Genomic DNA, 104,347 nt, shown 5'->3' with positions numbered 1-104,347 from the left:
AAAATACTTCTCTAGTGCTAGAACTCGCTTTTTAAAAACATATTTTTAAAATAGTGTTTTGTGTTGTTGATTATGAAGAGAACATAATTTTTATTGCCCGTACCTGGAATAACATAAAACCACTAAAACCAGCATTGAGCAACTTGTTTTTTCCTACCAATAGTCTATATTCCGGTGTAAGACATGTAATAGTATTTCGAATCCTAAAAGCTTCGGATAAACTTTGGGTCCGAGAAAACTGTTGCACATACTAGAAACATTTTTTTTATACGAGTGAAGTATTTAAGTACTTTAATTAATTTAATTCATTAACTTAAGATATTCATGAAAAAATGGGCGTACCTACTTTTTTTATAATCAGTCTTTGAACACACTAAATATAGTTTTCTGTATTCTCTGTATCTTCTCTAAAACAACCCACTGTTTTCGATCGTTTTCACAGTGGTTAAAAATGGTTGTTTTTTGCGTTATGTCTAAAAATGAAATGAGCTCCAGTATTACAAGTTTTTGCAAACACAATCACTTTGTTTATTGTACAATAAGCAAAGTCGTTGTGAAGGGTTTCCCAATAAACAAATACAATTTTATTTCTTTACAAAATTTGAAACTTTTCCCGAAAAACGTTTGTTACTGAGTTTTATTTCGATATAATGCACCACCATGCACACACCTAAGTAATGTTGCTTTCCTCGCCCGTTGTTTGTCGTTGCTGATTTTTTTTCTGTTTCGGAGATTACAGATCTTAATTATAATAATAGTTCATTAATCTCAATATATGTGTTGCGATTGAGTCGGAATTAAATTAATAAATGACAACTTTTCCTTACGACATTTTTAATTGTTTACTAGGAAAAATACTTATTTGGTACCTGTCTAAATTTGGGTCATGTAGTTTCTAAATTGTTTGACCAATCTGATATTTTGGATGCCTATGGATCCCCCAGCAATTCTTCTCCACATTTTTTGTAAATTTTCTTAAAATCTTTAAACCTATTTGTTAATTGTGATAAAAATTATTTGGCAATTGCCCTATGGTTAACTAAGTATGACTAGTGTTTAAGCTCTTAATTAACTAATTAAGGTAAATAGATAATATAATATAATATAAACGTTGTAGGTTTTAAAAAAATGCCTACGTTTTCGGTCTGAAAATGACAAGCAAAATCAACTGTGTAAGTATAATTTTTCGTTTTATTTAAACGCGACACATCAAGTAAAATTTATGATGCCATTGAAGAGGATATGAAATTTACGCAACTTATCATACCATCGAGGTGAGGCCTCGCCATGTTATACTGATTATTTATGTAGAAATTCTATTCTTCGAACACCTACGAAAATATTTCCGTAATTGCTTTCTCAATGCATTCATCCTATGAGCCCATGCAAAAATTCCTAGGGATATCTTTTTACATCATCCTAAAAATTCCGCATGCGGTGTTGAGTTAGATTCTAATAATAACGAACCTTCGCCCTCTTATAGCTGTGCTTTGTTTTTAGTGACCTGCTTGAATTTTCAAAATAATATAGTATGAGATATGGTGGATAAACGCCACTTTAGTTACTAGTTTGATTTGGCTAGAGCGGATCGAGTGTTTACTAGACGACTGACTTGTTGTATACTACACAGAGAAAAAGAATTAGTTCCTGAAAATAAAGCACTTTTGTTCTAGTTAAAATAATTAAATTAAATTAAATATCGAATTAGGGTAATTAATTTTTTTTTAATTCGTATCTCAAATAAAATGTATTTGTTGCATGAAACTTCTATTTGCCAGGATAAGTTTTACACTATACAATTTTACTTTATTTATTGCAAAAAAGGGATATAGTAGGTACAATTATTATTTATTTGGGAGAACTTTTCCTCGAAGTAATAAAAATGAAATATTTTTATTTCAAACAATGTAAAATTAATTTGCATTATAAGGAAGGAGCAACTTGTAAACAATAATATTTAATTTAACGAAATGTGGCTAAAGTCGACGTTTTGGCAAAATTAAATTTGTATCTTCAGGTCGGTTTCTTCGCGTAGCTACTTGTCGGTGCTCGACGCATTTGGATCGGTCACCAGTGAATTGGGAGGTAGTAATTAAAGTTAAGAAATTATGCGCTTTCCAGGTATAAAAAAAGTTGGGATAAAATTCACTGGGAATACTACAAATCTATACGAAATTTTACAACTAACACAATTCGTCATGAAAAGAAAGTTTTTTTTTTGAGAATGGATAAAGGTCTCTAACATTTGGCAAGATCTAAATAAATGCAATGTATGTGCTCAGAAAACACAAATAGAAATACTTCAAAATTTAAGGAATCCAAACTCGATAAACAATTTTTTAGAACATCAATACCTAATGCAGTTGGTCCGCAAGAATTACTAGATTTTTATAAAAGCAGCAGAAATTTACATTACACGGAGAGCCTACATTTTAAAACGATCTCAGAAATTGATGTGCTAAAAATCATTTCTTCTATTGAATCCAAGGGTGTTGACGGTCTAAGTAATTATATAATACAAATTTGTTGTCCTTTTATTTTGCCATATATTACAAATGTTGTTAACTCTTGCATTACAAAATTTGTATATGGAGACTTGAAAGAAAGCCTTTGTGACCCTACTGCTAAAGGTCAAAAACCCGCTTCAGTTAAAAGATTAGTGTATTACTATGTATGTCAAAAATTGCTGAAAAAATAATTAATCCACAGCTTTCTGTTTATGTGGAACAATATAAAATCTTGCGCGAAACCCAGTCGGATTTTAGGAAAAACCATGGATTCGATACATTAAATTCTGCTTGCAATTCTTCATTATGTTGGTCTTAGCGAGCAAGCGGTATTACTTTTTAAATCTTTTTTGGCTGATCGTACGTAGAGAGACTGCATTGACAATAAAATTTCCGCGGAGGTGACTGTCGTCAGTGGCGTTCCGCAGGGATCAATTCTGAGCCTGTTGTTGTACGCAATATATGCGTCAAATCTGGCTACGGCCCTTGAAAACTGCCGAGCACAATACTATGCAGACGATACACAAGTATACTTTTCCTGTTATAGGTCAAGCGTTCGCCTGGGCTGTCAAGTCATGTGCCGAGATCTAAATAAACAATCTTTTTCACTTTTTCACTATTCTTAAATCCTAAGAAATGTTTTATTATGCTTTTTGGCAGAAAAAATGTTTTGTTTGCTTTAAAAGAAAAGATTTAACACCAGTAAGCACTTATATTGGCTTGATTTAGTATTTTATTTCTGGTAATCGGCAACAGGTAACTTTAAATATTTATTTTATTTCAATTGGTAAACATTGCCATATCTTCATTAATTGCAATATACTAACCATTCCGTTGTTTAAGTTGGTATGATTGTCACGAACGTTTTTTTGTTACAATCATGACGTGCCTAAGCCTACAATTAATAAACATGATGTAATTTGTGTTAATTTTCTCCAAAATAATGATTATTAATGTGTTATTATACTAACCCAAGTCAGTATTTCCAAATCATTTTTAGTCGAATTAAGTTGTTCTTTCCAAACTTCGCTGCGTGGTGAGAAAAGCGGAACTATTTTAGGCAAGCAAAGCAAGTTGGAATCGCCTAAAATTAACCAACGGCAGCAATAAAAACTCGTCAGAAAAGGTGACTTACCCTGTTTGCGGTCGGCAGCAAAAACCTTTCCTACGGCGCGAAAAGAACGTTTTTATTATTGATTAAAAAACAATTGAACATCGCGTTACCGATTTATGCAAAAGAATGCATTTTTTTAATGCAGTTTAAAACGTTATTCGATATTTTTTCTAAAATTAATAATTAAAGAGCTATGAAATTAACAGCAAATAAGAAAATTGTTGGCATTATTTATTGTCAGCTAAAACAAAGCGTTCTTAAGTGCGCCCAAGAATGTATAGAACCTTTGAACATATGAACTTTAGTAATAATTTGTACAATGAACAGTGACAGGTGATTGCAATTTGCCTTATTTTCTTTTTTGTTGAAAAAACGGTGTCAATCAATAAGTAAGGTGTCCTACTAAAAAAGTCAAGTCATTACAACCACTTTAATCATCGGAAAAAATACGACTTCACTTATTTAATTTAATATAGGCATATTTCTTGACTCGCAAGGTGCCTTTTCTCATCGCCTATTGAAGTCTCCTGGTAATACACGCATAGCGGCAGTTGTCTGAAATATTGCAAAATTTCATTTCATATAATTTAATTCAATTATTAAAACGTAATTGCAAACTCTGTTTTTTTTTTAATACTTCGCAAAGAAACAGTGCACACAAAAAAAAATGAACTCTATGGAGACATGTGGCTTGAATTTATTAATGATGTAATTAAGATAAGTGAAGAAATAATGAAAATTTCTGCCTGGAACATTTAAAATTAAAAATATCAATTTTTTGTTATGTAATCGATAGAGATGTACTACATTTTTTTAAAAAATACTGCAAATATTCTAATATGGATAAAATCAATCAACAATTAAAGATTGCTCTTTTTACAAAACTTCTGGATTCCTCCTGCGTCGGTTTTTGCTGAGTCGAACTGTTTCAATAAAGCCAATCATCCTGTTAGCTTCTTCAGAGATGTTGTATTAGGCAACTGTTTCAGTCAAGCTCTGAAGAAGCCAACAGGATGATTGGTGAAACGTTAACAAGTTCGACCCAGCAAAAAAGGACCTGGAGGGATCCAGAAGTTTTGTAAAAAGTATTACAGTAGCCTGTGGAAGTTTCTTTAAAAAAATTAAAAGTGGACTCCATCTATCAAAGAATAATTACTATTTATTTATATAAAGTATTAGGCAATCAAATTAAAATTTGTACTGAATTTGGTGAGTGTTAGACAGCCATGGTTGTAGCTAGACACGTTTGTTTGTCATAATCCACTACGGTGTACATACAGTATTTATTCTTCCCTACAATTATGCCGCTAAAGTAGTGTTTTTCTTTTAAATTGTTTAAATAAAACTGTGTAACTGCTCAGGATTCTATAGTTTATATGTTTTCAAGTAATAACGAATGATTATCATCAAAACGTTAAATTAATTATAGGCTAATATAGAATTGTAAGCAACTGTTGACGTTGTGGTTAGATAATTAAAGTATTTGTGAAAAAAAAAATGCAAATCGAATCATTGATTAAATTTTCGGCTGTGTAATAAACGTGAAATTGTAGTTAAAAAATTTTCTTGAGCTAAGGCAACGGAACAAAATACAAAATAAAAAATATAATTTGAATTGCGTTTTTTTGCTGTCGACGCCGTACGGTAATTTTATACCTGACGAAACGCTTTTTAATTTAATTATGGACAAAGATGACAATTTATACTTTACTGCTTTAGTTAAAAAGAAATACGAACTTTTCGAAACAGTTCCTGGAAGTTTTTACTCATTTTTTCCCCGGCCTATCATGTTAGAACATATATGTTTTAAAAACAAGATTTTGTGTGGAAGTTCTAGAAACGCGATTTATTGAGTTTTTTAAATAGCACAACCTGTACATGCTTCAATTTTCGAATTCTAGGAAAAAAACTACTTAACTGTCTGAAATAAAAATTAATTCTTATGATAAACCTTTCGAAGAAAGTTTCGTACAGAAACAAATTGTTAGGATTTGATTTTCTTTAATTTTAGTGTCTTTCGAACTATCTCAATCCCAATCTCCGCAGCCTTTCTGTAACAATTTAAAAGGTTATATTATATTAGATTATTATAATTAAAGCGGATGCCGAATAACGGCGAAATGTTTGAAAAGAAACTAAAATTATATGAAAATAAGTTTTTACGATGTTTATTCTGTGCGAAACTCTTCCAAATGACGGTGATCAATGTTGACATTGTGTAAAAATCATGAAAATTAATTTTTATTCCAAAGGCGGAAAAGGATAGGTAAAGGGAAACTTCATTCAGCATTCGAAAATGAAAGAATATGCACATACATAATTAAGAAAATTATTAAACCGTGTTTCTAGAAACTAATTTTAATTTAATTTAATTTTAATTTTGAAACACCATTCATCAAAAATGGTATACCAGGAAAGAATGCGTGAGCCCTTCCAGTAACTGTCTGGAAAAGTTCTGGTTTGATTGCTTTAATTTTTAATTTAAGCTTCTAACTATTAAGACTTCATGTATAGTACGAATGATTTAAAGATCTAGGAAATTATTTTTAAGGTAAGGTAAGGTAAGGTAAGGCGGTATAGGGACATCCGAACAAAATCTATTTTATTTCTTGAATGGAATCTAAAAATAAAATGATGTGCAGGAGGCGCCGTTTACGCCAAGCAACAGTTTGCCACATTTATATAAAAGCTGCAGCACAGTATACTTCAAAATGTTTTACAACGATAGAGCGAGCACCTCCTCTTACATCACACTGTATAATTTAACTAATATCAAGTTTTTGTATTTATACATTATTTTAATACATCTATCAATCTGAATTATTTTAAGAATGGCCCATAAATAGGGAAGTGTTCTTAAGCATTATGTGACTTGAATTTTTTTTCAAATAACGCGGGCAAAGCGGCTAAGCGTTGCCTTTCTTCTTGTTTTTGTTATACAACTATTAAAAATATTGTTATACAGTGATTAAAAATAATACATAAATAAGTACCTGAGTGGTAATTAAAGAAAAAGCTATAACAATGGGTTCGGAAAATTAGTATTAACAGAGTATAAGTTATTATGTTGGTTATTTTTAGTTAGTTTATCGTTGAGCCATAATTGTTTTAGTGAAAAATAAAATACCTAAATTTAATGACAAATTAGTTCTGCAAGTAGGTATTATAAATTAGATTTACTGCATTTCATATTATCTATACATATATTGTTATTTTTGTAAACACTAGTTTTAATTTGGTTCACAAACTGTTATTTTGTTATATATGTATGTTGCCAATTATTGAAAAAAAAAGGTTTTTATGTTAACGGTCCATTTCACAAAACAAACAAAATAGAACATGTGAGAGACAAGAGAGAAACACTTCTTGAAATGTCTGTTAAATGGGATAAACGTGATTTTCTCATATTTTATAATTTTTTGGAAACAATTGTGTACTTTACTTAAGTTTTGTAGATTGCAGCAAGAGGAACAATAGCAAGACGTAATTTTGAACGGTTTCGTTAAAAAACTTATTCCAAAATTAGATATTTTCTCCTCCCAAAGATGAGAATATATAATGGATAGATAATAATAGTTTCTGATTGATGCTACTAATACCACAAATTGATATACATAAGCGAAAGTTAAGATTAAGAAAGGATTTGATTTGAGAAACGCATCCTGAGGTTATGCAATTCGCAATGCACCTTCGCAACTGGTGTAGTATATCCGTAGTGATATTTATTTTTCGGTTGTCGTTTTACCAAAATGATTTCAGTAGAAAATTTTTATCTTAACATTGTATACTTAATTATCTACAATCGTTTTAAATATATATATATATATATATATATATATATATATATATATATATATATATATATATATATATATATATATATATATATATATATATATATATATATATATATAATGTATATAAAAGGAAAAATTACAGAACTGTAGCACAAAAACAACATCAACATTTGACATGGCTTGTCAAATAATGTTTAGAGCAATTTTTAATGAAGCCAAGGACAATTACCAATTCCAACATACTCATTTCTATCACAACTATGCTATAATTTTGTATGGTATGTAATGTATATGGTGTATGGATAAATTTAACTTTAATAAGAATTAATCTCTTAAAATCTGTACTTTTGCCACAGTGTGAGAAAAATACGTAACAAGAAAAATGCAACTTTAATCACGAGAAGAAATTTATTAGCATTATGACAAACATTACTCTTTGGAGTTCATTTTTTCAAAACAAAAAAAACACCACACATCAGTGGGTAAAATCTACTGAAAACATTTGATCCCTCTCAAACTCGTCGCCCAAGCATTGATATTTATAGGATTATAAATTAATAATAAGTTATTTTTTCTGATTCGATTGAGTAATATGTGTTAATCTGGAATAATATAAAAAATTGTACTTCCTTAGAGAGACTTCATTAATTGCAATTTACTTACCTAAATGGAACAAGTCCTTTCCGGGTGACTTTAATTGTCGATCGTACTAGAAAGCGTCCTTGGGATTACTTTGAATTTTAATGAAAACATTACTAGTCTAAGATTTATGATTTTTTTATCAGCGCATTGTATGATAATTCAAACTTAATTTTTATCTTTGTCATTCAGATTCAAACGTGACGTTGTCCATTATAATTTGATATTGGCTGTTTTGAATTATTAGCGGTTTTTCCATTACCATCAATTCTTCGGATAAGTAACTCCGAAATATTATAATATGCAACAAGTTTGATAAAAGTGTTATTTTAGTCGCAAATTTTATTTGTTATGAGCGGAGCCAGTGCTTAACACACGAGTGACTAAATAAGTTTAACAATGTGTTGCATTTTATACTTTTTTATCAATTTGCTGTAATAGATCACCAAATGGTAATGTGGATGTTTTTTTTTTAATCTAGAAGTCATATTGTAGATTCAAGAAGAATCCAGAATGGTTGTTCATCTATTCTTTATTAAATATTTACAAATTATTGCAATAATGCACTAGCAAAAGGAATACCAAATACAGTTTCAGAGCACGAAACCATGGTATTCAACACGGGGCTAAACTCAGGTACACTATTAGAAGCGCCATAGGCACACATTTTAACAAAAACAATATTAGTGTTTTTATTTCTGATTTATCTTAAAGAAACTTGGTCAGGAATCTACGATGATATCTCGGTTATATTGATAAAACATTTGAGGTTTGTTAGTCTATTTTCGTGTGGTATTTTTTATATGTTCCAACAAAAAATCGTGGGATTTCGAATCAGTAAAAAGTTCCAGCAAATATTAAACAAAATTAGATTGTGCAAAAGCGCCTTTATTTCCGGAAACAATACAAGCATGAGAAAGTAAACATTAACAATTAATAAATTTCATGAAAAAAAGTTGCTAAGAACAAAAAATATCAGTCAGATTACCAAAGTCCAATGACCTCTTTTATAAATGCATCATTAGCGGAGGGCACTTTTCCTGCAGTCCTGAAAATTTTGCGAGTGACTCCCATCTTGGCCGATTACTGAAGCCAATAGACAATTTTGTCTAAAAGTCAGCACTGTTCTTAAATAAGTAAATCAACACAAACAGTGAATTATGAATGTTTGAAAACGCTGTTAACCAAATTGAGTCTGAAGAGTACTTTGCTTAGTAGGGCGCTTATTCTTTTGAATAAGATGGAACGATATGATATTCGCTGAATAGTTCGGGACTGATTTAAATCGTAGGTATTATTTTGAAATAAGGGAGGAAAAAGGCAACGTGTCTCAAATTAAAAAATGTCAAACTTGACACTGTTCTATGTTCTACCTGTAAATATTTATTATTATTAAAACTTTAATATGATTTACTATTTCATTTGCATGCACTATGATGTGTACTTATTTTTGACTGGCATGACGAAAATCCACCTGCCCTGTGATTGTATTCTAAATATGTGAAATAATAAAAATATTATTATTACTATTAACACCATTTCACTTCTACGGCCTAACTGTGTTTTTGTATGACCACTAATCCTTATTGAAGCCGGTGGCGTTTAACCATGTTCGGAATACATATATAATAAAAAATTAAACGTTTAAATGGAATTTCCAAAAAATAAGAGGGCAACTATTGCAACAAAATATTTAAGAAGTTTTAGCGATTATGACAAGGGTCATGGCATACTATATTTTTATACGCGTATATCAGTAGATAAATTTTGCTTTAGTACGTTGGTCTAGGCACAAATAAATAAAATATTTATCTGCATGGTACCAATTACCCAATTAATAATTTATAAAAATTGAAGCCTCTACATGTTTGGTAATAGAGTTGAAATCAAGCAATTTTCTCATTATAAAAGAACAGAAAGGCAACGGTACGACTTTAAATTAGAAATGAAATTGGCTGACTAGAAAGAGAAAAAGGAACACAACTGGTTTATAGAGAAAAATGAAATATACATACATATATATATATATATATATATATATATATATATATATATATATATATATATATATATATATATATATATATATATATCTCAGAAGTGTAAACCACTCATCAGTTAATCAACAGAGTTTTTCCCCGAGCATGTTTACAGGAAGGTCGAGAAATTATTTTTGATACTCCTTTTTCAAAATATCCAATTATACACCAATCTAGCATGTGTAACGTGTCATTTTACCACGTCAGTTTCGTTTCGTATGGCTGCGAGTCACTCCGGATATTTCCGGGATATTACTGCACGGATGTGGGAGCAATCGGACGTTTTCGGAGATTTTACAGCACGGCTTGATTTTTGATGCTCATGTCAGTGAATGTATTCGCGTTGTTTTGCAAAAATGCACCCAAAGACTGATGGTTATAGAAAAAGTATAGTATGCAACAAGTTTCGTAAATACTATTATAACACTATTTTGAACTTTGCGAATTTAATTTAATTTAATTTGTCGGCTGATAATACAAATCTTTAGATGTCAGTGTGAAAAAAAAAATTCAATGGCGCGAGTCAATTTAAAACATGATACCAATAACACTTAGCGACATTTTAAAAATATTATAGTCCATTGAGGCGCATCTATTTGTACTGTTATGTACTTTGTACTGTATGGTGAGCAGTTGACTATACTGCTCAACCCAAGGTCTTCTGTTGTCAGCAAGCTAGTTGATATCATAACCTAAGAGTTTTGGACCCTCATCAGTTATTGAATGTATACCGAGAGGTATTAGCAATTAAAGATAACAGGAAAGAGCAATAATCAACGCATAAAAACTATTGTAAAAAAACCGGTACAAGAGTTACTAATAAATGATGTTAAATCTCACGCTAGAGTATTCATTGCTAATTGCTCTTTCTAATAAACAAATTACAAAGAATGACGTATTATGTCAATTGTCAAAGGGTCACCGAAAGATTTTTTAAAATTTAATTTAAGTTTGTTTTAATATATTAACAGCTCTACAGGTCGACAAGTATTAAGAGCTTCACCAAAGTGCTCTATATTATTGGAAAACTTTATATCAGTTTTATCCAACTGAAGAAAATGGATAAAATGAAAAATATTTTTGTAGCCTAAACAGTTGAGGAGATGATTTTTTCTCCAAAATTCATTTTACCGACATCTTCAAAAAATACAAACCAACTGTTGTAGATTTGTGTATGGCCTAAGGAAATATGACCACGTGTCCCCTAAAATTAAATTGTTGCAGTGGTTGAGATTAGACAATTTATTTGAGTAGCTGTTCGCTGTGTTAATATACAAAATCTAAAGTCTTCTAGCCTTCTAGCTAGTTTTTCGTTGTGAAACCTCCGATGTAAATATTATCGAGAATATGTTAACTGTGCATCAAACATAGATCTGCTGTTTACAAGTGGGGTTTACCTGTAATGCGGTAAAAACTTTTCATCGAAAGAACATTAACAAGGCGTGTTGTTAGGTAAACAAAGTGTTGTTGGGTTTTTCGTCTTTTAATTAATCATAGAATTATTTTTATATTAATTACTTTCTTTTTCTTTTGTTTATATTTTATTTTTCTTCACTACGGGTTCTCTTGTTACAAATTGTATTGTCAATAAGCTGTATAATATATAGATTAATTGTGTTAGGTTAATGTTCAGTAGCTGACAGTCAGTTAGACTTTGCCCTTTGAGATTTCGGTAGTGTATACTGTGTATTATGTATCTAGATTCTTAATAAAGATTATTATTAATATTTATTAAAAAAAAATAAATTCTAGTATGTCAAACACATTACATATTGGATCCCAAATGAACGTCGTTAAAACGTATTATTGCGGCACTATCTTAGCAACAAAAAATACGACCAAGACATGACCGTATCGTGTTCCGCCATATTATTTTATATCCTTTAGGATGATGCGTTAAATGATTTATCTCGGCGCGGACTTTTTTTTCTCTACACGCAACAATATTATAACGGCAAACTGTTGGAATAACACAATCTTGATCGTTTCTATACCTAAATAGCCGAAGCCTGTCGCAGGCCGTTCCACCGTACTTCTCCTTTAGCTATCGGAAGGTAGGTCGTTCTCGGATGGTATACCTCGAGCCCCAGCATGGTTTCAGACCGAGTCGCCGTGCCGTCGTGAAAGTTCAACGCTGTAAACATTCTCTTCTGCCTACAGAGTGTTTTCGTCGTTGTGATGTGATCCCGGTGTAGATACGTTAAACTGTTTATTTTTTATTATATTTTAGGCGAAATCCAATCGGCGGCGATCGCCGCTATCGCTGTAGTGCTTTGTTTCGGTTAAAATGACAACCAAGGGTTATTATATTGTTGTGGTGCTTGTTTATGTTTGGTGTGTTGGTACTGTGACTGTGACCGAGATTGACTGTACAGGGAGGGACTCGAGTAGAAAATGCGACGAGGCAGTCAAAGAGGATATCGGTACGTGCATTAGATACTAGATCTAGGTACTAGAGCTCGTATCTAATACTACTATTGATACTTATAGTTTCAACATACCAACGTAAAAACAATTGGTAGATTTGGTACAAGTAAAAATATCTACAACATCATTTCAACTGAAATAAAATTAATTTTTCGTTATTTTGGGCAATTGAAGGAAAACTTGATACAGAGGTAGAGCTTTGCTGCTTACTAGATTTTCAGTTTGAAAAGCAAAAGTACATCATTATCGGCGTAGGATGTATCGTTGACATGTTCTAGTTTTTTTTTTAAAGTAATGGTATTGTATGATATGGTATGTCCCGTTTTTAGATATTTAACTAAGAATTAATATAATCATTTTGCTAATAAAGAAAAAAGGAAAGGCGACTCTCATCCCCGCTCCCGTTTTCATTCCTTCTTCTTTCTAAGCACTTCGTGGCACATCTAACTATAGGACAATATATTGAAGAAAAAATGAAATTTTGTAAGTGTTACCGAAAAATGTTTAATCTAGTCGCGAAAAAGTGCGCATGACTTCTTGGGATGATTAATTTTAACGTTGGATTTTAAAAATTGTTCTGAAATTCTGTATAAGTTAAGCGTATCGAGAGACCGCCGTCAGGATTTTGGGAAGTTATAATTGACTACCATATTAGGAAAATACTGACTGCTTTTCTAAATATCGCAATATCCAAGAATTACCGGTTAATGTTTAACGTGCCTTAGCTCGGAAATTTCCGGTTGAAAAACTACGTTATGCGGATTAGAAACCAGTTGATTTATGCTTCCGTTTGTCTTCTGGAAACGTCACCGCGCAACATTACTTTTTTTAATTATCGGACTGAGTTTAAAATTTCTTCTTCATCGATGTTTTATTAATAGTCGTTTTATGCACCAAAGGAATTTATAATTACTATTTTCACTCCTTCGTTTTCCATCTTGCTGAACGCTAGTGTAATACGGAGAAGAATTTTCTGCAACTCAACACGAAACGAATAGCTCAAAGCTGGAAAAAAAAGGATACGGAACTTAAATTTTTCTTTTCTTCTCTTAAATTTTCCTCAGCTTTCAGAATAAGAAGGAACATTGATACACCCTCGTTGGCTGAATCGAAATTGTAACCAAGTAATGTGGGATACTTCCATCCGAATTTAACCCTTGCGGTGAAACGTTTTCCGCGAATATTTCTCTTCTATTTGTCGTGGTTTGACTCTTTTTTTAACGAGCGTATTCATATTGCTTATGGATCGTGCTTATGAATACGTGCATGAATATAGGTGTAGGTAACATTTTAACAAAAACATAACCGAGACATTAAATATTCATTTCACTTTAGCTTATTTTTTGCTATTACTTTGCAATACGTACATAATTTTCATTTTAATAAACGAATATTTTATTACGGATATTATCTATAGAACGCGACCATCAGTTTGAAAAAATTCCCAAAATACTTACAGTAAAAATTCTTCCATATTAAACTCTTTTTTTTTCTTTAAGCGATATTTACCTTAAAAAAATGGAATTCTAAAATGCGAAATATCGATATTAAAATAACCAAGTATATAAAAAAATATGTTGCCTTTTAGTATTTCACCATTAATCCGAATAATAATATCGTAATTAATGTTCAGTGACAATTAACTAAAATAAAATCAATATTTTAGAGTATATTAACTAGCATCTTTCTTAGTAGGTTGAGTTTGTAGTATTCTAAAACAATATAGCATGGTCATTTTTGATATTGCTAGTTAAAAAAAAATCTAAACCTTCACTCACTACCATTCGGAAACATTTTAATGGCTTAGTTTCGATTAGTTAAATGATGGATCGTGTAATATTAGTAGTAACAATGCCGTTTTTATATTTACTTTGTTTTAATTTTGTGATTAGGTCGATTAAACCTAACCGGTAAAAATAACACAAAACACATGTTCGCTCTAAAATTAGGAAGATAATTTGCATGACCCTTAAAACTCAATTTAAGGTCAATTCAGATTGTTGTGACCCAATTAAGACTTCGGCCATCTCTTTTTTGTCTACCGGTCGAATTATAAGCTTTTTTCGTCACATAACGGAACCGCAAGACGATGAAAGAAGTAAGGCGGTTAACGTATTCAACAATTATAATACAAAGTCGATTGCTCTGAAAATATGTCTTCTGACAATCGGATCCGCTCAAATGATGAGAAGTAATTATGCAAATCTCTATTTGGTAAAGTCTGTTCATAGATATAAGAAAGTGACTAACTGATACGAATTAAGGAAAGACACGGACAAGCTGTAAGAATGAAATATGGCAGAACAGGTCCGTACTTTGCTTAGAATTTAATTATTTGGGGTTTTGTTAGGAAAGATACTAAACAATATGTATTTATGTTTAAATCTAAAATAAAATTACAAATTATTTTATTACCTACTTAAATTACTTAAAATTATTCACATAATATATCAGTATCACTATCGCTATTATCGCCTGTTCTAATTATTATTTGTTCTATATTATTTGCAATATGGATATACGATTGTTCTGCTTCTTCTATATGTTTAACAGAATTTGAATTTGAATTTGAGTTAAGACGAGGAAAAACATTGTTACGACGAATGGCAGATTTCAGTTGGTGCCAAACATGTTCAATGGCATTAAATATATAGTGGTAAGGTAAAAAACATATTCCTTTTGTAAGTTCAAGCTTTGTAGAACCTCAATTAATTGCTTTTTGGTATAATCTTCGCGAAAATAAATGTCGTTATTATAAATGTAGTTTTGGATTGCTGCATTTGTGTCACATGAGGAAGGGGTTTTAGTCAACTGTTTACTCTGATAACTTGCATTGTCCATTACAATTACGCTATTAGGAGAAATGTCTGGAACTAGATTGTTTTTAAATTAACTTTCAAATAAATCAGCGGTGGTGTCTTCATGGTAATCCAGAGAAAAATCTTTAATATTTTTCGCAGACAGAGAAAGTCCATTTGGAATCCAACCATCTTTAGAGCCAGCATGCAAAATAGTTTTTCTTTTACCTTTTTTTGATAGCGCGTTTGTTTTACACTCACCAGTTGAGTCAGCCCAACCCTTTTCCGGGGTAACATAAGTGTCGAACCAGGTTTCATCCAAGTAAATAATTGGAGTTAATTTTTTCTAGATATTCCAGTTTCCATAAGGCCACATTTAACACCGGTTTCATCTTTTTCAAGCCTATATCTAATGTAGGCACGCTTCGTTCCTCATATAACTGGTACATTTTACGCCGTATTATATCTTGATCACTTTCATCTACACTCGAGAAAACGCCACCATCGCTTCTTTTTTTCCTCGCTGAAATGGGATTATTCACAATTTTCCATACAGTTGATGATGGAATTTTCGTCAATGTGGCCGTTTCTTCTAAAGATGCTTACTTGCTGGCACCACGTTCAATGAGAGTCAAATAAACATTGTTTATAACTTCCTTAATCTCAATAAAATAGTGTTTTCTACATTTGGGCGGCAGCATCTTCTGAGATACACTAAACTCGCACATATTTTACATAATTCGTACACGATTCAACACACGCTGTATTACACACGAAATAAGAATGATTACTAATAAACTTAAATTAAGTAGCATACCAAACCAAAGAATATTAAACACAGGTAGGTATAAAATTATTTTCTTTTACGGACCACAATTTTAAGTGGATTTAAATTCCGAAACTTTAGGTAATAATCTTCCAATCTCCCATTCAAAAGTAATTGGTCACTTTCTTATATCTATGAACAAACCATACCTGGTGTATCAATTAAGTAGACTGTAGGTGACACCTCCTACTGATCAAGGCATGTAGTAGTATTGAATTGCCAATCTGCAATTTTATTTGTCTGGCGTTTGCTTAAGCGTATACTGCAAAAAATTAGGTTGTTGTTAAATTGTTAATTGTTTGCGTCAGTCTTGTAATAGTCGTACTAGTTACAATTTCAATTGATTCTGAATGTTGAAGGCGTATTTTATTTTGCCGTCTTGTTTTGACACATTTTTAGTAAAAATTTGGTACCTGCAGTTTTTATTTCTTCTATGTCTTCTGTTTACAATTTTGAGAACTGATATTCGAAATTAAATGCAGCAAAAAAATGTAATGAAAATGGGCACTTTATGCTTGGAGTAGGCTCTTTTGAACAGTGACTACAGATTTTTAATTACAAATTATGAAACAAAAAGAAAATAATCTTAAGCTTACTTGAAGTTTATTAATAAATTATTTATGAAAGAATTATAACTAAACGAATTTTATTACTAACTGTGCATTCATGCATCAAAACACGGCCAAATGGTCTGAATGTATTTTTTTTGCCCCCAAATCGTTAACCCAGATATACTTACTATACATATCATTATCTTGCAGCTTAAAAAGAAAACAACTCGTTTATTATTTTAATTTGTATCTATGCGCGCGTTACAGATTTAATAAATAGTTGCTAGGGAACCTTATTTCACAAATTCAGTGAAGAAGTGATACACGTCTACATTTTGAATTTTGAGGTAAATATTAGAAAATTAATAACCGATACTATAAAGCATATAGATCTTGATTAATGCATAGACCATTTTTTAATTTTATTTTTATCGTGACTACCTGTGACCAAAATTAATCAAAACGCAGTGATATATATTTTCCATAATCTATTTCCTATGGTGTATTTATCTCTTGCTTATTGCTGTGGCCAAACTTCCTCAAAAATATAGTGTAGGGCTTATTTTCTCTTGCATGCGTTTTATAGAAAAAATTAAAAATTCAAATGCGTTCACATAGAATTTGTGAAATTGTCATTATATATAAGATCTGCTTCACGATAAGATTGGGATAATAAAATTACTGGGGCATATTTAATTTCAATTTCACTGTTTGCTACAGTTAAATTATAAATTCAATATTAATTTTATTAAGGAACTTCGTGGGAATCTAGAAAACACGAGCATATAATATGCCCAAAAATAATGTTAATACTTTCATTTAAAAATGAATGTTCGTGAATATTGGAACAACGAAATATCCTAATTGGCTAATATTTTGCTTTTGTCATTTCTAACCGCAGAAATTTACGTTCTGCGAAAACAAAAAACAAATAAATATTATTACGGGAAAAGCCCAATGTGGTGTGATAGCGGTTTTGCTATTTTTATAATCAAAATCTGACACGTACTTCAAAAACGCATTCTTGTCTGATAGGTCATCTTAAGGATAAGATGATTGATTTGTTTCGTCCGTCGCTTTGATGGATGGTTGATTTCGTAATCGTTGATTATACAATGTCAGAGATAGATTTGAATTTGAACTTCTTAAAACTTTGACGGCACCAAAATGAAGAGAGAATTTGTTGTTATTCTAAACCCCATATAATGTTTAACACACCCCGTGTACTTTATTTTATTTAAAGGCTTCCATGAACCACTTGCAAACGTTCCGTTCCGTCATGAGTTCACCAGATATTTCTAATAAATCATCCACCAGGTATATTGCAAAAATCAAATAAATAGTCGCCACGCTAACCGAAACCAACGGGTATAAACAATCCTTGACGGTTATTTGCGCTTCAAAGAAAGTATGGCGACGATAATTTTAAATAGAGTGAAAGAAAGTGTGTTAAAATTACCTACATGGGCTGCCAGTCAACTTTCCAATGGCGCGGTAGAAATTCTTGGTATGACCAAAATGCATCTTTTTGTGATTACTTTGCAAAGATATTACATCAAGAAAACTGTCACGTCCTTAATTTTTACCGCTGGAATCTTCAAAAGCGGCGTTAATCGCTTTTATTTTAACCTTTTGCTTATTCTTCTTTTGTTTTGTAAATTGGCGTCAATGGCATTTAGTCACGTAAAAGTGAGCGTTCTTTGTGTAGTTGACACGCAAAGATGAGTAAAGTGTGTAACGAATATTTTCTGGAAATTATTTATTCAAACCACGACTTAAGTTAAAAGTTGGCAACATACTTTATTCCATACAAACACTGTCTCGCGGTAAAATAAAGAAAGGTTTATCGAAAAAATAGTTTGAAGCAGTTTTAGATCGGCCACGCACTACCTAGCGATAACATATGTTATTACTCCCGTGGATAGAATAAAAAAATGGGTTATTATAGACCGAGACAATAACATTTTTATTATTATGGTTTTTAACTCCTTTCGTGCACGGTGTGCCATACTTTTGCCGCATGTGGTTAAAATTTTGATTTTGTCTCTCGAACCTTTTTTACTATCTGTTGATTGAATAATTATTGCAGTTATTGTTGACAATCGGATCAAGTCTTAGTAATTAACCAAAAATAAAAATTGACAATTGTTTCAAAAGTAACATAAGTCAATGAACATAAAGTAATGTCAACAATTTTTTATAGCGATTTCCTTTTGGTGTTTTTATAAAATTCCTGACGGCAGGCCGCAAATCATTCCAGAACTGGCAATAAAATTAAATGAACGTTTGACGTAGGACATTTTGACAATTTGGCTATTTATTGTTCCCCCCGTTTATGACCAAGAAAACAAAAAATATTCCTTAAGTAGGCAGGCTGTCCCTTGTTCATCGCCATGTAAATGAATAAATACATGTGGTCACTTCTACGATTTTGAATTTTTAAAATTTAAGCTTCAATTAAATAAGGTGTAATATGGTTTCTCCTCAAACTCTTGACTGGAACCTTCGACACTGCACTAACACACAATAATGCGTTTTACCACAAACCGAAACTCAATTTTATGTACTCGACGCGCGTTTCTCCTGAAGATGGCAACTTGGTTGGCGAAACGCGTCGAATACGTAAAATTGAGTTTCGGTTTGTGGTAAAACGCGTTATTGTGTGATGGTTTCTCCTATTTATATTATAAAGGAAACTTAAACAACTATTTTACAATTGTTCTGTTGTTTTTCTTCATTCTAGCTGATTTAGAATCTCCGTATCACCATTGTCAAAAAGTGATGATATTAAACTGAAACATGGAAAATATTTTTGTTGTGAGGAAATATATGTTTTGGCTTATAAAGATGTCTTAGTCACGCATTAGCAGCTTTCAATTTGTTTTCATTATAAGAATAAAATGAGAACAAACTGTCAAAGATTATACCAAGGCGTTTTGATTCATTGAGGGCCAAACTTGGTTTATTGGTCGACTTAATACTCTCGTTTGAAAAACCTCCCAATATTAAAACTTTACATTTTGAGGAATTTAACTTTAGCAACAGTAAAGCTATTTTGCAAAACAATATTTATATTGTCATTTTTTATCTGATCATGTTTTACATTAGAATTATCTGACACAATATATAGTTTTATACGACTCTTGTAATTATTTAAAAAGTTACCTAAAAAGTATAGAGCATTTCGGATAGCCCAAAATAATTTATATCAAAATCTCGCTTTCTGAAAATGGCACACCCTGTATATTTAGTAGAACATCTTTTATTAGTATAGTATAGTATTTTTTTGGAATTATTTCACTTTTTCTCATTTTTTGCGCATTCTATTTAAAAAATAATGTAAGACACTGAATACATTACATCTATAAAGGTTTTATCCCCCATTTTCTACAATGCAGGTGGTACGCTGCGTCTCCTGCGGCACTAGTTTGATTGAGAGAAATAATTTCTTCTCATATTTTTTCTTTCAGTTCTGCCGCTGCAGAATTATTTCTATTTTTGTATACCGTATCTTTCCCACAAAAAAGTCTATTGCCTTCAAATCAGGACTCTTAAAACCTAGGAATATGATTCATTTTTACAGACATTGTAGTAGTGAAAATTTATTACAACTTAGCTTAGCTTAGTTTGAACACAAAAAAAAAGACGACACCCGGTATAATACGAGACTCAAAATTCACACATTAAATTTTAGTCTTTTTTTGCAAATATTACTAGTTAGCCGTCATATGATTAAAATATGTTTTGCCATTGTTTTGGAAATTGCCGGTAAAGTCCAATAGTTAAGAGGATTTTTTTTACCAAAATTACATTATTTTAATTTTATCATTTTTCGAAAAAATGTACGTAGATTTTTCCTATACCATTTTTTTTAAATGTTGCCGAATTATTATTCGAAACGTTATTGCATTAAGAAATAGAATTCAAATCAAAAATGGGGTGTTAAAAGAATTGGTGATGCGAATAATTTTCGAAGAAGTCTAAAAGTATTTAGGCGATCGACTTACTGTCGATTGGTGGCGATATAACTTATATTCGAAAGTTGCAATCTCTGGGAAATGCATATCGTACATACCAGCTTATACCCGACAGATACTTTTACCATTTCTAATATTATATTCTTTATCCACTTCCTTTCTACAATTTATCCGAATTAGAGTCGTCTAGTGCTTTCAAATTGTCAGGACTAGAATGAAATGTTGAAAGTTGAGTTGCTTCAGCTACATATGTGTCACGAACTTTTTCTTTTATTATAACGGGGTGGGCACTTTATTAGGGCCTTGTATCTTTTCTCAGGAAGTACTGATGTTAGAAAAAAAAAGTTTATTTATTTTTTATATATACAGTGTGTCCGATAAGCTCTCGACCGACATTAGTTTTAAAATTTTCCATGGAACACCTTATATATTTTGATATTTTTAGAATCCTTGCCAAAAATAAAGGTAACTTTTATTCGAATTTTGCGTTTTGACAGAAATTGAGATCTTAGTAAATATGGTTTTTCACCGCTGGCAGTAAGGACTACTTGATCAAATTCTAAACACATTTTTAGAAGACTTCCTTCTAACGAAATTTTACAGGGTGTCTTAAATTAAAAGACATTTTTTTTGAAATTTCAACTTGCAGTATTCTTTTTTTTTTAATGAGACGCCCATGTTTTTGATATTTTTTCTCAAAGTGGGTTAAAATACCTATAATTTGTTACATATATGTTCTATACTTAAACCTAATGGTTTTTGAAATTTTTAGAAATAAACTCGCTGGCGAAAAATGCAGACACCTAATTGTTTTCAAGCATTTTATAATGGCATATCTTTCTTATAGTTTATTTAATTTTAATGACGGTTTCAATGAATTATGGGGAAATTTATTATATATTATATATAAGTTTTCTAAAAATGTCTTTAAATTTTGATTTAGTAATCATTACTGCAATTTCTGCCTGAACTACATAAAATATGAATAAGTAATTTCTAAAAAAGTTACCTTTATTTTTGGCAAGGATTCTAAAAATATCAAAATGTATAGGGGTGCCATTTAAAATTTTAAAATAATGTTGGTTCAGCACTAATAGGACACCCTGTAAATGTCAAAAACATATAACTTTAAAATTTAATTTACACCAAAAAACTTTTTCTAAAATCAGTAGTTCCTGAGAAAAGGTACAGTCCCCTAATAAAGTGCTCACCCTGTACGGTCACATTTAAAATATATTTAATGGAATGTGATTCTTGTGGTGTTTACGAATACGACTTGCTTATGAGGTCTGATCCGTTAAGTTTCCAATGACTCACGAAGTTCGTGAAAATAAGTATCGAGCAACGGTTGTGTTGCAATTTAAATTTGCAAATTTATGAAATAGAAAACGGCTAGTGGGTGCTTGTTGTTCTCCATTTATTCGTTGAACGGTTTTTTATTATAAGAAAAAGCTACCCACCCGTGTAAATAAAATCTAAATATACGGGATTATTTGGAAAAATTTTTAAATATCTGTATATTATCATATCATGTATATTATTTCATTTTTGAATTCAGAGAAAATTTCATGGTAAGTTTCTTTAAAATCTCTATACTTAATCTTAATTAACCATTTTTAATTCCTGGAATCACAAGATTAGTCCTTTCACAATTGGTATTTCAAATTGGTTTGTCGCCTATGGGGTCTTCGAAATTTATAAGCAAAAATAGACGCAAAACTTGTTTTTTTCAAATACGACACCCTCTATATTATTGTGTGGTATAATGAATGATACTTTTGTCTTCAACGGTTTTCTTGCTATTTCAAATTTTCTACGAAACTCCAATATTCTTTCTACTTAGCATTAATTTTGATTAACATTGTAATGTTCTTGGCAGCCCTTGAATTTTTCACTCAATAGCTATACAGAAAACTGGTGTATTCTTTTTAGACTTATACAAAATAGAGATGAATTATTAAATTGTGTTTACAACGCATTTACTACTTTAAATGAGACGAAGGTTAATTACGCCAATAATACTAGGGTTTATTAAATTTTTAACAAAAATATTGTCACATAGAAACAATTATTCTTACGATTTCGTTTACATTCACGTTGTATTTTTTGTTGTTGTGCACAAGTTTTTTATGTCTTACATTGATTATTCCACTCTAAATTCAATTTTGTCATTCTACGGAAAAATAAAAGTAGATTTTCCAAATACCTTTCTCTTCAGCACCAACTGCAAGAATGACCGTTTTTTCAAAATATTACCGAATTATTCAAAATTACATATTCAAAAATCTTTTGCGTTAAGAAATAAAAAATTGTTTATTGAAAGTATTGGTGAAGCGAATAATTTTCGAAGGAGTCTAAAAGTATTTAGGCAATAGACGTATTGTCAGTTGGTGGCGATATGACTTATATTCGAAAGTTTCAATCTTTGGGAAATGCGTATTGTACATACCAGCATATACCAGACAAACACTTTTACCATTTCTATAATAATAATCTTTACCCACTTCTTTTCTACCAGTTGGCTGATTTATAATCGTCTAGTGCTTTCAAATTGTCAAATCTGAAGTGAAATATATAATTTTTCAAACACATTGAACCTCAAAGTTAGTCTATGCGTTACGGACTTTTTATTTTATTATAATGTATATGTACACTCACGTTTAAAGTATATTTAATAGAATCTGATTCTTTTGGTGTTTAGCAATGTCTTGACGAGTACGACGTGCTTATGAGGTCTGATCCGTTAAGTTTCCAATGATTAACGAAGATCCTGAAAATAAGTATCCAGCAACGATTGTGTTGCAATTTAAATTTGCAAATTTGTGAAATAGGAAACGGCTAGTGGGTGTTTGTTGTTCCCCATTTTTTCTTTGAGGTGACACGATTTTTTTAATTATGAGAAAATGTTAGCCGTCTGTTTAAATAATATCTAAAAATACAAACGCGGGATTCTTTGTAAAAATTTTAAATGAATATTATTATAGCATGTATATTATTTAATTTTTGGATTTCCGAGAAGATGTCATTGTATGTTTGTTAAATTTAATTTTAATTAATTAAAAAAAATTTTTTTTCAACCACTTTTAATTCCTGGAAATACAAGAATATTCCTTTAAGAATGGGTATGGGTTGATTAAAGTAAAACTTTTTTAAAGATGCAACACTTGTTTTTTTCAAAAACGACACCTTCTACATTATTGTGTCGTAAGTATAATGCTATTTTTATCTTCAGCGGTTTTAACTAAGATTGTTATGTTCTTTGTATCCCTTGGATTTTCACTCCGTAGATATGTAGAAGAACTATTGCACTCCTTATAGGCCTATACAGAATATAGATGAATTATTGAAGTGTGTTTACTACTTTAAATGCAGATGAAGTTTCATCACGTCAATAATTTTTAAATCTTAAAACAAAAATATTGTCTAATAGAAACAATTATGCTTACGACTTTCATTGATTATTACTTTCTAAACTCAAATTTTCTCTTTTTTTATTTCATGGGCTAGTTAAACTGCATTTTCGCTGTTGGACATGTTCATTTTATTTTTCAAAACATTATTGCCTTTCAGTGACTGCCAAACATCACAATAAAATAGAAAATATAAATTAACAAATGAATAGAGCAATTGACTATTGTTTCCAATAAGCCAATTGCTATTCTTGTGTTTTCGAGTAGGAAATAAGCGTTTATCAACAGTTAAAACTGGAAAAATGGATCTGTGTGGGAAATAATGTTCCAAGTTTATGATTCAAAAAATTAATAGTTCAGATCGGGTGATCTAAGTGGTCAGTTCTAGAGACTCCTAACTCCTCTGAAGTAAAAACATTGTCAAAATCAATGGTAACTAGAAATAATTCTGGGTTTTGATTGACTTTTGATAAATAAATTAAAATATCCGTGTAATATTTAATTCTGCATCACACAATGCAATATGAAGAGGATAACGTATTTGAAGAAAACGAAGTTCTGCATCTACGCCTGATTGGTAAATTTCGAAAAATTCTTATATTTTTGTTTACCATGCAGGCGATTTCCACTATGCAAAAATGGTTAGTCTGTGTGTTTGTGTAGTAATGTGCATCGTTCAATTATATTACTTCTTTAAAATAATTTTTAATTAAATTTTTATTTTTTTTTAAATTAAATTAATTAATGCGTCTAAGAAACTACTGGTATAAACTTACCATGATTTTTTTTCCGAAATACCCTTTAAAACAAGGAAGTTAGGTGAGATAGTTATCTTGCTTACACTTTAAAACAACTTTTCTATTAAAAATTTAAGATAAATAAATTTATTATGGTTGTATACAAAAATAATGCAGTAGTGAGTTACCTTATATTTTTGCTCGTACTGGATGATTAGTTCGTGTCGCCATATACATCTAATGTTCTATTTTATTACATCTTGATTTTGAATATACATTTTAAATGATAAACTATAATGTGCTCTACTAATCTCATAAACCAGATGATCTCATTTTTTGTTGTCATTCACATTTCATACGTTAAGCCCAAGGTTTTGTATAATTGTAATTGTATAATGTAACTAAAACACGTTTTTATATCTGGATTGCTTAGAGAAATATTTCTTTCAGCACTTTTGGATGACTTTTCCAATACTAGCGAGTCAGTTAGCTCCAATTGAATGGTGAGGTGTATTATGATAAATTCATAGTATGCAACATTAGGTTTAAATAACAATTAAACACATATTTTTACAAAACTGTAATAAATATTGTATTTGTATTGTATTGTATTTAAATGATTTGAAAGGGAAAACGAAATAATATACGTCGAAATCTATCACTGTCACCTTCGTGTGTGGACTGTATCTTGCTCTCGTACCGTCAAACGCACTTTCCTGTGTGGTGGTCAGTTCGGTACTGGCGCGCTGGGCGGCATCCCTTTGGCTGCACAAACGGTCTGGCACGCACTTGGACCGTGATTGATGCATGATAGTCACGTGACTCTGGCGTGTTCACACATAGCGGGGTTTCACATATAGCAACGAAAACTAATAGGTTCTTAACATGCCCCCCGCCTTGAAAGAATGTAAGTTGTTTCAAAATGAGAAAGTTCAAACTAAACACTTATTACAATGGTCAAATGAAACTTAAACATGATGACAAAGTGACAGGTAGAAAAATGAAAAATGTAATTTAAAGGTCAGTAATTGGAAGCGGACACAACTTTAGGACAGCGCGTTTTATCACTCCCGATGTGGTCTTGACTGAAACGACGCGCACAATATTGTCACTACCTGGATGAAGTTCAACTATACGCCCTAGCCGCCATTTGAACGGGGGTAAATTGTCATCGCGAACTAAAACCATTGTACCAACTACAAGATTATGCTGATTCTTTTTCCATTTAACTCTTTCTTGTAATTGACCAATATATTCCTTCGTCCATCTTTTCCAAAAGTGTTGTTTAAGAACTTCCAATTGTTAAAAGTGAGAAAGACGATTCAAAGGAATATCCTGTACATTTGGATAGGAAATTGATTGAAGTGAACGACCAATTAATAGATGAGCTGGAGTTAACACCCCTAGGTCGTTTGGGTCAGAAAAGAGTGGCGTTAGAGGTCGAGAATTCATTACGGCCTCTATCTGCGTGAGAACTGTGTAAAAACTTTCAAATGTTAAAAGGACATTAGATAGTATTCTTTTGATGTGATGCTTCGCTGATTTCACTCCTGCCTCCCAGAGACCTCCGTGGTGAGGCGAGTAGGCTGCTATAAAATGCCACTGTATATTTAAGTCCAATCCGCACTGATTTTTTACAGAATCTGAGTTGTTTCTTAAAAAATCGCCCAATTCTTTCAACTGATTACTAGCCCCCTTAAAGTTGGTACCATTGTCAGTATATACGTTGGTTGGTCTACCCCTGCGAGCTATGAACCGTTGAAATGTCTCTAGAAAGGCTTGTGTTGACAATTCAGTGACAAGTTCGAGATGAACTGCCTTGCTAGTCAAACAAATAAAAAGTGCGAGATAGCATTTTTGTATTTTACATCCGCGTCCCTTGCGATCTTTTATTTGGAAAGGGCCGGCGTAATCAATGCCTGTGTCTGAAAAAGGTGGCCTTGGTGAAATTCGCGCCTCTGGAAGATTACCCATTATTGGAGTCGGAATAGTGGGATTAAATCGAAAGCACACAATGCATTCTCTTACAATGCGCTTGGCAAGATTTCTACCTGCGACTGGCCAGAAAGTTTCCCTGATATGGGAGAGAAGTAATTGTGGGCCGCAATGCAGAAGGACTTTGTGTTCGTACCTAAATAACAAGTAGGTAAAATGATGTTTTGAACATAAAAGTGCTGGGTGCCTTTTATGAAATGGGTATAATGAATGTTTAAGTCTACCTCCTACACGAATTAGACCATCGTCAAGAAAAGGGGTCAAGCTAAGAAGTCTGCTTTTTGAGGAAACCTGATTTGACTTTGAAAGTTCATGTATTTCCCTTGAAAAGCTTTCGCGTTGAGACAACTTGGTTAAAACTTCCTTTGCATGACGGAGTTCGAAGATTGTTAAAGGTTTGTGATGTCCCTTGGAAGACTTTATTTTGCATAATTTTAAGATTGATGAAACATCCTGACACAAATGTACTGCCTCTTCGAAACTGTCAGCTCCAAATAGCAGATCATCGACGTAGAAATCCTTACTGATGACTCGAGATGCATGAGGATTCAATGATTCGTATTCGATAGCTAACTGTTTTAAGCAGCGTGTGGCTAGAAAAGGAGCACTTGCCGTACCATAAGTCACAGTATTAAGAGAGAAAGTTTGAAGTTCATCCATGGGATCTGCTCTCCATAGAATAAGCTGCAAAGGATTATACTCCTCTTGGACTAATATTTGTCGGTACATTTTACAGATGTCTGCAGAAATTACATACTGGTGTTGCCGAAATCTTAGCATGATGGAAACCAGATCATCTTGTACCACAGGCCCAACCATCTGGATAGAATTGTAGGATACACCTGATGAAGAGGGAGCTGAGCTGTTAAAGACTACTCTAAGTTTCGTAGTAGAGCTATCCTCCTTTAGAACGCCATGGTGTGGTGAATAGTATCTAGGTTTGGAATTGGATGAAGCAAAAATTGACATGTGGCCTAGATCGTGGTATTCGGTCATAAAATCTGTGTACATGGCCTTTAATTTGGGATTTTTCGAAAGTTTGCGTTCCAGCTGCAAGAATTGGTTTGTTGCCTGTAACTTGGAATCCCCTAAAACTTCTGATGATTTCTTAAGTGGAATGGCTACAGTGAATCTACCATTTGAACCGCGCTTAAAATTATCAGAGAAGTGTTTTTCGGCTTGAAATTCCTCATCCGACAGGATCGGCTCACTTGACAACTCTTCGATTTCCCAAAACTTGGCTAACTGCTTTTGAACATCTAAAGTGGAGAGATGACAGAAAGAATGATTTGGGGTGGAAATGCCTAACGGACCAGAAATGAACCATCCTAATCTACTGTTATGTAGAATAGGCTTGTGTGACCCGAGAGATATCTTTTCATTATCAAGTAAATCCCAAAATGTATCTGCGCCAATTAGAAGATCCACTTGACCTGGTTCATGGAATTTAGGATCGGCTAACTGACAGTGGGATGGTATTTCTAACTGGATGGGATCGAAATAGCAATTCGGTAATTCTCCCGTAATTTGTGGGATAACTAAACAAGTTAGTTGTCTTGAAAACTTGGAATAACAGGATTTGAATTTGACAATGCATGAGTGTTTTATGCTGGAATTGCTTTGACCAATGCCTAAAATTGAGGAATTAAATTTGTGTTTTTCGACACCTAATTTGTTAACAAATTCTGAAGTAATAAAGTTGGACATTGAAGCATTGTCAAGAAGTGCTCTGCATAAATGTTTTTCACCATCAGAATCAAATACTTCAACTACCGCGGTGGCAAGCAAAACTTGGCTTTCGGGGTAGGAATTGTGTAATGTTACTTTACCTTCAATAGGAGTTTTCGATGATTCGGGTTTTGAATCAGAAGAAGTAATCGATTCCTTTTCCGATTCAGCTTGATGCAATAGCGAGTTGTGTTTTTGATTACACTGCCTGCAGTGACCTGAACGACACTTTTCAACAGGATGCCCACTGTGTAAGCAATTGGGGCACAATTTTAAAGATTGAACTGTTTTATACCGTTGGTCAATGGACAGTGCTAGAAACTTCGGACATTGAAAAATGGAATGCTGTTCTTTGCAATGGTAACATGCAAATGTCTTCTTTTCATGAGAGGAATAAAATGCTTTCTTTGGTTTTCCTTTGTGCATTGAAACTTTGTCAAGAAAATCAGCGCGATTTGAAAGAAATGATTTTAATTCTGATAAGGTGGGCAGTTCCTCATTGAACTCTAGCTGTTCCCATTCTCTTATCGTATCGACATCTAATTTGCGTGTTATCAAAAATATGATCAAAGGATCCCAAAACTGAGTTTTTATTCCATAATTTTCAAGTGAACGCATGTTTTTTGAAATGATATCGACTAAATTTCTAAAAGAATTTGACGAATCAGATTTAATATCATGAATGTTGAAAAGAGCCTTAATGTGATTGTGAACCAACAAAGGCTTGTTCTCGAAACGCTGACATAAAATGTCCCACGCTACATCATAATTTTCGGAGGAAATATCAATGGATTGGATACACTGAACTGCTGGCCCTTCTAGTGAAGCTTTCAGGTAATGGAATTTTTCGATAGAATCAAGATATTCACTTTTGTGTACAAGTGAGACGAAAGTATCTCGAAATTCTTGCCATCGCTCATATTGACCCGAAAACTTTGGCAGTTCAATGGTAGGAAATTTCGCATGTGGTTTCTGGTGAAAATTTGAATTTTGGGGAACATTGGCAATGATGGATGTGCTCGAATGAGTTTCATCTTCCGTTGAATTTCTGTTGAAATCATTGTGCCATGAAATGAACTGTTTTGCTTCCGAAATTAAAGCAAAATACGAAAACTCAAACTTTTCCAACTCAGATTCCGTGAAATCATTCGAATTTAAGCCCTCAAGTTCAAACTGAATTTCAGAAAATTCCGAAAGTAAATTCGATTCAATTTCTTTCAAGCGTAATTCAATTTCGAGTAGTGTCGCTCGATTAGGATTTTCAGTTTTCGCGGCATGAAAATAATTTGAAAAACGCGTTAACCTGTTTTTTATGCTAGCCCGTTTTCTTACCAAAATTTGAATTCGAGCATTTACTTCACCATCTTCGGTATCTGGGAAGTCGCTTTGCATATTTGGGTTTTTTGATTTTCTTTTTGCTGGCATTTTTTGAAATTTTTAAAATCAAATCAACAATGAATTATTTTCAGAATTTTGCGAACTCGATATCACTGAGATGCACTGAAATCTCGATCCTAATGCAACGTAAATGACTCTTTGAATTAAATTTACACCAAAATTGCATTTGCAGTTTTTCCAAATGTAAATTGGCAAATTTCTTTACGATTGGAACTCCTTTTTACAAAAAAATTCAACGATCTTTGGATGAAATGTACAATTTTGTTTGGAAAACGTTGATGAACAATGAATGAATGGACGCAAATAACTATACGCAGTCGATCGTCAGTTTGTCTTAGAAAACGGAAAACTTTGGCACTTTTTCCGATTGTCCGTAACGCGAACGCACAACGCGATGAAACAGTTCCGACGGCGACAGTTTTCTGCATGCACCGAGGTTACCTTGATTTTGCTGTCCGACGGCGAGTTTGTTTTTATCGTTGCGACAACAATCTCTCACCCGACTGAATACAACTTCAAATGCTTGTCCAGGATACGCTGCTGGATGTGAAGACTCTTGAAAAAACCAATTGACTAACCGAATCCGTTCAATGAACCGTGAATCCGAATGAATAGCCAAGAAATTCTTGTTTCTGTCCAAAAATCCGATCGAATGGACCAAAAAATGTATAGAACCTCTATACACCTTCGTGTGTGGACTGTATCTTGCTCTCGTACCGTCAAACGCACTTTCCTGTGTGGTGGTCAGTTCGGTACTGGCGCGCTGGGCGGCATCCCTTTGGCTGCACAAACGGTCTGGCACGCACTTGGACCGTGATTGATGCATGATAGTCACGTGACTCTGGCGTGTTCACACATAGCGGGGTTTCACATATAGCAACGAAAACTAATAGGTTCTTAACAATCACACTATGAAGTGGATGTAAGTCGTTGATAAGGGTTAAAAATAATTCCAGAGCAGAGAGGTCAAGGCAGAACAAGGGCCAATGATTAATAAATGTAAAAGAGTGCGAGAGTATTTATAAATTTGAACTAAAACCAAGGGTCTAAATATCAAATAAAGGTGTTGACTCGGTAAAACAAACTTTGCCACCTGTCATTTCTGTGAAAGGAGATATACGACACAGCCCTATCCAGTTTCTGAGACAATGTTGACAAAATCGATATTTTTCGACTGTATTGCATTAATAAAAGACACATTTAGCACCCTAGCCTTATATTTATACCCTTCGTATAAGAAGCGTTGGTGTTATAAACCTCCATAATGAATGAGTTGATTTGAAGCCGATCTTAAAGATTAATGGTCTTCCTTACCTAATTTTAAGCATGCTAGGAGCCATAAGTATAAAAAGCATGTATAAAATAATCGGTCCTTAAACAAAGAATAAGAATTTTATACTGAAAACACGACGAGATTAACTGAGTGACGTGACTGTCAGAAGTCAGAACTAACAAATGCCAAAATGATATGTCAAAAATCTAACGAAAACATCGGATTGCGCTCTAACCGGTAACTAAAGTACCGGAAAACTGGATCACGATCGTGACTCACGAAGCTGACGTTATAAAGTGACACTCGATCATTGAACAATTCGGTATTTGGGAGTAGGAAGTAGAAAAACATCATTCACACGTGCAATGTCTATAACTTTAATCCATTCTTGTGAAACAGTTAAGTAGCAAAGCAACAGCAGGAAGAACGTGATAGGTTTAGTTCTCACAGATTTATGAATGTCAAATTTGATTACCCAATTCATTGTACCAATGAGGGTTATGTTAAATTGATTTTCGTATCAAATTCGTCATCATAATATTAACACTGCTTCATTTCTGAGCCCATGACTGAAAATGAAAGCATCGCAAAGCAAAAAAGATAACCGGCAAATTAAATGCCTACTAAAAATTGTCGTTTTAAAAGCGTTTGATACAAGTTCAATAAACTTTTCCTGGACTTTCAATGCGTTTTTAGGATTGCAATTTCATTTTAATTGTCTCGGTGACATGATTAAGTAAGAGCTTTAATGGATACAACATAAAACAACAAACTGACACTGTTACATTTTGTAGGTAACCGCAAAATTGTTAGCTTACGGTTATGACCAACTGGTATATTATTTTGTTTAACGTTGCCGTTATTTAAGTGGCAGTTTTTTTTAGCTAGGCCGACTAAATGTTATTCCCACGGGTAAATTGTATGCTTGGCGGTACTTTTGATTACTTATTTAAATCGACGATTAATATCCAGTTGTATTTTCTGAAGTCGACTGAAAATATTTATCTGTGAACCATTATACTGAACTACTATACTACTGTAGAAAATAAATATACAATGATAACTCGCATATTGTGCTTGTAAACATGCGATCTTGATATATAAACGAAATAATTCATTGTTGTGCACTGTTCTAATTGCGGACAACATGGATGATCTGCAACAGATTTTTAATATGGAGGGAGCCTATAGCCAGGATATCGGATTGAACATGAATGGAAAGAAAACTAAATTCATGGTTATCACGAGAGTGATACATACATTTAAATAGGCCAGTTTAACTCATCATAGAAAAATTTATAGCATGCGTGGAAAAATGTAGTTATGGTCTGTTCATAGATATAAGAAAGTGACCAATTGCTTTTGAATGAGATTATCCAAGGGTTGTCATTAACATACAATGCAACAAGATTATTACCTAAAGTTTCGGAATTTAAATTCAGGTAAAACTGTGGTCTGTAATAGAAAATACTGTGTTTAATATTCTTTGGTTTGGTATACTACTCAGTTTAAGTTTATTAGTAATCATTCTTATTTCGTGTGTAATACAGCATGTGTTGAATCATGTGCCAATTATGCAAAATATGTGCGAGTCTAGTGTATCTCAGGAGATGCTCCCGCCCAAATGTAGAAAACACACTAAGGAAGTTATGAACATTGTTTATTTGACTCTCATTGAATGTGGTGCAAACAACCGAAGTTTTTAACATCCCTCCACAAAGTTGGGCAAATTCTATTAAACATATAGAAAAAGCAGAACAAGAACGATTGTATATCCATATTGCAAATAACATAGAACAAATAATAATTAGAACAGGCGATGATAGCGATAGTGATACTCATATATTATGTGAATAATTTTAAGTAATTTAAGTAAGTAATAAAAATAATTTGTAATTTTATTTTAGATATAAACATAAATACATACATAAATAAATAAATATTGTTTAGTATCTTTCCTAACAAAACCTCAAATAATTAAATTCTAAGCAAATTACGGACCTGGTCAGCCATATTTCCTTCTTACAGCTTGCCCGTATCAGTTAGTCACTTTCTTATATCTATGAATAGACTTTACCTAGGAACTTGGCTTTATGAAGAATGGTCTTCTGACAAGAAAATTGAAAGCAGAATTGAACAAGTCCGAGGTGCATTCCTAAAATTCAAAACAGTGTTCACTTGTATCTACTTTGACCTTGCTTTTCGGTTGAGATTTGTGGGCTGCTATGTTTGGGCAGTGCTTTTGTACGGTGTTGAAGACTAGAAACTAACAGTAAAAGCTATAAAAAAAATGAAAGCATTTGAGATATGGATATAACGAAGATGTTCTCAGATTGCGAACTATTTAACATTGTAAAAATAAGAAAGACTGCATACCAGCGTCACATAATGCGCAATCATAAATATCAAATTCGTCAACTGGAGGATAGAAGAGGACTAGTACGAAAGATAACTTGAGACAGTGGACTGGTATACGTGACATTCAGACATTGATCCACACGGCCAGAGATAGATAAGCTATGTATTCGCAAACATCTATTAGTATGTATGTATATTTTAGAGCTCCATTCTGGGTACCGGATGTATGTACTGGATATGACCGTGAATAAGAGTGCAGTAAATTGATTGTAAATTTTTCAGTCAGTCAGTCAAGGATCAGTCCCAAGTATCGAATGTTTTGCGCATATTGTAAAAAGCAGTAAAGAGAAAAAGAAATTGACTTCACTAGTTTAGAATAAGTTTGTATTGCACCAGCCACCGAGATATTAACTCAGGATGTTACATATTTTATATAATTTGACCTCCGACCTCTGGGGAACCTCGCAACGTATACCTCTCATAGTACTGTCTACTATAACAAACTCTCAACTTTTACCTTTTAACTCTTAACTTTTTCAAGAGGATATGATGATTTGCTTTATCAAACACTTTTTGCAGATTCATCACTACCTTATACCATTTAATTAAATTAAAATACCCTCGTTGAAGTCGTTGGGAGCTCAGGCATAGGTCTGTTAACTAAGTCCTTGTCATCTTTAAACATTTCAACAAGTTTTATATATTATCAAAAGTGCTATTGTGCATTTTGTTAGCGGTGACTGCGGGGTCCTAAGTTTTTTAGGTTTTTGAGGGCATATGGAAATCGAAACATTTTTGATTGGTAGTCATATAAATATGAATTTTTAAATATATTATGAATTATGTAGTCATTGATTTTAGATCGATATTATGAAGTTTAAAGAAAGTGAATTGATTCAATTTCACACCTTATCCCGTATCCCTTTAGTTTTTTCCTGTTTGTACTATTAAAAACAAGAAATTATTTGACCTAAATTAATAGTATCTCATTCAAATAAATATTCAGGGTAACAAACATGTTGTTTATTCAGATTAAACTTTTTAGGGACTATTATTGGATCTTAGTATTATATATAGAAGTGTAATAATTTATAATAACATACTTATTTCACAACATCAGGTAGATGACCTTGATGTCGTTTAAGGCATAAACGAAAACTATCTTAACATTAAGTCGGTGAGTACCTAATATAATATTAACAATTTATTTCCAAAATAAATTGCAATGCCCTTAAAAATGTATTATATATTTTATTATTTTGAAAAATTTAGTTAAAGTTTCATCTTAATAATAACATTTTTTCAAATTGTACTTACGATCTCTCAAGTTTAATTTTAAAAAAATAAATTTGAATATTAAATAAGATATTACAAAATAATCGAATGTAATTTGTTATTAATGGTATTTGTATGTTTTAATATCAGATTTCTATCATTACGGATTTAGAAACTATAAAATTTTAGCAAAAATGTACATGAATTAAGCAAATTCAGGTATGCGACTTACTAATTGTTTTATATTAAATAATGAAATCCTCAGTCCTAATAAAAAGAAAATGAAAATAAACTAAATACGTTTCATTCAAATATCAACAGTTATTAAAATCAAAATATACAGTATTTGTCACAAATATTTGATGTATTACATCAACTATTTTATTCAATCAAACAAATTATATATTCTTAAGAAGAAACGATTCCTTAAAACAAATAATGTATTTCACTTATATAATACTGGTGAAATTTCAAAGACACAATTATTTAAATCAAACATTTGTTGTCTGACCATGCATTAAAAAGGGGGTAAGCATTTATTTGAATAAATATTAACTTGATAGGGACAAATTCACTAAAAACAACTCAAATACATTTTTCTCATATTTTAAATAGCTATTTGCTTTGCCATTATCAAACAAATATGTTTTAAAAATAACTGCAATTTTTTTTAGTGGAGATTTACGTCTAGTGAAATCCAAAACTACACAGACAATATCTTAAACATGTAATTTATCAATTAAATAATGAACAATTTGCAATATATCTGCTCTTAATACCTAATGTTAACTAAGCTTTCTAGTCAAAGGACCCATTCAGCGAGCGTAATAGTTAAGATACCGTTCTGGATAGCGGTATAAGTATTCAAAAATATTCAACGAACGCTCTTCATATTCAAAGGACTACTCAAAATAGCGACCTCTCCGGAACATGTTTTAAAAATGGTTTCAACGGTTATCATAAGGTAGGGACACGAATTCACTTAAAATTACTAGTGCAGTTATTGCTCAAGAATCAAAAATGTATTAAGAATTCCTTATCGAATATTTGAGAGACGTTCATTAGGTCTACATCCTTATTACCACGTAAATATCACACTAGCCTTAAGAACGACTAAGCTGACATTATATACGCCTCTTCCTTTTATTTTTTTACATTTATTTTTATTTTGCGTATTTCGGTAAAGAGTCGGTAGGTGTGTTAAACTTTCTAGTGAGTTTTGGATGTCGTTCTTCCGGTTCTTGTAAATAGTTAAGGATGCACGCTGAATTTGAAGAAAAATTACGGAACTTCGTTTTAAAGAAGAAATAAATATCACCTTTAGTTCTTGTGTTTATCTGAGATTGTTGCAGATTTTCGTATTAATATTTGCTAAGAGGTTATGTTGTCTTCTGGATGCAAGCGAAGATTTACTTGATTTAATTGTGTGAACGCAACTTATTAACCAGAATGCGTTAACAAAAATAAACAAAAGCTTAAAAATGCACTTGCGCACATTTTTAAGCTTTTGTTTATTTTTGTTAACGCATTCTGGTTAATAAGTTCTACTTACTCTCTTAAAAAATGGTGTAAATGGTCATATCCATAACGTTTTGTGGACTAAAAATTCGGGCAGTGGTCGATGTCCGCTATTGTGAAGATACTCAACCAAAACTAGGCTTTGTCAGTATATTACTGAACTATTAGAGTTGACAAATTGATATTTTGGGTACATAATAAATAAAGGGTTTACTGCTTACATTGTAGGTGGTGCTGCGGCATCTATCGAATGAGAAAAATTATTATTATTATTATTATTAACTTTAGGAAAATACCAATTTCAATGTAATTTTGAAAATGTATCAACTGTCGTACATACCGGGTGCCCCAGTACGGTATTAAAGAAACGTGCGGTCGTAAAAAATTGTAAAAAAAAAGTAAGTTGCTAGAAATTATTTTCGAGTTTCTGAAATGGCCACCAGGGGACGTGATTGGTATCTTGAAGTTAAAAACTCGGTTTCTTCAAGAATTTCTAATGTTAAAGATAAAACAAATTCAAATCTTCTTTGTTTAATGCTGTTTGCTCCATAATGTGCGAGAAAAGTATTCGAATATTTTCTTAAATAAACGCACTAAAAAGGGTTAACACATTTTCATAATATTAAGGGTAATATAAGGATATTGAGATGCGGTTTTTTACTTCATTGTTGAGCCCCTATTTTACTATCTAACGAAGTAGAAGGAGCAATATGGTTTTTTTTTTTTTTCGGAAAATTTAAAATATTTTTTTTGTATTTATTGCAGAAAACCCCTCCTGATCGCAAGTTAAGCAATCGAAATCACGTCACTTACAGCATTATTAGTAGCCCAGGAAATTCCCTTTTTAACGACTCCAAGTTTACTATTATCCAATGGTTTCCCCCAACAAACATAATTTAAGTAATTTTTGGTTAACCAGAAACTCAGTGGAATTAGTAAAAGATCACGAAGTTTTGGAAAAATTAAGAAAACCGTATTTATGATATATCTTTAAAACCACATATTTATATGAAATTTTAGTAACAAAACTCTGAATAATCACTTAATTTAGTTATTTTGGCATATTATTAGTATTTCTTACAAAATTTAAAACTGAAAATCTCAAAAATTCGTACTGCGCGTTATTAATAAAATATCATTTATTGTTAACATGATGTTATCAACAGCTTTTAATTGCCAAATAATATGTTAATTATATTATAGAATGCGTGAAATTAACGAGTGACGCATCTTATATCTATCTGTATTAGACAACCCAGTTTAGAATTTTTTGCGAAATCCGTTGCGTGTCGAGCCACTCTATTACGAGCTATTATTTTCTTTGCCTCTACACGGTAATTTCTTGAAGCCTTTAGATAAAATAAAAAAGGACAAAAAAACGAGCACCCATCAGGAAGAACGCGAAAGGTCTTATCCGGAGCTTGTATAAGCAACACAAAAAGAATATGGCCCTTGGCGGTTAGCTATTAACCTGCATCATCTTCACAAGAATCGTGCCTGGTATGCAGACAGAGATGGACTCAAAACAAGTGCTGGAATTTCGGGTATCCTAACATGTATGTTTTAATTATAAAGCAACCTTAATTTTAGGAGACGGCACCTGCTCGCATTTGCTTCATTAAAAATTATAAGAAAACAATATTGGTTAATAACAAAATTAGAAAGGCTTCATGTTAATACAAATTGACGAAGCTGCATTGTTGTGGTAAAACGGTGCCTTAGATATTCCTATATTTCTTAAAGATCTTAATAGTAGTGTGAATGGAACACACACTCCCAGTTTCATATAATTTACTTAGTCAAAGTAATTTTCAGAAGCATTTTTCGTTTCTCGGAAATTCTCGAACTTAATTGGAGTTTGAACCAATCAACTCTATTCTCTCAACTTCAATAACCTCAATGAATATTTTTTGGTAATCGATTCGCAAAATCTAATTTAAAGTCAATATATTTTTGCACTTTTGCCTTTTTTGTCAGTATATATACAAAACATGTTCTAAAATAAAATAGATTGATTAATTAATTAATTGGCAATACGGTTGCGCCAGATTTCAGATGTAATTACTCACTGAAGTTTCAAAATTCAAGTGTGTCACATTTTCTTATTTTCGACCGGAGAAATGCGGACTATATTGCTGCACCTTAAAATTATCACGAACTGACGTAATTATTTTGTGATATCCTCTCCTTAAGTGCTGTGTATAATATTTTACTGACGAATTTGTCTTGGTATCTCAACTAAATACAGAACTGGAATAACGTGTATAAAATAAAAAGCGTGAATCTATTTCATTCAAATTCTATCGAAATAAAAAAAATTGTTGAAATCATCTTTAGCGGTTTTCCTTCCATTAAAGGAAAAATTGGGAACAACTGTACAGCCATTTAGCTATCCAAAATCAGAGCCTTTAAATTAATTAACTTATATAATTTACCCCTTCTAGACCAACGGGTTTGAGTATGTAGAATTTTCTTCCCATATAGTTAGCAACTCAAACGTGTAGGCAAAATGAGGAGAAGTAAATCAACTTATTCCCATGGCTGTAAAACATCTGAACTTTGCGCAGCGACGAGCAGGGCTGTGCCTTCATTTGAACTTTACTATGGTGGAAAAAATTCATGTTAGGATGCGTGAGCAACTGTTTTTTCTCACATGTCCGGTTGTGCGGTTTTCCAGACAGAAAGATTTGCCTTGCTTCCTTGTACTTGAGACATCGTCTCGTCCTTCCGAATGTATTTATATATACGTATATACTATATGTATTATAATAACAGCAGTTGACTTTTATTTTCAGCAATAATAAAAAATGTATATAAACTAGTTAGCCTAGCATAATCTACTATTTAATCAGCTACTCTACAAAATCAGTAAGCGGCCCAATAGCGCAAAGCGACTTAAATAAAGTAATGATAGCTGAAAAGAAAAAAGCTAACCCAAAAGTCCACATAACAAATTTTGAAATGCAATAATTAGGTTTAAAAGTGTTAATATTAATGTTCATCAATCAATTTGTTGAATTGTAATATTTATTGTAGTATTTTTGTTGTTCTTCTTTGTTATAGTCTAGTTCTAGTTTTCAATAGAATATAAACTTTAATATAAAGGCCTAAACAGCACCCAGAATTCTTTGGCATATTGAATTGTAGTGCCAATAATTTTTATTACGATTGTTGTTACGCTTTTTGAAATGCCTTTTTTTGTTCAGGCAATAAATAGATTATTATTATCGTTGTGGCAGTATTCGCTCCCCATCAGACCCAACCACCGAACAAATTCCGTTGTTCTTTAGACTCAGCTCTCGTACAAAATCCGTTATTATTTGAGAAAGTAACTTATACAGAGATGCTCAAGTTTGACAATTTTGGCCTTCAGTTGTGGTTACCTGGTTACGCAATGTTACGCTATCACGATACACTAAAATGGGTGGCGCTTCTTGGCGTTGATTGCAAAAAAAGTAATCTACGATTCACCACCCTAAGCCATCAAACTGTTTATAAAAGTCAAAAAAATATGGTTATACATGATTTGAAAATTTTTGATTTCTTCACTTAATTTTCGTTGTCTAAACAGAATGTATGGCCTGAAGCAACAGTAATTAAAATTTGACTAGAAAAGAGACTCACCCAGGCGTTTTCTTAATTTTTGGTAAAATATGCCTAGAATACTAGTTGGTATCCTCTGCGAATGAAAACAGTTTAAAATAAGAAATAGTAATTGCGAAAGTTAGAAAATAGAATAAATTTAATCTGTTAATAGACAATTTTTTCATTTCAGATGGCATGAAATCGAAATCAGTTTGCCTTTGGTATTCGGTAAAAAATGTTAATATTTTGTATTAATATGTTAATATTGTCTATTAATTTGTTTAATCCGACACTGTAACGCCCTGTATTGAACCGGCTTGATGAAGGCTGCGATAGATGTTGTAGTCCTTGAAGTCTTTCGCATTACATGAGGTGATGTAATAGACAACGGTAGTAATATTTGGCTTTGAGATCCTCTAGGAGGCTTGTTGATTAAACAGAAATACGCCGGTTATTTGTTTGCCTCAATCAAAGTGGACGTGTTCGCGGGCAAATGCTGGGGAATTTTAATACGTATTGATAGAACCGATCCTTTAGAGAATAACCACCGCTATATTCGGTTTACCTGGGGACTTATTATAGAGGAATGTCCGGATTTTGGAAAGGGATTTTTAATGTCTTCGAGATTTCTTAACTGATATCGTGAAGTTGTTTCCTTAGGGGAAAAATATAGCCTCATTTATATTTCGATTATGAATTCTGCATAGAAAGCAATGAAATGAAAAGGAAACGATTGGATGTGTTATGTACCCTAAAGGCTATTTTTGAAACAATATTTTTAAGTTTATTTCTGTATTCAGTTTATGAAAAATATCTCATATATGACAAAGGTAATCTGGATTGTAAACTAATGAAAACGATAATATATCCTATATTGCCTTTGGTTTGGTTGGATTGAGTTTCACTATTATAGGAATTTCGTCTCATTATTTTGGATTACATTTCTTTCCTCCAAATATAGTATTCGGAATGATTTTCTTTGCAATTTATAATCACTTGGGTCTTGCGGCACAGACTCTTCAAACTATATAAAACAGGCTATCAAAACTGTATGTAAAAAAATATTGGAATAAACTCAAACGCGTATTTGATTTTAACTCACTTTGTCCCAGTGGTGCGTTAATGCACCACTGGTTTTATCTGTGAAACAAAACTTTGTTATTGCAAGTCTAGACGGTCAGCGCATGTAGAATAAACATCCAACAATTAGCGTGTTCTTTAGTATTAGTTTGTGCCTTGTGCCGTGAACGTTACAGTTCGTAAAATATGGCATTTCCGAGGTATTTGACTCAAAAGGAATTAGAGGCGTGTATGGAGGAGATCGTGGTGGATGAGGACAATAACAATGAAAATCGTACGTATTATTTAGATTTACGTATTCTTATGTATGGTAGTATTCCATTCCTTGTAAATTTATGCTAAAAATAACTTGACAACATATTAACAAAACATATTGACGCGGTCTATATTCCACCCGACCTGGATACCTTGACTGACGAAGAAGATATGAACATAAATCTACCAGAGTTTGGGGAACCAACTGATATAGTTGGAATTTTCGAGTTACATACACCGAATGATACAGCTGTCCTTCAACAGTCCTGTAATTCATCAACTACTGAACCTGAATGGGACTCATCGGATAATGAAACCGTGCAATTCAAAAGAAGACGTATTACTTTCTGCAAACGATAAGCTTGCTTCTACTGTCAAATGGAAGAAAGGTCAGATTGAGTACACTCACACACCTATATCCGATGAATTAAGATCATGGGAGGAACTAAAAAATAGGCATTCTAGAAAAACTCCACTTGAAATATTTTTTAAGTAATGTTTCTAGTGTAGATCCTGTCCATAATGTAAAACGCTATAATAGAAAAGAACGGAAAGATGAGAATATGGAAATTGTATAATATTGTCAACGAACAATAGATTTTCCAGGTAGATTTTAAATCTTACATTGCTTTGCGACTTTTAAAAACTGATAAAACAGTTACTCAAAGAAATCTTGCATCTGCCATGAAGTGCGTTATAATAATCAAGGTCACCTCATGATTGTTCATGCTAATAAAGCCCGAAGGAGCTGTAGAATCTGCCACAGCCACACAATTTATGTTTGTAATAATTGTAACGTGCATTTACATACTTCATGCTTTGTAAAATTTCACCAAAAATGAAACCGGGTATTACCAGTAGTGCGCTCACGCACCATAAAATATTATGCATTTTTTTTTTGTATCAAATCAGGTTCTACCTTTAGTTGTTTTCTGTCGAATTTGAACTTTCTTTTGTATATTTATATATAAATTATACGTTACATCTTATGTGTCCCAAAATATTATTTAAAGTTTTTTCCCAGTGGTTCGTTTGCGCACCAGTATTTTTTTGTATGTTTCGACACATGTAATGTATTCTTAGGTGCAACAAAATAAATAATTTCAGAGCAAAAAAGTATTTTTTTATTTTTTTTTTTGCTTGGGATAATATGGGTTAATTGGTTTATTTCGATAAAGCATCCGTAAGGCAGATCAACATTTTAATACCCCGTAAAAATTATCAATTTTAGACTGTTAGCCTCTCCACCTGTTTAGAATATCTATCAGGAAATTTACAATTGATGATAAGAAAGCGTGAGCTACTTAAAAATCTATTTCTGTAGATTTTTTATTTAAATTTTATTTTGGCCAACTTATATTAAAAAAAGTCTTCAAAATTTTCAGAAACTTCTTGAAAATTGACGGATATTGGATGCAAAATAATCCGCGAATTTCTTTACTAATAAATTTGACTTAAAATACAGACTACACAGGGGTACTAATAATTTTATTCACACGGGAATGTGCCTTTGTAGATGAAGGACCACTTTTTAATTAGAAACAAGCACGTCAAGTTGAATGATATTTGTGTATGTTGCAATATTAATTTAAAAAATCTTTTTTGCCTATAAATTTAACTTTCTGACGTTAAGACATAAAGAGAACTTATTTATGTTGTATTTTTTAAACTAACTTCGTCATAGTTTAAGAGGTCTCTAATTATGTATTCATTTTGTTAAGAAAAAAATAGGTAAGGACCTTTCATATATAGGTTGCTTTTAATATGTTTTAATTACAACGAATTAAACGTCATGAATGCACTTTTAGAAACTTAATAGTGATTTATATTCTTTTTTCTAGTCCCTTCTATAAAATGCCTAATGCCGTTTGTTTCATTTCTGACGGATCCGAGCCACTTCGGATATTTGCGGGATACTTCGGCACGGATTTGAGAGCAATGTTTCCGGAGATATTAACGCGAGGCTTGAATTGTCATATTTGTCAATTCTAACCGCCATGTCAGTGAATGTATTCTTGTTGTTTTGCAAAAATGTACCCGAGAACGGAGGGTCGTATAAAAAGTATAGTATGCAACACGTTTGGTAAACTTTTTAAGTTACTCGTGTGTTAAACACTCTTTCCGCCGCGCTCTGCTCGTGCCAACGAAACTCGTGACTCAAATGTCCCACTTGACGCAATATATACTGGAAATGGAAATTAAATTTTTAAAACTAACAATAAATACTGAAATAAGAAAATAACAAAATATTAATAGTATTCATTATAAATAATGCATTACAGTTTCAATCTGTATTTGTTAAATGTTTTAAAAGGCGTTATAAACAACTGGTTATTCAAAAAATCGTTAAATTTTTATAAGGAAAATATCAGAGAAAGCATTTTTTTCCTAACTTTATACACTGTTTACTACGCTGAGAATATGATGACAAGATTAGAGCCCCAGAGATTTCTTGTACCAACTTTGTAGAAGGATATATGCAATATGCCCTTAAATTTTATTTGAATTTTTGGCTTCCTTTAGATGGGTTAAAGCTAGTCATGGCAGAAAATTAGGCTTAGAAAAAAAATCGTTTATGCAACCTAATAAAATAAAAAGCAACGTTGGTTAATTAATTACAACTGGAGGTGAAGTAAAGAAGTCAACATTTTAAAATGACACTTCGCAAATATGTCTGTCCTTGCATAATTCGGTATTTTAGAGTAGGCAGTAGAAAAAAGTAATTTTAGTTGACGAATACAGCATATGTTATCGTAGAGTCGTGCGAAATTGACTTAAGGCGCTGTAGTAACTAGCACACTATTTTCAGAAATGGTTTCGATTCTCAATAAATGTTGAAATTTGCTGGCGGCTCGCGACTGTTGCAATACATTAAAGATGAAAGTTGGACAGGATATCCAGTTACGTGTTCCCCTTTCTCCATCTGTTGCATTCCGAGATGTGTAAATAAATGGCTAATAACTTATTTTCCAATTTAGTAGAACAAGACGACATCAGTTTTTTTGTTAAGGCAATTAAGTGCACAATTTAGTTCGCGAAATAAATTGAACGATCAAGTGGAACACCTAAGGAGTTGCTTGTATTTGACTACCCTTCGATATTTCTGTGCTGATTTGGTGAGATTTAACGTGAAGAAAAAAACTTTTTTTTTTTGGTGAACAAAACAATGACATATACCGTCTTTATCAAGGAATAACTCTGGTGTGCAGGCTAGAGGAGGACGAAAACCTTGCTAATGAAATTATTATTGATATATGCACTCTCTAAGTCTAAAGAAGAAATGCAATTTAAAAATGAAAATTATATGCATCTGAATATCAAAATCAAAACTCAGAATGTAAACAGAATAAATTTATTGCACCATTAACGTTTAGCGAAACTCATAAAAAAATATAATAAAATCGTCGTGTCTTCAATTATCTTTAGAAGTTATTCCTTGAGTGAGGTGGTATTAATATTAAATTTAAATTATTTAAATTAATTTAAATTAATTTATTTCAATTTGAACATCAAGTTTTACCTATTTTTGTTGGTTATTGAAATATGAAACAATCAAATAAGAAATGTTAGGCCCTCCTAGATTTTTAACTGAAATTTACTTTACTTATATTCCGACTCATATTTAAGGATTTTAGTAGTATTAATGACGTCCCATCTGCAAATTTCGATTTCATATTGAATTCATACTGTAATTGTATCTTTTTGAAATGTTAGTATATATCTTTATATTTAGGATCAACATACTTCAGTACTATTAAACTTTTTTATGTTTGTATAATTGTACATTGTAATTAATTCGTATGGTAAAAATTTATATTTTTATTACCGCCGTTATGGCGTTTGCTAATATTTTTGGGCATTTTGGCACAATAAATAACAAAATCAAAATTGAAAATGTAAACAGAATAAATTCATTGCACCATTAAATCATAACGTTTAACGAAACTCATAAAAAATATAATAAAATCGTCGTGCCTTCAATTATCTTTACAAGTTATTTCTTGAGTGAGGTGATAGCTGTTATTGTTCAGGTCTTATTTTAATATGAAAATGGAATTTCATAAAAGGAAAATATTTCCATTATAGCAAAGCAATTTGTCTAAAAAAATGGAATCCCCCAAATTGTTTTGCCAGACAATGAAAATTCGTCGGCTTCTTTACATTCACACCCCGTAAAACGAGAATTAAACGACAAAATTCAACACCACTGACGTATAGACCAGGGATGGCGTTTTACACTGATTCCCAGAGTGAAGCTGGAAAATCCGTCCTCATTTAATTAGTTACGTAAATGTATCCATAATCTTATTACTATTATTTTCCTAGAAGAAAGAAAAAATTCTCTTTTAAAAAAATTATAAACAAGTTTTAAAGTATTCTGCTGTTACGTTACTTTGTCCAAACATATAGCCTAAATCAGTAAGACGCATATATATCCGAAAGTTACTAGAGCATTTTGTGTTTAATAGAATTAATGTTTCCTGTTTCAAGAAACAATGTATCAGTTTCTATAAAAAAAGTGAAAACCCTGAAAGTAGTTTCAATAGAAATAATTTGTTCTAGATAGCGCCAGTAGTTCGAAAAACAAAGAAGAACAAGAAATGACATTTCATACGTCTAGACCGGTTCAGCAACCCAAAGTTTTCAATATGTTAGCGGAAGATCTGATGGATTCTAGTTTCAGACCAACTGCACTACCTCATATCAGCTCTACGTTACAAACAGTGTAAGTAGTTCTAAAATTGCGGCGCTACAGTCAAGTGGTGAAGTAATTCGAATCGCTATAGTCTTAACTTCAAAATCCAAAAAACGGATTATTTTTCTATAGGAAATGCCTCAGATACAGATACATTACAATTCAATAATTATTCCTATTGTCATTCTATCAGAACCAACAAGTCTGCGACTAACAGTTCCAAACCTGTATCAATAGAAGAGCATCGAGGAAGAGCTCTAAACTTTACCATAGAAGAAAAAAACAATTACAACAATCTGGCGAATACATCCAACCATGACGAGCCTGATTTGAGTGACGTCACTATTCATGAAGAGGATGACGAAAGTGATGTAATCAATCCAAAAATTCTAACTTCGAAAGGTATTGATTTGCACAACGTCACATTTGGTAAGTAAGTAAAACTTTTGTAACATTCGTAAAATTATTGATAATTGATAATTCTGATAAAACCTATTGATGATATACTTAACAAAAAAGTCTTTAAATTATAGGTCACTAAACAATTGTAAATCCAACAAAAGCAATCAGTAACTAGCGTTCTGTTTATAGCATTTTGATCACAAGTTTTCTTGATTGACATAAACAATGTATTCAATTGCCCTCTATCATCATATATTATACATTATCATATATAATTTCATTTGCCCGTTTTCGTGTTACCGAATTACACATCCATATACTTTTATAAATCTCTGACGCATTAATATAATATTCTCTAGAACTGCTGAAAGTCATTCTTATCCGTAGTCCCTGTATTTTGATGATATGTTGGTGAATGTATTTACATTAATACGTTTTTAATGACTTTTTTAATTTAATTCTTACGCATTAAGAATTCATGACAGAGAAAATGGGATAACGATATTTCTTTGGATTTGGTTTCGATAAGGCTAGATAAACCCGTTTTATAAATAAGTTTTATCAAAAATTTGCATATGGTAATATTCTTTTCTTGATTTTCAATGATAAATATGAGTCACATAAGTTATAATTTAATAGTGGGTTATAAGTTATAATAATCTTTTAGTTACTTATCACTAATTAATTTATTAAATTAAATTATAATTTAATATTAACCTTAAATTATTTAAATTAATTTATTTAAATTTTAACTTCGAATTTTACCTATTTTTGTCAATGATTAATATGAGTAACAAAAGTTATGATTTCTTAGTGGCTTATAAGTTATAATAATCTTTTAGTTACTGATCAGTAATTCATTTATTAATTTAAATTAATTTATTTAAATTTGAACATCAAATTTTATCTCTTTTTGTTTGTTATTCAAATATGAAACAATCAAATAACAAATGTTAGGCCCACCTAGATTTTTAACTGAAATTTACTTTATTTATATTCCGACTTATATTTAAGGATTTTAGCACCATTAATGACGTCCCATCTGCAAATTTCGATTTCATATTGAATTCATACTGTAATTGTATCTTTTTGAAATGTTAGTATATATTGATTATATTTAGCATCAACATACTTCAGTACTATCAAACTTTTTTATGTTTTTAAAAATGCAGATTTTTATTCCCGGTTATGGCGTTTGCTAATATTTTTGGGCATTTTGGCACAATAAATTTGAAATACACTAGATTGCTTATCATAATTTTGGAAATTGTTTAACTGGGTTAAACGTAGTTCCAGGCATTTGCGAGAAGGGTGGATTGACATACGAAAACGGAGAAAGGCTGGAAAATGGATGCGACTCAGTTTGCGTTTGTGAAAACGGGACAATGGAATGCACGGACCGATGCAAAGGTCCATTTTTTCGAAAAGGAAAGACCATCGAAGATCCCTTGTGCACTGCTAAGGATTCCGATGACCATTGCTGTTCTGTGATGGTTTGCGCTGGGGATACAGGTACTTTATGCTGAATGCTGCAACTTAATTTAGCCGAATAGCTTTATCGATCATCGGAATATTTTTACTTCTCCACTTTCATATATTCAATTAGTTTCTCGTCTTAGGTAAATAACCTGACAATCTATGATAAAGTGTTTAATGGCCAATTCAAATTGCCGTAATGGAACAACAATAAGCTAATTTGCATTGAAAGACTTTTTCGTATTTGCGAAACATTTACCTAGCGTTCATTGTTTATGTTTCAGAAACGGAGCCCATAGAAATGTGCACATACAAAAATAACACCTACAACAGAGGAGATGTGTTTAACAAAGACTGTTTAGAAGTTTGCACTTGCCTGAGAGGCGGGAAAGCTCATTGTAAGCCCAGGTAGGTATGTGCAACTAATGTTTCACGTTATTGGTTTATCATTGACCCGAATCTGCTCCTTTTATTCGGTGGATTTAAATGCATTGCTTAATGAATAACATTACCAAATAAAAACCATTTTTCAATGACAAATAATTCTCTGTTTATTTTCTTTTAGTAGATAATTTATAAGCATTCAAAGTTTCTACACAGAGAAAAAGAATTAGTTCCTGAAAATAAAGGACATTTGTTCTAATTAAATAATTTAATTCGTATCAAGGGAATAAATATCGAATTAGGGGCTTTTTTTTTAATTAAATCTCAACTAAAACATATTTGTTGCAAGAAAATTCTATTTGCCAGCATAAGCCTTTTGCAATTACAAGAAATATGTTTGTATTATTACTATTCCATTTTATTTATTGGAAGAAAACGGGTATACTAGGTACAATTATTATTTATTTTCGTTGAAGTAATAAAAGTGAAATATTTATTTCAAGCAATTTAAATTTTAAGGAAGAAGCAACTTGCGAATAATGACATTCAATTGTAATAATAGTAATTATAATAAAAAAATAAATTTGCTATCATCAGGTCGGTTTCTTCGTGGAGCTTCTTGTCGGTATTTGACTCATTTGGATCGGTAACCAGTGAATTGCAAGGCAGCAATTTTACAATTTCGGCAAAATATGGACAACTTTTGTATTGCTCAAAAAATATTCTTTATAAAAGGTTGTGGTGCATGATGGTCTAAAACCTTCAATATCCAGAAATATTAATTTAGAAGAGCAAGAGCAATATAGGTTTAACCTTAGTGACTGTGGGATGGGTTGTAATGTTATGGCATATTTTCTTACTTTCTCTTTTTTTGCACTTATAGCGTTTTTTATATGAGCAGATGTCTAAAACAACCCATACTTTAAATTTATTTTCTTCAATATAAACAATGTACCTACCTTAAGTTGAAGAACAATAGGTTCCATTTAATAATTTTATCTTTCATTAATTTTATTGATCTATTCTATCACAATCAGCCTATAACATAGCGGCAATTTAAATGGTGATGTGCGCCCTGTAGCCTGTCAGCTCTTGTTCCCGTCGGAATGTCGAAAAAAACCGAGAATTAGAGATTTACTTGCAGCAAATAAATTTTAATTTGAGGAAATGTGCTAATATACCATTAATTTAGCATTCGCTTTATTCCAGGCAATAATTTTTGTATTCCATTTTGTATGATATTAAGATTTGTTTAATTGCTAGAATAAATTATATAATATATATTTTGTTAATGTCGGTTTGTAGAAAATTTCAGCAAACCTTTATTGGCTCAATAAGAAAATAATTTAGAGAATTGTGGATTATTGAATTAAATATTCTAGTTAAGACATTTGAAGTAAAAACGTAATCAATTTCGTCTCAATAAATGCTTATTTACTGTGAACATAATTTTATTCTTGTAATTAATTTTTTCATAACGTTTGTTATTAAAATGATTTAATTAATTTGTGTGCCAATTTTAAAGCTTAAAACCTGTCAATATTAGGTTTCCTTAACTAATTGCACTGATCATTTATTTTGTTGTGCGTGTATAATTTATTATTTAAAATTATATTTATTTTCCGAAATTAGCAAAACTTATAGATTCAACTCATTGTTGGGGTTTAGTGTTATAAATCAGTTACAGATTTGATTTTGAATAAATATGTGATATTAAATATGCGGATAGTTGTAGGCAGGATCAATTATTATCAAATTTCCCCTATTAATTCGTAATTATTTTAAAAATCAAAGAACTGTAATTATTCGACTGAATCTTGATACAGCTTTATATATATATATATATATATATATATATATATATATATATATATATATATATATATATATATATATATATATATATGATGACACTATATTCCGGGATATCATCCGTTCGCTCGTTGAACTCCGACTGGAATCCTGCATCCGACTGGAATCCTGCAAATCCTGCATCCGACTGGAATCCTGCAGACGTTTCGCCAAAATCTCACTTGGCATCTTCAATGCTTGCGCTCCGAAAACACTTCGAACAGGATTCCAGTCGGATGCAGGATTCCAGTCGGAGTTCAACGAGCGAACGGATGATATCCCGGAATATAGTGTCATCATATTTTTCCATCCGTGAATCAATACGTGAGAATATATATATATATATATATATATATATATATATATATATATATATATATATATATATATATATATATATATATATATATATATATATATATATAGCTATAAATATAACGAGTAAACAATTCTTTTTCTCATGAATGAATGCTAATTTAATTCAATAAAGCTAGAGCTACTACCACCCGTTATGTAACTGTGTCAATGTCAGTTTTGTAAGCTAAGGTATCTTGTTTGGTGCATTGTAAAAGTGAATCTTACATTTTAAATTATATCTGACCTATGAAGCAGTAAGTATTTTCTGATTCAAAAACCAAAATGGATATTAAAATATGCATGGCATGAGGGTTTCATCATTTCAGGATAAATCGGAAGTAACAGTCAATTGAAACTATTTCACATTTAGACATTATCCCCAAAAATTTTAATTCGTTCGTGATAGCGCAGTACAGTTTTAATGGACGATTTATAGTGAATATAATATCCAGCGTGAAATTCTTTAGTGAAGGTGCTATGAAACACAAAAATAACAAAACGGCAATAAAACAATTCAGTTTAAAGGAGAACAAAATAGTACATCTAACTTATGTCCTTATCCAAGTTTTTTTGGATTAATTTCACCAAAGCTAACCGAAATTTTTACGTTTAGTCCATTTTCAAAGATTATATTTTAAGATGTCCTCAAACGAAGAAAACTTCTGATCGATGTGTGGAAGTTCCTGATCCAAACGATTCTTGCTGCAAACAAGTTCTCTGCGATGTGACGCTTGATGACCAAGAACACGAAAAGGAGGATTTTAAAGTCAAGCATAAAGTGATATCCGCCACTCAAGTAAACTCGAGCGTCATTATCCTGCAGTTCGAACCAAATTTTGAAGACAATGATAGTCTTCCGATCATAGGTTAGTTAGTCATTTTTACTTTATTATTTTTATATTTTAATTCTTACTGAGTTATACATTTTGCTTTTTTTAATCTATAATGGCGATTAGTAATTTAGTATTTTATTTCGCAGAAGTCAGTAATGACAAAACTAACTGGATTTACTATCAGTTATTGCCACAAGGATTGCTTTTTGTTCGAGAAAAATCCAAATTTTTACGCGTCGAAGGCAACGACGATATTGTTAATATCGTTGATAAAGAGACGCCTGCAATCGTTTTCAAAGCCGAGAAAAACCACAAAAAACTCGACCAGGAGTCTTGCCTATATAAAGGAAAATCTTTCAAAACCGGCGAAGAATACAACGACGAATGCAATGCCCTTTGCGTTTGCCAAAAAGGAGAGATGAAATGTCTGAAATTAGAATGTCCCACTTACTTTGGCGTCGAAGTTTTAGGTATATCTGACAATCAATAAAGCCAGTATCCTATCTGTGCGCTCTTTTAGATCCTGGATGCATAGATTGGGAAACTATTCCTCCAAATTTTAAGCCTACACCCCCCCATTGCTGCCCCGATCAAGTCAGATGTAAAAACAACGGCTCGTGTTTGTATGATGGTGTGTTATATAAGAACTGGGAACAACTTCCCGCCAACATAACGGGATGCGAAAAGAGGTTTGTAAATATATCATATACCGAAATGCGAACGAATTAAAACTTATATCAACGCCTATCAGTTAAAATTTTTGGTTAGAGTTCTCCAAACGATATATCGTTTTTACGACGTAATCCGGTATTAAACTTTGGCAAATTTACATGAAGGTCTAACGGCACGCCTACCTCGCTTGGGTTTCTCTGAGTAACCCTCAATAAATAGATTCGTAATACCACAATGACGTTCTAGAACCGTAATTCAGTACTTCGTGCATACAAATCCTGAAAGCTGACATATTTGTGAAGAGTTTCGTCTGTGAGATTCCTCGATTATTATTAGTCCATGCAATGAAAAATCTATTTTTACTTTAAAATGTTTATTATAAATATAAATGAAGGAGTTAAGTTTGCTACCAAACAATGTTAGAATATTTATAAAAAAAGCTATTCCACATCAAGTAATCACTATCGTCACTGGACTCGCCCCCACATTAATAATTAATTCTGGCACTAGTCGTCTTTTGTAAACCTTTTCTTTTTCGATGACAGGTTCTATGCATTTTTTTCCAACTAGAAGCAGATCTTTTTTTCTACAGGTGCTGAAAAGAATGATCCCTTCCGCTTTATAATAGGCGGCTCTTAAACTCATTTCGAAATCAAGTCAAGTCTTTGCTTTTTGTCAGTATTTTAGGTGTTTTTAAGAAGTTTTGGTTAGTTTTCAGATAATGCCAAGACAACTTGTTTTCCGACTTGGAGATGCTTGACATGATATGTTTATACGTACAAGAGAATTATAATAAGAGAGATTTTGTGGGGCGACCAAAAACAATAGAAAATCGCAATTTGACAACTGAACGCCATTTTTAACAGGAATTTCAAATAAATATCTATTGTCTATTGCTGTAAAACTCTCAAAATAAATAAAATTAAAAGCGCTGCTACTGAAATTTTCAAACCTAAGACTCGGGACCAAATTTAAAAAAGTTTAGAAAAGGTGTAAAAAGGGATATCTGTATTAAAAATCTGTATCTACTAAGGCGCAAAAAAGTTAGGAAGTATCAAATGCACCAAAAGTCTTGTCAAAAAACTCCGATTTGCCAATTTTTTTACAAAAAACTCGCTTATTTCTGTCATTGTTTAAAAAAATCAAAAATGAATTGCAACTTTGATACCGTGTTATTATTAAATTTTGGACTAAGGTAAATTTGTTTAAATCGTAATGTTTTTACAGAAAGAATCTCCTATTTTACTTACTATTTATATATTTTTCCTACTCCCGTGTGTAAAATACCTAATTACCCACCGATCTAGCGTGCTGGAAGCGTCACTTTAACGTCAGTTTCGTTTCCCATGAATCCGAGCCACTTCGGACATTTCCGGGATTTTACCGCAGGGATTTGGATTTTTAATTTTGATGTTTGTCACGGTCATGTCAGTGAATGTATTCGTGTTGTTTTGCGAAAATGTACCCAAAAACTAACGGTCGTAGAAAAAGTATAGTATGCAACACGTTCGGTAAACTTTTTAACTCACTCATTTGCCAGACTTTTGCATAATATACTATACTTACATTTTAAAATTAAAACTTTATACCGCCCACGGTGGAAATAGTATATTATGCAGCAAGTGCGGTAAACGGCATTTGACTCACGAGTTGATTTGACACGAGCGGAGCACAGCGGAGCGCTTCCCGCACGCTAGATCGGTAGGTAATTAGGTATTTTACAGACGGGAGTAGAAAAAATATGTGTGGCATTGATCAAGTGTTCAGTGTGGTACTCCAAGGGGGTTCATTTGATTTTTAGACTTATTTGCTACGATTAAAGAACTTATAGTAAACTGTGCAATAATATTCAGATTGACTCAAAAGCTTAGTTTTTTGTTGTACAAAAATCAGAAACCATAATCAAAAGTGTATTATTACTTACACTTGGTTGACTACTACAGTGACTCTCCGCAATTACGTATTTAATTCGTGATTCTCTCGTAGGTGTTACTGCGAAATGGGTAAACTTGAATGCCAAAATATTTGCTCACCCGTGCCAGCGCTGCCCCCGCCTAACCTTCCATGCTCGCCTCGTGACGCTGCTTTGCAGCACGTACAGGAAGATGATTGCTGCAAATACTGGGTGTGCAATACTGATCACGGTAAGCATGTGAAAATTGCTTTTAACGATTACGTAGAATAGAATTTACTGCTTTGTTGAAAGGTGAAGGCTAGGCTGTCGTCTTTATATGCCGCTAGTGTGCTGTAAAATAGCTCTGATATTCAAAACTTTTTTCTTCAGTGATAATTCCATTTATTTCCAGTAAAATTACACATAATCTATAGGGGAAGCATTCGTAAATGAAAATCCATAATATTTTTGTGTAATATCGTCTTCATAATGGAACCTGAAATGAGCAAATGAAAACTTTTCCCGATAAAACTGTTCTTTGGATATTTTAAAGAAACGTCGGAAGTTCAATTACACTTAGAAAAAGTTACAAACCAGTATAACTGTTCTAAAACAAAAAATCTTTCTCTATTTTAAAACATTCCGAATTGCAAATATGTACCAGACTGCTATTTTAATTATAAGTAAACTTATTAAAGCCCAAAAATGCACAGTGTTTCATACTTCAAATGGAAATATTACGGATCAAGTAGAGATTATGGAATTTGTCCTATTTAATGTGATTTAGAAAATACAAGGAAAACTAACGTGTCTAATGTTTTGTGATTAGGTAGTAAAGAATAGATATGCTAATATTTCTATTGATACTTATAGAGACCGCCAGTTATTTGTGTTTTATCTTATTACTCCTTCTGTCAAATGTCGAACAAGTCTTAACATGAGAAGTAGAAATCTTTTTTATACGTAAAACGATTATTGATATGTATTTTCTCCATCTGGGGAATAATCAATTGTTTATGGAATATTGATTATATCTGTCACTCGCACATGGTGGTAAAAATTATAGACAATCATAAATTGTAAGCAATATTTTTATTAAAATCTTCCCTGTTATGTATATATATAGCATGAATAAGTAGACAACTGACTAAAAAATATTCTACCTGGGTCTGATTTATATTTTATAAATTGATTTCTGTAGATTAAAAAACAGCTAATCTTACCTGTGACTATAGACTTTGCGCTCTGGGACTGTACGAAATAACATTGTAGCTGCGGTTATGGAATCCACTCCTTTGCTGTATATATGCCACGTTTGATTTTTGAATTAAAAAATTTTCAAAAATGCAAAGCATTTTGTCAAATATTTTAAAAGCAATTTGAGTGGATTATTTCTTGCAGCTTCGACTTACAATAACACTACCAACGTCGACAAGAATGCACAAAACAAAAGTTCCACGCACGAAAACTCGTACTTGGGATCAATCATCGCCGGAAAGGAATCGTCTAAAATTTTAGGACCATTGACAGTATATATCAACGAAGATTCCACGCCCACCAGCAATAGTGTTGATCCTCTAGATCCACCCAAAAAACCACTGCTTTCACCATTTGAAAATCCTTTTTATAAAAATCCTCACTTTAACAAGAAGTCCCAAATTAAATCCCAAATTGTGTCGAAGCACCATAGCAACAAAGCTATTCAAAATAATAATGACGGTTATTTTGGTCCGTTTATTAAGCCTAAACCAAACGTGACTTTTAATAAACCTCATAATGATTCAGAAGACACTCCTATAATAGGGGCATTCCCGCGACTTCCTCCTCCAACAAAAATACCTACGCACAGTCAGGAAAATACTGACGACATCTTGCAGATAATCCAGCAACATCCGGCACTGAGTAGTTTACCTTCGGGGTCAATCTTCGAAATACACAAAGTCCCTTCGGAGCCTTCGAAATCTCATTCCACGTTCTCCAACAATAACAAAATTCATCCCTCTGCTCATTCAAGCTCGGATCATGTGAATCCGCCAGTGGTTCCCGTGTTATTACATCCATCTCAAACCCACGTCGTTGGACATGAAATTTCTTTGGAGCAAATTCTGGATGAATTGCATAGAAATGTCAATTCTCAAAATGTCGGTCCCCTAGTTCCATTTCCTCACGGTATCCAGTATCCTCCTCAAATTGCACACCCATCAATTTCCGGTGTAAGACCTGAACCGACCAGACAGAATACTACTCAAACAGGTAAAGACTGTTTAGCAGCGGATATCTTGTTATCAGAATACCGATTTGAAAGTGGTACAACACATTAACAATTTTGACCACCATCTATAAAATATAAATTAATTATTTATATATATATATATATATATATATATATATATATATATATATATATATATATATATATATATATATATATTTTTTTTATTGTACAGAATTCGTGTTACATATCTTTGCAAATATGATCGTTTATGTCGTTGCTTATCTAAATCTAAAAAGCACTAATGTGTAAAAACAAACCTTTGGGCTTACTTTTTTTACCACTCTGTTTCGGGCCATTTGGAAAAGGTAAGAGTAAGAGAAATTTGTTTAAGGTAATTGCAAAATTGATTGCAAGAAATAGACAAAGAGTACTTAGAAAGATTGGTAATGCACCACTAAGTCTTGGAAATTTTACTTTTCAAATTTTTCATCAAAAATTTAAATGCTAGGCATGGTAAGTAGTTTTATTTTCTGTAGAATTATACTTTCTCATAGCTATGCAGCATTTGAGATGCGCATAAAGTTTTGTTAGATCAAATTGGTATTCTTGTACAATCTCAGAGAAATCTAGTTTGTTTAAGTTAAGAATGAACAATATGCCAATCTTAGAACAAGAAGTTTTTATATTTGACAAAATGAAGTTGTGTAAATTAAAAAATTTCGAGAGGGAACGAAAAAGAATCTATGTTTTTTTGACTCTTTTCGAAAACTAATTTAAAAATTTAAATAAAGACGAGAGTTTTTTAATCAACATTCACTTTTAACGCAACTCAGAAATTTGTTTTCTCTTTATTTATTTGACCGTATTTGAAATATTATGTTTTATGTATTTTTTAGTACTCTAAAATAAAGAAAAAATACGAAAAATCATTAGCAACGCTATCACGAACGTAAGTAGTGCTAAAAATAACCATTCATTTTGATCCATATGTAAAAAGTGGAGTTGACCGTAGTCATTTTGATACCGTTGAATAGAGCGGACAAAGTATCTATGTAAATTTTCAATTTGTTTTGAAATAAAGTCAAGAAAAGAAACGATTTTTCGAAATTGAAGGTTTTTTTCGAATATTTCTGGATCCGCTTGTATTCTTTATATAAACATGTTTTATATGTACAACTTTTTTCTAATTTAAAGAAACCGCAGGTGAGATTCTTATTCTGTTCATTCTTACCTTGGAAAATAAATTTAATAAACACAGGAATATTTATTTGTATTTTATTAACTGCAGAATTTAATAATCACTACCCAGACGACTTTTCAAATGGCGGTTTTCAACAACCCAGCGATGAGATTGAAGTCCATACGCTTGAAGCGCTGGATGCTCATACTATCCGGCTCGCATTTATGGTGCCTCCTGTAATAGTTGGCCTCCATGGGAGGGTCGAAGTTCGTTACACGCATAGCCAGTAATATTTCCTTGCTCGAGTTTCAATAAGGAACAGCTCTAAATTTATTTATTTGCAGATCAGATGATTTTGATTCTTGGGATCTACAAGTGTTTGCTCCACCTAACGATCTGATCGCAACGCCGTCGTTAGAGTTTGATCTTCGCGATCTTGTTCCGGATAGGGAGTACAAAATTAAAATCACTATTACTTTAAGGGATCTGCATAACACTAAATCCTCAAGAGTGTACAAAATAAGAACACCGACAGAAGAAGAAACCACTACTTTACCGCCAGTCATACCCATCGAGCCAGATTTGGAAATTTCCGATATCAATTCCACGTGGGTTACAGTTGTATGGAGAAAGTTTACCGAATATGAATTACAGGTGAGCGCTCAGGCAAGGATCGAGAAAATTGACTGTAACGTTTTGTTTGCAGTTTATAGACGGTGTTCAGCTTCGATACAGGGAAGTGGATGGAAAAATTTACGCAGCCACTCCGCTTATTCACAGGGCTGTCACAACTTATACATTGGAAAAACTGAAACCCAACGTAAAATACGAAATTGGAATTTTCTTTATTCCATTCCCCAGTAAGAATCTCAACTTATCACTTTACTACGCAGACTCGTGAGTTTTTCTTTATTCTAGATCAAAGGACCGAACTAAATGCCGAGCATATGATTCATTTCACAACGGCCAACGAAGTCGATACTTACGGCTTTGGCGTGACGTTGGAGATATCCCAGATCAAATCGACCAGCGTAGAAATTTCCTGGAATGGAGTTCCATATCCAGAAGACAAATATGTAAATATATACAGGTACAGTTGTTTTTGGAAAAATCTTTTTTATTACATTTATGAATACAGAAAGTCAATCTAAAACAAAAAAGGAAAACTATTTAAACCTCAGGGTTTATGGCTAGGTACCCGAGAGTTAAATTATCATAAGATCAACTGATTTTGCATCGATTTATTCCTTAAAAAAAATTAATTTTATATCAAAAGTCATTTCTAGGGGTGTCAGAGAAAATTTCAGAGCAAATTTTTCTAAACTTGCGAAAACCTCATCTCGATATGTCAACTTTTTGAGCTACGGGGGCGTTTTGAAAAGTGTTTATTGCTTTTTTAATAAATTTTTAGTTCAGAATTCAGCTGTCCACTTTTAGTTTTTGAGATAAAGTACATGGTTTTTTTTTTAACGCCATATGTATTTTTATTTGGGTCATCAATCGCATCATAAGCCATGAAAAAATCCAGATTGCCATGACGATCTAGTTCTTCACTGATTCATGAAAATCTGGATCTTTTGATTACAGTTTGTCATGCATTTATAGAAATCATTGTAGTTGTGTAATTTTTTTATGTAGAATATCAAAATATTTAATTGGAAGCTATTAAGTAGTTAATAATATAAAACTTAATTTCCAAAACGTAATTAGGTACCCACTTGCACATAACCCTGTAAGTAATTTATTTATCACACATACACGTACTATTTCCGATGCCCATTTTTTAAGACTGAATAGTTCTAAAACAGTAATGATGGTCTTGTAAATATTTGGATCTTCTTATTGATTGATTTACGGTTTAAAAATCATGTTAAAAAATAGGGGGAAATCATATTATAAGCTGAAATTACAAAAATTAAACAAAATTAAGTAAAAATATAAAACTCAAGCTCTATTAAAGTCTAATACTCTCCCAAGTCGGTTATTGTGGAATAGTCTACTGACCAGCTATAATTAATAGGGATAAAGAGAACCTTCACAGGCTTCAAAACTCATATATGCGTTACTGCTATGGATTGCGCAAGGTTGACCGCGTATCAGATAGTCTGAAGAATTTTAGCGTGCTAAATTTGACTCAAAGATATAAATAACATGGCTATGAGCTGTTTTCGATATAAACTAGTAAAAAATGAAGCTTCTTCCTATTTAATTACTAACCTAACATGGTAGTTTGTATCGCGTCCCCCGTCATTAAATAGTTCTGTTTAAGAGGTCTTTTAGCTAGAATTACTAATTCCTCAGCAACATGAAGAATTTTGGTAATATTAGAGCATTTAAGTTGGAAATCAGAAAATTTTATTATTTGGATAAAACCTATACTGCATGTGCGTTTATTTCTGCTCATGTTTTTTTTGTGTGTAGACAATATATCATTATTTCACAATTTTCTTCTGTATTGTTTTTGACTGTTTTATCCAAATTATTTAATTATAAAAGTTATTTTAATATAAAAATACTAAAATAAAAAGGTCTTTATATTTTCTAGAGCTATTTACCAAAGCGACTCAGGTAAAGAAGATCACAGCACATTCAAAGTTGCCAAGAGAGATTCGCCAACTAAAACTATAATTACTGATTTAAAACCGGGCACCAGATACAGGTTATGGTTGGAAGTTTATCTGACGAACGGAAAAATCAAAACCAGCAATGTGCAGGATTTCATCAGTAAACCGAGAACAGGACCCAACTTGAGTTCCTCCTCCCAACACGGTAACTAATATGATCAACCGCTCATACATTAATTTTAACTTTAACTTTTTTTAGACAAGCTTTCAAGAGCTGAGCTTGTTGAAGACGCCCGAGGAGACTATTATGGCCCTCTCGTAATCGTTGCCATTTTAGCGGCCATCGCGATCTTGAGCACATTAATTTTACTGTTGATATTGGTCAGGCGGCACAATCAAAATAAAGCCGCAATTACACCTCCTACGGCCCGAATCAGTCAATCGGCTTACGACAATCCTACGTACAAAGTTGAAATTCAACAAGAAACAATGGGTAAGTGACTGACAATTCGTTTAGTATTGTTAATCTTGTTTATGGCACACAGTGAGAAGAAATTCAGTGAAATTAATGTTAAAAACAGTATAAAAGATTTCAATTTCAAGAACATGAATATCTAATTGGTTAAAATATGGTTCCCCTGAAAAGTGTAACGAAATGAATTAAATCACATAATCATAAAAAATCATTTGGCAGCAGAGCTCCAACGGAAATATACTTTTACTTTCAGGTTTATGAAAAAGAAGAATGAAGATAAATATTGTACATATTATGTTTTAAGGCGTAATGTAGAATTAAGAGAACGTCTGTACTTAATTGAAACCTGTATTGTAATTTGTAATATAGTAGTAATAGTGTAAAAATATATTTATTTAAAAAATGCCTATGAATTTATTGTTGTACCTATTTTATCAAAGATTAGATATTGGACCAACATTTTAAAGCAAAATACTACATTGCTATTGGATATCATTTTTTGTGAGTTTAACTAAACTCACTGACGCGAAGAATAAAAATGTATGTATTGTTATGCGATGTTTTATTGTAATAACAATTTAGAACACAAACATCAAATTTAAAAAAAAAACATCCGATTGGTCCCAAACCCGTGCGGTGATATACCGAAAATGTCCGAAGTGGCTCACAGCCTTGGGTAACGAAACTGGCGTCGTAAAATGACACTTTCTCTATGCTGGATAGGTGGGAAGGGAATAGAAAAAAGTATACTTTCTACTCCCGCCTGTAAAATGCTTAATTCCACAGCGATCAGCGTGCGGGAAGCGCCACTACCACTTCGAACATTCCCGGGATTTAACCGCACGCGTTTGGGCGCAATCGGATGTTCTCGGAGATATTTCCTACGCCTTGAATTGTGACGTTTGTCAATTCTGACGGTCATGTCAGTGAATCTATTCGTGTTGTTTTGCGAAAATGATACCCAAAAACTAATGGTCGTAGAAAGAGTGTATGCAACATGTTCGGTAAACTTTTTAAGTCACTCGTTTATTAAACACTCACTCCGCTCGTGTCAAATAAACTTGTGAGTCAAGTGCCGTTTAGCGCACTCGTTCCATAAAAATAGCGCAGCGGAGCGAGAGTTTAATAAACGAGTGACTTAAAAAGTTTACCGAACATGTTGCATACACTCTTTCTACGACCATTAGTTTTTGGGTATCATTTTCGCAAAACAACACGAATAGATTCACTGACATGACCGTCAGAATTGACAAACGTCAAAATTCAAGGCGTGGAAAACATCTCCGAAAACAACCGATTCCTCCCAAACCCGTGCGGTAAAATCCCGGAAATGTCCGAAGTGGTTCCCGCACGATAGATCGGCGTATAATTAGATATTTTACAGTAGAAAACAACTTTTACGTCAGATTTTCTAAACCAAAAAAAGCCCATGCCCGACTATGGACTTTTAATGGATATAAGAATATGAATTTAATTAATGACATTATATTATGAAACCTAGTTTTACTTTGAATTACCAACTAAGGGGTACATAATTTTTAAAAGCGCGTAAAAAATTAAAAGAGCAAAAAATACTGTTTATTATGTATTTGCAATATCTAAACGATCTATTAAAATTTAGGTTTTAAAAATGTTCGGTTAATCAAAAAGAACCTGTATCTACTTTTAATAATTAAATAAGATTGTTGATGGCTATTCCGATTTTTTTATTGATATTTACCACACCAGAAAGTTAATGATTGTTGATTATAAAATTCACTGAACCCGAGAAGTGGCGAGTATTGACAAAGTAAGTTATTTTGGGTGCTGACTGATTTTCCATAGCTCATTAACTCTGCTGAGAACTCAATTTACATATTTTTAAGGATTAGATTTTTATTACACGATAACATTTTTTAAAATCTAGACATAATTGCACTAATATTCATATATAATAAAATATGAAATCCGAAAACTATTAAAAACATAACTAAGAAATGAAAAAACGATTTTTTCCAGAGAAGCATTTAAGCAGACGTGTAACAAGACGAGAAATTATTAAATAATCGCCACCTTCTTAAGGCTCACTCTATGAAGGTCGATTTCGTTTCTTCTTCATTCTAGATTCAAAATTTTCCAACGATTCTAATATCCCAGCAGTACTTCGGAGATATTCCTCGGACATCTCCCGTTTGGTTCTCAGGAATATACTTGTTGGAGTTGTGGTTGTCGATGTTGCAAAATAGTACTGTTGCTTGTATTTTAATGTATAGATTAATTTCTAAAATAAAATATACGGTCAAATGCATCGGACAATTTTCTAAATTAATTTAATATTAATTGTTTACAACTTGCAATTATGCAATATTGAAATCTCTTAAAAAAATTTGTTATGGTTATGTAAATTTTAAAAAATACTTACCAGCACAAGTTTGACCAAAAAGACAGCGAATGTTAAAAATCCGATCGTCATAAGTGCGCCTTCATTCGATGGGAAATCCATTTCGGTGTGTTCGTGTTCAAAAGATTTTCCTTGGGCTCCAGTCCATAAATGAGAGATTCTGTTTTCTAGAATTCAAGAATAATTAAAACCAAACACGATCAACACTGGTCATAAATGACTTGCTTATATTAAGTAACATCGAATCTCGTAAATTTTTCAATACCGATATTTTCGATTTTACGGATTTCGCTTGATATTTCAACAATTGATTTTGAATTCCTTTTATTATGGCATATAAATCCGTGGTTGTTTCTTTGTTTTTATTTGGATTTGGTATAGTTTGTTTTTCGTTGTCTTCATCCATTTTTGTTGTACTTGAATTCTTGATTTCATCATCCTCACTTTCAACCATATAATCATCGTATTGCATTTCGGATTCTGCTCTACTGGTGTTTATCTTAATATTATTGTCTACGTTTGTACCAGAAGGTTCATCGTAGTAGTATTCATTATATTCGTCTGCCGATGTGGGCTGATCATTCGGTTTATGTGTCTGGTTGTTGTGTGAATTGCCATTTTCGGTTGAGGGCTTCAAAAATACTTCATACAAAGATGTTGTTGTGTAAACTTTGGGAAGGTCTGAAATATTGCGGTAAAATTAAACGTACATTTTTGTAACATTTGGTTAGTTTAGATTGTTTCAAGTTTGCCAATAAATTTTAAAAGCTCTGGCAGCATTTGAGTATAAGAATGTATAACTTACCGAAACGCTTATTTTTGTTGGACACTTTGGTGATCTCCACCCATTCACTTAATCCAAGTGCAAACAATCCAAACAATGTTGAAAACAACATTCTTAACTACATACAAAATGAATATATTCAGTGTCACATACGTTTTTTACTGCTATATCGCATTCGGAAGATTACGAATCCTGTTACATAGCTACACGCCTTGGAGCAGAAAATTAATTACGGAACAAAATTTGAACCACCGCATTATCACGGTTTTATTATTCTTCTGTTTGTCGAACTTGAACCGAACTGGAAACGCAACTTAAAACGACTTAGACTATTTAGGAAGACTTGGCAATTTTTGGAAAAATGATTTAGCAATCCAGTATCCGTAGTACAAGTATCGGTTTTCATGGAATTAAAATTCGATGGTAAGTATTAATGTTTCACTGCAGACTAGATTCATTTGCAGCAAGCCCTCATAGTACTAAGTAGCTAAAGTGAACTTTGGATAATCCACATCTGCACAGTTCACCAACTAGTGCAAAAGAAATAAGTAATAAATAAATCGTAACCACTGAAAACGTTTTTGCCACCATTCTAGCTTCAAAACAGATATTTTGTTTTAAATTATTTTTGACAACGTGTTTCTCAGACACACCCATAACAAAATCCACTCATATATAATAGACAATAGATATATAATATATAACTGATATCTATATGCGATACCAAAGATATAATTAATATTTTTCGAGCAAAATATCAGTTTTTAGACTAATTGCAGACAGTCTCTTGTTGTTTGCGTTGTTGGTATCTATGAATGTATCACGTTTACGCAGAAAAAGTATTAATATATAGGGTCAAGGTGGCAACAATGGATCAACTTTTGTTTGACACGCTGTAGCAAAAAAGTTATGAAAGTTATAACTTTTCATTTTATTTTCAACAAACTATGGCTCCACTATCTTAATTACACACGATTACTTTTTGACGTAATAGGTTGGTTGCATCATGACGACCATTTTTTTTTAAGTTTGCAAATGATCCATTGTGTACTAAGGTACAATGGCTCACCCCTAAGTAAACAATGGATCACTGGAGTACACAATGAATAATTATTTTTATAAGTATTAAAGAATGGACATACTAAAATGGATATAATTTTTTATTTATATTTATAAAAATAAAACAAATTCAGGTATATAAGTAATTGGTTGACAAACCCCTTATTCGCTATATTATAATTAGCAACTATATTTTGAGACTAGGTACTAATAAGTGAAGTACGAAACATAAATGACAGCTTCTTGATTCTCTAGGTCATAACCAGTAACTAAACTATCTGACCTAAGGACTAGAAAAAAAGAACACAACGAAACTTAAATTAAAATTGAAAATATTGTTGATTTCTTACATCTAGGCGCAATAACAATCGACATAAACATAATTTCTGATATTAGAGATCATAGTAATAAACAAACAAACAGAATTAAAAAATGACTTAATTAACGTTGAGGGCAGATAAATCTAATGGGAAACTATAGAAAGACTGCTGTCTTGAGGTACTGCCACTACAAATTGGCTTTGGTAATATCAATTTGACGTCATCTTCTTTCACGAAAGATATCTCAGGTATATTGGGAACTCGAAATTTATTTATTTATTTATGTGCCCTGTGCTTTTGACTTAAAATAATACCGTCTTAATGTTGTAAACGGAATTCCAGTTGTTCCAGACACTTGGCGGAGGCTATCACCCATTTCAATTCTTAATAAAGCTGCCTTCATACTAGCTGCGGTAGTGTTCCCTCTTGTTCGCGGCCTTTCTGGACGTGGCATTCTGGAAACAAACACTGCGTGAAAAAAAAAAACATCTAAAACTCAAAAATTAATTTACGACCAACTCTCATTCTATTGAGTACACAATGGATCATGATTCATTGTGTACGAAGACTGAGCCATTGTGTACTAGGACGCCATTAATATTTAAAAATTGTACCCAGCCGTAAATTAAACATACTAATCAAAAGTTTCTGCAGGAAAATAAGCCTAATTAAGTACATTTTAAGGCACTAAGTTATAGATATCAAAATACATGATAGAAAGGTTCAAGTCTTACCTTCTAATTCGTATTTTTGCAACCAAGAACCAAAAACAATGATCAGCACAAATCAGCCTGGCCAACGACGCACACCACATAGTTCGAACGAGTTCCGTTGCCGAATAGAAGTAACGAGTGAGAGAGAAAGCAGATGTCTCTGTCCCTTTCGCAGGAATAGCGTGTGATCCATTGTGCACGCCCTAACCATTGTTGCCACCTTGACCCTACCGAAATTTTTTTAATTTGACTGAAAAATTATATTAGCCATTATACTACACAAAAGTAAACTGAATCATCATGTCGATTAGACTCTGTTGAAAATTTAATTTACAAAAAATGAAAACCAAAATTTGACTTAGAAATGTATACATTTTTCTAAATAAAAATGCTCTTCTTAAATATAAATCACATGTTGTTATAATTGCTATTATAATTCTTAGTTGATAATAAATTTGTCTGATTTAACAGCATGTTATTTATTTACACGATTTTTTAGTTGGTGAAATGTAGTATTGAACTTCTGATATGCGTTGCTTTGTATTTTGCACTCCACTTCCTTGTTATGAGAGATACAAAAAGTTTTAGTGTTTCATCTATATTATGTTTTGGAATTATCAAAGTACACAAATGGCTCACTTTAATAACAAAAATTTAATTGGAATACTCATTATGTATTTAGTAGCCATTTGTTAGAACTTTTTATTTTCATTTAAAAAATATATATTACAATCATATTTGTAATAGGCGTTTTACTAAAAGTAAACGTAAAACAGAACCAAAAATATAAGACCGCTGTAAAAAATATAATTATAATTAATTTTCATGCTTTTGTCTGCTCTCCGCATTCTTATTATTAATTTATTATATAGTGTGTTTTCTAATTGAATGTCAATAATTCAGGGGGCGATTTTTTCATATAAAGTTAGATCCTACCACAGATATTTTAATGAAATTTGATACACAAGTAGGGGAGAGAGGGGTAGTTTAGGATTACGAACGCATCTTTTGTCTTTACTATAACTTTTTAAAACTGGAACATCGAACTACACGTCTGTCAGATGCCAATGTACTTCAATGTCAATGTAAAACCGAATTAAATTTGTAGGTTACTTTATGGAAACGGAACAAAACATTTTTATTTTTTATTGTAAACGGATTACTGAAAACGTAAGTATTATATTCGAGTTTTGACTATTTCATAGTGTTGTGTATGTTATAGCAAGTGTATTACCAATATAAATTAATTAAATAAAAGTTTATTGGTCGTCTACATAATTTTGTTTCTGAATGATGGTATGAATAAAATGTTCAAAAGTGTCCCCCGCTATGCGAACAAATGATGTTTATTTATTTTTTAAAATAATTTATAAATATAATTAGATAAGCACATTATATATTCTTTTACAGTTGTGAATCATAATGGTAAGAAATTACAAAAAGAAAAAAGAAAATTATGTTAACGAAGAAGATGCCGAGAGAGCTGTATTGTGTGTTGGCAATGATATCAATGATGAGGACCGCTGCTGCTATATATAATATAAAACCAACCAATTTGTACTATAGAAAAAATAAATATAAAGAGAATGTAATGCCAAAAAATATAAACTATAGCAGCAGACAGACTGCGAATCAAGTTTCCACTAATGATGAGGAACTTATGCTGGAAAGGTACTTTTTAAAAATGTCCAAAATGAATTATGGTCTTACCTACTTACAAGGTCGAAAATTGGCATATCAAAATGCAGCAGCGTTAGATAAGTGTCCTGAGAAATGGTTAGATAACAAGAGTGCGGGCATTGAATGGATGAAAAACTTTATGACATGAAAAGGCACCCAGTATTATCTTTGCCAAAACCTGAAAATACGAAAATAAATAGGAACACTGAAAATATAAGGGGAAAAGTAACAATTACTCCTGAAGCAATAAGACCGTTTCCTAAAGCAACTCCTCGTACCGGAAGAAAAGGCAGAATCTTGACTGATACTCCTAAAAAATACGCAGTAGAAGCTGCTTATTTAGATTGGATGAAACGCAAGTCTTCAATCCTGCCTATATCAAAACGAGGACAATGTATGCCTAGGAACAATACATATAAAAAGAAAAAACCGTTGCCAAAATATCAGTCAAACTCAGAATCTGACGGAAATATATCTTTTCATGATGATTGTGATATGGACATAACAGATGGTCAAAATAATTCTCAGTCTGATAATCTAGTTGATGAAAGGGAATCAATTCAATCCTTGACAAATGAGGATTTAAATAAAATGACTATATATTGGTATAGTGTCTCTCCGCCAAAAAAGAATCACGAATGTATTTCGTAGCTTTTATTGAATATAAAGATCAAAATGTTTCTGATTTCTAATTTAAAAAAGAAATTGGGTTTTAAATTCTTCCAAAGAAGATCAATCCTGCATACCTATCATTGATATTGTAAAGAAGCTTCCAAAGTCATGCTCTGGTCCAGGAACTTCTCGTACAGCTACTCTATTAACTTTCAAATTTGATTTTAGCAAATTTAAACTAGGTTGGGTACTATTACCAAAGTTTTAAAGTTCGTTTTTTTTTGAATATTTACTTTTATGTTGGCCAGTCAGGCGATTTGGATTGTTTATTTTGTATTTGATATTTCGAACTTAGATTAACTTTTAACTTGATTGCCAGGGGTACATTTGAACAAAAATGTGTTTTTGAAAAAAATTGTGTTTTTGAAAATTAATAATATTGTTACTTTAATAAGTAAAAACAAGTAAATTTAATTTATATTTTGTATGCACAAATAGCATATTTATTCATAAAAAAAATATGTACCTTGATATGTAGCACAAAGTGACAAATATAATATTTAATTTAAAAAGCAATCCAAGGTGCCCCCCTTTCATCTACTATGTATAAAGAGGCATTATTTAGCACCACAAAATACACCAGTGGTAGGCGTACGGAATTTCATCTGTCTATTTTTTGGCAGACGTATTTCTACAATCCCAATCATTTCTAAAAAAAATTTATTTCTTAATTTTTTCAATCCGATGGAAGATTTTCGCTATAAAAACTAAAAACCTCTTCTCTGCATGGTCATAACAATATCGTTAATATGAGAGCATGAAGTGCGACGGACTAAATAGTACACTATGCAACAAGTGTGGTAAACGGCATTTGAGGGAGTAGAAAAAACAAATAAGATATCAAATCTGCTCATAAATGAATGCAATTGTCATTATATTTTAAAGGAAATGAGTAGCGTCGCCCCTGTACTCGTTAAATCGAGAAATTTTTTGTACAATATAAAATATCTACCTTAAACAAAATATCTACTTTTTAATATCAGAAAAAAACTTATTAGCAGACTGTTCTTTTTACTTTTACAGGTTCAAATGAAATAACATAACATCATAACAACAAGATAAATAATAAATGACTCATATTTAAAAAAAAATACTTACTGTTGATAATTTTTAACAAAATTGTCTGTTAATAAATTAATAACAACCGTTTTGAAAGAAAAAAAACTAGAAAAGTTATTGAGTGTCCTCCACCTTGAAGGATACACGCTTCAGCTCTTTTCCTCATATTGCCGTGTACTCTTTGAAGTGCACCTCCAGTGTTTCTTACGATACGATCCTTCAGCTCTTCGACATTGTTAACTGGGATGCGATAAGATGCCGCAATAAGAAAAAATCCAAACTATTTAAATCTGGTTATTCAATATATGATTTGAATATTCTCTTATTGCAACAGTAAAGTGAGCAGACATGACCCACATTATGTTCCTAATCAAATATAGTAATTCTTTCACCATTATTGGTAAATCCTCTTCTAAAAACCGGCGATAAATTTAACCATGTGACCTTTCTGGCAGGACAAAGGTTCCAATTAAATAATTTCCAACAATTGCAGCCCAAACATTTACCGAAAACTGTTCTTGATGTTTAAATTCTTTAATTTCTGATTGCATTTTTGGAAAAGTTTATAATAATGCGCAAATTTTGTCCAAAAACCATTGACAAAAATTAACGCACAAGGGAAAATCTCTGGGAAGTAAGGCTTGCACTGGTTGAATATGATATGGGTATAATAGAAAATCGTGCAAAATTTTCCGAACCAACAAGTGCGAGATATTCAGAATATTTTGAATTTTTCTAGTACTAAGGATTTTGATCAATAGGATTTAAAACTGGTTTTTCAATTTCTGGAGTTCTTACAGTTCGATGGGCACCTTTTAAATGATTATTTGCCCTCAAAGTACCTTCAGTCAACCTTCCATGTACGTTTGAGAATGTTCGCCTATCTGGATTGATTCTATTAGAAAAGCCATATATAAAATGCATATCTGCCAACTCCTCATTAGTAAAGTCGACCATTCTATTTTAAAATAACACTGGAAGAATTGAATTTAAAAACTGATGATATTAAGGTTTCAAAAATACACCTGGGAGTTTTCGTACTTCGCATTCGTACTTTGTGATGTGCCAAAATCTCAGGGGCGTATGGTAAATGGCACCACAATACCCGGCTAGGATACCCGTAGATATTCAGGGTAGTTTAGCTGCTATCACCAAGCCCTAACAAAATGTTGAATTCTGGGCGCCACGTGAATTGTAAATCTACGGTCCGGCTTGGTTACCGCAGCTGAACCAGACTGAACAGCACAAGGTGAGCCCCCAAATCACGAAAAAGCTCTGCCTGCTCTGTACCTCGGCACCTTCGCAGTGGGCTCAACTTCTTAAATGGGGCAAGGAAATGAAAATCTAAATTTAAGTGAATGAATTTAATTAAGCTGGAAATAATATAACCTAATTCGGTAAAACTTGCTAAACCAATATACAATGTTAAAGCTCGACCAACTAAATTACGGGTGTATCAGGTGATTTACTGAAACTTAGTAAAGTGTGCACCAGGGGTATACAGAACGCCCGTGGAGAACAGGTTCTGCAACATGCAATAGCAGAGGTTATTTTCGAATAAATCGGGCTAGTGCCACTCATACGGGTGCGTCACAACAGGGGAGGGCCACTTATAGCATTAACAAAATCCCATATAACTAACGGTACCTCACAAGCTTCATAGTTTCATGTCCCGTTGCATTACCGTCCTCGGCGTCCACTGCTCGCCACGTCCTAGCCCAAGTGTTTCTAGGCGGATTACATATACAGTGCACGGGGCTCGGTCAATAAGTGGGTCACAGCTCCACAAATCCAACAAAAGCAAGTCCGGAGACAGTGCACGGGCAGACTCCGTACCAATCAGTGGGTCACAGCTCCACAAATCCAACAGAAGCAAGTCCGGAGACAGTGCACGGGCAGACTCCGTACCAATCAGTGGGTCACAGCTCCACAAATCCAACAGACCCAAACCCGGACAAGCAGAAAAACCAAGAAGATAAAAAAAACCCTAAAAACAAGCGTCTCTAGAAACACTACCTCCCTAACAGCGTAAAATTAGCAAACAGTGCCAGATTAGAGCAAGGTTAACCTACCTCGGCCACGAGGGCTTTCTTAATGGGGGACCAACGATGTCGGGTGCCCCTAGGAGTCTCTCGGGAAACTTGTGCACCCAAGCAACAAGTCGCAGTGGCCGCGGCGGAAGGCTCGATCCCCAAACTCGGAAAATTTCCAACCAATATTGCAATGACCTTCACCAGGCTTCTGCCGCCATCAAATCCATCGAGGAAAAAAGGAGTCCCAAAACCCCGTTCACCACCTTAAATATAAGTCCTCAGCCACAAAAAATTGGAGGGAATCGAGGCCTGAGAATAGGAACCGATCGAAAACTAGCAAAACAAAATAACCCTAGGCACAATACCAACCTAACACTTCCAAACCAATACTTCAGAAATCCGGAACAGGACTACTACGGACTTCGATAGAAAAATCTACTGCTTCGCTGTAAAGCAGCTTTGTATAACGTTGAAAAAAAATAAAACCCATTAGGAATCAAATCCGAATTTGTAATTTTCGGGAACTATGCAACCAGTATTTTACCAACCCACAGATGCCGCGCTAAGCGTCTAATCGGCGTTAGGACTCTCGCCCAAATAATACGACGGTCCTAATCTTTAATAAATTAATATCTTAAATACGCCAATAAAGGGTAATAATAAAACGGAACCGTGACAACTTCAATTTTTTGAAGTACTTAAGTAACAAATCATAATGATAATAATTCTCTGGATGCAGAACAGAGGTATTAATTTTTTTAAGCGAAATCCGCACAAAGGATTGAAAAAAATCAAGAAATTAAATTTCTTTGGAAATCATTGGACATTGTAAGAATAATTTTTATTGTAGAAGAAATCGGTGGCGTACCATCAATGTCTGCCAAAATAGACAGGTGAAATTCTGTACCGCACACCACTGGTGTATCAAAAAAAAATTGTCGTACACTAAATAATGCCTCTTGATACATAGTATATGTGTGCCAATCTGCATTAAAATATCTAAAGTGAAGACTTTACCACCCTGTATCTTAAAAATTAAGATGTTCATATGAAGTTTTATTTTTAAATTCAATTCATTCAACATTCAATTAGAAAATATTATAAATTAATGCAATTCACTATTTTCCACCATCACCTTAGATCTTTGCTGTTTTAAAGCGTATTTTAAGCAAAATGACCAGATATGTAGTATAATATTTATGAAAATAAAAAAAAAAGTTACATTAACTTAGCAGAAAATGTGTAAGGTGATTAATTGCATAACGACATATGTTGAAATTATCTTATGGTCGGGAAACTAGTTGTTTCCATGTTTTTTCATAAACTTGCAAGTAAGATGCAAGATAAAACCCACCTAATTAAAGAAAACAATAATAAAACCGTTTAGTCACTTTATTTTACGCCAAATGAGATTAATTTCTTATCAAAACGACTCGGAACATAGTTCAAGGCCAAGTTTTTATACGGATCATTCTAAATTACACGGGTGGATATAAATGGAGGTGGCTTGTATGTGTGTTCTGTATATCGTTCTATATTCTATTAACATACTCTGTGGTCACACAATTTAATTAAAAGCGAAATTGTCGCAGAGCAGAATCGCCATCTAAAAAATGTATATATATATTGTATATGTATATTGTTTCCGAATCTGGCGCAAATAAAACCCATAATAATAATATTTAATATATCGGTATCTTTTTCAAACTAGCATCATCTTATTAAATTAAATAATTAGATATTTTCAACACCTGTTGATAACATTTAATTACAAACCAAAACAATTTTATTGCATATTTAAACAAATTTGGGATAACTGACTCTTTTACCTTCTTGTTTTTAAGTAAGTGTTTTACTTTTTAAAAATATATCTTGAAGAAATAAGGCCGTTTTGAAATATAAATGGCTGCTATATATTATGCTTTTTTTTCAGTTTTTCATCTATCGTTCCTTCTCTTTCCTTTGTACCTATCTTATCATTAATAATTGAAACGGTATTTACTTTCGTTTTAAATAAAATGTGAAAAAATCATCGAATGTATCAATGTATGTCCTCAAACATCCACCTGAACTTTGGAATTTGGCATTTGTCATGCCGTTTTATAGCTAATTGATACAAATACTTCCAGATGATGAGATTTTTGATCAATTCAGAATCATTCATTTCGATCCTGTACATTATAGGATAAATGTATTTAGATAAATAATATACGGAACTTCTGTGAGTTCGAATGGAACCTAAGTTAAATCGACACATTAGTCACGAGTTTGTTTAAGCATGAACGGCTTTTGCTTTAAAGTAAATTTTTACAAAACCGCATGAAGATTTTCACTGAGTGACGTATGACGTGGCCGTCGGAATTGACATAATCAAAATTCCGTGGCTAAAATTTGCCGAAAACATTCGATAGCAAACATCTTAAAATGACACTTTCCGCATGTTTGAACCCTGGATAATAGGATATTTTAGAGTTGAGGAATAAAAAACATATTTTGAAATAATTTTAATTTTTTAAGACGTTAAACGGACTTCTGTGGGGACTTATGTATTTTTTTACATCTAATTCTTTTGGGTTTTAGATTGAGCAATTAAAAAAATATACACGCCATATTTTATCAAAGCACGCGAACCCAATTTTATAATTTAATGCTGCGCTTGGCTCAGTAACTAAGCAGTCGAAGTTGCATGGCACTGTTGCAATATACTGCTAATTGAAAAATAATCGGATAGACGGGTACTAGACAATTAATTTTACATCAATGTTGTGTTTGACAATAATTTTCAATATCGACTTCGCATTTTTATGCGCAAAAGATAACATTGCAAACGATAATATTTAAGTTGTACATATATAGAATTCTGATTAAAACCTTATCGACAATGGTACAAAACCAGTTGGAGTAACTGAATTTTGAGCACAGATGCATATATCGTCGCCAAAAAATGTTGATCTGGCTGTTTTTAATCGGGATTGCTTTGTACTGGATTTCGATACTGTACAAAAATAGGACCTTAAGAAATATTCCAGGACCAATTCCTATACCGTTTATTGGGAATGTGCTGTCGTCGGATGCATGTGGTAAGCAACATTATATATTTTTAGATTTAATATTTAAACTTTAATGGTTGAATGAAAATTGAACTAAAATTTAATTGATTTAATATTGTATGAAACTTTTTATGATTTTTCGACAGTCGCTATAACGGAACACATAATTATGTATTTCTTATACATTCACTCGGTTTTGATAGTTTGCAGAGTTAAAGTTAAGCAGTGCAAAAAAGTAACCAAAACAATTTTTTTGCATGTTTAAACAAATTTGCCTTACATGCTTTTAAGTAGCTGTTGTTTCTTGTTATGGATTGTTCCTGTCGACTTTTTTGTGGTAATGGCTTCGCTACGACGTCAACTAATACCTCTTTTTAAAAATCTGTCTTGAAGAAATAAGGCCTTAATAGTATCTTATGCTACAAGTTCTGCAGCTTGCGTTCCTTCTCTTTCCTAATAGACTTTTTGTAATATCACAAAACAGCGACAAACAGGGGTTTGCCCTTTGTACCTACCTTATCATCAATAATTGTAACGGTATTTACTTTCGTGTCGTTGCCCTTAAATAGTCGAAGTGCAGTAGCCAAAAATTTCGGATTGAACGTCGGGTATATTGTTATAATATGACCAAAAACATAGTGCATTTATGGCTTTGACGTTTTAAGTACCTTAACAGCAGATATTTGTGGAAACTTGAAATTTTTATTTGAAACGTAAATAGACCGTTTTAAATTTGATTAAGTATTCATGCTGCGGTAGTAGCAGTAGTTTAGTAGAAGCGTTTACTTTAACATCATGTGATATGTATAGTTCTTAAGAGTTGAATCTAAATTGCAATATGTTCGTATATATTATGGAGGAATTTGACTGTGATTCTTCCAGTAAGTACCTATTTATGTACCTGATTCTCTGGCTTTGATCCTGTGAGGTTATTTTACTAGATAGTTCACAATTATTAAATGTCAAATGCTAATGGAATCTCAAAGAATTTCGCAATGGAGGGTGGATTATTTAAACGCAACTGAAAATTTTCGTGAGCAAAATTGGCCAATAGCGTATTTAGTTGAAATGTGGTTCGACACTCATGACACAGTAAAAATAGGATGGTGTGTAACAGTAAAAAGTGTTTACTAGACGTGTCCACTTCATATGGAAAACGCATAATAATTCTTCATGCTGTGCATGGGTGGAAAATGCCAAAAACGTCAAAGATTCAAGTGTGGATTACTGGTTTGAAAATAAACTGTGGCCAAAACTATCGCCAAATACTGTTGGATGTGTTGGATAATGTCTCGTATCATTTAGCCCAAATTAGAAAAATTCTAAATACTTCTTCAAATAAAGTTGAAATTGAAGAATTTCTGTACGAAAATGATTTACATTTTGAAGAGAGCTACACGAAAAAACAACTTCGGGAATTATTAAAAATAAGATATTTTAATAAAGACTGCAAAATCGAGAAACGGACATGAAATTTTAATATTACCCTCGCATCATTGTATATTTAACCCGATTGAGATGATTTGGTCTGAGTTGAGGGATAAGAAGAAATAACACTGCACCAAAATTTAGTGATAGTACCATAAACGTAATTGGGCAAGAGGTAGCTAAAATATCAGTACAAAGCTTGTCTAACTGTGAAGAACGAGTAATAAAAGAAGAAAATATTATGTATATTAATAATGCCACTATGTACAAACGTAATGTAATAAAAAGTAATAATTTGTTCCATTTTAATATTTTTTTAACTACATGTTTCAAGAATTGCTAGGCAAAAAATATTTAAAACATACTTATATCCCGCTTGTTAGTGTAGTTAGATAAATTCCTAGGACGGTTCTGGAAAGGTTACGGGTAAGGACCTACTCCGCAGAGTGTTCTATAAGGGGCTGTGGTTTTGGAGTAATAAACACTAGGCAAAGTTAATCGACCTTTTTAAATTGACTTATACTTACTTTGAACTTATATTCAGTCAATTTTCACACATTATCTTGACCAATAGAACCATAATTGTAAGATCCTATATTTCTAATTCAGATATATCATTACCAATAAAAAAGGCATCTTTTACTTGTCAAACATATATAACATTTCCAATAATTTGAAATAAGTTAATGGAAAATGAAAACGTTAAAAAAAATCGTTCCTACACTTTCCTAATAGCTACCTTATCATTAATAATTGTAACAGTATTTACTTCCTTTTTAAATATAATGTGATAAAAATTATCAAATCTAGAAGTGTGTTGGAGTATGTCCTCAAGCCACCCAAACTTTGCCATTTGACAAATACTTAAAACAATAATTGAGCATTTATTTTCAAACAACATGTCGATTCATTGTTAATCGATACAAATATGACAAGATAATGTGATTTTACGATTTGTTGCAATTATATTTTTGTGTATTATGCCAGAATCATTGATTTGATACGATCCTGTCCATGTAGCTAATTAACATACCGAACTTCTGTGAGTTCGAATGGAACCTAAGTTAAAGATTCATAATCGGCACATTAGTCACGAGTTTGTTTAAGCACGAACGGCTTTTGCTTTAAAGTACATTTTTACAAAACCTGTGAGTTCGAATGGCAGCTAAGTAAAATATAAAGTCAAAGACAAATAGTAATACTACATTATATTCTTAATGTTACATAAGGATTATTTACATCTTTAAATTGTTGTCTAAACTTATGGCTCAAATTCAATTAAGAGTTTTTTAATTTCCCTTTTAAACGCATTATTATTATTTTATTATTCATTCGTCTAACAGTTGCTACATTGCCGTAATTTTTCTGGAAAATTGATTAATTTATATAAGAACTCAACATCAATCTCCGAAATTCGAACATAATTGGCAACGCCGCGCTAAGTAATTATTATTGTCGCAGAACAGTCTGTGCCTTGTGCCGTTGTTGTTTGCATTTTTGGTTTCAATATCTCCGTATCTACTCACAAACTTGTATAATTTGTGCTTTCAATAGGGTCTTAAAGAAAAAGTGATGCCTGTATATTTGACATTTTACAAACTCGAAAATATACTGACACAAATATTTACATGTGAATTTGCTAAATAGAATTGTCTACATTTTTAGATACACTTAAAGAGCTACGAAGGATGTTTGGGCAATAGGTACAAGAATTACAGGAAATATAATATAGCAATTAAGCTACAAGTTTAATTTTTACTAGAACAAGCATAAGAAATATCTAAATATATTAGGTGCTTCTTGAACATTTTTTCACTAATGCTTTAAGCAGATTTACAAAAAAAAATAGCTTACATAGAAATTGTATCGTATCTACAGGGCTTGAAGAACAAAAACGCTAAATTAATTACATAATTATACTGACGCCGACATGGGTGCTGCAATTCTGTACTGCTTTTCCGCAGATCTTAACTCCTTTTTGCCTGGAAATTTAATACAATTTCGACATTTTTTGGCAAGATACTGAGGTAAAAATGCCGCATCCAAACATCGACAATGTGTCAGCGGCCATGTTGCTTGTTGAAACTCGCAAGGTCTTATGGGTACTTATGGGTTGGAAACGAAATTTAAATCTCGGACATGCGCACGTTGAACGGACTTTCTCGAGCATTTTTTACATAGCTGCTTCATCAGTTACATCAGTCAGCATCGGCAGGGCCTCTCTATGTCTTGTAACTATATGGAATAAATGTTTATTTCTGTGAAGGAAGGCATTGAAATATGTATAGAACTGTCAAAGGTCCCATTATATTCCATTTTTATAATTACTCTGATTGCCCTTTTCTGACTTATAAAACAGTACTATCTTTTATTTAAAAGATTATTCGGTATTTCATTCTTGATTCGAAGTTGTTTTGTTTGCTTGTTTTTTCGTTCATCGTCCTAATACCATAGCAGAATGAATTTAATTTAATTATTAATTGAGTTGTATGAAAAGACCAGTCCAGATGTTCATTCAGAAAAGCCCAAAAATTTTGTATTTTCTGAAGTGCGTAGTTTTTTATTGTCTAGGCTGAGGATGCCTATTGTTTCTATATCAGACTCTTTGAATCAGAAGAGTACGGCATTTGTTTTGTCTGTGTTAAGAAAAATGTAATAAAATACGTGACATACTATATCAGGTAAAGATTTGGGCATACGTTATTGTTGGAAGTGGAAGTGTTGAGTCATCCAAAATTCCTGGTTTTCTTCTTCAGAATTTGCCGAAGAATTGTGTAAAATGCGTTCTAAATATGGCAAGACTTTCAAATTTTATATTGGGCTTGACATGAACGTGATGCTCTGCGAACCAGCTAGAATAGACCAAATATTGGGAATGTGCTGTCGTCGGATGCATGTGGTAAGCAACATTATATATTTTTAGATTTAATATTTAAACTTTAATGGTTGAATGAAAATTGAACTAAAATTTAATTGATTTAATATTGTATGAAACTTTTTATGATTTTTCGACAGTCGCTATAACGGAACACATAATTATGTATTTCTTATACATTCACTCGGTTTTGATAGTTTGCAGAGTTAAAGTTAAGCAGTGCAAAAAAGTAACCAAAACAATTTTTTTGCATGTTTAAACAAATTTGCCTTACATGCTTTTAAGTAGCTGTTGTTTCTTGTTATGGATTGTTCCTGTCGACTTTTTTGTGGTAATGGCTTCGCTACGACGTCAACTAATACCTCTTTTTAAAAATCTGTCTTGAAGAAATAAGGCCTTAATAGTATCTTATGCTACAAGTTCTGCAGCTTGCGTTCCTTCTCTTTCCTAATAGACTTTTTGTAATATCACAAAACAGCGACAAACAGGGGTTTGCCCTTTGTACCTACCTTATCATCAATAATTGTAACGGTATTTACTTTCGTGTCGTTGCCCTTAAATAGTCGAAGTGCAGTAGCCAAAAATTTCGGATTGAACGTCGGGTATATTGTTATAATATGACCAAAAACATAGTGCATTTATGGCTTTGACGTTTTAAGTACCTTAACAGCAGATATTTGTGGAAACTTGAAATTTTTATTTGAAACGTAAATAGACCGTTTTAAATTTGATTAAGTATTCATGCTGCGGTAGTAGCAGTAGTTTAGTAGAAGCGTTTACTTTAACATCATGTGATATGTATAGTTCTTAAGAGTTGAATCTAAATTGCAATATGTTCGTATATATTATGGAGGAATTTGACTGTGATTCTTCCAGTAAGTACCTATTTATGTACCTGATTCTCTGGCTTTGATCCTGTGAGGTTATTTTACTAGATAGTTCACAATTATTAAATGTCAAATGCTAATGGAATCTCAAAGAATTTCGCAATGGAGGGTGGATTATTTAAACGCAACTGAAAATTTTCGTGAGCAAAATTGGCCAATAGCGTATTTAGTTGAAATGTGGTTCGACACTCATGACACAGTAAAAATAGGATGGTGTGTAACAGTAAAAAGTGTTTACTAGACGTGTCCACTTCATATGGAAAACGCATAATAATTCTTCATGCTGTGCATGGGTGGAAAATGCCAAAAACGTCAAAGATTCAAGTGTGGATTACTGGTTTGAAAATAAACTGTTGCCAAAACTATCGCCAAATACTGTTGGATGTGTTGGATAATGTCTCGTATCATTTAGCCCAAATTAGAAAAATTCTAAATACTTCTTCAAATAAAGTTGAAATTGAAGAATTTCTGTACGAAAATGATTTACATTTTGAAGAGAGCTACACGAAAAAACAACTTCGGGAATTATTAAAAATAAGATATTTTAATAAAGACTGCAAAATCGAGAAACGGACATGAAATTTTAATATTACCCTCGCATCATTGTATATTTAACCCGATTGAGATGATTTGGTCTGAGTTGAGGGATAAGAAGAAATAACACTGCACCAAAATTTAGTGATAGTACCATAAACGTAATTGGGCAAGAGGTAGCTAAAATATCAGTACAAAGCTTGTCTAACTGTGAAGAACGAGTAATAAAAGAAGAAAATATTATGTATATTAATAATGCCACTATGTACAAACGTAATGTAATAAAAAGTAATAATTTGTTCCATTTTAATATTTTTTTAACTACATGTTTCAAGAATTGCTAGGCAAAAAATATTTAAAACATACTTATATCCCGCTTGTTAGTGTAGTTAGATAAATTCCTAGGACGGTTCTGGAAAGGTTACGGGTAAGGACCTACTCCGCAGAGTGTTCTATAAGGGGCTGTGGTTTTGGAGTAATAAACACTAGGCAAAGTTAATCGACCTTTTTAAATTGACTTATACTTACTTTGAACTTATATTCAGTCAATTTTCACACATTATCTTGACCAATAGAACCATAATTGTAAGATCCTATATTTCTAATTCAGATATATCATTACCAATAAAAAAGGCATCTTTTACTTGTCAAACATATATAACATTTCCAATAATTTGAAATAAGTTAATGGAAAATGAAAACGTTAAAAAAAATCGTTCCTACACTTTCCTAATAGCTACCTTATCATTAATAATTGTAACAGTATTTACTTCCTTTTTAAATATAATGTGATAAAAATTATCAAATCTAGAAGTGTGTTGGAGTATGTCCTCAAGCCACCCAAACTTTGCCATTTGACAAATACTTAAAACAATAATTGAGCATTTATTTTCAAACAACATGTCGATTCATTGTTAATCGATACAAATATGACAAGATAATGTGATTTTACGATTTGTCGCAATTATATTTTTGTGTATTATGCCAGAATCATTGATTTGATACGATCCTGTCCATGTAGCTAATTAACATACCGAACTTCTGTGAGTTCGAATGGAACCTAAGTTAAAGATTCATAATCGGCACATTAGTCACGAGTTTGTTTAAGCACGAACGGCTTTTGCTTTAAAGTACATTTTTACAAAACCTGTGAGTTCGAATGGCAGCTAAGTAAAATATAAAGTCAAAGACAAATAGTAATACTACATTATATTCTTAATGTTACATAAGGATTATTTACATCTTTAAATTGTTGTCTAAACTTATGGCTCAAATTCAATTAAGAGTTTTTTAATTTCCCTTTTAAACGCATTATTATTATTTTATTATTCATTCGTCTAACAGTTGCTACATTGCCGTAATTTTTCCGGAAAATTGATTAATTTATATAAGAACTCAACATCAATCTCCGAAATTCGAACATAATTGGCAACGCCGCGCTAAGTAATTATTATTGTCGCAGAACAGTCTGTGCCTTGTGCCGTTGTTGTTTGCATTTTTGGTTTCAATATCTCCGTATCTACTCACAAACTTGTATAATTTGTGCTTTCAATAGGGTCTTAAAGAAAAAGTGATGCCTGTATATTTGACATTTTACAAACTCGAAAATATACTGACACAAATATTTACATGTGAATTTGCTAAATAGAATTGTCTACATTTTTAGATACACTTAAAGAGCTACGAAGGATGTTTGGGCAATAGGTACAAGAATTACAGGAAATATAATATAGCAATTAAGCTACAAGTTTAATTTTTACTAGAACAAGCATAAGAAATATCTAAATATATTAGGTGCTTCTTGAACATTTTTTCACTAATGCTTTAAGCAGATTTACAAAAAAAAATAGCTTACATAGAAATTGTATCGTATCTACAGGGCTTGAAGAACAAAAACGCTAAATTAATTACATAATTATACTGACGCCGACATGGGTGCTGCAATTCTGTACTGCTTTTCCGCAGATCTTAACTCCTTTTTGCCTGGAAATTTAATACAATTTCGACATTTTTTGGCAAGATACTGAGGTAAAAATGCCGCATCCAAACATCGACAATGTGTCAGCGGCCATGTTGCTTGTTGAAACTCGCAAGGTCTTATGGGTACTTATGGGTTGGAAACGAAATTTAAATCTCGGACATGCGCACGTTGAACGGACTTTCTCGAGCATTTTTTACATAGCTGCTTCATCAGTTACATCAGTCAGCATCGGCAGGGCCTCTCTATGTCTTGTAACTATATGGAATAAATGTTTATTTCTGTGAAGGAAGGCATTGAAATATGTATAGAACTGTCAAAGGTCCCATTATATTCCATTTTTATAATTACTCTGATTGCCCTTTTCTGACTTATAAAACAGTACTATCTTTTATTTAAAAGATTATTCGGTATTTCATTCTTGATTCGAAGTTGTTTTGTTTGCTTGTTTTTTCGTTCATCGTCCTAATACCATAGCAGAATGAATTTAATTTAATTATTAATTGAGTTGTATGAAAAGACCAGTCCAGATGTTCATTCAGAAAAGCCCAAAAATTTTGTATTTTCTGAAGTGCGTAGTTTTTTATTGTCTAGGCTGAGGATGCCTATTGTTTCTATATCAGACTCTTTGAATCAGAAGAGTACGGCATTTGTTTTGTCTGTGTTAAGAAAAATGTAATAAAATACGTGACATACTATATCAGGTAAAGATTTGGGCATACGTTATTGTTGGAAGTGGAAGTGTTGAGTCATCCAAAATTCCTGGTTTTCTTCTTCAGAATTTGCCGAAGAATTGTGTAAAATGCGTTCTAAATATGGCAAGACTTTCAAATTTTATATTGGGCTTGACATGAACGTGATGCTCTGCGAACCAGCTAGAATAGACCAAATATTCAATTCAACAGTGATAATCAACAAATCCAAATACTACGACATGCTAAAGCCTTGGCTTGGAGATGGACTTCTAATTAGTGGAGGTGGGTATCTATTTACCAGATATTCATACCGATCCTGTTTCTATACCTATTGTTACGACCAAATATTGGTGGAAGCTGTAGTGGGAGATCGATACTAGCTTGCAGTTTCACAACTCATACGACTTGGACGTGCGTTATTACATTTGTTGCTGCTGAAGCGTCGTATAAGATATACTAATTTACCGCTGTAAATTAGTATATCTTTTCTACGCTCTACTTATTATGAACGAATCAAGAATGTGGAAAGTGTCACTTTAAGGCGCGAGATTCATTGCTCTTTAGTTATTTTATTATTTATTAACAACAATGGTATTTTAGCGTTTGTTTGTCTTTTCAAAAAGTAATGGTGGTGGAAAAAATTTATTATCCTTTATTATCCAACGCGTTGATAAACCCTTTGTCACTCGTTTATTAAGCACTCGCCCCTCTCGTGACAATTGAAATTCGGGACTAAAAGGACGGTAGTGAATAGAAGAGAATCTATTTATTCTTCAAAAAATATAACCTACATTTTTCCAAATATCCAGCCATTCCGGATCATTCAAAATAATTAGTTGGATAAAATCAGGAAAGTGTCCTATTTAGTGGCAATCTAATTTAATCCTTGCTTCTAGAATTAATAACCTCTGAATACTTTTAGTTGTTACATATTAATTTATTCATATTCACTGTAACCATAAAAACTGTTTGCAAATAAAGATCTAAACAACAATGAGATACCTACATTATCTTACATTTTCTGGACAAATAATATGAGGCGTGAGTTCCCTAAATAAAAAAGATTCTAAATTGAATAATAAAAAATATTTCAGTGTTCATAACGTTTGTTGTTCTAAGTGAAATCTCCTTTAGAATTAGAGTAAAGAAGCTTGGATATGTACACTTGATGTTCTCTCTCAGACAGTCTTTTCTTATATATGTAATAGTGTGTGATTTAATTAACTTTAGTAAAATTTTGCAGGTAAAAAATGGAAACAAAGACGAAAATTGATAACACCTTCTTTTCATTTCAAGATTCTAGAAAATTTCGTAAATGTTTTTAATTCTGCTGGAGGCGTATTAATAGACCAACTTTCGAAAGAAGTTGGAAAAGAGTCTGTCGACATTTACGAAATCTTAAATCTATATACATTGGACGTGATTTGCGGTAAGTTTTTTTTTTAATTTTTTGAATTTTGGCAAAGGCAATCGGTGTCCAAAAAAATAAATTTTATTTCACTTACATGCAATATTTAAAATATTTAAATATTGAATGTAAATATTAAAAATTTAAGATTTAATAACAAGAGTGTTGAAATATTTGTTTATTTATTACAATGTGATAGCATATTCGTCTAGTTAATATAACAGTTAGAAATCATATTGATATCTAGTAATAAGCTATCACAACAAAAAAGCAAAAAGTAATTTTTCTTTCTTTTCCTTGAATAGCTTTTAAAGTATTTCATACAATTTAATAAAAATGTAATGCAATGGAAAAAAAGTAATGCCACTGTTTTTTCTTCCCTCATTTCAACTAGATAATTGATTCATAGATCATTGGTTTTTTGATATGGTGTGAACCATTTTGATTGAAAATTTGCAATAAATTGGTTCATTATTATTTTTCCCAGGGCAATTTTTTATAACAGCCCGGATCAAAAAATCAAATCAAATAGATTTAATTTTGAGTTGTATTGCGGCCAACAAGCGATCGAAATATTTTATAAATTAGGAAATAGCTGTGTTATTTTCGTTTCTTTATTTATTTTATCTTTATTTATTTTATCTTTATTTCTATTTTTATTCTATTTATTTATTTCTTTTATCATAAACTATTGTTTAGAAACCGCCATGGGGGTCCAAATAAATGCTCAGACCGAAAAATTCACGCCGTATGCTACGGCAGTGCGAAAATTTTGTGAAATGGTAGTGTACAGGGTCTTTCATCCACTCGGATGGAACGATACAGTTTTTCGGATGTTTTCAAGCGAGTACAAAAGCTACAATGAATCTGTCACCCTTCTGCACGACGTCACCCGCAAAGTTATTAAAACTCGAAAAGCTTTGTACGCGAACCAGGCCTCGGATAATAATCGTGAAGATGATTTTGGTCGAAAAAAGACGTTCGCTTTATTGGACTTGTTACTGACAACCGCAGATGCGAAAGATCTAACCGATGAGGATATCGAGGAAGAAATAAACACTTTTATATTTGAGGTATGTAAGGGAGTGTATATGTATTATGAATAATTCCGCACTCGGTTCTAATATCAGTCAACAGTTAGTTACTAATTAAATCATTAATTTTTGTTTTGTCATTGTTGATTGAGCGAATGGACATTGGATCGCATTAGTTGAATTTTTCCAAGTTTAGTTAATCAATATTTTCTCAATGTAAATCGTAAAAACTCTATTTTCGACTATGATCTGTTCAAAATCAAGAGGGAAAACCAATTATTTGTTTCAGAAATAAGGGTTTTAGTTGATATCTGCATTTTGAAGGTAGATTTCGGTACAATAAGAGGCGAAAAAGCAGATACGCGAGTACCCAGTTCGAACTCTAGTTCCTTTCAGTATTTGAAACTGTTATTACACTACTGTCAATTCAAATAATAGCCAAACCATGTCTTTAGTAATTATTCCCTTTGGTCTTTTCGTTGCCAAAGTTATGGTCATGGCACATGGCGCAGCTCTTCAGTGATGCTAACTCCTTTCAGAAGGGTGATTTTTTTAAGTCGGCTACAAACCGTCGAGCATTTGTGACCAACAGACATTACCTACCATTGACATTTAAAAAATGTAAAAAACCGATTCTTATTCATGTGGGCGTTTGCTCGACTATGATCCAACTTTTGCCACTCATTGTCGCCATTCCCGTCGTCTAATTACATGCACACGGATTGTTTTGGACTGCACTTATGGGAAACAACAAGTGCACTTTGTTTCCTTCTGCAGCTGACAAAATGGATCCGATTTATACAGATACTTTTATTGCCGAAATTACGGATAATCACGCGATTTGGGACTATAAGAGTGAAAGTAGAAGTAACAGACTTGCAAAAAAAGTTGGAGTTAAGCTGATCCAAACTTAAGGCCGCCATTCACATTAAGATGCTCCCAAAATCTACGCTATTTTCTTCTTTATTGTCTTCGCAGGAGCAATATAAGTAATACTTCATCTGTGCAATCGATGCTGTACATTTTGTCATTGAGGTAACAACAAATAGTCGCTGAATCAAACCGTATTTTTGTAGTATAGTGAACTTCGGCTCCAAAAAGTCGCCCATCTTGTTTACATTTTTTAATTGATAGAACAATTTAAGTGCGCAGATCATCAAACTTATCTGCCTGTGACCTTCACAAGTAAGATTATATCATGCACGCAGATATCTCAGAACAATTTTTTTCGCGTAGTTCACTCAATTTTCTGACATATTATTTATTAATGGCAATAATGGTTCCTGCTGTTTCTTTTATTTTCACATGAAAGTTAAAGGAATCATGCAGTTAATGAAGTCTTTTCGCCTCGTTGTGCTGTTCCTCCGTCTATCTCGCATGATCCACTAATGCTATTGATCTACTGATCATACTGATCATATTGATGCTAACCGATATAGCATTCAACTGCAAAGTAATTCATCTCAGTGTCGTAATATATTCTTAATCTTCTTAATCTATGAACAAGATAAATCTTACTCTGTGTCTACTAGGCTATTAGTAGTCAAGACTTTGGGTGTTTCAAGGATCCAATCGCTTGTTGATTTTTATTATTTTAAACCAGTAAATTTTTAGCCCCTTTGATGACTTTAAACTTTCCAGGAACTTAGAGCCTTCGTTCTCTTGTTCTCTTGTTATGATAAAAACAAATACCATTTGGGTGGTCAGAATGTTCTGGGGAAAATTTTTATTGTTTTGTGAAGGACGATAAACATACACGATTATCGCTAGTTCAGTTGTCCTGCATCATTCGAAGTATATCCATAAATGTGGCTTGGTTCGCAGACAAAAATTTAGAGTTTATTAAAGCACTTCAATTAGACATTTAGTCTACAGGATTTAAATATCGTACACTGCTGGTGTACTCTGGAATACATGGAGACGGAAGCAATAATTTGCTGCCTTCTATCTACATCAGTTGATGAAAAATTAGTCATCGTTAGCTTCCGAGATGTTTACCAAAAATCTGCGAAAATGAATATGAATTTGAATGAGTTTGAACGAAGTACAAATCACGAACAAAGTTGTTTAAATGAATTATAAAAATGGTGCAGGAGTCGGGCAATGACAAAGTAATAGTATATTATGCAACAAGTGCGGTAAACGGCATTTGCGGAGCGAGTGTTTAATAAACGAGTGAGTTAAAAAGTTTACCGAACGTGTTGCATGCTATACTTTTTCTACGACCGTTAGTTTTTCGGTACATTTTCTCAAAACAACACGAATACATTCACTGACAAAACTGTCAGAATTGACAAACGTCAAAATTCAAAGCGTAGGAAATATCTCCGAAAACATCTGATTGCTCCCAAACCTGTGCGGTAAAATCCCGGAAACGAAACTGACATGGTAAAGCGACGCTTTACGCACGCTAGATCGGTGCGTAATTAGGTATTTTACAGACGCGAGTAGGAAAAGCAAATTATTTAGTTAAATCCAATCTTTATTTTATTTAGTCGAGTTCTGGCTGAAACTTGATGGAAATTTGAGAGAATTTTGCAAATTTTTCATAGAAAGGTCGTCGAACAACAACAATACCAATAATCAAACTTTCAATCAAGTGTTCTAATTTCATATTATTTTGTTGTCTAGTACTTTCAGTTTGGAAAATGCCCATTCTTTATGTATTACCCTGTATATACCTTATTTTTACTAGAATTTCAGCGGTTTCGTACTTTCTTGAATTGGAATAAAAAACAAATTTTTAAGATGAGTCAGATGTTAGTTGAAGTCTGACTTATACACCAATTGTAACCTTTTTTGTTTCATTTTGTACCCCTTGCTTGCTTTAAGGTGACAACTAGGGATATATTTGTTAGTTCTCAGTTATTTGTAATTAACATTAACATTAACATAAATCTGTCAGGAAATTTCATTCTTCTCGCTACAATTCCTACACAGCGAGCTGCCTAAGTTTTAAGTTTTTCAACAATATCAACAGAACAAAAAATGTCAAGAACAAAATTGATTTTTTTGTTTAGTGTTATGTTAGTGTTAGTGTTATGTGAGTAAAATACCTAATTGCCCACCGATCTAGCGTGCGGGAAGCGTCGCTTTACCACGTCGGTTTCCTTTCCCACGAATCTGAACCACTTCGGACAGTTCCGGGATTTTACCGAACAGATTTGGGAGCAATCGGATGTTTTCGAGGATATTTCCCACGCTTTGAATTTTGACGTTTGTCAATTCTCACAGTCGTGTCAGTGAATGTATTCGTGTTGTTTTGCGAAAATGTACCCAAAAACTAACGGTCGTAGAAAAAGTATAGTATACAACACGTTCGGTAAACTTTTTAACTCACGAGTTTATTAAACACTCGCTCCGCTCGTGTCAAATAAACTCGTGAGTCAAATGCCGCTTACCGCACTTGTTGCATAATATACTATTAAAATATTAGAACCAAAGATGACATAAAAACTACTGCATTTAGTTTTATAATAACTTGCTAGTGAGAGAATGACATTATGCTCACATATGCCTATAAAACATATTTTCTCTTATTATAGGGCCACGACACTACCTCGGCCGCATTGGCTTTTATTTTGTATGAATTGTCCAAAAATTCCAGTGTTCAGTCAAAGCTTTACGAAGAAATAATTGAACACTTTGGGCACACGATGACATCGAACCTTACTATTAAGGACATAAGTGACCTAAAATATCTCGATATGGTTTGCAAAGAAGGACTGCGAATGTATCCATCCGTTCCCTTCGTAATGAGAAAAGTTGAAGAGGAATTTGTTTTAGGTGAGAATAACATGCCACTTGCAAGCGTTCTGCCATGTATCAATTAAATTCAATTCCATAGGTTGCACAATGCAGAAATGTTCAATTGATTGATTGATATTTTAACATTAAAAAAAGAAATTTCCTGCTTTATTTTAAATGCCTTAATCGTTGCCTCACTCTGCTAAACTTTCACCTTATCGAGAAGATGTAATGGTGCGTTAGTACTGAAGGGAATAGTTTTTGATCTCATGCTGAGAAAAAAGAAAAACTAATAAATAACACATTCTTTAAGAACCTTCATTCACCTTGAATAGGTATGGAACATCAAACGAACTTCTGTCAGTGGTACTTTCAAAAATATTCACTAACTCCGTTCTTGGAGCATTTTTTTCTGGAAATGCTATTGAAAATTTGTATCAAAATGATGTGCGGGTGGACGAAAACCTCCATATTTCGACCGAAACTGATTTTCAAGAACAATTTTCGGTTAATGTCTGGGAATTATTAGTAATCATTTAATAGGGCATTTTTTTCTATCGCGATCAGTGGATAGATGGAGCGATTCCCTTATTCCAATGATTCGGATTTTTTTTTCGAGTCACGTTAAATGTCTATTGTATAAAACTGCTCTCTACAATTTTGATTATTTGAAGCAGTAAAAGTTACAAATTTATTTTGGGTGAAACTATACCACAGTTTTTGTAATAATATAGTTAATGTTCCCAGAAAAAAATAATAAATTTATTTAAGAATGGCATAAATTTATTTACTTTATATGTTATTTATATTAAATGTATTTATTTATTTTATGAATGGCATAAATTTATTTATTTTATATATTATTTATATTAAATTTATTTATTTATTTTATATTTCAGTCAGTGTTGCATCACTCTTAATTTAATTATTTTAATCAAGAACTGTTCATCTGATAAGAAAAATGCAAGAGATGATCTTTATAATGATCAGAATGTCTAATTAGATAATATTAAACAAGATTTTTCCCGAAACCTTTACCATCCTGCATTTCAAAAGTTTAAGATATTCATTCATACAAGTTTTGGTTAGTTAGTTAGTTTTGGTTAGTTTTAGTTAGTAAGTTAGTATTGACAATACATTAAGGAACACTAACTAACATAAAAATATTTATCCTATGTAAATTAGATTTAATCAACCAATTTCTTCTTTCCCGAATGCGACAAAAACGTATCAACAAATATCATTTATCTGTCTCTCCAGCCTTATCCTATTGCGTATCTTTATCGATAATATCCCTCACCGAATACATCGAAATAAAGAAATAATACATTTCTGGCGTCGAAGCTAGTGGGATTTTCATTAGTTTTGTTTTTTTTAGCAGTCGCCAAAGATTCAAAATTCTAATAAATCTTTGGCTATTCGGGATGTAGTTTGACAAAAGTCAATGCAAAACAACGATTTTAGTCTTACAATTTTAAGCTCACAATTCACCAGTCTAAAATTATTTTAAAAGAATTTGTTATCATTTAAGAAATCAACGAAAACTAGTACATTTAAATTATTAAAAAATATGTCTACGGCGAGACAATAATTTTTGTAGATGGAATCACTATACCACGAGACACGATTTTAACAGTGCTCATTTTTATGTTGCACTATGATCCTGATATTTATCCGAATCCCGAAGAATTCATACCGGAACGTTTTAGCGTCGAGAATCAAATGAAGAGAGGTCCCTACGACTATGTACCATTTAGTGCTGGTGCGAGGAATTGTGTGGGTACGTAGCTGAACAAATTTGAGTTATGCATGACCGCTCATTTTACAATTAATTTGTTTTTTGGTGGCTTAAAGTCTCGTCTCATCAAACTTATGCGTTAATATGAAGTTCCTTATCTGTGTGTTGCAGGGCAAAAATTTGCGATATACGAAATCAAAACAACAATTATTAAAATTATCCAAAAATTCGAGGTGTTGCCAGCTCCCGATTACAAGAAGGTTCTGGGTTTCATGGCCGTCCTCAAACCAAAGAATGGCGTGGAGGTTCGTCTAAAGCTAAGAGACAATGAACATGGAATTGGTTCTAACTAATGGAGGTATATGTACGAAAACAATACGCATACGGATGTTATAGACAAAGTGAAACCAATGAACCATCAGTGGAAGTGGTTTATTTGTTACTTAATAAATTGTTATGTAATAAATTAGTATTTGGTATCAAAATTTTTTACAGAATGTTAATACTATTTTCGTATTTTTGTAACACTCTTTAATTGTTTTTAGTTGAAATTTGAGCGTCATTGTAGGCATTTCGTCATTTTCCGCTGGAGACGAAAGTAACAAACAATATCCACAAATCTTTTTTATAAAGTAGTAGTGGACCAGCTCAATGATTCGGTTAGCAACTTATGTTATTTCGAGGCTTGTCGATTCTGATGGTCACGTTACACATCACATTGTGAATTTATTCGCACTCTTTTGCAAAAATCTACCTTAAACAAAGAGAAAAGGTATAGTACATAACACCGATGAACTTTCTTAGGAACTCGTTCGGCTCGTGACCAATGAAACTCAAAATTTGTTGTATATTTGCGTACTATCAACAGTTCCATAATACCTTCTTGCTAAACAGACCTTTTCCTTAAATTGGTAAAAGTTATACCAAAAGTAAAAAAAACGGGGGTAGGGTGCAAGTTGATCATTCGAAGTTGCCACTAGAAATATATTTCAAACATAGAAACATTAACATACATTTCAACAGTTTCTTTTACATGTTAACTTATTACAATCATTTCGTAAGATTAATAAAAAAATCCTTATTTGTTTGAAAATAAACTCTCGTTTGGCTCTAAATTGGGGTCATCTTTGAACATTTGATCAAGATGGAATTAAACTAGGTGTAGAATATAACTTTCGCGCAAAAAAAAATAAGTTTTCAGTTTTAGTCAGTGCCGCCGCATCTTATTACTATGCAGGGAAAAAAATATTATATACATTTTATCGTTCATATTCAAATCTAAAAGCGGCATATAATAATTTCAAATGGTTTGACATAACCATCCCGCGTATTAAAATAACGCTGGAAGAGACAAATACTGGTTCTGTAATAAAAGCACACAGATAAGCCATCATTAGTAAACATCGTAAAACATTTAAACAAGAATTTATTATTATCTCTAACATACTGACTTCAACACTGTCAAAAAATTATGTTCGATAACTTGTTCGTCAACATATTCGAATTTATTTCACACTTGTCACACATTGGAAAAATGCTTTTCCATTTTTGATTAAAGCCTCCATAGCATCATCTTTTAGGTGTTTATTGGAATATTCTGTAATTCTAACATTAACATAACAATTCGTCGCCAGAATTGATTATTATCACTGAATTACATCTTTTTTGTTAGAATATTTTTATTATATTTATATTATATATTATGACCTGACAGTAAACAAGGCAACATATTTAAGATCGGCACATACAGAGCAACATTTTCGGACTTCTCTTACCAATTTACCAACATGTTGGTAAGCTTACCTACATGTAAGTGAAATTGTGGCTGAGAGCCATATTGCCGAATACATTTACTTGTGAGTGGCCCCCTTCATTGTGACAAAAAGTGTTTAAGTTTGCACCTAGAATATTTAATTTCTTTTCTTGCTTCACTAAAATTATGAGTAACTTGTAGCCATTAATAAAGCAAATTGAAGCAAGACGAATTTTATTTGACTTTAATAGTTACTGACTGCTAATCTTTTGGTTGGTTCTTGACTAGTCCGATCTTTTATTATTATTAATTATGTATACGCTGTAAAAAATTTTATTATTTGTAATACTTAGATTAATAAATAAATAAATAAAATAAAATAAAACTGTGTACTTGACGAGTAGAGCATGGGACGTGACAAAACACAATACATTCCTCCAATATCTCTCAGGGGCTTAGTGGGTTAAATTTCATACAACAAACATTTTTAGAGTAGAATTTTTCACTTCACTTATTAAGTATTATTTTTCAACAAGTTACAAGTTACAATATTATTCTTGTTTATTTTTCCACACAGGAAATCATTTCTGTCGCATTAATTGTCTATTCGAGTTGTTAACCTATACGAAACGTAAAGGCGTTTTTTACTAGAACCTGTGTGCCCCCTCACGTCGACGCTCATGTCTTTAGACCGGGCCAAGCCAGTTGTAAGTAGGTTGAATGAACTGCCGGTGCGGTCGTTGCCATGTTGCTGTCTTGTCAGTAACAAACTCTTCATAATAACGTTAAGAGTCCTGACTTGACCAGCCTCGCCGCTTTTTTAGCTAAAAGACCATCACCGAAAACTTGACGGCGAAGAAGGCTACTTGACGGACAGGAAGTTGATGAGTACGCTGCAGGAAAGAGAGATCACGACAGGAAAAAAAAATGATCCTTTAAGCGTAGATGATCACTATCGGGGCAATTTATGTCGGTATAATTTGAGTAGAATCTTTATCGTGAAATTACAATATATGATGAAAATTCTAGTATAAGGCTTAATTTATTTTGTTTACTGCCTTTGCGTTTACTTTTAAGTAATACAAGTTGTTTAATCATTATGGCCAAACTTAATAAAGGTAAAACCCATTTATCAATTTTTTCAATAAACAATTCAATGGGCAAAAGCATCTTACCCGTTCTATGTTGTTCTATTTTTGCTCTATTTTATGTAATCTAAGATGCTACTATTCGTTTTCGTCAATGTTTCGAAATTTATTTCCATATTTTTCTTTAAAATTATCTTTTGTTAAAGAAAACCAAAATCCCCTTGAATAATAAGTATAAGTTGCAAATGTGTGGTACCTACAGAATGGTTATAAACTTGATTATTCTGTTTGAAAATAACATAAAAAATTACTTGATTTTCAAAATATTTATAATTTGTCTGAAAATATCATTAATAAAAATATCCGAAAACTCATATATATAATCTAAATTTAAAATTTTAATTTTGAAACATGACAAGGTATGTAAACTTGTTCTCAAAGGATATCTGAAATTATTCATGTATACTAAACTGGAAACCTTAAATTATTTTTTGTTGTATTTGGATGAACTTGATGGTGTAGTTAGAGTCAGTTTACAAACAAAGAAATACGAAATTGGCTGGAAAATTTTGATTACTCCAAAATGAAATTGGTTGAAAATTGTGGTTCAGTAAGTTTTCAAACACCTTTACAAATAAAATTTATAGAATTAGAAATTTTTTGTGAAGTGCTTGATTTAAAAGCGACAAATAAGACAACACTTACACAGCACTCATGAGCTGTTATGTACTTGCTACTTTCATAAAATGCTATATTTAATTTTATACGTCCCTCTAAGAGAGGGTTTGATAACTATTTCAAATATAATATTCTTATTATATAACAGAAATAATGGAAATAATGAATTAATTAAGTATATTGAGCAATATCATATATTTGCATTTGTTGCAAGAAATAAATATTAAATAATTTCTACATATAATAAATAATATCAGAGCAAGAACTCATTTATTCTTCTAGGTGGAAAGAGATAAATGCCTATGGGGCTTACGGGATATGGAAACTTGCAGCGCAATGCAAAATTTGTAAATCCAACAAAAGTAAGTTTATTATATGAACGAAATGTGAAGCTGTAACTAAAACACGTGTGCAGAAATGGAGATTAAAATTAAAAATCCAATTTGAGATTCGTCAAAATTTTAAATAGATTGATATTTATCAAAACTGTTCATGGAACATATCTACGAAAATATGCACAGCACAATCGGTAAGGTAAAAAAAGTAATCAAGCAGATATTCTACTTCGATTGAGCACAAGAAGTGAAGCAACTAAGTATAAGGTTGGAGATCGTGTACAAATAACTAGTTACAAGAGTACGTTCGCGAATAAATATAAAAATAGTGGTAATAAAAAATTTTGTTTCGTTTTATAATTACGAGTTACAACCAACAAAGTTTTGAAGAAAAAAATGTAATTATTATTATTATTATTGATTGATTGATTGATTGATTGATTGAATTGAGACCAGTATACCTGACGGCGAAAGAAAATATAGCGATAGTATGAAAAAGAAATATCGCAAAATATCAGCAGGAACCTTTGGTATACAATGTGCAATTACACTTTCAGTACTTAAAGTTATAATTGCATCTTTTGCAGTTCCAATTCTAATTCCATTCAGTGTAACAGCTATAGTCGAATAGTTACGAAAAAAACTAATAAGCATAATGCATTTGGGTTGTTAGCAAAAGTAAACTTGATGCAATAGAAAAAAAATTATAAGACAAATAGAGACGGAAAAATTTGCGATGAAATTGAAGAGGAAATAAAAAATTATGGAAAAATGAAGTCATTAATCTTAAACGAATATATTATAGGTAAAAAGCAGAAATTAGTAGAGATATTAAAATCTTATTAATTGAGAAGGGGAAGACAATCGTAAAATCAGAAGTATTGGAAAGTTTTATGAAAGAATTAACAAAATAGAGTCAAAGACGCTTCGCGTTTTTAAAAGGACGTAAATATATCTTAAAAAATAATAGTTAAAATACTTTTGCATATGAAAATGTACAGCCTGTTTCAATGGTAAATGGAGATAGTGTAAACAAGATTGCTTTCGAAAAATCGTAGCTGGGTGGGACAAGTTCCTAGCGCGTGGTGCGAAGCAGTTTTGTATTTTGAAAAAAGGCCGCTTCGTGGTTTCTTGTCCTAGAGGGATGCATTGTTTTTCTATTGTGCTCCAGCGGACCACTATGGAATTTTCGTAAAATCGATGTCATTTTATTGTGCATACACCCTGTATTAACCCGAATAAACCGTCTTCCACATCTAGCTGGACTTCAAAGTTACGTCAAACTTTGATAAATATAAAAAAAATTGAAAATATCAAATATCTCGAGCACCCTGTATGATCGACGAAAACTGGAAATCTCTCTTGACAAGGTTTACGATATTGTTCAAATCAAATTATCGCATCTTTAACAGTTTTCCATTTATCCCCAATAATTTACCCACAAAAACGGAAATTTTTTAGATGTTTTAATTTTTTTGGCCATAAACGACATACCCTGTATATATTTCAAATAATGTTAGCAGCAGTACGTGGCAGTAGTAAATGACGTCATCACGATAAAGGGTGATTTTCATCTGGATTTTCTCAAATATCTCGAACAGCGTATGTGATACGCGAAAATTGTAAATACAAAAATTGTAATACCGTTTCAATCAATTACCCATATATTTGACAAATTTTGATTTAAGGCAAATAATTTGCTCTGGAAAAAAACAATTTTCAGGGTGTGGTGTTGTCTATAATTGAAAAGCCCTGTCAATAACCGAAAAAATGCTTAAAATAAAAGTCATAGCAGCGGATATTCCGCGTCTTTTGGTTCAAGAATTTTGTCGATCGGGTTAATAGTTTTTCAGGAAATATATTATTTTCTGGACGCCAAAAACCACCAAAAAAATCAAATATTTTAAAAAATACCTTTACTTCGCTGCACCCTGTATATTTCTGAAAAATTATCAGGAATGGAAGTTTATGGAGCCACATCTTCTGCTTCTTCTGGTTCAAGAATTATTTCGGTCTCGTAAACAGTTTTCGAAAAATGATTTGCCGACCCTCGCACAAGCGAATTTTATTTTTTTTTAATACTTCCCGACTATCCCATTTTCAATAGGTTCCGTCCCCAACATGATGATTGGCGAAACGTTAGCTAGTTCGACTCAACAAAAACCGATGCAGGAGGAATCCAGAAGTTTTATTTATAAAGAGTATTACAGTAGCCTGTAGAAGTTTATTTGGAAAACTGTAATTGCTGTAACGTAGATTTCAGAAGTAACGATATGTTATGTAACTGTTGTTTCAAATGTAGTTTTTCGTCGCGATATACCAAAAATACTCGAAATTAGAATCTTTTTTTTATAGTGATTTTAATCTGTTATATAACTGCTACATTTACGTTACACTATTCTGTTGTTAAAGTTGTTAAAATTTAATTTTAATATTAATAAATAAATATTAAAATGGATTCAGAACAAAAATTAGAGATTTACGAATTGATGCAGTACGAAAAATGTTTTATAACAGAAATGGGACGTTAGTATAATACTAGAGCGTATGTGATACGAATTTATAATCAAATAATACCATCATATATATATATATATATATATATATATATATATATATATATATATATATATATATATATATATATATGTTATGAATAAACATGGACGAACAGATCCTGTAACTAAGTTGGAAGAGGAACTGCATACGTTACTACTCAAATGGAACAAATGCCTACTAGGTGGTCGGGACGAACTTGTACTGAAGCGCAAGCACAGGGTGGTTATAATAACGTGGAAGCTGGACGCTAAAAGCTAGCCATAACAAAGAGAGAACAAAAAGTGAATTGTTTAACGCTATAACAGAAAATTTAATTTAATGATAAATATGAAAACGGAAATTTAACCAAAAAACAAGTTGGGGAAATTATTAAAAATTTAAAAAAGCACACCACAAATGTATTTGTATATAACTAAACATCAAGCATGTCCAATAAAACTACAAACTAAAAAATTTTATGTTTTTTTTTCTTTTTAAGAATGCTAATAAAATATAACAATTCGACACTAACATATTTTTAACGAAAAATAACAGTCTAAACATAAGTAATATACACCTCATAAGATTAATCGCGCCATCTTACGGTTAAAATGCTAACTTCAGGGCATTACAGTTTCCTTTTCCTTCCTTCCCTTCTCGCCGCACATTCTAAAGATCCATATTTGACAATTCGCTGAACTCGTCTAACCTGAAAGAATTTATTTCACATCCAAAAGAGAAAAGTGCAAAGTACGTATACTTTTAACTCTGTTTTTATAATTTCAACGTGCAAACCTTTTTGTTTTCAGTCGAGAGTTACTTAATAGGTGGATGGTTTATCAACAGTCAAAACTCATAAAGGCAAATAGTTATCCTTTGTAAAAATTGAAGGAGAAAGGCGAATGATGGTACGTTTACATGTTCAAACCTAATGTAGCACGAAATCGTACAAGGGGCCAAGCTTCCTATTTATTAAGTTTAATGGCGTAATTGTATAAATGCAATTTCAAAAGGAAGCCACACAGAAAATTGTACATGAAAAATATAAAATCGTTGAAAGGTAATAAGCGAGAGTTTTACAGTTTATTGTGTGCTAATTATTTAATTTTGTTTCAGAGAGTAAAACGCCAACGTTAAGTGGCAGTGAATAATTATTGTTAATTAATTAATTAATTCATTAATAAAAAAAACATTTGTATTTATATTTATATATACATAATAATCCTTGCAGCATTATCAAGACTTTGCGTGGCCTATTTGCTGCTTGTTGCTGTTTCGGTGCCCTATAGGTTGCCGCTGGCATCCGTATAACAACAGATGCACCTCAACGATTTCTCCCTTCCTCCTTTCCTTTCTTTGATCACTGATTGTGCAAAGTAACTTTCACGGGGAAACAAAGGACAAATTCAAAATAGATTTCTGTAATTTTCTCCGGTTTCCAATGATTTCGGTGAGACGAAACGATTAGTAATTAAAAAATTTGAGTTGATAACAGTAATTGTTAAATATCTTAAAAAAATTACATTTATTCGAAAAATCATTCATAAGGTAGAGTGCCAAGTAATAGTGCCATTTGCAGACCTTTAATGTAATCTAACAGAATAGTTGGTATCTTTGTTAAAGAAGTTTTATACTAACAGTTTATTGATAATAATAAAAAGTTTGCCATCAAAACATATAGTGCAAACCAATGCAGACATTTGAATTAATAATTTTAATTATTAATGAATTAGTAACTGTAGATGAAATTATCGAGGTCATGTCAAGGAATTTTCTAGGCCTTCCTCCTTTTTCTATTGAAGGCAGTAACGGAGGCAAGTTCAATATTAAAGTTTGTTAAAACTTATAAATAAAGCCGTCAGTCAAGTCAATATGAAAGTTTGCCCCGTTACAGGTCCGTAAGTGTCATTTGTGGATAAACTCGCATTAGCGAAATTGTCAACAAAGTACTAACTTAAAAAAAGAAATTATTTTGGGAACAAAAACAGTTGTTTTCAAAGTTTTTTGCCACGGAAAAATCAACATATTCTTTTTTCGCAGGTGTGACACAAGTATAGTCAATACTCTACTCAGTATAAAACACTTGAGTAAATTTGGCATTGTATTGGTCAGAAACACAAATTTTGTATCACTGAGGTTTGCTATCACTTATGTTTTGTTTAGTTTTGAATCGCAGTATTATAAATTTCAATTGATTTTTTAATTATGAAGGATGAGGCTGGGATCTTGCACCAGGACCCTGGTTTCGCATCCATCGCCCTCCCATTTTAATATATTTAATAAATAATTTTAATTTAATAAAAACTACTTAGCGACAAACTTGGCAGCGACTGGGTTAAAAACCATTCTATGTGATGGCAAACACAGAATTTTTTTGCAGGTGCAAGTAAAGAAAATTCATAATTATGATCTGCTATACAGAATCAATATTTTCTGCGAATTGCAGAAGTTATTAAATGTAGACGACCTACTGCCGCGTTCGCCGAGAGCCGTTCCATCGTTTGACCTTCGAAAATATGCAGGTACCCTGTATATGCAACCGTCGAATGCACTCAAAAGTCTGAACACGCGGCAGGTACATGCCTTGCCGCCTTGGTTAAAGTTTGTTGAAATGTTTCAATTGGTTATTGAACGTACATTCGGAAAGCGTTAGTACTTTATTACCTACCCCTAGCAATCCAATTTAAGAATTCTTTACAAAATATACAGCGTCCTATTTTAATAAATAAAATCTTAGTTACGATTAACCTCCTTCAAGGGGCACCTCAACAAAATAGAAGTTCTGCGATTTTCATGTTCCACAGTGAAGACATTAAGCCTAACATTTTCACAAACCAAATTATTATAAGGCACTGATCAGGTGTGCCCAATGTCCGACTTTAAAATGTCAGTTCGTTAAACACTGATCGGAGCCACTTCGGATGTTTCCGGTATTTTACTCGTGGGTTTAGGAGCGTTCGGATGTGTTCGGTAGATTTTAAACGCTGATAGAGATGCAACACGGTGATAAGCTTCTTTAGCCACTCTTTAGAAACTCGCGACCAAAGCGGCGCTTATGAATCCTTTTTGTACAGTGTACAGCATACGAACAATTATAATTGGTAAATTAATAAGTATCAGGTGGGGCAGCGAAATTGTTGAGATATTCGCTACATGAAACTTTTTGGTACTTGGTAACCTAAACTTTTCATAAGAACTGTCACTTTAACCCTTATTTTTGCTTTTAATTCATAAACTAAGTTTTTGATCGACATTTATGTTGCATAAACGTGTTAGAGTTAATAATGGAAATGTGAAATTTATGCGACAGAGACTCGTCAATTATCAGTTAGCTGTAGACCTTAAAAGCCAATGAAATGAAAAGTTAATGACAAAGATATTGTCATTAATTACATTTCGTGCGACGTTCCAAGGAGACAAATTTCGACTTTGGTACCTGAACGAACCATTATATAAAATTGCTAATAATTAGATGTTATTACCGGTATGTTCAATTAAGAACTTGAAAGTTATTCACAGAAACTGTCGTCACTGCAGCAATTAATGGCTTTTAAAGATCGTACATCGAAAGAAGTAGCTAAGTAGTTAAAGCATGATGGAACTATTACTACTACATTTATTAATTCGAAACTGGAGTCGCTGTGTTTAATTGAAATAATATATTATAGTTATAAGCTTTTATTTTAAAAAAATTAAAAAGACATCAAAATCAAAAAGATTTTTGCCCACTTAAGCGAGGGAAAGATATCCTATCCTGTAAACAAACTCAACTAGGCAATATTTCTAAATTTTTTATTCAGTCTAAGAGATCGGTATACTTTGTGAGTGTCAGTATATATTTTGATATTTAAAATGGGGTTTTCTACCTAGCTTGCCACGAAATCTAAAATAAGAAAATCGTTATTTATTTGTCAATTTCGACAATAATTTAAAGGGTCGATATGGAAACCGCACTGCATTATGCTTATTTTTTTAATTTCAGTTTTCAAGAAATGTAGTTCGAATAAAACTAGTGTGGGTACACCAAGTTAATTTTATTTTATTTGAAAATAGTAATATATTATGCAGCAAGTTGGATAAAAATATTTATAAATGAGTTGCTTAATATACTTTTTCTACGATCATTAATTTTTGGGCATCAAAAATCAAAAAATTTACGAAAAGTACCAAAATATACCAAAAAGTACCAAAAATATCTTAAGTGACTCGTGGCTAACGGATGTGACGTCAAAGTGACATTGTCCGCTAGCTTGGTAAGTGCAGCATTGCTTATTTTAAGTTAAGGAAGGTGATATCAAAAATCATAGCTACAAAAATTTCGCAACACGAGAAGCATTGTGTTAATATGTTGATTTAAAATTTATATTACACTGAAAATGGTTGTTAGGAGAAGATTAAATATATCTGAATTGCAAAAGCTTTGCCTTATTTACCTTTTAAGGTTTCTAATATTCTTTATGCAACCTATCAAAAATAAACGAAGCAAAATTATCCATCAACCTAGGAAGTGGACGATTTTACATAAGCGTATATGCGTTCAATCTAAAAAAAATTGCCATTAAACGATTTCCTATAATTAGTGCGGTGAAAGTCGCTACACGTGTTATTTTGCGGATTAATTGGGCAACGTCGAAGTCGAATTTTTTAATATTTAATTACTACAGAGTTAATTTTTTCAGGTTGCAATGCAACTTTGGAAAAAACGCAGGGCTGATGATATTCCCAAAGAAAATATCTAGGTTTGATTTAAAAAAATAGCAGTTGCTCAAAATGTATAAAACGGGCCAAATTTGTATAGGATTTAAAACGGATAGTCTGTGGCCGATATACTCTGTACTCGATCTTGGGTATGTATTGTTTTCAAGTTCATTTTAAAAGTTGGAAGAAAATCTGTACCATCGTACGGATTTTCTTCTAACCTACTATTTTTAATTTCGGACGCCATATTAGATTTATTATATTTTAAGTAATGTATATTTTAAATAACTCTTATATAGTTTCGAAAATCCGAAATGTTAAACTCGATATTTCTATCTTATAGTTTGAACATTAGTATATTATGCAACAAGTGTGGTAAATGGCATTTGACTAACGAGTTTATTTGACACGACTGGAGCGCAGCGGAGCGAGTTTTTAATAAACAAGTGAGTTAAAAAGTTTACCGAACGTGCTGCATACTATACTTTTTCTACGACCGGGTACATTTTCGCAAAACAACACGAATACATTCACTGACACGACCATCAGAATTGACAAACGTCAAAATTCAAAGCGTGGGAAATATCTCCGAAAACATCCGATCGCTCCCAAATCCGTGCGGTAAAATCCCGGAAATGTCCGAAATGGCTCGGATTCGTGGGAAACGAAACTGACGTGGTAAAGTGACGCTTCCGGCACGCTAGATCGGTGGGTAATTAGGTATTTTACAGACGGGAGTAGAAAAACGAGATTTAAAGAGTTAAAAAGATTACCAAACGTGTTCTTGCATACTATACCTTTTCTACGACCCCTAGTTTTTTAATACTTTGCGGTAAAACCTCAGAAAACATCCGATTGATCCGAAGCTCGTGCGGTAATATCCGGGAAATGTTCGAAGTGGCTCAGATCCGACAACCAACTCACGTTGTAACACGCACGCTAGATCGGTGTGTAATTAGGTATTTTACAGAAGGAAGTAGAAAAATATTTTTTTCTATTCCCCTGCCAACGAAAATGAAACAGAATAGAAGCAAAGCAAGTAAAATATTTTCCAGACAAACATTTTTCAATTAAGATTAGAAGATTTAATATATTTGAAATTATGTTGAGAGTTTCAGGAATGGGGACTATCAGTTTTCCCTGCAAAAGAATTTTAATATAAATGCTAGATATTTTGCTAGAGAATAGGTTGGTTAGTTTCAATGTCGCTAATTAGAACTATAGACAGTACAAAAACCTATTAAGCAAGTATGTAAACTTTTTTTTGAGAAGATCCATTCAACGTGCGAATGCGTGGGATTTAAAATTTCGTTTTTAACCAATAGCATTTGCAAATTTTGAAGTAGGACCCATAAGACCTTGCTGTTTTCAACAAACGACAAGGCCGCTGACAGATAGTCGATGTTTGGCGCGGCATTTTTACGGCAGGATTTTCTCAAAATATGTCGAAATCCTATTAACTTTTCAGGCAAAAAGGAGTTAAGGTCTGGAAAAGCAGTGCAGAATTGCAGCACCTTCGTCGGCGTCTGTATAATTCTGCAATTAATTTGGCGTTTTTGTTCTTTAAACCTTGTGGATATGATGCAATTTCTACGTGTATTTTTTATATAAGCTTTTTTTTGTAAATGGGCGCACTGAAATTGCTTTGAGTGCTAGATTTCGCGCATAAGACATCTAAGTGAAAAAATGTTCAAGAAGCACCTCCTATAGGCAGTAATTGTAGCTTAATTGCTTTCTTATATTTCCTGTAATTCTTGTACAATAAAACATATTACTCAAACATCCTTCGTAGCTATTTAAGTGTACCTAAAAATGTAGGAAATTCTGGTTAATAAATTCACATGTAAATGTTTAAGTAAGTCTATTTTCCAGTTTGTTAAATGTGAAATAAATAGGCATCACCGTTTCTTTGAGATCCTATTAGGTCCTCATATTTGCCACATTTGCTGTAATTTCGTAAAAGAACAAAGTATTTAAAGCACAAATTATACAAGTACGATACGGAGATATTGACAACAAAAATGAAAACAACAATGGCACAGGGCATAGACTGTTCTACGACAACAGAAATTACTTAGTTCGGTGTTGCTAATTATGTATGGATTTCAGAGATTGCTGTTGCGTTCTTATAAAAATTAATCAATTTTCCAGAAAAATTTCAGCAATGCCGCAACTGTCAGTGGGGGGTGAAGCGTGCACAAAACATCCATCCGTTTCCACGAAAATATCATAGCCACCTACATCAATGTTTACTGTATTAGGGCCAATATCTTATAACTATGTGGTGTTAACAATAGATGGAAGGGGCAATCCTGATTTGTGAATTTTAGAAAAAAAGTAGAAACAACGAATTTTTGTGAAGGATGATTACTTACTTACACGCCCCCAGAATCATTCGATCAGTTTTCTCGGTCAGATAAAAATTAAGACTCTAATGGAAGTTCTGAAAAAATTGAGCTACATAAACAGTCTTGAATTTAGTTTGTTTAATGAACAATTTTTTATATTATCGAATAATCATGTAATCGAGATTAGAGGTTAATTAAACGGAACTATTTTGAAATATTGTTTTTCTACTCCTTATTCTAACCACCCGTACCGATTAAACATGCGCAAAGTGAAGCGATCGGATGTTTTCCGTAGATTTTAGCCACTATGTTTTGACATTTTGTCAGTTCTACTGGTAATGTCACATTTTTACAAAGGATAATGACATTTTAACAAATACATTTCTGAAAAATTTTCCATCATATGTATAATTTGCTTAACTATTCAGAGCGAAACGTATATGACAAACGAATTGACCAAAATTGACACCATCCATGGTTCACACCAAAATAATTGTGGAATAATCGCGGGAAACACAAGGCAGAAGAACAGATGGAACCATTGGTAGG

The 104,347-nt window shown here is 32.4% G+C and overlaps 3 protein-coding genes and 1 long non-coding RNA gene across 5 annotated transcripts; 3 read left to right on the top strand and 1 right to left on the bottom strand.

Moving 5' to 3' along the window:
* Positions 1-12,149: 12,149 nt before the first annotated feature.
* Positions 12,150-60,656, top strand: LOC132708431 (putative epidermal cell surface receptor). Of its 2 annotated transcripts, XM_060680786.1 has the most exons (17): positions 12,150-12,519; positions 45,851-46,013; positions 46,177-46,412; positions 47,676-47,897; positions 48,146-48,269; positions 51,093-51,319; positions 51,433-51,756; positions 51,807-51,975; positions 53,945-54,102; positions 55,254-56,105; positions 57,356-57,533; positions 57,592-57,901; positions 57,954-58,107; positions 58,166-58,337; positions 59,793-60,016; positions 60,071-60,304; positions 60,540-60,656. In XM_060680786.1, exons 1-17 carry the CDS (start codon positions 12,384-12,386, stop codon positions 60,545-60,547), a joined length of 3,891 nt encoding a protein of 1,296 aa, XP_060536769.1. In that variant the 5' UTR covers positions 12,150-12,383; the 3' UTR covers positions 60,548-60,656. The 2 variants fall into 2 exon arrangements, with proteins under 2 accessions (XP_060536769.1, XP_060536770.1); XM_060680787.1 differs by lacking the exons at positions 55,254-56,105; positions 60,540-60,656 and having other exon boundaries at positions 12,155-12,519; positions 60,071-60,511.
* Positions 60,657-62,065: 1,409 nt separating this feature from the next.
* On the bottom strand, positions 62,066-63,768 carry LOC132708039 (uncharacterized). Its single transcript, XM_060680140.1, has 3 exons — positions 63,472-63,768; positions 62,688-63,347; positions 62,066-62,546 (listed from the first exon to the last, which is right to left on the bottom strand). The coding sequence occupies exons 1-2, from the start codon at positions 63,560-63,562 to the stop codon at positions 62,851-62,853; spliced, it is 588 nt and encodes a 195-aa protein (XP_060536123.1). The 5' UTR covers positions 63,563-63,768; the 3' UTR covers positions 62,066-62,546; positions 62,688-62,850.
* A 9,889-nt stretch (positions 63,769-73,657) lies between these two features.
* Positions 73,658-92,479, top strand: LOC132697103 (cytochrome P450 4d2-like). Its single transcript, XM_060662395.1, has 8 exons — positions 73,658-74,066; positions 78,221-78,363; positions 82,518-82,715; positions 83,677-83,862; positions 84,541-84,914; positions 88,421-88,661; positions 90,223-90,402; positions 90,532-92,479. Exons 3-8 carry the CDS (start codon positions 82,541-82,543, stop codon positions 90,711-90,713), a joined length of 1,338 nt encoding a protein of 445 aa, XP_060518378.1. The 5' UTR covers positions 73,658-74,066; positions 78,221-78,363; positions 82,518-82,540; the 3' UTR covers positions 90,714-92,479.
* A 4,962-nt stretch (positions 92,480-97,441) lies between these two features.
* LOC132704676 (uncharacterized) lies at positions 97,442-97,996 on the top strand. The gene is made up of 3 exons (XR_009619299.1): positions 97,442-97,502; positions 97,562-97,812; positions 97,869-97,996. It is a non-coding gene; the product is annotated as an uncharacterized LOC132704676 (long non-coding RNA).
* The last annotated feature ends 6,351 nt before the right edge of the window (positions 97,997-104,347 follow it).

The sequence above is a fragment of the Cylas formicarius genome, unplaced genomic scaffold (genome assembly GCF_029955315.1).
Source record: "Cylas formicarius isolate icCylForm1 unplaced genomic scaffold, icCylForm1.1 PGA_scaffold_10__41_contigs__length_53128322, whole genome shotgun sequence".
NCBI classification, from domain to species: domain Eukaryota; kingdom Metazoa; phylum Arthropoda; class Insecta; order Coleoptera; family Brentidae; genus Cylas; species Cylas formicarius.
This window is presented reverse-complemented; position numbering and strand designations above follow the sequence as displayed.

Coding starts and splice junctions, on each gene's coding strand:
- LOC132708431 (XM_060680786.1), top strand. CDS start 12,384: ATGACAACCAAGGGTTATTATATTGTTGTGGTGCTTGTTTATGTTTGG. Junction 12,520..45,850: donor GGCAGTCAAAGAGGATATCG/GTACGTGCATTA, acceptor AATTTGTTCTAG/ATAGCGCCAGTAGTTCGAAA. Junction 54,103..55,253: donor GGTGTGCAATACTGATCACG/GTAAGCATGTGA, acceptor TATTTCTTGCAG/CTTCGACTTACAATAACACT.
- LOC132708039 (XM_060680140.1), bottom strand. CDS start 63,562: ATGTTGTTTTCAACATTGTTTGGATTGTTTGCACTTGGATTAAGTGAA. Junction 63,348..63,471: donor CAACAAAAATAAGCGTTTCG/GTAAGTTATACA, acceptor GCAATATTTCAG/ACCTTCCCAAAGTTTACACA.
- LOC132697103 (XM_060662395.1), top strand. CDS start 82,541: ATGCGTTCTAAATATGGCAAGACTTTCAAATTTTATATTGGGCTTGAC. Junction 82,716..83,676: donor TGGACTTCTAATTAGTGGAG/GTGGGTATCTAT, acceptor AAAATTTTGCAG/GTAAAAAATGGAAACAAAGA. Junction 84,915..88,420: donor TAAACACTTTTATATTTGAG/GTATGTAAGGGA, acceptor CTCTTATTATAG/GGCCACGACACTACCTCGGC.